The sequence below is a fragment of the Helianthus annuus genome, chromosome 17 (assembly GCF_002127325.2).
Source record: "Helianthus annuus cultivar XRQ/B chromosome 17, HanXRQr2.0-SUNRISE, whole genome shotgun sequence".
Lineage (NCBI taxonomy): Eukaryota > Viridiplantae > Streptophyta > Magnoliopsida > Asterales > Asteraceae > Helianthus > Helianthus annuus.
Genome location: NC_035449.2, coordinates 131,769,043 through 131,913,221, shown reverse-complemented (window position 1 = coordinate 131,913,221; position 144,179 = coordinate 131,769,043). Strand labels below are relative to the sequence as shown.

Sequence of the window (144,179 nt, the reverse complement as noted above, 5' to 3'; positions counted from 1 at the left end):
CAGGCTTTCTTTTAAAACCCGGAAATGGCTCCAAATCGCCTTTTTAGGCATTTTTACGACATAGTCTATGTCAAAACTAGTTTATATGCATAAGGGTCAATACCTACTGATATATTTAGTAAAATTCTATATTATAACTGTGAACTAAAGATTGAAACTCAAATTTCTAGTTTTGACCTTATAGGTTTATGTGAATTTACCAAAATGCCCTTTAGGTGCATAGGATGGTTATAATTAATAAAATTCACATATATTTGATACTATGTTGTTATAACATGATAAATTAAGTATAACTGATTTATTCAGATATGTAACTCAGATTTGCTAGTCTAACTCTTTTATACCCTTTTAGATGACCAAAATGCCCTTATGAGGCGTAATTTGAGTTTAAAATCATTTGGGGCATAATAGGACATATCTTACTGATATCACAATATATTTAGTGCATATAATCTCAGGAAACTTGTATATGAATTTTATGGTTACCCGTTACGCATTTTCGCGTTTGGATCGGCTTATGTAACTAGTTTACACATAGAGCCGAAACGGGTCAAACCGTATCATCTTTGTCTCAAAATCCGGAATGTATTTACTTTACCCATAATATACAAGTCTCCAAACTTGTTGGGTCTGAATCACGTTCCATTTCTGGTTTTCGCCTTTCATGCGATTAAACCATATTATCCTTTGAAACTAACCGGTCTAAGCCAAGGCTAAATTAAAGACCCGTTAGGATTCTAATAGGTTATTATAAACCTTCGTTCCAGAATAGGAGACCAGTAAAAGACACTTGCATTTGCTTATTGTGGTTTTATACTTGCTCAGGTAAATACTTTTAACTTATTTTTCCTTATACGGGCTTGGGGTACGGTATATAAAATACCGCTTGGTCGGGCAATTGACCCCAACTCATTAGTAGTTGGGTATTATCAATATGACCCGTTTGAAAACTGGTTTTGTTTGTTTTACGCCTTTGGGAGCTTAATGACCATGTCTCGGATATCCTTGGCATCATTTTACGAAATGGCCACGACCTTGACACGCGGGTGTAGGCGTACACCCGACAATGTATCCATATTTATTAAAGTATAACCGTTGGTTTCCCGACACGGTTTTTATACTATGTGGTGTGTCAATTAACCTTAAACCCGGCACGAACCGGGCGACTGAACGCATAACGAACATGTAATTCTTTTACAAGATTAAACTTGATTAATTATCCCCAAGTTATAAAAAGTTTTGTGCCACGTGCATTTAAATCAAATTTTACAATATTTTCAAAATGAATCAGTTAAATTGTATTTACCAGTGTAAACTGACGTATTTTCCCCAAAAAGATTAAGTGCAGGTTCTACACGTAATAGGTTGGTTACTCCGTAGCATCGTTAGAGTCTCGCAAGCTTGGGATGCCATTCATCTGTTGAACAGTTTTCCTTTTTATATTGATCCGCCTGTGGATCTATTTCAGCTACTATGTGATACTTGGATATTACAATATGTTTGGTTGAAATAAATCTATTTTATTGCTTCCGCTGTGCATTATAATTTGTGTTGTTTGACTATGATGATATCAACTACATCACGTTACTCCCCCACCGGGCCCACCGGTGACACGTGGAAATTAGGGGTGTGACAGTTTTTAAGCTATTGCGTTTTAGAAATAAGACATTTCTTTGTATTTTTCTGGCCACTGCGTTTTACAAATAAGACATTTCTTTGTGTTTTTGGTGCATTGCGTTTTAGAAAAATGTAATTTTTTAGGTTTTTTTTATTGCGTTTTACGCAACTGGGTTTTTTCCATTGCGTTTTACGCAACTGGGCTTTAAATTTTTTTTCGAATATATAGCAATAGTTTACTCGTGTTAAAGATAAAAAAACGCTCGTTTTTTTGGTGCAATTTTTTATAAAAAAAATAATGTCATATGAAAGAGTTATTAACATTTAAAAAATGGGTGAATTGGAGGAGAGAGAAACTATTGCCTTGGATTGACTAGAATGCCCCTAAACAAACTCAAGCGCCTATTTTCTTCCCTTCAATTTCCCTCATTTAATCTTAGCCCTTGATTAACTAAATGGATGGTCAAGATTACTTCATAGCCTTCTTAGCCAAATAAACTTTCTATTATATCCTAACCCTTATTAAATAAAAAAAAGAACTTAAAAAATAAGAGAAATTCAAAAGTACAGAAGTATAAACATATTTTATTTATTTTTTTCTTTTCATTCGTCTCCCTCATCTCATCTCATCTCATCTCCTTCCTCACTCCAAGTAAATAGCGTCTCCCTCATCTCATCTCATCTCCTTCCTCACTTCAAGTAAATAGCAAGCTGCAATTCCGGTAAATCCTACAACTCCGGCAACACCTACAATATCATATCTCTCTTCTCTTTTTAACTTAACTTCGCAAACAAACAAAAGTTCAGAGGTAACATAAACTTTTGTTGGGGGTAACGAAATACAAAAAAAAAAAAAACTAAAAATAATTTAAAAAAATTGCACTTCGTGGTAAAAGTTGAGGAGTAGCGGGTGCTACCCCTCCCAATAGGCTAGGTTTGTCCCTGGTTTTGTCTAAGGGCATATTGTTTTACATGCAACATCATTAGTTCTCAACTTCTCATTAGGCAAATAGATGTGGGGGACGGCACCGGGGCGTTGAGGCCCGTCCACAACGCCTCCTTGGGCCCATTCCATCGCCAAGCCACAAAACCGATGAGCCTTTTCGATGTATTCTAAAATAATGACGGTGACGCAACGGCTAGTTTTAAAAAAATTAATTTGATTTATTATATAAACCAGTCAACCCCTCATTTAAGGCAAACAGTAATTGAGTAAATAACAATAAATAGAGTTTATTATAATAATAGTCGTTAACCAACCTGGATTATCCTTGCGACATCATTAATTTCCCTTAACTTCTCGCCGATTCACGACATTGAGCGTCCATGGCGTTACGATTAGCGAAAATGACGATGGCGGCCTAATAAAAACGAACTTCATGTTGCTTGGAGTTGGAATTGGACATTTTTTTTATTTTAACATTGGTTCTATAGTTGGGCCTTGTAATAAATATAGTTTTTTTATTTGGGCCTAATACACCAATACACATATACCATAAAAGATTTTTAAAAAGTTGGAGGTGCTAGGCCTTTGCCTAGCTCTGAAAGCCTACCATGTCTAATGGTATGGTGTTTGCCTCACCAAAGTTGGTGTGAGTTTAAATCCTTGCAAATTAAAGGTTGGGTAGTATTTAGGTATAAAAAAGTTGTTAAAAAAATTAAACAATGATCAAAGGATGATGTGTAATAAGAAATCGCCAAGACCTAAAGAGAGTGACTATCTCGCACATACCAACACTTAATTCTTCAACTAGGATTTACCTTAGAGAAATAAAACCTCTGAATTGAGAATTTGAGATCACTCTAGGACATACCTAATGTTTGGTGCAGTCCGGTTTTTTAGTTTTGTTCAGTTTTGAAGTTTGGTTTCGGTCAGCTTTGGTTTTGGAGCAATGTATAACTGAAACCAAATCGTAACTTTTGGTTTCAAAAAAAGAAAAAACCGTTGTTTATTAGTTTTGATGGGTATTTCTGCTGGGTTCTGTCGTTTTTTTTTTCGGTTCGGTTAATCAGGATTTTTGTCACCGCTAATTGCAACACCGCCCACCATCGTTTTTGGTTGAAAGTGCCATAAACTTCCAAGATTTCACTCGCTAACATAACATTTCTTTTGAAAGATTAAACAAATTGTTTCGTTCTCACATGTAACCACACTCTCACTCCCACAATCTTAATTAGTCTTCTAAGAAGGTGAAGAATATGTCTTTGATAGCTTTATATCAAGTTTCAATGGTTCTTGATTGAAATTTATATTGTTTAGCTTTTAAAACATATTACAGCATTCGGTCTAGGCGGATTTGATATTGTTGGCTTCAGGTGTTCAATGAAAGCGTTATGTTAATGCATTTTGTTTAACGTTTAAAGTAACAATCATGTAAGGTATGCAAGAAAGTTATGTTCCACGCGTACAAATGACGTGGTCCGATCCATGAGCTTGGTTTTATAAATCGTGTGACGCACCTAGGTAGAAGCCACATCGCAACATTGCTTCTGAGTGCTTAAGGGGACGAATGTATCGGAGACGTAGGTAAAAAAATAAACAAATGGATCCAAAAAGATAGCATTAATTAATAATATTACAATTAGCAACTTTTGTTAAGAGTGACTTATTCCTATTTATTTAACTGTTTTCCAATATAGTCAATGTGTTAAAAACCGGTTTTTAAATTAAATCAGATTAGGCTAAAAAATGGTTCAACCGGTTGAATCAGGTTGTACCGAGCGGTCAACTTGACCAGCTAACTCTATAATTTCATAAATTACAACATCAACTTAAAAGTTAATTCAAAAATGCATGATTACATATTAAAAGATGATCCAAAAGTAAATCCATAATAAAAAATAATCCAAACGATAATCGAAAATCATTCAATTTTCCAATGTTTAAGCCACTCAAAGTGTTGAATACATCAAGTTCACGATTGCACAAACGATAAAATTCACTATTATCGTCATCCTCATCAACTAGAGGATAACTATTTTCATTTCATACAATATTAAATAAGAACTTTTAATTACGAATAATCATAATATTTAAAAATTACGTAAGATAAGTAACATATATAATAAAAATAAGTAACAACCCAAACTAAAATAACCCTGGGCCGGTACCGGTATTACGCTTCAAACCGGTATACCGGATTTTACCGCCGGTACAAACCTTATGCCGTTTCACTTATTTACCGGGATGTTTCGTACCGGATTTACATCTGGAAACGGTAATACCGGTATAACCGGCCGGTATTTACCGGTTTTTAAAACATTGCAATATACCATAACTAGGTTGTAACCCCGTGTATTATACGGGTCGAATAAATAAATTTTATATGCTAAATAATAAAACAATTTATCTTTAAAAACCTCCTTTATTGCACGGGTTTAATAAATATAATTTTATATATTAAATAATAAAAATTTATATCTATAAGAACCATATTGTACGGGTTGAATAAATGTAATTTTATATACCAAATAAAAAAGTTATATCTTTAAAACCACGTGTGTCACACCCCCAAATTCCACCTACGGAGTAACATCCGCTTGAGGGCGTGACTGACCAGGATCCAGCCACCAATTATACTAAGCATTGGTTAATAGTAAAATAATTGCTATCCAAAGTAGTTAGCAACATCGTAGTTTAAGTTCGATAATTAGTTTAAACAAAAACAGTGGAAGCATAAACCAAAAAGATAGTTCAAAGTTCAAGATAATTAAAACCCAACACACGGGTTTTGGCGAACACTACACATTCCCAAGCAGCAGCTCCTCAGTCACTAGTTACCTGCAAAGCATGCAGTAAGGTGTCAACAATAATGCTGAGTGAGTTCACTAGTTGTCCAGTTTTAATTACCAAAAACTTGTTTCACCAGTTAATTTACTCGTTTATACATGCCATGGGGAGCTACCCCAAAAGTTAGCGACTAAACTGTTTTTCCAATACCGAACACTAGGTAACCGTTTGCGTTTCCGCAGAATGCCCCGATGTCAATGTTCTATCATCATTAACGGATGCCTGAGTAACATTAGTTCACGACCGATCCCAAACCATGGCACGGTGTGAGGTTGGTAAAACCTAAATAGCGCTATCAACTAATAACCCGTTCGCCTGGCCCCGGCGACTAATCGGTATTATGTAGTAGGGACTTGAGTGATAGAGTTTCGTTTAGTGCCGTTAGTTGCAATCCGTATAAACAGTAATTAACCAAAGGTTCCCAATAACAAGGGAAGAAAAGTAAGTTGTATCCCTCATAGGGGATAGTGTTGTTTGTAGTTCCGTTTCCCAAACCACCGGGAACGCATGCTTTAGGTTGTGAACTCACCTTGGGTTGCTCGGTAGATTATTTACTTGGTCAAACACGTTGGTCACCACGTCCTAGTATGGTTACCAAATATAGGTCAAGTTGGGGTACAAGTAATCACGTATAGACACACTTAAAAAAAAAGCACACTTTCAACAGTTGGGTTATTGGGCCCGTTCTAACATTCACAACAGTAACAGATACACAAGCAGTCCAGTCAACAGATAGTCCAACAAGCTTTTGGCCCAATAACAGCCCAGTCGAGACAAGGGCGGTTTCGACTCGAGAATGCACGGTTTCGAGTCGCAACCAAGGGATTCCGACTCGCAACCCTGGTTTCGGTTCATCATGCTTTGGTCTCGAGTCGCAACCAGGGGTTCCGACTCGCAACCTCGGTTTCGGTTCATCATGTGCTGCTTGCGAGTCGCAACCGGGAGATCTCGACGAATCACGTTTTGGTCTCGAGTCGCAACCAAGGGTTCCGACTCGCAACCACTGTTACGTGCACCTGAATCCTTCTAGAACCTGTTATGTGTACTAACCAATAGAATTGCAATATCATGCAGCCATGTACTATCCAGTAATATTCCACCAACATGTTTTCTTGTCTAACTAAGCACCAAAATGGATCAAACATGGCAATTTCAAATGTTCATAACATATTCATAGCATCTTCAAGTTGTTCTTCATGTAAACATCAAGTCATATTCATGTTAACTACAAGTTCATCATATTTCCGGATTTTTGCATAAATCAAATCATAATCATGAACAACAAATCAACACATTGAAATATGCCCATCAAATGGTTTCAAATCATCACCTAATATCTCAAAAATCATCTCTACACTAATTCCGATTAACATGGTGCTACACATGTGCAAGCCGGTTTTACATGAACATCAAGAATCAATGATTTGTATCACATTTAGTCACAAGATATCATGAGCTCATTAGCACATATCCGAAATGAACACATGTTTGCCGATTATCCACATTACACATATTTGATTCACACAAAACAACATCATCAAGCATACAACTACACTAGTTAAATCATGTCATTCATGCTATCATTTAACAACAACAAACATCATAAAGACACTAACCGGTTGATGAGGTTCAAGGGTGAGTATGAAACTTCTAACGGGTGTGTGTGCGTTGATCCGAGAGCTCCTAGTGGTCACCGATTTGATCCGAGAAGAAGGAGATGAGAGGAGGTTGATGATCTAGGGTTTTAGGGTTTTAGTGAGAAGTAGAGAGTGTGAGGGTTGTGAGAGTGAAATGAATGAGAGTGTAAAGGAGAGTGTGGTGAGGGTTTTGGGTTTTTATACCCGTTTCAAGGCCGGCTCATTTGGTTCCGAGTGGCATGGCCCAACCGGCCCAAATGTTCATTGTTCACTCGAGACCGGGTGGTCTCGAGTGGGGTTTCGTGGTCTCGGCTCACTTCTACTCTAATATATATTTATATCATACATACATACAACACATTATCGGCACATAGCGCAAAAGAAATCACAACTTTCATTTTATAACACATATACACGCACAATGTAATACAAGGTAGTTGTTCAGAAAACCTAGAGTGTCACATTATCCCCAAGTTTTAAGAACTTTCGTCTCGAAAGTTAAGGCAGTCACTGCCAAGCTAGTATAAGTGAGAATGTTTCAACGGGGTGTCACATCATCCCCCCGTTAGTTTGGAATTTCGTCCCGAAATTCGGTTGTAGCTTCAGTGCTGGGGTTTTCGTTTGGGAACAACTGGGGATACCTGTGCTTCATCTGGTCTTCCCGCTCCTAGGTAAACTCTGGGCCACGTCGCGAGTTCCAACGGACTCGTACAAGAGTTATCTGGCTACGTTTGAGGATTTTGATCTCTCGATCCGTGATCTCAATCGGTTCCTCAGTAAAGTGTAGTTGTTCATCAATAGTTAGTTCCTTGAAAGGAATTACGAGCGTTTCATCTGATAGACACTTCTTCAGATTAGATACGTGAAATACGTTATGTACCGCACTCAGTTCTTCAGGCAGGTTCAATCTATAAGCAACCGTACCAATTTTCTCGGTAATATCGAATGGTCCGATATATCGCGGATTAAGCTTGCCCCGTTTACCAAAGCGGACCACACCCTTCCAGGGTGAGACTTTAAGTAGAACCCGGTCACCGACCTGGAATTCTAGTGGTTTCCTACGCCTATCAGCGTAATTCTTCTGACGGTCACGAGCTGCCGCCATGCGTTGTCTGATCTGGGCAATCTTTTCCGTTGTATCTACCACCATCTCTGGGCCTGTGATTTGACTATCACCGATTTCCGCCCAGTAGAGAGGTGACCGGCATTTACGACCGTACAATGCCTCAAAAGGTGCTGCCTGAATACTAGTGTGGTAGCTGTTGTTATACGAGAATTCTACTAGCGGTAGATGTTTCTCCCAATTCTTGCCAAAATCGATCACACATGCTCTAAGCATGTCTTCTAGGGTTTGGATGGTGCGTTCGGACTGTCCATCCGTTTGCGGGTGATAAGCGGTGCTCATGTCCAAACGTGAGCCAAAGGATTTGTGCATAGCTTGCCACAATTCCGAAGTAAAACGAGCGTCTCGGTCGGAAATAATTGAGGTTGGCACCCCGTGCCTCGAAACTACTTCCTTTAAGTAAATCTCCGCCAAGGTAGAAAACTTGTCTGTTTCCTTAATAGCCAGAAAGTGCGCGGACTTGGTCAATCGATCTACTATTACCCAAATGGTGTCATTTCCACGTTGAGACCTAGGTAGCCCTGTAACAAAATCCATGGAAATTTGCTCCCATTTCCATTTCGGAATTTCTGGTTGTTGGAGTAGGCCTGCTGGCTTTTGGTACTCTGTCTTGACTCTTGCGCAAGTCAAACATTTGCTGACGTATGTCGCTATGTGGGCCTACATGCCAGGCCACCAGTATGTAGTCCTCAAGTCGTGGTACATCTTGTCCGAACCAGGATGTACTGAGTAGCGGGACTTGTGGGCTTCGTCCATCACGAGTTCACGTAAACCTCCAAAGAGTGGAACCCAAATGCGCCCTGTTACGTAGTAAGCGCCATCTTCTTTTTGTTCTAATCGCTGTCTCAATCCTCGCAGAGACTCAGCCCTGATGTTTTCCGGTTTCAATGCTTCAACTTGAGCATTTCGGATCTGGGTAGGGAGGTTAGACTGGATGGTAAGTTGCAATGCTCGCACGCGCTTTGGTATAGTGTCCTTCCGGCTGAGGGCGTCTGCCACGACATTGGCCTTGCCCGGATGGTACTTGATGGCGTATTCGTAGTCATTTAAGAGTTCGACCCATCGACGCTGTCGCATATTCAATTCCTTTTGCCTAAAGATATGCTCGAGACTCCTGTGATCGGTGTAGATAGTGCACTTGGTACCGTACAGGTAATGTCTCCATATCTTAAGAGCAAAGATCACTGCTCCCAATTCCAAATCATGCGTAGTGTAGTTCCTTTCATGCGTCTTAAGTTGTCGAGAGGCGTAGGCAATAACTTTCTCGCGTTGCATTAACACGCAACCGAGCCCATGGATAGACGCATCGCAGTAAACCACAAAGTCGTCAGTGCCTTCAGGCAACGAGAGAATAGGAGCGCTACAGAGGTTATCTTTTAGCTTTTGGAAGGCCGACTCCTGAGCTTCATTCCACTTGTAAACAATGCCTTTCTGAGTAAGAGTCATGAGGGGTTGAGCAATCTTTGAGAATCCTTTGATGAATCTGCGATAGTATCCTGCCAATCCCAAGAATTGGCGAACTTCGGTTGGAGTCTTGGGTGTAGGCCACTTCTTTATCGAGTCGATCTTAGCGGGGTCGACGTGAATGCCGTCCTTGTTGACCACATGCCCAAGGAAATGGACCTCTCGAAGCCAAAAGTCACACTTCGAGAATTTGGCGTACAATTGCTCTTTGCGTAAGAGTTCGAGGATAAGGCGTAGGTGTCGTTCATGCTCTTCTTGACTTTTCGAGTAGATCAGGATGTCGTCGATAAACACAATCACGAATTTGTCGAGGTAAGGCTTGCACACTCGGTTCATGAGGTCCATGAAAACCGCAGGTGCGTTAGTCATTCCAAAAGGCATAACGAGGAACTCGTAATGACCATAACGAGTCCTGAACGCAGTCTTAGAGATGTCTTCATTACGAACTCTCAGCTGATGATAGCCTGATCGCAGGTCAATCTTAGAATAGTAGCTCGATCCTTGCAACTGATCGAATAGGTCGTCGATGCGCGGGAGAGGGTAACGATTCTTGATGGTAACCTTGTTCAGCTCACGATAGTCGATGCACATTCGGAACGTGCCATCCTTCTTCTTAACAAAGAGTACTGGTGCTCCCCAGGGTGATGAACTAGGACGGATAAATCCTTTGTCCAATAGTTCTTGTAGTTGCGTGGAGAGTTCCTTCAGTTCTGCAGGGGCTAGACGGTAAGGCGCACGAGCTATGGGTGCTGCTCCGGGAGCTAGCTCGATTTGGAATTCCACCTGACGGTGGGGAGGGAGTCCAGGTAGTTCCTCAGGAAATACCTCGGGATAGTCACGTACTACAGGAAAATCTTCAATCCTCTTTTCCTTTTCGTGGGTGTCGGTGACAAGTGCTAGGATAGCGGTGTGCCCTTTTTGTAAACACTTCTGGGCTTTCAGAAGCGAGATAATGCCTGTGACTTCTCCACCTTTGTTGCCATGAACGATGAGGGGTTGGCCAAAAAGGCGAGGAATACGAACCGCTTTCTCTTGACAGAGGATCTCAGCGCGATGTTTGGATAACCAATCCATACCGATGACGACGTCGAAGCTTCCAAGTTTGATGGGGAAAAGATCGATACTAAACGTGTGACCAGACAATTCTAGTGTGCAGTCGTAGATCACGTGCGTGGCCTCGATGTTCTTACCATTAGCTATCTCGACGATGTGCTTAGAACTTAATAATGCAGGCGGGTGCTTAAGTTTCTTACTAATGCGAAGGGATACATAACTGGCATCGGCACCGGAATCAAATAACACAGAAACATAACGATCATCAAGTAGGAACTTACCCGCCACGACGTTGGGGTCGTTCCTTGCTTCTCCAGCTCCAATCACAAAAGCTCTTCCCCTTGCACCATTCCCAGCATTGTTGTTTTGCTCATTGTTCCCAGCTCCCTGATTGTTGTTGCGATTCTGATTCAGTTCAGGGCAATCCTTTCGCATGTGCCCAGTTGCCCCACATTTAAAACATCCTCGGTTGTTTCCCTGCTGCTGTTGCTGTTGGGGTTGTTGCTGATTCTGCCTTGCTGGGAACTGACTTCTACAATCCTTGGCTTCATGCCCCATCTTGTTGCATCGCTGACACTGACTTTTGTTACATGCCCCATTGTGGTGCCTGTTACACTTGTTGCACTTAGGGTAGCTTCCCCGGTAGCCACCCTGTTGCTGAGTGCCTTTGTTGTTGTCAGTTTTCCTTTGCTGAGCTGGGGCCTGCGTAGAGTTAGCATCTTTGCCCTGATTTCCATCCCACTTTCGTTTGCCATCACTAGAAGTTCCTTCCGCAGCACTGATCCTTTTGGGCAACCTGCCCTCCTCCACAGCCTGGTTAGTGAGTTTGTGGGCAAGACGAACCACAGGCTGTATGGTAGTGAGGTTGGCCGAGGTTACATGGCTCCTGATTTCTGGGACTAAGCCCTTGATGTACAATTCGATCCTTCGGTACATGGGTCGGGACATGTTTGGGCAAAGAGCAGCATAGTCGTTGGACAGCTTGGTGTAGGTCTCAATCTCTGACCCAACCATCTTGAGTTCATAGTACTCGTCCTCAAGTTTGTGGATGTCATCCCTGTGACAGTACTCTTCCTTGATCATATCCTTGAAATCTTCCCATGCAGTAGCGTTAGCAGTCTCCAAACCAAGCATTTGAATTTGCGCCTTCCACCACGAAAGCGCGCTTCCCTCCAGGGTACCAGTAGCAAACTTTACCCAATTAGCTGGGGGACACTCGCAGACAGCAAAAACAGCTTCGACTTTCTCGATCCAGTGTAGGAGGCCTATGGTACCCTCAGTGCCATTGAAAGGGAGAGGCTTGCAATCCATGAAGGTCTTGAAAGTACAGACACGTGGTTGCACAGGCGCATGCTGACCTGTCGTGAGAGTGATACGAATGGGCTTAGAGGTGAAAAGACGATGTGGCGGTAGGATCTAAACATCCTAAGACAAGAGCTTACCTCCAGGGTGAGCTGCGAATGCTGCAGCCACCGTGTTGATCAGGTTAGTGAACTGAGCCTGAGTCATGTTGACGTTTCCTCGTCCGCGTCCACTCATTGTCTTCATAACCAGAAAACATAGCCTGAGTGTGGTGTCGTAACATAGCGAGAATGAGATAGAAGAGGGGAGGTGTATCTATCTAATTAGGCAAACTAGTACGTATAGTAAGCAGAAATCATAAGACAAACAAGCAAGTAAATATGGGTCCGAGCTATGAGGTCAGATAAGTCGAGCCTTGCACTTGGAGTGTAGTGTCGTCACGAGTCACGGGTTATAGTCTGGTTTTTCTCAAAAAGATTTTCCCTTTTTAAAACCAAGTTCACTATAACCAATGGCTCTGATACCAATCTGTCACACCCCCAAATTCCACCTGCGGAGTAACATCCGCTTGAGGGCGTGACTGACCAGGATCCAGCCACCAATTATACTAAGCATTGGTTAATAGTAAAATAATTGCTATCCAAAGTAGTTAGCAACATCGTAGTTTAAGTTCGATAATTAGTTTAAACAAAAACAGCGGAAGCATAAACCAAAAAGATAGTTCAAAGTTCAAGATAATTAAAACCCAACACACGGGTTTTGGCGAACACTACACATTCCCAAGCAGCATCTCCTCAGTCACTGGTTACCTGCAAAGCATGCAGTAAGGTGTCAACAATAATGCTGAGTGAGTTCACTAATTGTCCAGTTTTAATTACCAAAAACTTGTTTCACCAGTTAATTTACTCGTTTATACATGCCATGGGGAGCTACCCCAAAAGTTAGCGACTAAACTGTTTTTCCAATACCGAACACTAGGTAACCGTTTGCGTTTCCGCAGAATGCCCCGATGTCAATGTTCTATCATCATTAACGGATGCCTGAGTAACATTAGTTCACGACCGATCCCAAACCATGGCACGGTGTGAGGTTGGTAAAACCTAAATAGCGCTATCAACTAATAACCCGTTCGCCTGGCCCCGGCGACTAATCGGTATTATGTAGTAGGGACTTGAATGATAGAGTTTCGTTTAGTGCCGTTAGTTGCAATCCGTATAAACAGTAATTAACCAAAGGTTCACAATAACAAGGGAAGAAAAGTAAGTTGTATCCCTCATAGGGGATAGTGTTGTTTGTAGTTCCGTTTCCCAAACCACCGGGAACGCATGCTTTAGGTTGTGAACTCACCTTGGGTTGCTCGGTAGATTATTTACTTGGTCAAACACGTTGGTCACCACGTCCTAGTATGGTTACCAAATATAGGTCAAGTTGGGGTACAAGTAATCACGTATAGACACACTTAAAAAAAAAGCACACTTTCAACAGTTGGGTTATTGGGCCCGTTCTAACATTCACAACAGTAACAGATACACAAGCAGTCCAGTCAACAGATAGTCCAACAAGCTTTTGGCCCAATAACAGCCCAGTCGAGACAAGGGCGGTTTCGACTCGAGAATGCACGGTTTCGAGTCGCAACCAAGGGATTCCGACTCGCAACCCTGGTTTCGGTTCATCATGCTTTGGTCTCGAGTCGCAACCAGGGGTTCCGACTCGCAACCTCGGTTTCGGTTCATCATGTGCTGCTTGCGAGTCGCAACCGGGAGATCTCGACGAATCACGTTTTGGTCTCGAGTCGCAACCAAGGGTTCCGACTCGCAACCACTGTTACGTGCACCTGAATCCTTCTAGAACCGGTTATGTGTACTAACCAATAGAATTGCAATATCATGCAGCCATGTACTATCCAGTAATATTCCACCAACATGTTTTCTTGTCTAACTAAGCACCAAAATGGATCAAACATGGCAATTTCAAATGTTCATAACATATTCATAGCATCTTCAAGTTGTTCTTCATGTAAACATCAAGTCATATTCATGTTAACTACAAGTTCATCATATTTCCGGATTTTTGCATAAATCAAATCATAATCATGAACAACAAATCAACACATTGAAATATGCCCATCAAATGGTTTCAAATCATCACCTAATATCTCAAAAATCATCTCTACACTAATTCCGATTAACATGGTGCTACACATGTGCAAGCCGGTTTTACATGAACATCAAGAATCAATGATTTGTATCACATTTAGTCACAAGATATCATGAGCTCATTAGCACATATCCGAAATGAACACATGTTTGCCGATTATCCACATTACACATATTTGATTCACACAAAACAACATCATCAAGCATACAACTACACTAGTTAAATCATGTCATTCATGCTATCATTTAACAACAACAAACATCATAAAGACACTAACCGGTTGATGAGGTTCAAGGGTGAGTATGAAACTTCTAACGGGTGTGTGTGCGTTGATCCGAGAGCTCCTAGTGGTCACCGATTTGATCCGAGAAGAAGGAGATGAGAGGAGGTTGATGATCTAGGGTTTTAGGGTTTTAGTGAGAAGTAGAGAGTGTGAGGGTTGTGAGAGTGAAATGAATGAAAGTGTAAAGGAGAGTGTGGTGAGGGTTTTGGGTTTTTATACCCGTTTCAAGGCCGGCTCATTTGGTTCCGAGTGGCATGGCCCAACCGGCCCAAATGTTCATTGTTCACTCGAGACCGGGTGGTCTCGAGTGGGGTTTCGTGGTCTCGGCTCACTTCTACTCTAATATATATTTATATCATACATACATACAACACATTATCGGCACATAGCGCAAAAGAAATCACAACTTTCATTTTATAACACATATACACGCACAATGTAATACAAGGTAGTTGTTCGGAAAACCTAGAGTGTCACATTATCCCCAAGTTTTAAGAACTTTCGTCCCGAAAGTTAAGGCAGTCACTGCCAAGCTAGTATAAGTGAGAATGTTTCAACGGGGTGTCACAACGTGTATTACATGGGTTGAATAAATGTAATATTTTTTACTAAATAATAAAATAATACATCTTAAAAAAAACCCATTTATTACAGGGGTTGAATAAATGTGATTTTATATACCAAGTAATAAAAAATTACATCTTTAAAAATATGCGTATTACACGGTTTGATTAAATGTAATTTTCTATACTAAATAATAAAAAAATATATATATATATCCTTAAAAAATCTCGTGTATTGTACGAATTGAATAAATCTAATTTTATATATCAAATAATAAAAAGTTAGGGGAAGGTTCATTTGAGAAGAAACTTAATGTGAGAAGAAAAAAAAAAAAAGAAAAGGCCATATTAGTAAAATACTATTTCATTTATAACTCATATCATTAATTTTTCTCTCTTTAATTAATTAGTTAACTAATCATTAATTATTCTACATATAATCTACAACACCTACACATATCAAAATTTTTCTACATATACACTACACATTATAGAATTTTATTCTACACAGCCAAAATTTATCCGACATAACTCGTAATTTATCCTGCACAATTAGTAAATTATTCTACACTTTAAATTAAGTTGTTTTTTCTAATTCGGAAAAAGTATATATTTTGAAAAGGAGTTACAAATTTAATTTAGTTAGTTATTAAAGAGGAAGAATACAAAGTAATGATTTATGTAAGTTTACCAATATACCCTTATATTAAAATTAAATGCAAATATTAAATGAAGTAAAATGAAGCATTCTTATTGGTTGAAACTTCTTCTTTTTTTTTCTTACAAAAAAATTCATCTCATTTGAACCTTCCACTAAAAAGTTATACCTTAAAACACCTCATGTATTACATGGGTCGAGTAAATGTAATTTTGTATAGGGAAAATAAAAATATTTAATATATTAATACAAAGTTTGGTTTTCGTGATAAAAATAGATTATTCTGTTGTTGCAAAATTTGTTAATGAAGTCTCAATAAATGTAACCCTTTATTTAGAACTCCGTAAATATATAAATGATAAATAATATTAGTTAATTTTATTTCAAGTTTCGTAAAATCTATTTGATAGCAAACTAAACAAAACGCTCAAATATATAGTTAAGATCAAATTAAATAACTAAGTTTGAATTTGAAGTAAATAGATAAATATAAAAGTAATAATTAATTGAGTTAATTACTGTTTTCGTCCCTATGGTTTGTCAAAAATCACTATTTCAGTTCATTAGTTTAAAAATTGCGATTTCAATCTCTGTGGTTTCACTTTCGTAACCATTTCTGTCCCTATGGTTTCAATTTCATAACAATTTCAATCCATTATTCTGTTAATTACAGGGACTAAAATGGTTACGAGGCGGACTGAAATAGTTACGAAAGTGAAACCATAGGGACTGAAATCATAATCTTTAAACTAATTGACTGAATAGTGATTTTTAACAAATAATAGGGACGAATACAGTAATTAACTCGAATTAATTCAAATAAATAATATTATAAATGAGAAAGAGATTAAACTAAATAATAATTATCTATAAGTTATTAAACTAAATAATAGTTAATAGGAGGATTATCTATAATTAATTTAAAGAGATTAAACTAAAATAATAATTATCTATAAGAGATTGGCTAATATGATGACAAGTGTCCCCAAAGTGGTTTCTTTTATTATATAGTACTAGCGGTAAGACCCGTGTGCAAACACGGGTCGTTTCTTAGAAACCATGCATAACACATATTGACAGAACATATAGATATGTGTATAGATATTTTACCAAAACGTGTTATTTATTATAGCTAAAAGATAACTATATAAGTAAATATAAAAGATTTTAACAAAGTTAATAAAAGATGTCTAACAAACTTAAAGTTTAGATTGTGCAAACACGAGTGGTTTCTTAGAAAACCATACATAACAAATATAAACGATGATTATAGTTATATTTATATAGACTTATAAATAAAATAAATAAATAAGTCAGTCAGTAAATACTTAAAGTTTAGAGTATAAAAACTTAAAGATTAGATTCTGCTGAGTCCTGTTTTTCTTCCGTAAATGTCCGAAAACCCATTTTGATGATGTAATCTTCTTGGGCCTTGTCTTCTTTTGTTAATTCATCCATCTGTTTTTCTTTCCTTCTTTGATAAAGGATGCTAGCATGTGGAGCAGTGGGTCTCCTGATTGGAAATTTTTGTTGTTTGACTGGAACTACTGCTTCCGGATAATCAGGCTTTTTAGGAGCAGTGGGATCTCTCTTCCTTAACTCTTCCAACTTTTTGTAGGTAGCAAACACCTTTTCTTCTCTCCACCTTGTAACCTGGTTTCTTGACCCATAATCAGCAGTTATCAGCTCTTCTTTCATTCTTTTCAGTTTCAAGGTCCTTTCTGGTACATTTTTCTTGTAATTGGCCCAAACCGGAGGAGTTTGCTTTACGTTGTCTTGAATCATCTTTTGAATTCTGACTGTCTCCTCTTGCAGTTCACTGATGGTCCATTCTTTGTATTGATACTTTTCTGCCCTGTACTTCTTGTATGCTATTATGTATTCAAGATAGTAATTTCTCATGCTTTCATCATATTTTCTGATAATTTCTGACAAAAGATTTTTGAGAACTACTCTAAAGTTCTAACTTTACTGAGCAGGTATTGATAATTTCTTTGAATCTCTTTGTCAGACTTTCCCTCTGTATCTCTTTTAGATATATCCTCTGCTTGTTGGGCCTTTATTTTGAGATATTCTTCTATATTTCTTGGCAAAGGATAACCTTGAACAGATGGGAGTTTCCTCTTTTTAGGATCATCTTCAGAGTAGAAGGATTTGATTTCCTCCCTAACTGCTGGAAGATCTAGAGGATATTGTACTCCTGCAGGGTCAATGGCAGTGTTTTGATTGAAGAGTTGAACTGGAGATAATGGAACAAGGTTTGGAATGGTGACAAGGGACAATGGTTGTGTAGATGTTAGAGTTGGGGAAGTGTCATCTTCCACTACATTGTTTGTTATCTTTCTCCTTTTGTGCTTTGGAGAAGTTGGTGGGTTCAGTAGCAGAGATTGAAGTAGTTGGTATCTGATTAACAGCTGTTGAAACAACTGGTTTTCCAACCACTATGGTCATTACAACAGTTGATGTGTCAAATGTTGTTTTCTGCTTTTTGGCAGCTGGTTTTTGTGATGGTGATATTGTTTTTGGTATGACAGTGGATTGACTGTGGGTTGATGTAGTAGTGATGGCAGTTGTTGAGATAACATTTGTTGAAACAACTGAAGTACCAACAACTGTTGATACAACATGAGTTTTAACATCTGTTGGTTTGGTGGTTTGATAACAGGAACTTTTGGGAATTTGAGGAGTTTGTTTGGTGGTTTTGGAAGGTGTGGTTTTGCGTTGACTTACTTTTCTGGTAGGCTATCTTCTTTTAGGTTTAGAAGTACCCTGCTCTTCTTTTTCCATCAAAACTTTCTTCTCCTCCTCAAACCTTTTAGATCCTTTCATGTTTGCCTTTAATGCAGCAAATGCATTTTGAGTCTCATCAACCTTTTTGGAACCATCTGGTCTAGGGATTTTTACCACAAGTTTGGACATTCGATCTGGTGGAATGTATAAACCATCTTCTTTTCCCTTCTTCCCTTTACTTTTCTCCCAAATTTTGACATCATTAGGATTTTCAACAAAGATGATTGAAGGAGGAGCAATGCCAGTAGTTTGAAGCAGATGAGCTTTAATGGCTTTGATATCTGCTTGAGTATCTTTGTACCTTGCTTCCATGACATTTCTGACCATTTGAAGTTGAACTTCATGCTGTTGATCTGCATATTGTCTTTGTTTATGAAACAGAGGTTGAAACAGATGCCATAGCTCAGCAGCAGATGGATCAGATGTTACGGATGGTGCAGCAGTGGGTGTAGCCTTTTGAGCTTGTAACAACTGTTGCAGCATAGTTTTGATTTCTCCAACAGATGTGTCAAGTTTATCAACCCTCTCCGTCAATTCTTTGTACTTTAAACCATCATCCAAGTTAATAGGATCATCTGATTTCCCGCCAGTGGTGGTTGTATCAGTGGTTGACTTAGGAAAAGTTTCCCAAAAATCATCCACTGATGCCCCTTGTTCTCGGTACTGTGGACTTCTTTCTTCAGCAGAGCTTACCATTTTAAGGTAACCAGCGTATAATGGAAACACACCAGTGGACACTATGGTTCCCAAAGAAGAAATTGCCTTCAAGGGAATCTCACTAATGAAACTACTGTCCAGGTGTAAACCAGTGGGTTCAACAACAGTAGTAGCTGCTCCACTTGAACTACTGACATGAATTACTTGTAATTCCTGCAGTGTAGCTTCCTCAACTGTTGGTGGGTTAACAGAGATAGAGACACCAGACTCAGTCACTTGTTGTGGTATATTCTCATTAACAGGTGATTGAGAAGAACCGATTTTTATCTGACATATATCAAGTGTATCCAACAGAGGTATCATTGATTGTGGTGTTCCTGTTGATACAACCTGATCCTTTTGAGAGGATGTAGGAGGAGTTTTAGGCTCAGGTTGAGATCTTTCTTCCATCTGATGTGAGGAAGTAGCAGCAGTGGTTTCAGGTTTTGTGTTGTCACAGGTGTTATCTCTGGGATCTCATCTTCCAGAGTCACCTTTTGGTGGGTTTGGAGGGCTTTTGGATAGTTTTCTTTTTGGTCTTTTTGGTGATTTTTTGTGTTAGTTTCACAGATGGGGTTGTTCTTCTGTGATCACCAGGAGCAGTGGGCTCAACAACAGGGGCCTGAGGAGTAGTTGTTACTGCTAAATTCTGCTCAGGTACCTCTGTTTGGGTTTTTAAAGGTTTTGACAGCCTTGTGAATGTTTCAGAAGTTAGACTGTTTATTTGAATAGGATTTCCTTGGATAAGCACATGTGCATTATCCTTTGAAAATTTCTTTTGAAGATAAAAACTTAAAAACCTTGGAAACAATAAAAATGATTTTTTATTAACATTCTTAACCATATCATTGAAAATTTCCTGAGAGTAGTTAAAATTTTGTTCAGCCATGATAGCATAGCCCAGGTATTGAATTTTCAATGGTATTTCATTAAAAGCTGTTGTTTTATTTGACACACACATCAGGAGGGTATGGAATAAAAACCTCGAAGCAGGAGGAAAACTGCCCTTTTCTAAAGTATCCTTTTTCATTTCTTCTTCTACCTTCTCTCAGAGAAATCAGTTTGGTACTCTGTTTTTGGGAAAGAGCTTTTACCTGTAAGATCATTGATTTCAAAAACCTCTGAAATGGTTTGAAGTGTGATGACCACTGGAATTCCCCTTATTGATGAAGTAATAGCTAAGGTCTTTTTGTCCTTAGTTTCAAGCTTTGCATTTTTCCAGAACTCTTGTTGAGTATCCACGTAGATGGTTTCATTGCAGGTCAACAAAGTTTTGTACTTTGAAGATGAAAGTGCATCAATCACGAAATGAAAACCTGTGTTTTTATTTGTTTTTGCAAGTGTACTCACGTAGTTATGACGGATTTTGAATGGCAGATCCATGAGAAATCAAAGGTAGTTAAGAACGAAGGAAGAAGATGAGTGATTTGAGAGAATTTGATGAAAACTGCTTTTGAAAGGAATTTTGAATTTGACTTGACAGTCAAAACCCTGTTTGGGGTTTTGATCAGGGTTTTATAGGTGGAAAAAGTGAATGCTGACGTGATAGCAGTTACAAAAGATCTGACGGCTAAGTACTGTCCACATGAGAACCTCTGATGAATAATGGATGATAGTTGTTAGGAAACCACTGATGAATCAATATCAGTAGTTTACAGTGCTGAAAATGAAAACAGTAACTGACTATAACTATCAGTGGATAAACTATCAGTGAATTAAAACACTGACCTTTAACAACAGTCATTATATAAACAGTGGTTCAAGCATGTTCCTTCTCCCAAAAAAACAATATTTTAACCCATCAGTCGTTTCAATCCCCTTCAACCTCCACAAAACACTATTTTAACCCAACACTGGTTTTAAACCACCATTTTAACTGAACACCGGTTTCAACCACAGTTTTCTCAACAGTAGTTTCAAACATCTATTTTCATCCATCTGTTGAACAAAGTTAACAGATGTACCAACCACTGTTTTATTTTCAAACATCTGTTCCCAATAACAGAGCTTTGATCATTTAAACATACCTTTGCCAATATTACAGTGCTGAAAATGAAAACAGTAGCTGACTATAACTATCAGTCGATAGTCTATCAGTGGATTAAAACACTGAGCTTTAACTACAGTCATTATATAAACAGTAATTCAAGAATCTTCCTTCTCCAAAAAACAATATTTTAAACCATCAGTCATTTCAATCCCCTTCAACCTCCACAAAACACTATTTTAACACAACAGTGGTTTTAAAACACCATTTTAACAAAACAGCGGTTTCAACCACAGTTTTCTCAACAGTAGTTACAAACATCTGTTTTCATACATCTGTTGACCAAAGTCAACAGATGTATCAACCACTGTTTTATTTTCAAACATCTGTTCCCAATAACAGAGCTTTGATCATTTAAACATACCTTTGCCAATATTACAAGCTTTTACACTCTCAAACCTAAATATTTATTTACTTAATTTAAATAACAAACATGGTTAATAATTTTAACAAAACTAATTATATAAAAACTACAAGTGTTAAACAGCATACAAAGTTCATCCATATGTTGACCCAAGTCAACAGATGTATCAACCACTGTTTTATTTTGAAACATCTGTTCGCAATAAAAGAGCTTTGATCATTTAAACAGACCTTTGCCAATATTACAAGCTTTTACACTCTCAAACATCAATATTCATTCAATAAAATTTTAACGCAGCAAATAACAGAGCTTTGATTAATAATTTTAACATAACTAATTATATATAAAATACAATTGTCAAAACACCAAAAAACATTCAATAAAATACAGGATCCTAATTCCTAATCAATTGGTGAAACTGTAGTCTCGATAAGTAAAGCTCCTTTCGGACCATTGAAGTTGTCAACATGTTGGAGGTATTTCAGAAGTTCGTTGCTGAGATCAACTTCAATCATATCCCCCCAGATACTTGTTATCAGCCATTTGTTGTCTTCAATTATATTAGTCCTTCGACGCCTATCTACATAATCAACTACACGAGGATTATTGAAAACAAACACCTTCATCTGGCCTTCTTCTTCATATCTGAGCAAATCAGCAGTTAGCTTAGCAGACTTTCCAATAACAAGCATAAGCAGCCTCTTTACGATGGTCAAAAAATGCCCTTGGCAAGGATTGACTACAATACTCTCGGGAAAATGAAGCATTCTGAAAGTCTCACTTAGAACATCAAAAGCAACAATGTTCCTCTCACCTAGTGGATACCAATAATTTGAAACCATAAAATATATGGTTTTATGTAAGACCCTATAAGCGTTTTAACCCAAAACGACGCAGCGGAAAATGAACTTCAAAATTTCTTTCTTTTTTTAATAATCTAACATACTTGAAAACCATTTAAAACGATTCCTTTAAAAGAATTACATCATTCATCTTTAATTAATGTACCAAATTTAACATGCGAATACAAACTAAGTGACCACCCTTCCATACAATCCATGTTCTATAACTCGATCTTTGCCCCCTTATCCTTCGTGATGAATGGTAATGATCTGTGTAACCTACAGTCACCATAAACAACCGACACATTAGTAAATGGTGACATTATACTTATATAATAAACACATAGCTAAATGACCATATTGCATTCTAACGACGCAAGATATCTTGTTCGATCATCCTTCCAAACTCATCCACTAGTTCCCGACATCAATTCACTTGGACCCAACGTTATCATACCTGCACTTTTCATTTCATTCTCAACGATAACATGATTAGCAACGTGTACCTTTAAACATCTAGCAAACCCACAACTTCACATAAACATATTCTGTTAAGCTACATTCATTAGATTACATCACATACGTAGTACATATATCCGAGTACATACTTACGTTTCCCATACACACGTATACACCTATAAGTTCGTACTACATACACTTACTATGAATTCTTATTTATATACACACATACAATCACATCCATTTAATTTCTTTCAAGCACCATACTTTGTTAGGAATACCATTTTCCATATATAAACATGCTTATGTACTAGTTTCGTCCATTCACACGTGTGTTATATCCAAGTATAATCATTCCTGCGAGAATCACTCACACACATAATGAAATCCACATTTACACACACCAACATACATGCTACATATTCGCGCAAGCTCCCGTACGGGTTCCGTCCTTACTTCTACCCCGCAAAACTCTATCGTAGGCTTGGGGTACCTTTAGGAAGTTTAATGGGGCATTGGAAACAAAGAGAAACGAGAAAAACATGAATAGATATTTTCTTAAGTCCCCAAATCATTCCTATTCTAATTCTCATTTGCCAACATCCAATTTTCACAACTTGGTTAATCACTTTCGTATTTGTGACCCGTTTGCTTATTCTATATGATTTCAAACATAATTAACTACATATGATCAAATTCCGTCATTCTTACTCTCATACGACTACTACATTCTCATCCTTTTATGATTCCCAATAATAAGCATATCTAACTTCATTTAAATAAATTAATAAGTGAGTTCGGTAATCACTTACCTCAAGCGTCTGTATTCGTGTTTGTTTCCTTGCATCTTCTTGACCCGTAGCCTTCCGCATTTGAGTCCGTGCTAATGTGATTCCAACCCTTTCATTCTATCATATGCACAACATAGTGAGCATGCATATTCATTCAGAATACTTTCATATCGAATCCTTAGTTACAATGACGTTTATTAGTCAATCATTAATATGCATAAGACATGAACCGATAATCACATTATTCAACATCAATGAATTCCAATACGTCATCATACATAAGACATAATCTGACTAACACATGTCGTACGATCCCCCAAATCTTACATTTGTGTCAAAATTCCTAGCCATGCTATGATACATTGTTGACTTTTAGAAAGTCAACCTTCTTAGCATATGACTTCCAACTTATGAACACACACTCATATCGATATGGTAGACCATAATAACAACTTCATGCACATTTCATAATCATGTTGTGTAGTATATACGACTACACGATCACCTAGTCGATTCTACGCATACTAATACCCTCATAATCCTACAATCAACGTCTACATTGAAAGTTATTCAATTTAACATAATTCTGCCATCTTTACTTGCCAGTAAGTCCACACATTTGATAATTAGTACTTGGTCATTTACTAATCATAATCAAGCAAATAATCCCATGTATGGTGTGCATCACCTTCAAAGCATATAGTACAACTAATAATGCACATTTCTATACAATCATGTAATAAACAAGATTACCCACATGAGTTCAATCAGTTACACCTTCCTCATATAAGTTTAATAACAATTATATCATTATCACATTTTATACCTATTCACCAAGTTCTTTCATACAAATTCACCTTCTAACTTCACTTAGACATTTCCTCGAACACTTGATGTGCATACTATTCTTTAAGCACATTGTACAAGTATCTTTTGCCTACCTTCCTAGTTCATAACATCAAGAATTATGAACATTTCTCTAGTCACGGATTGCACATGCAATACCATTAGACCATCCATACAACACCCTCAACTTCCTTATTTTCATACAAGAATTTCGTTATTAACAGTTCAGTTTCAAAACTATAGTTCCCGACCTCTGATCGGAATTTCCTTTGGAGATATTAAAGACCCATATGCCAGAAAGCTACAGTCAAAATTTTAGCTCAACCCAACGGTCGGATCTCCGGGAAAATCGATTCTAAGTGGCTGTATTTTTATAAAAACGCAAATCCGAGCTGCTATGAAAACGAGTTTAAATCTAGAGTTTAACAGCTCTATTTTACATTTCCACCATTCAAAGTGATGATATATATGTTATAAGACTAGTATACAAAAATCAAGATGATCCAACGGTTAGATTTCGAAGATCGTCCGATTCTTTGTAACTGGGTTATAGAATCACATTCTGGACATATTTGATTTATACACTTCTAACAACTTTAAACAGTGATTTAGGGAAATCGGAGCTTACCATTGTGTTCGTAGCATCAATAATTGGTTCCAGGTTGAATCTCACAAGTCCAACCACCTCCGGCCACCACCGGCCACCGCAAATCGCCGCCAAATGCCGCCACCGGCCACCCCTCTTTCTCTAGTTCTCTCTCTCTCTCTAATTTCTCTCTCTAACTTGAGAGAAATTCTGCCCAAAATGAGCCAAAAAGGGGCTTTTATACGTTGGACTTTGGTTATTTACATAATACTCCCCTCATGTTTGATTTTTATAACAATGGCCCTTCAAGTTCGGGTGAGTCACAATATGAGGTAGCCGTATTTCCCGGAACCGAACCCATCATATTTATTGATATATATTACCAGAACACATTCCATTACAATATGTTGCTACCCAACAAGTTATTTTCCCTCATTAATAATTCCCAATGAATTATAAAATAATATTTTATAACTTCATCTGAAATGGGGTGTTAGCCTAGTATTTTATTTCATGATATACTCATATGGAAACGAGTTACTCGAATTTAAAATTCGAGTTTGGGGTGTTACATTTTATCAGCATAAACTCCTATAGACCATGAATAACCACTTGAACCATAATTGTTTACGCTACCGAAATTTATTGTTTTCCATGACTCAGACGTCGTGAGTAAACACGAGCAGCAGTTACATTACGGTAACATCTGATGTTCAGCACTTTCAGATCATTGATCTGATCAAAATAGATTCCACCAGTATCAAAGTTTCGATGATGATTGTAATTGAAGTAGTCATCACACAAAACCTTATAGCGCCTTGTAGTTGGATTCCAAAGAATCAACTGACAGCAAATCCCTTGATTGCAAACTAACAACAAACCATTAAATGACGATAGAATACGTAAGTTGCTAGGGTGGTGGACATTGTTAGGAAAAAACTTAAGGTTTTGCTTCTAACAACATCCAAAGTACCAGCAACTACGTCGTCAATGACAATTGACGTGTCTTTAAAGGATAGTAGTTTCTTTTGTACTGAATCTCCTCTTCGGAGAGCATGCATCATCTGAAATGCATGACTTGACAATTCGCTATAAAAATTCTTGGAAAGATATTTGAAACGGCCAATATCTTCTGCAAAGAGCCTTGTGAAAATCTCGTCAACAATCACTTGAAACCTAATTTTTTCCATTCTGAAGAGAGCCTTGTGAAAATCTCGTCAACAAACTTTTGAAGATGATTGAGTAGATGGATGAAAACGGTAATGATCAAAACCACTGCCCAATGTATTTTATATACCCAATGAAGGCGGTTATGACTAAAGAATATGATGCGACAATCGTTAGGCTTTTAATGCATTTACATGGGAAAAATATAAAATTAAACACGTTATTATAATTAAAAATAACCTATTCATTTACCTATAAGACGCCTTTAACATATGAAAGAAGTGATTGAGTGACGTGCATTAATTGCAAAGTACATATCCCGAGGCATTTTGAATTTGAAATTGCCGGCAATTTCAAAACCACTGCTATGGTATATGTTTACCAAAGGAAACATCTGCTAAGTGTCACGGCCCCGACCCGGTTTGACCCGTTTCAGGAGCCGCGGGACAGAAATCCCGTGATATCCATTTAATTGATTTTAGCAGCGGAAGTTATCATCAGGATCTTTTTAAAGCTAAAAACTTTTTCCTGATTATTTTATTTCACAACTCGGGATATAAACCCGGTAATTTACAATAACATGATTTCACTGAGAAATCTTTATTTTTACAAAACATATTTCTTTATTTTATAATGAGCCACTTTCTTAAGCTTGAAATGCTCCCCAGCATTTTTCCTGCATTACAATAGATCACCTGAAACATGTTTGAAAAAGATTTTGTCAGCGGGAAATACTGAGTGAATCATCCTATTTAAAATGACTCGTTTATTATAATTTACAGTATTAAGAGAGATTACAATGTTTCTGATATCTACCAACTACCCACAGTATTTGTCACTCGACCGGATCTGTGACTATGGTCATATCACTATTGGCTACCCCAATAGTGACGAATATCACAGTTTTTTAGGTTCGCCCACCTAAAGTGATAAAACAGCAGTAATGTATACAAAACCCCACATACTGGCTGTAACTTGGTGATTACATAAACTTAATCACTGTAATTATAACTTTGAAAGTAGTTTGGAGTTTTGTAAAACAATTGATAAAAAGAGAATGACTCACATTGCAAATTTAACACGGACAGAATATGGATTAGCCTTGTTAACCTAATTTAAATAGCAATGCACACAAAACTGAGTTAGTAATCAATACAGCATTTACGATAACTCACGAGATCAAATTCTCACAACGAACGACAAAATGCGATACTTAAACATCCATCGAATTAACGACGAACGACAAAGTATAACCCTAATGTGGGCGGCACTTAAACATCCATTGGATATATTGATCGGTCGGAAAATGAATCGTAATAGCGGTCGAGTTATTACCCTGTTTTGTGGCAGACTTCGTAAATTAGTGTGTGGTGTGGACTCTTGTTGCTATAATTCGACGTACACAGAGAATTCTTACGTCGTTTTAACTTCAGAAAGCAAGTGCCAATGTCTGCTATTTATACTGATTTTTGGACACGCTTACGGACCGTATGCCATTTCCCTTACGGTCCGTAAGGGAAGCAGTCTAATTATATAGGCTAGTTGGGTTCGGGACTAGCCTTGCTGACTCAACTCTTAAACGAAATTCAATTTGGACAACGAATATTTTAGATAATCGTTAGCTAGGGTTTACCCCCCTTGAGTTTTAGGGGCCCTGATTCTGATTCTGATTGTTCTGAAAATTTTAGGGTTAATGCAGAATTACTTGGGTGTCTTAATTAGGGTTTTCTTATTGATTAATTATCATCCTAATTATTACTTTTTGTGAGAGTTGTTACACTAAGTTATACTTTCTTAGCTATGGGCAGTATTTTACACTCTTGAATGTGGGCCAGACCTTTGACATTTAAATATAGAGCAGTAGTTTGAAATTAAATGTATTTTAACTCAGATAAAAAATCTCAGAAGCATAAAAATTGACACATCAGCAATCATCATTTAGTCATAACTCAGATAAAAAATCTATTCATTTGGAATACAAAGATATTGCGAACATCTGTTTAAGCCTCTCTTGTTTCCAAAAGTAGCAAGTCAATCAGATGTTGGCAACAACAGATGTTAGCAATTGACAACAGTAGCAAGTCAAACAGCTGTTAGATCAGCAGATGATGATTTAGAGCAGATGTTCTCTATACACTAACAGAAATTGATACAATATCAACATAATCTAGTTAAACTCAGAAACAATTTCACTTATACATCAAAAGTACCAATCTGCAATAATCAGATGATAATAAAAATTAGATAATAATACTAATTCAGCTTAAAATTACAATGAAACTTTAAAATCTAACAACACCACCAAGAAATTTACGAACCTAACAGCAAAAATTTAGTGCTTTTAGCTTAAAATTTAGTGCTTTTAGCTTTAAACTCCATCAATGTATATTTTCGACAATCGCCATGAACTCCACGGAAGTACTCAATGCATCAACATCAGGTTTCTAGAAACCTGATCTCTCGTGAACAGATCAAGATGCAGTACATGAAAACACTTCTTCAACTGTTGAAGAATAGCCCTGTCCTCATATACGAAATCCTTAACTTTGTTCATAAAGAGCTGCTTTAAACCAAACTTTATGCTTCTTTTAACACAAAAAAGGCAGGAAAGACCATTACTCTAGTAAGATAAAATCTTATCTTACAGCAGTAGCAGATCCTTTCTTGCGTTTAGTAGGAACTACTACAGGTTCTACATCATCATCATCTGCCCAAAATCATATACATAATCATCATTTAAATGAACATTATTAATAATCTTTCTTTTTGTTTACTTTAACTTTATGCTTCTTTTAATACAAACCAATAATAACCCGCAGCAGATTGTATGAATTTCAAACAACTGGGATTAGACTGAAATATAAACCGAGAATTAGAGTATATCACTTGAAAATTAAGAATTCGAAATTTTAGTCGAGTTCCCATTGCTTCTTGGAAGCTTTTCCAAAAATGGGAAGTGAACCGACTATCTCTATCTGATACAATGGAGAGTGGAACTCCATGTAAAGATACGACCTTATCTACATACAACTTTGCCAATCTTTCCATGCTAAAAGTTTCTTTCATAGGTAGAAAGTGAGCAGATTTGGTTAATCGATCCACAATTACCCAAATCGCATCATTACCTTTTCTGGTTTTGGGTAAATTAGTAACAAAATCCATTGTTATAAGTTCCCACTTCCATACTGGCATCTCTAATTGTTGTAGTAGACCTGAAGGTTTCTGATGTTCTGCTTTAACTTGTGAACAAGTAAGACATTTAGAAACATAACTAGCTATATCCTTTTTCATTCCAATCCACCAGAAATTCTTTCTTAAATCTTGGTAAATCTTATTGTTTCCTGGGTGTATAGTATACCTAGATTTATGAGCTTCCTCTAAAATCTTAGATCTTAAATTTCCCTGCTTAGGTACCCAAATTCTACTTTTGTGAAATTTCCAATTCCATCATTTCCTTGTTCCAATTCTTTTATGTAACCTTTCATTCCTTTACCATCATCTTTGATTGCTGTTTCCTGAATTTCCTTCAATTGTTCTATTAAATCTACTTGTAGATTTATTCTAAGAGCACGGGCTCGCTTTTGCTTCTCATGATACTTACGACTTAAGGCATCTGCGACTGTATTTGCCTTTCCTTCGTGATATTGAATATCACAGTCGTAATCACTCAGGATTTTCATCCATCTTCTTTGCCTCATATTTAACTCTTTTTGCCCAAATATATACCTTAAACTTTTATGATCTGTATAAACAGTAAACTTACTTCCATACAGATAATGTCTCCATATCTTAAGGGCAAAAATTATAGCTCCTAATTCTAAGTTATGAGTCGTATAATTTTCTTCGTGCTTTTTCAATTGTCTTGAAGCATATGCAATCACCTTTTTGCGTTGCATAAGCACACATCCATATCCTAGTTTTGAAGCATCACAATATATTTCAAAATCTTCAGTTCCTTCTGGTAAGGCTAAGATTGGAGCATTTGTTAATTTCTGCTTCAAGATTCTAAAGGCTTCTTCTTGTTTAGGTCCCCATTCAAACTTAATGGCGTTACAGGTTAGCTTAGTTAATGGTACAACTATTTTGGAAAAATCCTTAATAAACCGTCTATAATACCCAGCTAAACCTATAAAACTTCTAATTTCCATTGCGGTTTGCGGAACCTTCCAATTGGTAATTGCTTCTATCTTAGCAGGATCTACGTGAATACCTTCATGATTCACCACGTGTCCTAAGAATTGCACTTCTTGTAGCCAAAATTCACACTTCGAGAACTTGGCGTACAACTTTTCTTTTCTTAACAAAGTTAAGAGTGCATGCAAGTGCTGACAATGTTCATCCTGACTTTTTGAATAAATAAGTATATCGTCTATGAAAACAATTACAAATTTATCCAAATATGGTTTACAGATCCTGTTCATCATGTCCATAAATGCTGCAGGTGCATTAGTTAAGCCGAAGGGCATGACTGTAAACTCATAATGTCCATACCTAGTTCTAAAAGCAGTTTTAGGTATGTCTTCTTCTTGAACCTTTAATTGATGATATCCGGAGCGCAAGTCTATCTTAAAAAGTACCTAGCGCCTTGCAATTGATCGAAAAGATCATCAATCCTAGGTAATGGGTATCGATTCTTAATTGTAACCTTATTTAGCTCTCTATAATCGATACACATTCTCATTGATCCATCTTTCTTTTTCACAAACAACACTGGAGCTCCCCAAGGGGATGAGCTAGGTTGTATGAATCCTTTGCTTAATAATTCATCTAATTGCTTCTTTAGTTCTAACATTTCGGTAGGAGCTAACCGATAAGGTGCCTTGGCTATCGGTGTAGTCCCTGGAATTAGATGAATCCTAAATTCTACTTCCCTATCTGGTGGTAATGCAGGTAAATCTTCTGGGAATATATCTGGGTATTCTGAGACTACAGGAATTTTCTTAAGTTCTTTACCCTTAGTACTAATGATTACTGAAATCATATATACTATTCCTTGTTTTCGTTCATAATTAGCAACTTTCATTACTGATATGAACTTCATGGGTTTACGTGGTTTATCTCCCGTAATCATGATTACTTCTCCAGTAGGTGATTGAATTTCTATAGAGTTTTTATCACAAATGATTTGAGCATGGTTGGCTATTAACCAATCCATTCCTAACACAACATCAAATTCAGCTAATTTCATAGGTAATAGGTTTGCAGCAAATTTATGACCTGAAAGTTCTATTTCTACTTTTTGCAAAACCTGATTGATTTTTACTGAATTCCCATCTGCGGTTTCGACTGTAAAAATCTGCCTAATGTACGTTAATGGTAACTTAAGAGCTTGGCAGAATAAAGTATTTATAAAACTTTTATTTGCACCCGAGTCAAATAATACTTTTGCGTATACGTTGTGAACTAAGAATGTACCAGCTATCACATCTGGAATGAGCTCGGCTTCTTGAGTGGTTAGCTGGAATGCCCTGGCATTCTTCTTAGTAACTCCTTCGGTTGCCTTGGGTTTGTTGTCTACTGGTTTGACTAATTTAGGACATTCTGTTTTGAAATGTCCGGCTTCTCCACAATTGTAACAAATTATGGATTTCTTTCTGCAGTTTTCTTCACGATGTCCTATAGTTTTGCAAAAATTGCAAGTTATATTACATCTTCCGAAATGTTTCTTTTTGCAAGTTTTGCAGAATGGCAGAGTTGAAGATTGCCCTGCTCCTCTTTTCTTGAAATTGCTACTATTACTCACCCGAAATCCTTGGGTAATTTTCTGAGCTAGTTCCTTTTTCCTGTCTTCATCTCTTGTTAGTACCAGTTCATCAGTTAGGGTGTTAGCTAATTCTACTGCATCGTCAATAGTGCGAGGTCTCGCAGCTTTAACGATATTGCGAATTTCGCTAATTAATCCCCAAATATAGCGAGAAATGAGTACCGGTTCTGGCGAAGCCAGTGTTGGTACCACTCTAGCATATTCAAAGAATGTCGAAGTATAACCGCGACAATCTACACCTATCATCCGATGATTTAGGAACTTATTTGCCATTTGTTCCTTTTCATACTCAGGACAGAATTTTCTTTCTACAAGATTCTTAAATTCTTCCCAAGTCATAGCATAAGTCATATTTCTTCCTTTAGCTTGTAACACAGTGTTCCACCATTCGAGTGCTCCTTCTTTAAAAAGATTTGATGCGTACATAACCTGATCATTTTTGGCACACTTACTTATTGCAATTACTGCTTCGGTTTTCTCTAACCAACGCAGTGAGGCAGTTGCCCCTTCATTGCCTGCAAATTCAGTGGGTTTACAAGCAAGGAATTCTTTGAAAGTGCAACCAGGTGTTGCAGCTTTCAGTTTCTTAGGGAGCGGCGTGTGCTGGGATTCATTATCATGATTAACATGATTATTGCCCCCGTTTATACTATTACTGAAGTTATCTTCAGAAATACGTTTACTAGGAACGATATATTGCGGTTCGATTGGACTTTTCACAGCAGCAACGATTGTTGGAATAGCATTGGCTATCCCTTGAGCAACAATATTTTCAATATCTTGCCTAGTCATATATTGATCCCCTGGATGTTGCTCTGATTGATTAACCTCATTTACCGGTTCATTACCAATGTTTGCCATCTGATAATATATATATATATATATAATTTTTATTAGTATCTGATAAATAGCAAATATAAGAAAAAACAATCAGATAATTTATAATACACGTATAGTCAAAACTATCGATTTCTCGATTCCATTTTATATCGGTTATAGTATGCATCACTACACACCCATATCTTACAAAGTTTTGTTCGTAGTTATTTACAGACTGATTTTACTATTACTTTTGCTACATAACTATAGTTTTACCATCCTACTATCTTTCATCACTTGTCGTCCTAAAAACGAAATTCCCTTTCATCATACTTCCAGGCAATTTGTCCCCCTATCTCCCTGATTCTATTTCCTGCATCCATCAATTCTTCACCAAAATGGCGAAGTTCAGCCATATTTTCGTTACTCATTGGTGGATTAGGTAGGGGTTCTGGATCGAATTGGGGAAGAAAGGAATAAGGATCGTTGACAATATTTTGAAATTGCCAATCATTCGTCCACCATTCGTCCATTCCTACAGGTTGGGAGTGAATTATTGGTTCTGGGATTGCTGGTTCAAAATTCATAGGAAGTTGATTTTCAATAGGATAGGTAAAAACATTAGTATTGACAGGCTGAATAGTCTCACAGCTTGCCAATAGAAAATCTATTTCCTCCTGAAAAGTTATTCCCTGGTTTTGGTTGGAGCTCTCTCCAATTTCCATCTGAGTTGGTCTAGAACCTTGTCCAACTTCCATTTCTATTTCCTTAGAATATTCCTCAAACTGCATTCCCATTTGCCTAGAATCTTCCTTGACTTCAATTTCCATCTCCTGCTGTTTACAACTTTCCTTGGATACAGTTTCTTTTCCTTTTTCTAAAGGATTGTTTATTTTAGGAAGTTTCGTAGCTGGCTTTTTCCTACGTATACGACTCCCCCATACGTAATTCTTTCTTTTCTTTCGTTTTGGCTTTGTCAAAGGTGGAGCATTGAATTCTACAGGTTGTTCCACATCAGGAAAATATCCAGTAATTTCTTTGGAAACTTCTATATTCACCGGATAAAGATTGAGGTTCTGAAAGGCTTCAGATATCTCACTCATGCTGATGTAGCATATATGCAAAATGCACAAAAATGCTAAGTCAAAACTTTGGAACAAAGTTTAACAAATAAACACTGAAGTTTTATTGCATACTACTTGTATAAAATAACAGGAAAGAACACCCTCGGATTTATTTATTTATTTACTGGGAAGTGCTATTACTAGACTTAGGGTGTTTAAAGATCTGCATGTTCTGCTACAGTGGCTAGCATATACAAATTTGCCCATTTCTCATCTAGCTTGTCTTCCCAAGGTGATTTATTGATTAATTCCGGGGTTTCCTTTTTAATCTTCTTTTCTCGGATTTGCTCTTTACTTTTCTTAATAATCATACTCCTTTTTTCTAGGAGAAAGTGGTTTCTCATATTGTGCTTTTCGCACAAATATTCCTTCTTCAGGAATTGCAGGGAGTTTTGAAGATTTGGTTTGGGATGAACTTCCCTCTTCGTTGACTGACCTATCTAATTTAAGATAGATATTTAGCAGCTTTTGCTTACCCATACTGTAACTAACAAATAGTCAGTTTAATAAAACACATAATCACATAATAGTAATCAGGAAAAATTAAGTATTTCTAAATACTTAATTAGCTTAACTCAGTGGCTCTGATACCACCTTATTTCTGTCACGGCCCCGACCCGGTTTGACCCGTTTCAGGAGCCGCGGGACAGAAATCCCGTGATATCCATTTAATTGATTTTAGCAGCGGAAGTTATCATCAGGATCTTTTTAAAGCTAAAAACTTTTTCCTGATTATTTTATTTCACAACTCGGGATATAAACCCGGTAATTTACAATAACATGATTTCACTGAGAAATCTTTATTTTTACAAAACATATTTCTTTATTTTATAATGAGCCACTTTCTTAAGCTTGAAATGCTCCCCAGCATTTTTCCTGCATTACAATAGATCACCTGAAACATGTTTGAAAAAGATTTTGTCAGCGGGAAATACTGAGTGAATCATCCTATTTAAAATGACTCGTTTATTATAATTTACAGTATTAAGAGAGATTACAATGTTTCTGATATCTACCAACTACCCACAGTATTTGTCACTCGACCGGATCTGTGACTATGGTCATATCACTATTGGCTGCCCCAATAGTGACGAATATCACAATTTTTTAGGTTCGCCCACCTAAAGTGATAAAACAGCAGTAATGTATACAAAACCCCACATACTGGCTGTAACTTGGTGATTACATAAACTTAATCACTGTAATTATAACTTTGAAAATAGTTTGGAGTTTTGTAAAACAATTGATAAAAAGAGAATGACTCACATTGCAAATTTAACACGGACAGAATATGGATTAGCCTTGTTAACCTAATTTAAATAGCAATGCACACAAAACTGAGTTAGTAATCAATACAGCATTTACGATAACTCACGAGATCAAATTCTCACAACGAACGACAAAGTGCGATACTTAAACATCCATCGAATTAACGACGAACGACAAAGTATAACCCTAATGTGGGCGGCACTTAAACATCCATTGGATATATTGATCGGTCGGAAAATGAATCGTAATAGCGATCGAGTTATTACCCTGTTTGGTGGCAGCACTTCGTAAATTAGTGTGTGGTGTGGACTCTTGTTGCTATAATTCGACGTACACAGAGAATTCTTACGTCGTTTTAATTTCAGAAAGCAAGTGCCAATGTCTGCTATTTATACTGATTTTTGGACACGCTTACGGACCGTATGCCATTTCCCTTACGGTCCGTAAGGGAAGCAGTCTAATTATATAGGCTAGCTGGGTTCGGGACTAGCCTTGCTGACTCAACTCTTAAACGAAATTCAATTTGGACAACGAATATTTTAGATAATCGTTAGCTAGGGTTTACCCCCCTTGAGTTTTAGGGGCCCTGATCCTGATTCTGATTGTTCTGAAAATTTTAGGGTTAATGCAGAATTACTTGGGTGTCTTAATTAGGGTTTTCTTATTGACTAATTATCATCCTAATTATTACTTTTTGTGAGAGTTGTTACACTAAGTTATACTTTCTTAGCTATGGGCAGTAGTTTATACTCTTGAATGTGGGCCAGACCTTTGACATTTAAATATAGAGTAGTAGTTTGAAATTAAATGTATTTTAACTCAGATAAAAAATCTCAGAAGCATAAAAATTGACACATCAGCAATCATCATTTAGTCATAACTCAGATAAAAAATCTATTCATTTGGAATACAAAGATATTGCGAACATCTATTTAAGCCTCTCTTGTTTCCAAAAGTAGCAAGTCAATCAGATGTTGGCAACAACAGATGTTAGCAATTGACAACAGTAGCAAGTCAAACAGCCGTTAGATCAGCAGATGATGATTTAGAGCAGATGTTCTCTATACACTAACAGAAATTGATACAATATCAACATAATCTAGTTAAACTCAGAAACAATTTCACTTATACATCAAAAGTACCAATCTGCAATAATCAGATGATAATAAAAATTAGATAATAATACTAATTCAACTTAAAATTACAATGAAACTTTAAAATCTAACAACACCACCAAGAAATTTACGAACCTAAAAGCAAAAATTTAGTGCTTTTAGCTTAAAATTTAGTGCTTTTAGCTTTAAACTCCATCAATGTATATTTTCGACAATCGCCATGAACTCCACGGAAGTACTCAATGCATCAACATCAGGTTTCTAGAAACCTGATCTCTCGTGAACAGATCAAGATGCAGTACATGAAAACACTTCTTCAACTGTTGAAGAATAGCCCTGTCCTCATATACGAAATCCTTAACTTTGTTCATAAAGAGCTGCTTTAAACCAAACTTTATGCTTCTTTTAACACAAAAAAGGCAGGAAAGACCATTACTCTAGTAAGATAAAATCTTATCTTACAGCAGTAGCAGATCCTTTCTTGCGTTTAGTAGGAACTACTACAGGTTCTACATCATCATCATCTGCCAAAAATCATATACATAATCATCATTTAAATGAACATTATTAATAATCTTTCTTTTTGTTTAATTTAACTTTATGCTTCTTTTAATACAAACCAATAATAACCCGCAGCAGATTGTATGAATTTCAAACAACTGGGATTAGACAGAAATATAAACCGAGAATTAGAGTATATCACTTGAAAATTAAGAATTCGAAATTTTAAAACTGGAGGAGCAAAAAACACATACTTTACACGAAGTTGAAACAATGACACTGCAAACAAATGTAGAACAATCATAATCATCATCATTTGCAGGAAAGACCATTACTCTAGTAAGATAAAATGTTATCTTACAGCAGTAGCAGATCCTTTCTTGCGTTTAGTAGGAACTATTGCGGGTTCTACATCATCATCTGCCCAAAATCATATACATAATCATCATTTAAATGAACATTATTAATAATCTTTCTTTGTGTTTAATTTAACTTTATGCTTCTTTTAATACAAACCTATAATAACCCGCAGCAGATTGTATGAATTTCAAACAACTGGGATTAGACTGAAATATAAACCGAGAATTAGAGTAAATCACTTCAAAATTAAGAATTCAAAATTTCAAAATTGGAGTAGCAAAAAACACATACTTTACACGATGTTGAAACAATGACACTGGAACAACTGTAGAACAATCATCATCATCAACTGCAGCAGATCATTCACAATCATCATTTAGTCATAACTCAGATAACAAAACTTTAGTAAAAATCAAAAAGAAAAACAAACATAATCATATATATCACATTACCATGATCAAGGAAAACCATATATCCCCAAAATTTTTTCTGAAAGTGGGACAGAGAGAGCTTCAGTTTTCTGTTATCCTTTATGAACAAATGCCGAGTATTAAGAAGAAGGGGTTTAAGGGAGAGATATATTAGAAATGTGGTTTGAAAATTTAAAAGTAGAGAACACGTTTATATAAGAAGATAATTGATAGAAGTGAGTGAGTGACATGCATTAATTGAAAATTACATATCCCCATGCATTTTGAATTTCAAATTACTCGCAATTTCAAAACAGCTGCTGCTAGGTATACATTTGACAAAGGAAGCATCTGCTACTTTCTTATAGAAGAGCAGTGGTTTGCCCTTTGGAATGTGGGCCAGACCATTTGAATACACAAGACAGTGGTTTGAAATCAAATTAAAGTGATTTATATATTAGGCTTTATGATGTAATAATGAGATAAGAAAAGCCTTGTTGGACACCCTCTCCTGCTGAGACATCAGCTTTTCTTATGTCACTTGGATTTCTCCTTTTATAGAAAGTATAGATAGATATATATTAAATTAAATAAGAATGTGTGATTCGTTTTTATTATTAGGGGACTAGGGGTGGTTCACTAGTGATAGAATCCATCACCCCCACTATCCAATAAAATTATGCCATGTCATCAACCAAATTTCCATCACTAGTGATAGAAATGTAGGAGGGGTGGAATCACTAGTGATGGAATTCTATCACTCCTATTTATTTTTAATTTTCATTTTAAAATTATAAATTTCACTAATTTTTTTAATTTTTTATTTTAAATTAGAAATTAACAATAAAACACTAAAATTAAAAATTTCATTAAATTTAAAACATACTACTTCAATTTAACATACTAGAAACATACAATTTTTTTTTTTAAAAAAAAAAACCCTACTCCAATTTAACATACTAGAAACATACAATTTAAAAAAAAAAAAAAAAAAACCTACTCCTCGTCCGAATCCGGAAACTCCAAACCTAAATCTCAACCGAAAGTGAGTTTTTTCGTTACGCAATTGTAAATTGATATCTTGTGGAACTTGAACTTGTGTAGGAGGATCCGGCACCCAATCCGAGGATATTGCACGTCCGTCGTGTTTGATCAACATATTGTGCAATATGATACATGCATACACTATGCTATGTATTGCTTTCTTGGTCATCGAACGAACCGGTCGGTGTAGTATACCCCATCTACCCTTTAAAACACCAAATGCCCTCTCAACATCTTTTCTTGCCGATTCTTGCAATTTTTTGAACGCCTTTTCTTTAGCCTCGACAGGAAATGAGGGAGCTTTCACAAAAACAGACCAAGACGGGTAGATACCATCCACAAGATAAAATCCTCGTGTGTAATGTCGACCGTTAACATAGAAAGGAGAGGAAGGTGCGGTACCATCCGTTACACTTTGGAACAACGGCGACGTGTTCAACACATTGATGTCGTTGTTTGAACCTGGCACACCGAAATACGAATGCCAAATCCATAAATCATTCGACGCCACCGCTTCTAGTATGATGGTTGGTCTTTTGATGTCTCCCCTCATATACGCCCCTCGCAACTCTCTTGGACAATTTTTCCACTCGATATGTGTACAATCGATGCTACCGAGCATCCCGGGAAAATGCCATCTAGCCTCGTGTGCGGCGTAAATACGTGAGATGTCGTGGCTCGTCGGTTTACGTAAAAACTCGTTAGCATACAACTTAATGACCGCATTGCAAAAAAAATTGCAAACACTCACGTGAAGTTCTTTCAGACATAGCTAGGTATTCATCATATTGATCTGGTGGGTTACCTGTCGCTAGTTGGCGAATGGCGGACGTGCATTTTTGTATCGGCGTGAAACTTGGTTTGCCCCTCGCATCGTAACGTTCTTGAAACCATTCCTCGCTTGCTTCGATGTCTCCAACAATCTTTAAAAATAATTCTTTGGGTAAACGAAACCGATCTCTAAACGTTTCGGCATTGTAAAGCGGGTTTTCCACAAAATAATCGTTCATTAAAACTTCGTTGGCACTTATACGATCACGGTCGACCATCTTCTTCTTTGGGCGGGACGACTCGGCATCAAGCTCGTTATACACCGACACAAAATAGTTTAGCGTGTCGTTGTCGGAAGACGACTCGGTATCGGTATCGCTAGACATCGGAAACGTCGAATCCGTAGGGAATTCCATTTGAGAAAGATATAAAAATTGTGTGAAATGGGTTTAAAATGGTAAAAAGATATAGTTTGGTGTGTGAAAAATGGTTTAAAATGTAGATATATATAGATAAATGGTTTAATTTTTTTTTTTATTGAATTTACCGTTCATCAACGGTCATATAAGTGCCCAACGGTCGAATTTTTGAAATGTTTAACGCGTGATCTGTGTAACGCGTTGATGTTATAACGCGTGACCACAACACCGGCGGCGGTGTTCCGTTGATGTTCAACGCGTTATGGGCTTCCATAACGCACCCGCCCCGTGTGGCCTTATATATATGATTTTAAGTTTAATTTTATCTCTTATTATACAAAACAATACAAACCTTTAATATATTCGGTTTTCTTTATTTTTATTTGCAAATTGGATTTAAATAATTCAAACTTTCTCAATTTGGTCAATAATAATCCCAACTCAGTTATTTGTCGATAATAATCTGAACTGGTCCACTTTTGGCCGATAATAGTCCGCTGTTAAAAATAGCTTAACAGGGTTAAGGTTTTTTTTTTCTGAATTACAAACCGATGTTTTAGGGATTTTGATCAGAACGAGGATACGAGTCGATTTAACTTACCTGGAAACGGTGCTCCAAACAACTTGATTTTTGTTATTGGAAGTTTAAACACCCGAATTGAAGCACCGTTTTCGTCATTTGGGATAGTATTTCGAGGTAAATTTTACATCAATCAACTCGTATACTCGTTCTAATCAAAAGCCCTAAAACATCGGTTGGTAATTCTGTTAACTAGAAGAGCAATTTGGCCATATAAAATGACCGAATTGCCCTTCTCGTTAACAAAAGTCATGGATGAAGTTAACCCAAGTGGACTAAAATGGCAATGGTGAAACCTTTTTGGACCCACTGACGAAAAATAAAACCTTTGAACTAAACTGACAAAATGGTTCAAACCACAAGGACTAAAATGGCATTTAACTCCTTATTTTATTTTATTCTTATATAAAAATGATATTATTCGATCCTAAGAGAGTCACTTGTATCCAACGCGGTCTATGGCATCAAGATATCATTAATAATAAACCCAAAACAACTTTGATTTGTCTACCTTCTTGCCTCCAACCAAACACGAATTCAGATCTTCACATTTGTTGAAAGTCCAATCTTTTCTCTTTTAAAAGACAATTAGTTCGCATAATTTATATTACACCAATATAATGCATGTCTATTTTACACTACTATAACGTGTGTGGTTGCTCTAAGTTTTTACGATTTTTTATTATGATTTAACAGTTTCGTCGTAACACACGATCAAAAAAACTAGTAAAAGGAGTCCTTTTAAAAATTCTTGATGGCTAAGGGAAACCCAAAGCCAAAAAACTAGTAAAAGGAGTCCCTTTAGAAATTCTTGATGGCTAAGGGAAACCCAAAGCCAAGGACGGGGTTTGAAAATAGTTTTCAACCAACAATTGGCACACCTCTATTATTACCTCATTAGTTACATCATTGCCCAAGCGCAAAGATAATTTTTAACCCAAACCGTCCCCTATTTTTATAACCCCCATCCTCCTTCCGCTTATATCCTCCCACATCGGTGGATCATTAACAAACTCAAAATTCTTTCACAGCTATTCAGGCTTCTTTTGATTGCTCTGTTTCACTTGTTTTAATTGAGATGAAGTTGTCAAAAGTCAAAACAAACTTGCCATTAAAAGTCAAAACTATTTTGTCAATCCAATATATTTTATTATTTTCAATCAAATTATTTTAAGCAAATGGCAGCTGGATTTTTAAACTGATAGGAACAAATTTCTGACTCAAGAATATATTAAATTTCTTAGGTGAAAATTGTTAACAAAAGGACATCCAATACTTCATTCAAGCCCAATAACTACACATGATAAATGAATATAAAATAATTTGAATACGTAACAAAAATATAAAAACAACCCTATACAAATATAAGACAATATAATTTACACAGAAGAAGAAGAAGAAGAAATCCCTTTTCTAACCTCCCCAAATGTTGGATGTGAATTAAATGATGATGAATTTAATATTTTAGCATATTTTGACCATAAATCTTGAGATTTCATCCTCTCTAACAAGTAAACATCCATATCTTCCTCACCCCCTTGACTTTGACTTTGACTTTCATCCTTGTTCTTTCCTTCTAATGCCTTAACAACTAGTCTCATTGTTGGCCTCATTTTTGCATCCGGGTGCGCGCACAATAGTCCCAAACGTAGCACCATTTCGACCTCTTCACGGTCAAACGCACCCTTAGCCGTTAGCCTCTCGTCTACGGCGTTAACAAGTTCATCTTTTTGCATCAACTCGGATATCCAATTGATCAAAGGGATGTTTCCCGCCTTTATTGGCCGTTTACCACATATAACTTCAAGCATTAAAATCCCGAAACTGAAAACATCTGTTTGTGTTGAGGCTCGTCCTGTTTTAATCACCTCGGGTGCCAGGTACCCTACAGTACCCACCACCCGAGTAGTGGTAGCCACGTGACCATGTTGGTGCATACGGGCTAAACCGAAATCACCCAACTTTGCATTCATATCTTTGTCAAGTAACACATTGCTTGACTTGATATCTCTATGTAAAACCTTCGCTTCCCACCCTTCATGCAAATAGGCAATCCCATTCGCAACGTCTTTCAAGATCCTCATTCTATTGTCGAAGTTCAAGATTTTGGTATCGTCTTTACATTCAAACAACGCTTTGTCCAAACTCCCGTTTTCCATATAATCATAAACTAAGATCAAACTACCCTTTTCTTTCTTGCACCATCCTCTTAACCCAACTAAGTTTTTATGTCTCAATCTTCCTAGACTCGAAACCTCCGCTAAGAACTCTCGAACACCGTCATAGTTGTCGTGATTGATACGCTTTACGGCAATCTCCGCGCCTCCTAAAACCCCTTTATAAACCTTCCCATTACCACCAATTCCAATCACATTTTCATCACTAAAACTATTAGTCGCGTAATCAATATCTCGAAAAGCAATCCTATGAGGCCAATACTCCAACTCCCAATCCTCTAAATCGTCTTCCGTCTTCGTTACCTTCCTCTTTCTCTTGATCAATACACAACTAATGAACACACAAGCCACCAAAACAAACAAAACCCCTAATGTTAATCCAATTATAAACCCTTTCGACCGATAAAACCGTTCACCACGAAGCACAAACGACGGCAATCCCTCCGTAACCAACCCATCACTCAACGAGAAATTGTGATTGCTAAAACTCCACCCCAAAATCCTATGACTCTGCGTCAATGTCCCGGTCGAAGCAGTAAACCCGACATACATCTCATCTTCAAAAACACCCGAAAGATCTAACGGGACTTTCATCAAACACCTGGTGGGCTTCTTACCACCAACACGATCCAAACTCACATTAACCACAAACCCATCAAAATCAATCCAAACCTGGTAATTCCCACCATCATTCATCCTCAAAACCTTAAACCCTTCTTCATCCCCATAAACCCCAGCTTCAGAAGCATTAACAGAACTCAAACTATTCACATCAATCCCCACATGGTTATCATTAATATCCCCAAACTCTTCGTTTCTAAACACATCAAACTCAACTCCAAACACATGATTACTCGAATTCCCATCAACTGTACGGCTAAAAAGGCCAAGATTCTGAGCTGCGTTGGCGTTTTGGATCCCGGTAACAGGGGTGAACAGGAAGACGAAGCCGTGGCCCGGAAGAAGGTGTCTTGTGGGTGCCATTGAGAAGATGAAAGAGGTGGAGAATGGGATGAGGGTTGAGTTGTTTTTGGTGGGGATTTTGTGGGGGTAAAGGGCTCGACCGATTTGGACAGGGGTGGCGTTTGTTAAGGTGAGGATGTTGGATTGAATGGTGGCGTTGCCGTATAAGGAGATGGTGGTGGAGTTGAAGGAGTTGAGGAGGAAGTCTACGGCGGAAGACGGTTGTGGTCGGAGGAGAAGGAGGGTGGAGATGATGAAGATGACATGATTGGTGTTCATGGCAGATGGATTGAGTTGTAAATTGTAGTTGAAATGATTATTTTATACATAAAAATTAACTTAGCTGTTCGAAACCGAGTCAAATCGAGTTTTATCACAGCAGGGTTTTTAAATCTTGAACTGATAAAGCTCAAAGTTGGATGCATCCAACTCTGACCACTATATTACAAAGCCATTGAGTCAAAACAAAGCTTTTAACCACTAATAACTACGAAGAATCAAATAACATCCCGCGGAATATTAAGGAAGTTAATTCAAAAGAAAATTACTATCGTGTAATCTAAAAAAACTAAACCATAAAGAGAATTTACCTCTTAAAAGAACTTTTTAAGTAGATTCGTTGTAGCATCTTTAGTAAATAAAATTCTCATTTGAATTATGTTGACTTACCTTATAGTTTTGAAGTTTTTCAAATAATCAAAAAATAATAATTGTTGGATCAAAACTTGACTAAATCCAAGCTTGGTGTTATAAATGAAATGAGGTAGTTAGACTGCGGTCTGTGGGGCGTTGGTTGGGTGGGGGAAGCCCTTCAACGCCAACTGCTTCACTTCAGGTGATAGTTGGGCATGGTGTTGCCCCTTAGGCGTGGGTATTCAGCCTGGCGTGGGATGGAGGGGTAGAGTGACTTGGCTGGCTTTGGTTGGCTGGTTCAATATGGTCCTCTTTGGTTGGCTACTTTAATTAAAAAAAAAATATTCACATGGCTAGCCACGCCATACCACACCCCTCATTTTTTACCATAAGCTTGTGGAGCCCACAATCGGCACGTGTCGAGCAAAGCCCCCAACCCAAGCCCCCCACTCCCCGCAGTCTTAACTTAAGGGACCAAAAGTGACAATTAACTAAAAACTTTTCTGGTTGACTAACATCCTTATTTGTCAAATAGGCTTAGTGAGAAAATCTTGAAGTTTTTGCTAGGAGTTGTAGAAGATGAGTCCATGTTCTTTCATGTAGTCTACACTCGGGGCTTTAGCAACTAGTAAAGATAACTAAACCATCCATTATAAATGTGGGGGTATTTAGGGACGGAGGGTGGAACCCCTCTACCCTCCGAATGTAACGGTTAGAAATGTAATATCTTCGGTTTTTCGTTTGAAAAAAATAAAATTATATAGGTTCACACCGCCAATTATTTTACCTAAAAATCCCTTGTCCCTATCAATTTTATTATCCAAAATATTTATACATATTTTCGTATTGAGTTAATAAAATGTGAAGAACGGGCTATTAGCTAGTTTTTTAATTGTTATAAACTTTAAGTAAATTTTGTTACTACTTGATATATAAATCAAAGTTGATGGTTCTTTTTTATCTTAAAGGTCTTAAAGGTACTTACCATTTATCTTAAAGGTCATCGGGCTGAGTTGCAATTCTTCGTCTAGACACTTACCATTTATCTCGCATCACTATAAATATTTTGGTCTTTATTTTTGTTAAACAATATTTAGCTTTTTTTAGTTTTATGCGTAAGAACACATCATTTGAATGAATAAGATTATGTAGTTTTATTTGGAGTTATTATTGTTTGATCTGACCCGAATCGAACATCCGACCCAAACATACAACCCGAAACATAGCGATAGGAAAAAAATTGGTCCCATGACTTTCCGCCACTACTGAGACCCCCCGTAGTGGGGCGTTTTTAAAAAAAATCAAAAATAACGCAGAAAAACGCCCCCAAACCATTACACCCTGGCGTTATTGGGCATTATTCGCGAAAAAAGCCCCCTTGGCGTGGTTTGAAAAACGCTGAAGGGGGGAAATGTTGACCAATCAGATTAGAGATTCCATTTGCTTGGCCAATAAGATTTTTAGGTGTTTTTTCTTTATTTTATTTAGGGTTGTAAACGAACCGAACGAACACGAACAAGGCTATGTTCGTGTTTGTTCGTTAAAGAAATTTGGATGTTCGTGAACTGTTCGCGAACACATGACGAACAGAAGTTTGTGTTCGTGTTCGTTCGTTAAGGAATTTTGGTTGTTCGTGAACACTAACCACGAACGCAAATGAACTTTAATTTTGAAAATTAAAAAAGGCACCGTTAATCTTAAACATTGTACATAATGAAAGTAGTTAAATATAACCATTTAAAGATTGAAGGGACAGATAATATTGGGTTCAATCAATTGGAGATAAACTGAGTGAAGGAGGGTGATATCAAAAGTGTGAGAGGGCCAGAGAGAGGGACATAATACATATGGGAAAGTAAAAAATTAATAAAATATTAAAAACTTTTAGAAAAATAAACATAAAAAACCGAACACGAACGGACGTAAACGAACGAACATGAATGAACATAAACGAACGTATTACCGAACGTTCACGAACGCAGTCGAACGAACGAGACCTTTGTTCGTGTTCGTTCGTTAAGCTTATCGAACGAAATTTTTTGTTCGTGTTCGTTCATTAAGCTTATCGAACGAACATAAACGAACTTCCCGCCGAACAGTTCACGAACTATTCGCTGAACGTTCGGTTCGTTTACAGCCCTAATTTTATTTACTACAAAACATATTGCCCAATAATGCCCCATCCCCACTACACCCATTTTAGAAAACGCCCAATAATGCCCCTTTGCTGACTGGACCGCCACATGACGTAAAATGCCCTAGGATGGGGGCATTATCTTCCCCTTCCACTACACATGGTTTGAGGGTCTCTATATGATCATATCCAAAAAATAATAATTATAACAGGAATGTTTTGAAGTTGATAAAAATAACAACGTATGAGGTATGTTTAAATATGCATGCACAGAGTTAGGATCCTGTAAAAAAGACTAAAAGTGTGAGAAGGGTAAGAAAAGAATCTAAACCATTAGATCTTTAATCTAATGGTTGAGATTAATAGGGACCAAATTGTAAAATTAGGTTTATTTTTTGGGACTGAATTGAAAATTCTAGGGGTAATAAAGTCTTTATACCCATTCAAAAATAGAAACTGTAAATCAAAATCCCTACAATATCTCTCTCTCTCTCTCCAGATGATACGATCAAAGATCTCTCTCTCATAACAATGTCATTTCATTAATGGTGATTCCATAAACAAAATCTGTTATGATCTTTTTTTCTCAATTATTTAAGAAATTGGAGAAACTTGTTCAACAATGGTGGAAATGAAGACAATGAAACCGAAGCGGTTCAGTGTCGGTTACGCATTGTTACAAAAGAAACAGAGGAGTTTTATTCAGTGTTCGTTACTGAATTCCACGAAAGCACGCGGTATCGATCCCGTTCGAATTGATACCGACACGCCACTAGTGAACCAAGGTCCTTTCGATTGCGTGATTCACAAGTTAACAAGTGAGGATTGGAAGCAACAGCTAACAGATTATCTGGTTCGAAACCCTAGCTCCGTTGTCATCGACTCTCCGGATGTGATTACAAGGCTGCATAACCGGAGTGGTGGTGCGGATCGGCAATGGTGGTGCGGCAGTGGTGGTGCCGGAAGTGGAGAAGATGATACATAGGTGTTATATTTTTCTTTACTGAATGGTGTTATATCTTGTACTGAATGGTGTTATTTTGTGTTCTGAATGGTGTTTATTTCTTTTCTGAATGGTGTTTTTTTCTTTTCTGAATGGTGTTATTTTTCTTTTCTTAATGGTGTTTTTTCCTTTTGTGAATGGTGTTTTTTTTCTTTTTCTGAATGGTGTTATATTTCTTTTACTGAATGGTGTTATATTCTTGTACTGAATGGTGTTTATTTTATTTTACTGCTGAATGGTGGTTTTTTTGTGCTGAATGGTGTTATTTTTGTGCTGAATGGTGTTATTTTTATGCTGAATGATGTTATTTTTGTGTAAATGGTGTTTTTTGTGCTGAATGGTGTTATATTTTGTGCTGAATGATGTTATTTTTGTGCTGAATGATGTTATTTTTGTGCTGAATGATGTTATTTTTGTGTGAATGGTTTTTTTTGTGCTGAATGGTGTTATATTTGTGCTGAATGGTGTTATATTTTCTGAATGATGTTATATTTAAAACACCATGTCATGAACATGCTCTGAATGGTGTTATATTTATGGACGGTTATAAGTCCTTAAATCAAGGATTTTCTCTATCCAAATCCTTAAATCAAGGATTACCATATTTGAATTTGTTAATGCATTTACAATTATACTCTTTTCAATTAATTTAGATCTAATGGTTGAGATTCTTTCTTACTTTTCTCACACTTTTGGTCTTTTTTACAATAACTCCACCCTTCATGCACATTCTATTATGCCATGATGTTGCAAATGTATTCAAACCCTTACACAACACATCAAAAAATTTGAAAAAAAAAAGTTAGCACAAAACGTCTGTAATTTAAGATTTAATGAAATGGAGTTCCCATGGGGTCCTGCATATTACTCTTCAAGAAATCATGTCATCTTCTTATTTGCGTTATCATACGCCTGCCTTATGGTGATCCAATTGACACTCCATGAAGATAATTTCACGCTGCAAATGGTGTTCATCAACCTCAATATGATCAACATTTCTCATATTCAATTTGTCACCGTTTTATGCTTTGCATCGGATCTAGCTCTAAAATTCAGGGGTATCCCAACAAAAGTTTTAGGGGTATCCTCGTATTTGTTTAGGAGTATCCTTTGTATAAAATCGGAAAAAAAAACCTACACTAAGGAAACGGAGTTGAGGTGGTAGCCCGTGCTACCCCTACTTCTACACTACATCCGCCACTGGTTTGCATGCATGGTGCAATAACAAAAACAACTTTATGCACCTTTGTAACGAGGAAAAATCCTTCTTTAACGGCCAATTGGAGCTTTCAAGGAATTGAATAGAGATGAGAGATGCGGTACCTACATGTGGTGGTGGTGGTGGTGGCAGTGGTGGGGTTTGACCAAAAGTTCCGAGGGGGCGGAAAATTTTACACTTCTAACCGAAACATTGGGGGCGGGTGCACCCCCACTTCACACTAAGCTACACCCTTGGGTGGTGGTGGTGGCCAGATATCTGGTCGGAGATGAAGGGGAAGAAGCGATGGAACCCGACTTCATGGATTTTTATGATTTTGGTTGTTTAGGGCTTTTATTTTAAATTCTAAGTTTTTTGTTTAATTATGGAAAAAAGAGTGACTGAAATGGAAAAAAGAGTGATTGAACTAAACACCTTTGGAATTTTTACGTGGACATCTTTCATGTAATGACATCTAACTTATTAAGTTCATGTAATGACATCTAACTTATAAAGTGGTTCGATTATGGTTTAGGAAATCAACTATGAAGCATTTAAGCCTACACTTATGGGCTTGAGTTTGGCCAGTTAGGAGGCCAAAGATTAAACAAATTTTGGCTTGTGTTTGGCTAGTTAGGCCCAAGATTAAACAAATTTGGGCTTGGGTTCGGCCAATTAGGTCCAAGAAGAAACAAATTAGGGCTTGAACAAGAATATAGATTCACACTAACGTTAATAAAAGCCTAGGCCTGTAAACGAACTAAACATTCATGAGCTGTTTGTGAACTTATTTGGCGGAAAGTTCGTTTATGTTCTTTCATTTAATAAACGAACCAACACAAACAAAAAATTTTATTCGTTTAAATGAACGAACATGAACACACCTTGTGTTTATTCATTTATGTTCGTGAACGTTCATTTATGTTATTTAAATTTTAGTAAATACATAAAATTGTATTTCATAATATTTAACTATATATACACTAACAGCGTGTTATTTATTTATATAAACTAAAAAATTTCTCCTACATTGCGGTGACGTAGAAACGTAAAGTAGCGCGAACTTATTGTCCAATGAAAACGTATTATATTTGATCCGACTTGTTTCCGATCAAAATTTATGAAAAAACGTATATAAAAATAAGCACAAAAATGTTTTATATCACGAAAACGTTTTATATTTGACCCGACTTATTTCCTAAAAAAATACGTCGAAACGTAAGAAAATAGTGTTTCTTTAAGTTAAAGGACGGTATTGCGTTGCGACGGCATCGACACATAAAGTAACTCGAATTTGTATTGTCTAATGAAAGCGTATTATATTTGACTTGACTCGTCTTCGAACAGTATTTACGTTAAACATAGCCCAACTAAAAACGTACATAAATATATGCACGAAAATGTATTATATTTGACTTAAAAAAATTACGTCGAAACGTAAACCAACTTGAATTTATACTGACATGTACATATATAAAAATAAGCACTTAAAATTCGAAGGGCTCAAAACGACATTTGATAAAATTTTTAGAAAGTAGAAGGAGTATGACTATAGAAACGGAAAGTTAAAGAGGTAAAGTAAAAAAAATGAAAAAAAAAGACAAAAATCCAAAAATATAAAAGCAAAAATAAAAGTTATTGGAGCTACAATAAACCCAAGTTGTATATTAATAATATTTATAATCATAATTAGATAATTTAATACTTGAATAATTCAATTATTATAGAATAGTCTTTGTTTTTCAATTCACTTGCATGCATTTGTGAAAATGGAAGAAACAAGCAATCATTAAGGAATTACAGATCATGGGAGATCAGTCTACCTTAGTCAATCATGTGGTCAGTGGCGAACCCAGAAATTTTTCTATGGGTGTGTAGAATATTTTTAAAAATTTTAGACCACCTAGATATATAAATAAAAAATTCGGTTCCGGTCGGGTCAGGTCATGTAAAACAAAAAAACATCAAACTAAAATTTATAACAATTTTAAAATTTTAGACCGCCTAGATATATTCCTTAATTTTCAAGTTTTAAATTTCAACTTTTCAAACCCTATACTAGAATCATATAATCAATAAGAGATTAAGAGACAACAAACCCATCCTATAAAGACTAGAACAACCCCAAATTATCTCAAAACACATAAAAGTTTAAACTTTTTAAATCCATCCTATTATCTCACGAGTCTTGAACAAAATCACATAAACATCAAAATAACAAAAAACAAAACATGTACCTGTTTGTGGCCGGAATTACGCTGTTTGTGGCCGAAATTTTGTAGTCGCCGTCGGGGTTGGGGTGTCGCAGGTTGCTGGTAGTGAGGTGAGGCAGAGGGAAGGGGGAGTCGCACAAAGCTCGCAGTCGATTGAGGTTTTTTTGTAAACTTGACTGATTTTGTTTAATTAAAGATGTATTTGGGTTGGGCTTGAATTTTATTAACTTATTGGACTTGATGGAATGAATTCAAGTTTTATTAAAGGGGTTAGTGGGCTAATTTGTTTACATAATTGGGTCGGGTTTCAATTCGTGTTCACAATTTTTTTATATAAATTCCTATCATTTTTTTCTAAGAGGTGCGGACGAAAATTTCCAAAGGGTGCGGTCGGGATTTTTCGCGAAAAATACCACTAAAATTTTTTTTTTCAAGGGGTGCGGCCGTCCACCCATACTATAGGGTAGGTCCGCCCCTAGATGTGGGATGACCCCATGACTTGCGTTAGGCCGGTAAACTGAAATTTTTAAACCCTTTTGTCACTGTCCCTTTTCTTATATTTATTGTAGCATGAATCCTTTTTAGTTGAGCATTGTCCAAACCAATGTAACGTGTCAAAGGTCTATTTTTTCTTGCATCTACATTCACTTTTACCTAAGATGATTTTTTTATTTAAAAATAACAACTGTAGTCCAATAAATGTGTGCCCATTTAGCACACTACACGTAGATTCCTGCCATTAAGATCCAGTTGTATGAGAAGGATGATTAATAAAATCCAATATAATATCTAACTGAAAACTATTTAAGTAATTTAAATACAGATGCATGAATGGATGGGAGGTACACACTCCTATCATAAAATTGAATATATTTAACTAAAAATATTTATGTTTAATAATTGAATCTTAGATTAAACTAGTAAATAGATCCGTGCGCGTTGCGACGCGGGTACATTTTAAACCTCGAATGGATTAGTACAAACGTTATGTGATGCGTTCACCATATGAAAGCGCACGTTTTGACGTATCCAAGTTAACTCAATAGCATCCTGATATTGGATCAAGATTACCTAAAACAATCAAATTTTTAATGTACAATCATAACGTATCTATATGTGACCGATTCACATATAGGAAATATACTGAAAAAAGCATTAAATACGTATAAATGGAAAACTGACAGGTGTAATCAAAAGACATAATCACATCAAGGATTGAAATTTTACTTGTAGCACGTTGAAACATCGAGTGGGTTAGTCCAACGTTATACGATGCGTTAACCATATGAAAAACGTGTGTGTTAACGTATCCAATCTAACTTAGTGTAATCTATATAAGCATTGCGGTTGGATTAAAAAGTAAAGTAAATCGAATTTAAACCGTACAAAAGAAACATAATTGACCTCAGGTTAGTTGAAATGATTTATGAAGTGATGTAAATGCATAGGTGTCCAATTAGTAATTGTTCAACCGCGAAAAGATAAATGGGGGATCACAAAATTTACGTTATGCAAATTTAACAAAACCATATCCCTTTGACCAACCCGTGTTGGCATCGGTCACAACTTTGGCCCCTCTAACAGACGGATATTGAGTCCTGAAAGTCTCTTGTAATAGATGACCGGTAACGTCAGGTGCTAAATCACCTACGAAAATAGAATGTTCCGGACCGGCATCGGGTCGTCGTTCTCCTATTCCTAAAGACGCCCAGTTTAACCTGAAAGTTAACTCGGTTCCCGGAACTTGTGTTCCGTTGTATGTTTGAAGAACGGTTTCTGGTGTAGCGTGTGAAGCGAATTCCACAAATCCGTAACCTTCTGGAAGGCACCTTGATTGAAAGGACCTGTAAATGCATTATATATGTCATAACCAATAACAAAATTTTGGATCCATAATTTTCAAAGGTCAGGGCTATACAAACACCAGTCATACACTATCCAAACACCACTATACGGGCTGTATGATCATATGAGCCGTATGACATGCAAGAAATGGTCATATGGATTGTATGAGAGACCATATGAGGTTGTGCTTGCCAAATCATACAGTCTGATGTGTTTGATTACCACAAAAATGACAATTTGATACTGAGGCACTGACAAAGTCATGAACCGTACGACCATTCTTCGCCCTATCATACGACCTGTATGATGTGACCGGCTCCGAGGTGCACCTAGGAAAAATTCCTTCGGGTGCGCACCTAGACCCTGACGTGCTTGTCGTGGTACACGCAAATTTAATCCCAATAACAACTAAATAGATAGCGGTAAGTGGGTATCGAACACAGGGAGTTTGTGGAATATGTGCTATCTCGATGTATGTCTAACTTCACTAAAGTAAACTAAATTGAAAGAAAAATAAATTCAAGAGTGGGTTTGATTGGTTGATTTTTAAAACTAAGATTAACTAATTAAATTGCAAAAGAAAAGTTTTGGTTGTAAACAATTAGAGACGAGTGACCATCTTTAGTTTCCGGTTTGCTTCAACATTTGTGCTATTATTCACTAGAAAGAACTACATAGACATAGTTCATGTGCAATTACTTGTTTTGATGAAAGGGAACTAAGTACTCAGATTCCTAGAACGTGAGGATGTTACCCGATGACCAATTGACCCTTACCCGATCCTAGTTCTACCCATGATATCTCGATTGCCAACGGCACCAAGAACGTATGGTTTCAAAATAGAATAATCATAAGCATCAACAATTTACAAGCAAATAAGAACACACCATGATTGTAACGCTCCGCGTTTTCATAACCTTCCTAATTTAGAAACCGAGTCTTAAAAATCTATTTTTAGAAGCTTGCCTCTTGCAAATTATAATCCGTCGTATCGTCGAAAATATTTTATCTTTATTTATTTATTTATTTATTTATTTAACTCGTTATAAATACGGTTATTTATCAATCCTATTTCCATTAATTAATTAAATTAATTAATATTACTATTTAAAAAAAAGGGGGGGTTTAATTTTATATTAACCTAGTCAGTCTCGTGAGAGATTAAAGTTAATAAACTAACCAAGTTAGTTTGTTATTAAATTAGTTCTTTTCTTTTTAACAACATAACTTACCTGTCTATTTAAAACCCTATCTATTTCATTTGTTGAAAACCCTCAATCCTTTTCTCCACCAGCCGACACTCACTTATATTTCCCCCATTTTCTTGTCCCTGCTCCTTCTTCTTCATCTTTTAGAAGTGAAACCCTATTAAACACACACAAGAGTGATACATGTACTCCTGATCCTACACACACAAGTGCCTTTAAATCTACAGACTCATCTACCTGATCCCCTCTCAATCTCCCTCATCCTTTCCCTCTATGACCGGTGACTGGATACACGGTGAAGACAAGGAACTCCGGTGGTTTTCCAATAAGGTGCTCCCTTCACCTTACCACACCTCCTCACCCCCTCCTTCCTTCGATTGATGAGCGACCACCACCACCACTGCGTGAAGACGAACACGAAGAGAGAGAGAGGGAGACGAGAAGACAGAGCAGAGAAGGAAGAGGGCTACGATGACGGTTGTGCCGCCCCGGCGAGGCACTCAAGCGACGACGCCGCCGTCAGTGGCGGCGACGGTGATGGCGGTTCGCGGCAATGGTTTGGGTTCGGTTCAAAATTTGTTTAACTTGGTTCAACATAACAACTTCGGGTCAGTTTTCGCATTCGGGTCAAATGTTGTTAAAGGCAGTCGACTCCGGTCGACATCATGTTCACTTTGTTTCGGTTCAGGTTAGTCTTGGTTCATACTTTAGTTGTTATTCCTATTCAAGTCTCGTAAATCCTTTCGTTATTCAGCAGGTTCGGGTTCTGTACAATCGGATTCGGTTCGGTGTTCGGGTCAAATCTGGTCAAAGCGGGTCAACCGTGGTCTCGGTGCCGTCTGGTTACGGGTTCGGGTCATTGGGTTAAACATGAGACGTGATATTTTAACGATGCTAATATCTCGATTATATTGTTTAATATCTTCGTTATCACAAAACCGCATCTTATATAATTTGTGAACATAATAGAAATATATGTATATATATGTTGTATTGTTTTGTTTATTGTTCATTGAATTCTGAAGATTTTGACGACAACTTGCATTGTCGGGATCGTCCAAAAACAAAGGAAACTCTGCCCGATTTTCGTAAAATTTCGTAAAATGAAACGCGTTAGTTTATAAAGCGAAATCTATCAAATTCGACTATCTTTTCTATAAAACAGATATAAATATATAATTATTTTATCTTAGTATTATTGTTATTATTTATTTATTCAGTTATTATTATTATTATTTTTTTTTTAAAACATTTCATCGATACTTTTGAAAGAATTAATTTAGAAATATTACTTAAACTACATAAATTTTATATACATATATTTTTATATATATTTACGTTTATATCAACTAGAAATACTTTAAGTTCCAATTCAAATCCTCGGTCGTAAATTCGTTACTCATACGCCATCGTTTGCCCATATAGGGTGACCACGGTGTTCCATCCTCCTAATCTCATACACTTGTCAACAATTGGATAATCGGAAGACTTAGCAATATTGTGAGTATACTCGTACTTTTCCCCTTTTTACTTTTACCACTTTTGGGGTGTAACATGTTTACCTATTGAAACTTACACATGAACTTTTGTCTAAACACATGAACATTCCTATAACATGCTTGTATATGTGATGGCTTGATACTTTAAATTTGGGTGATTCTTATGTGTTGAACTTATCATTAACTTCGTACGAGCCAAACCGTGACATATGTAGCGCTATAGGATTAACGACCCGCCTCTACTGAAACTTTGGTTATGTCATGAGCAAGTTGCGTTTTCTTGGTTTGATATGTTAGACACATGCCATATTTAATGTTTATCTTGAATCGCATGTTTGTTATGAGGAATTGTTCAAAAACCTATCTTTTGCTATGTATGTATCAAACTTGTATACTCGCCTTTGCTTTTGCATTGACTTTATTTTAACATGTTACAGGTGGATGTTGACGATGCTTGGAATCTAGTAGGATGCTTAGATACACACCTAAAAGAATTGTATTCATATGGTGTTATTTTATTATTCATGTTGTTGTATTTTGTTTCAAAACCTTGTAATTGATTCTTTAGAAATGGAATGAAATGACTATTTAAATACTTGTCACAATTATTAACGTTATGATGTCTCGAGCAATCTTCACACTTCGTCTCATCCCAATGTTTCCGCCATTGGTTGGGGTGTGACAGATTGGTATCAGAGCCATAACTATAGGGAATTAGGAAAAGTAGGAATGCTTTAACCTAGTCTATAGTTTTAGAGCTTTATTCTCATGTTTTGCTTGAAACTACTTGCATGCTATCTTATTTGTCTTTATTTATTCTCTTTTCATCTTTCAAACCTACATGTCACTTATGTGTTAACACTTCACATGCTATACTTGTTTTATTACGTGTTAATAATTGTTCCGTTGTTCGATTCTTTATGTGTATTCTTAACATATTTCACTATGTGTTGGTACTTGTGTTATTGTCCTATTCTTTATGTACCGTTCTTGATGTGCATTCTTATGTGTTTATATTTGTTTGCGTGTTCCTTTAACATACTCCCCTTTACTAAAGCATCTTACTCGATTTTTCTTAAACTCGAAAACACTCATGTTATACGAACGAGACGAGTTTACCAAAATAGGCGTGAAACCCACAATTTGGTAAACGACTCTCATCCCACGTGATTCTAATTTTTGCACGAAATTCACCATTTAGTTAGGAGTGAAATCCATATCTTAATGGGAATTTCAAATTCAATTTCTAGTGGACCCTCGTTAACGTGTCGAAATTAAATTTTGACCCAACGAGTACCAACCACACTTAGGGTACGAAGTCGTCAAGCTAGGGGTGAAACCCGCACCTCGTCGACTAGTCCCACTCCTTGATTTTCATAAATCCCGCCAAGTCTAGAAATTTTCGATGGATTGGGAACATGTAATAACTGGAAGGGTGAATACCGTTAACCGAGATATCGGCGAGAGTATTCCATCTATTAGGCCAAAGCATGTTTCTTAATTCCAAAAGATCTTTCGATCACTTTGGTTAGTCAACGTTCCGTTTTGGAACCATCCGAGTTTCTTTTATCAAACTTACGCTTTATTATTTTCGATCTTTTGTCCCTTTTGAACAATTTTTCGAGATTTCATCTTTGCGCAACATCATACTCTTACTTTTCATACGATCATTCATTATTAGCATACATAAGTTTACGAAATTTTATTTACACTTCTTGCAACAACAAATGGAGACATGTCATCAAGATAGGAGTGATTCCCTTACCTTGACGACTAACTCCGTTTCATTTCTCACCTCACAACGACCTCACCAATGAGTTAGGGGTGATTCCCTTACCAAGGTGATCGTTACCAACGCTTTCTTTTAATAGGCTATATTATGTAAACACGATCATGTTTATACCTAAATCATTTATCATGTATTTCAAAATGCTTCATTTATTTAAACGTACCTCTTATTCTATAATCTATTTTCACATCACTCGCATACACAAAAATTTTAATGTTACCATAAACGCTTGTTCCTCAATTTTCGAAATTTCACGAAATACTACTTGTCAGCCTAGTCGGTCTAATAAATCCGTTGCCCACAAATTCACCAATCAACGTAAATATCGAAACACGCTCCTCTCACACCATTAAACTAGAGATTTTTATTTTCAATTGAGAATCAAATCAACTTTGTCGCACACGCCTATAAAATATTACCAGTATTATTTAAGCATTTACTAAAACTCCTTTTCAAAAACCAATAAAACATTTTTTTTCAACAATCACTAAGTTCATGTACCAAATTCCTTTTTCTAAGGATCAACTTTTTCACAAGAAGCTGTAAGTTTCAAAATTCTCTAACACAAAGTTACTTAAAACGATGCAAACTTATTAATCTCTAGAAATTTTTTTCAAAACCTCACTCGATACGCCAATTAAATTCAAAACACGTGGGCAAGGAAACTTCATAAGAACCGGCAAATTCGCAACTACGTAAATTCTTTTAAAACCATAATAGGCATTTCCATTCTTTTACAAAGTATCATTTCGCATAATCAAAAGATGTTTTCTTTTATATTCTCCTTACATTCATAAACTAGATTTTTACATTCCATGACAACTCAATCTATTTTAACTTCGCATTTTGCGCGAACCACTATATATGCATATCGTTTTACACGTTTTAGTCAATATCTCACAACAATCTCACGCGTGTCACTCGTTCACTTTTTCTTTCATACTCAAAACTTTTGATATTTTACGCGCATAAACTCGTGTATTCGATTTATACTATAAACAAAATCATTATTTTCTACATCCATGCTTATACATTTTACGCCTTCACTTATGTTCACACCTACACATTTATGTTATAATCACGATTCAAAACTCGTACGTTTTACGTTAATAAATACACTCACAATTATACACTTACGTTGTCCTTACATTCATGTCTATACTACATTCGTATTCATATTCATATTCATACGCTTTATGTTCCCATTTGCACTTACACAACCTTGTTACACCTATATTCATATTCATATCTATGCTCATACAACTTATGTTCACACTGATACTTGTATTTATACTCATACGCCTTGTGTTTACGCTTATACTCATGTTGTACTCGCATTTATACTCATTTTTTTTCATACTTTTTATTATTATACTTATACACATACTACTTATATGTTTTTATGCTTATGCTTGTACACATACTACTTATACGTTTATGATTATGCTCATACATACATGCGTATTCATACTTAAACTTATGCTCATACTTTCATTCATAAACATGATTTATACATTCGTACCTATACACGAGCGTAATCCGAGGGATTCGCTTGCGTGGGTCCCATACATACTTAAGCATGGACTTGCGTACATACTACATTCTTATACGTACATGATCTTACTTTTTCACATTTATGAATACCCTGATTCATACACAATAGTACAAGCTATGCGGATCATGCGACGATCAACATAATCGCGGGTGCACACGGGATTATAGTGATGGGCGTATGAAAACCATAGAGTGTACTACTGCGTATGGTAAGACACGGAACGTAACATGACACCGAATACGAGATCGACGTAACGTGGTTAAAACATGGTGGATACGCCGTTGGTACTTCCTATATATAAGTGTTTTTCACTATGTTACAAAGATTTCGTAAAACGTGCCATAAGAAATTCAGTGTTTTGCAGACCTACTTAGACCTGACACGTAAACTTTAAATAACTCACAAACGCATTATATCCGGTTATCCACGACGAGACCTCATTCTTAACGCACTACTTTCGTCTATCTGATACTTGTGCTATTCTTATACTCATTATCGCTATTAGATCAATCGTCCACCCTTATACCTCAATTATTCTCCGTTGTCTCAAACCCCAAAGCCTCAATTCTAAATAACCCTTTTCGGCTTGCCAAAACCCTTTCGAGTCTTCCTATTGAACAAATTTCGGGACGAAATTTCCTAAAGGAGGGGAGACTGTAACGCTCCGCGTTTTCATAACCTTCCTAATTTAGAAACCGAGTCTTAAAAATCTATTTTTAGAAGCTTGCCTCTTGCAAATTATAATCCGTCGTATCGTCGAAAATATTTTATCTTTATTTATTTATTTATTTATTTATTTAACTCGTTATAAATACGGTTATTTATCAATCCTATTTCCATTAATTAATTAAATTAATTAATATTACTATTTAAAAAAAAAGGGGGGTTTAATTTTATATTAACCTAGTCAGTCTCGTGAGATATTAAAGTTAATAAACTAACCAAGTTAGTTTGTTATTAAATTAGTTCTTTTCTTTTTAACAACATAACTTACATGTCTATTTAAAACCCTATCTATTTCATTTGTTGAAAACCCTCAATCCTTTTCTCCACCAGCCGACACCCACTTATATTTCCCCCATTTTCTTGTCCCTGCTCCTTCTTCTTCATCTTTTAGAAGTGAAACCCTATTAAACACACACAAGAGTGATACATGTACTCCTGATCCTACACACACAAGTGCCTTTAAATCTACAGACTCATCTACCTGATCCCCTCTCGATCTCCCTTATCCTTTCCCTCTATGACCGGTGACTGGATACACGGTGAAGACAAGGAACTCCGGTGGTTTTCCAATAAGGTGCTCCCTTCACCTTACCACACCTCCTCACCCCCTCCTTCCTTCGATTGATGAGCGACCACCACCACCACTGCGTGAAGACGAACACGAAGAGAGAGAGAGAGAGACGAGAAGACAGAGCAGAGAAGGAAGAGGGCTACGATGAAGGTTGTGCCGCCCCGGCGAGGCACTCAGGCGACGACGCCGCCGTCAGTGGCGGCGACGGTGATGGCGGTTCGCGGCAATGGTTTGGGTTCGGTTCAAAATTTGTTTAACTTGGTTCAACATAACAACTTCGGGTCAGTTTTCGCATTCGGGTCAAATGTTGTTAAAGGCAGTCGACTCCGGTCGACATCATGTTCACTTTGTTTCGGTTCAGGTTAGTCTTGGTTCATACTTTAGTTGTTATTCCTATTCAAGTCTCGTAAATCCTTTCGTTATTCAGCAGGTTCGGGTTCTGTACAATCGGATCCGGTTCGGTGTTCGGGTCAAATCTGGTCAAAGCGGGTCAACCGTGGTCTCGGTGCCGTCTGGTTACGGGTTCGGGTCATTGGGTTAAACATGAGACGTGATATTTTAACGATGCTAATATCTCGATTATATTGTTTAATATCTTCGTTATCACAAAACCGCATCTTATATAATTTGTGAACATAATAGAAATATATGTATATATATGTTGTATTGTTTTGTTTATTGTTCATTGAATTCTGAAGATTTTGACGACAACTTGCATTGTCGGGATCGTCCAAAAACAAAGGAAACTCTGCCCGATTTTCGTAAAATTTCGTAAAATGAAACGCGTTAGTTTATAAAGCGAAATCTATCAAATTCGACTATCTTTTCTATAAAACAGATATAAATATATAATTATTTTATCTTAGTATTATTGTTATTATTTATTTATTCAGTTATTATTATTATTATTTTTTTTTTAAAACATTTCATCGATACTTTTGAAAGAATTAATTTAGAAATATTACTTAAACTACATAAATTTTATATACATATATTTTTATATATATTTACGTTTATATCAACTAGAAATACTTTAAGTTCCAATTCAAATCCTCGGTCGTAAATTCGTTACTCATACGCCATCGTTTGCCCATATAGGGTGACCACGGTGTTCCATCCTCCTAATCTCATACACTTGTCAACAATTGGATAATCGGAAGACTTAGCAATATTGTGAGTATACTCGTACTTTTCCCCTTTTTACTTTTACCACTTTTGGGGTGTAACATGTTTACCTATTGAAACTTACACATGAACTTTTGTCTAAACACATGAACATTCCTATAACATGCTTGTATATGTGATGGCTTGATACTTTAAATTTGGGTGATTCTTATGTGTTGAACTTATCATTAACTTCGTACGAGCCAAACCGTGACATATGTAGCGCTATAGGATTAACGACCCGCCTCTACTGAAACTTTGGTTATGTCATGAGCAAGTTGCGTTTTCTTGGTTTGATATGTTAGACACATGCCATATTTAATGTTTATCTTGAATCGCATGTTTGTTATGAGGAATTGTTCAAAAACCTATCTTTTGCTATGTATGTATCAACGCCTTTGCTTTTGCATTGACTTTATTTTAACATGTTACAGGTGGATGTTGACGATGCTTGGAATCTAGTAGGATGCTTAGATACACACCTAAAAGAATTGTATTCATATGGTGTTATTTTATTATTCATGTTGTTGTATTTTGTTTCAAAACCTTGTAATTGATTCTTTAGAAATGGAATGAAATGACTATTTAAATACTTGTCACAATTATTAACGTTATGATGTCTCGAGCAATCTTCACACTTCGTCTCATCCCGATGTTTCCGCCATTGGTTGGGGTGTGACAATGATAAATAAAACATAAATTCAATTTACCATTCTAGAAATATGAAATCAAGCACAATTGTCTCTACAAACCTTCAACTAAAGATGACCATAAAGAGTTTAGCCATCCATGACTTGGACAATCATCATCACATACATATCAATGTTCATAGGAATTAAAAACACTAACAAGATGTTTAGAAATTGTTTCCAACTCTCTAGAACACCCAAAATTCGTCTCCAAAGTGTATGTAACCGAATGGGAATGATTGGACTTGAAAGGGCATCATAAATCCGCATTAAAAGGTGGAAGTTACACATTTACGTAGGTCAGCGCCGTAAGCTACGGTGGCCACCGTAGCTTACGATGGCTTGGAATGGCTTATGGTGGCTTTAAACTGTCATACGGTGACAAAAAGTGCCAGTGAGCCCCGTAAGCTACGCCAATGGCCGTAGCTTACGACAGGCTTCAGCCAGAAAACTTGTTTTCAGCATAACTTTTTCGTTTCAACTCCGTTTTCTTCACCGTTTCGCCTACGTTCTCGTAATTTCGTCCTCTCTCATGCTATCCTCTTAATTCTTCAATTCCAAAAATTGATTTTTTCATTTATTCTCCGTGTTCCTTCCATTTTAAGTTCCATTTGCACCTGCACGTCCAAACAACTAGTAGTTACCAAGTTCAAACAATTAAACGTGTAAAGCATGGGATTTTAATCTTTTTAAGGCACTTAAGGGTTGTCCTACGGACCACCCGTCAAACCCCTCAAGGCCTCAAGAGAGGCCAGGCACAGGGAAATCGGCTTGCTGCCATCCAGGCACTTTGGCGATCTTCAAGTGATGCTTATCGTGGGCCATCGCTTTTTAAGTGCAACAACTGCTGGTGTAGACTTTTGGGACTGGTGTTTGTATATTCCTCCTCACCCGTACGAAGTTTACAGTCGTCTAATGGGAACATATACACTTAATTCCAAACCTAATTCTCTCCGACTTCAAAATTCATATTATTTTTTGGCACAATTACACAAAAGCTATTTTGAGCCAAGTAATGATCGTTCTGAACGAAAAGAATATTCCATTGGTTCATGAAATACCTAATCAAGTCAAAATGCTTGATCTTATCGGCGATCAAATAAGGCTTCAGATAATCTTATCGGATTTCTTGATCAGCGCTGCAAACCATGCACCGTCACCCGATGGTTGGGTGGAAATCAAAGTGTCCCCCGGGCTCAGGATAAGTTAAAAATAGAGACCTAATTTCTGACAGAAGATGACAACATGTTTTCGTGGTGTAACAATGAAACCCTAAACATAAGCAGGAATTCATAAAAGAAGAGATGTGACCTCCTTAGTGGGGCGAACCAGGAATGAAGGTAGGACTCATTGGCCCAGTAGGGTAAATCGCTAATCCAGAGGGTACGGATTTCTTCGTGAGACGTCGGTTGGTGGTAGGGTTGCGACGGTGGCGGCGGCGGTGCTCCGTAAGCGTACTGTGGTTGCAGTTGTGCGCTCATCATCCATGGCTGTTGCGCACCCTGTGCTTCCATCGTCGTAGATTTCGTCCAAACATTTGTGTTCTCCGGTTGTGGTAAATGATGGTGGTGCAGAATCCATCCATTACGAAAAAGGAAAAATAGAACAAATAATAGTATGACATGTGTCTTTTGTTGGTGGCAAAGGCCACCGACTTTGTACTTAGTATATAGAATGACTGTATAGTCAAATAATTTGCAAAAGTTATTCATTATTTATAAGAAAATACGGTGTGGTTGATGTTTCATAACCTTCATGTCATCACTATCTCTTCCATTCTCCATTTCCGGCCAGGAAATGATGTATGTGCTTCATGAACGAGAGAGAGTGAGATAAAGTGAAAGAGAAAGCAGTCGTAAGCATCGTGGAGATATCCACGATCTTCATAATTCATGAGGGTGGGGTCGGTGTTCACTGGTGGTCATGATGCCACATCAGCGCTCATGACACCCTAAACAATCCCACACCCCATAGCCTAAGTATTTAGCCACTTAAAAATCCTAGGAATACCCTATTATGCGTGCACGCGCTTAGGTGTTTCCGTGAATGGATGGAGTGAACCTCAGTTTTATTTTTATTTTTTAACTTAAATTTATAGATAAGTGTTGTATTCTTCCTTTATTCTTTCAATTTAAATTATAAAACTTATACTTTAGTTATGTTGTTTGGGCATTTATGCAATTTTTAAAGATTTTTTTTTTTTTTTTTGCATATATTCATGATGATTTTGTAAAATAAAAATCAAAATTTATAAAATTTACAAAAACCGAAACAAAGCACACACCGTCTCCTCTTTGCCTCTCCTCACCTCGTTAAACCCCCATGACCCCGCCCTAACCACTTAATTTTGTTAGATTTTTTTATAAAAATCAATTAAAATCAATATATATTCCGATAGAGGTGTACAAATTTTCGTTAGAACTTTATAAGAGTCTATTTTATTCTCGTTTTTAAACATGAAAATGAAGTCAACTATAAGTGGGTCAAAAGCATGGATCTACAACAATAGGTATGTGGTGAATGAAAAACGTGTTAAACCAGTTTTTGTGAAAATGAGCTAGAGGTTTTTTTTTATATATAAGTTGTATTTTACATACTGGTTACCAGTTATAATATATAATAACCACCGATGGAGCTGTTTTGAAAGATAACCCAAGAATTAAAGTAGCTGATTGTGACTTTTAAAGAAAATGACACATCATATCCTGACCCAAAGTGTGAATATGTAAAATGGTTGACCAAATTGGTCATTAGTAGTTTGTCATCTTCAAAATACTTTTGGTAATCAGGAACTAGGTGGAAAGTTACAAAAACATTTTGGCGATTTTAGTAAGGAGGACGGAGTCATAGCGGTGAATCATTCGTGGAATGGCATTCACCGATCGGTGAATGCTAGCTGGCTCCAAATCAGTGAGCGGTGAGGGTGTTGTGCGGTGAGTAGTCACCGATTGTTTGAGTGGGATTGATTGAGGAATATAGCCGTTACCTATCCGATGAAACTATCCGTTTATAAAAAAAATCAACTTTTCTTTATAAAAACAACACCATTCAACACCATTTCTCATCATTCTCTTCTCCATCCAACGATTTTCTAAAAAAAATCACTTCTTCCATTTTTCACTTCTATTTTCTAAAATTGATTCTTCCTCAAGCGATAATAGTTTAATTTTTTCTCAAAATCTTATTAACGAAGCCGCCGAACTAGAAAACACGAGTACTTCTAGAAAAAGAAAATTTGTCCGTCGAGATCGAGAGAAATGTCACAAAAACCTTATGAGAGATTATTTTGTCGAGAAGCCCATATTCAACTAAGAGGTTTTTCGTCATAGGTTTCGTATGTCGAAAATGTTGTTTTTAAAAATTGTGAGTGACGTGCAAGCGAATAACTCGTGGTTTCAAGAGACGCTGGGTGCGACTTTGAAGAAGATTTTTACACCGATGCAAAAAGTTACGTCGGCGATTAAGCTACTTGCAACCGGTAACCCTCCAGACGAGTACGACGAGTATTTAAATATGGCCGAAAGGACTTCCCGTGGATGTCTAGAAAATTTTGCGAAACGGTATGTAATTTATATGCTTCCTAGTTTTTACGTAGACCTACGAGCCACGACGTTGCGCTCTTGTACCAAGCTCATGAGGAGAAATATCACCTTCCTGGGATGTTGGGTAGTCTTGACTGTACACATTTTGTTCGGAGAATGTGTTCAACGGAGTTGCGGGGCCAATATATGAGGGGGGATCACATTTACCTGACAGTTATGCTCGAAGCAGTGGCCTCTCAAGATTTATGGATTTGGCATGCGTTTTGTGGTCCACCAGGTTCACAAAACGACATCAACGTGCTCCAACAATCTCCGTTATTTCTTACTCAACAAAATGGAACTGTACCAAAATGCCCATTTTACGTGAACAACCACTTGTACAAGCGTGGATACTATCTTACCGATGAAATCTACCCTACTTGGTCCGTGTTTGTGAAATCATTTTCGTATCCTCACATTGTGAAAGAAAAGAAGTTCAAGAGGCAACACGGGGCGGCAAGAAAAGACGTGGAACGAGCTTTTGGTGTTTTAAAGGCAAAATGGGGTATACTTAATCGACCAATGCGTGCTATGAGTGTTAAAAAAATAGGAGTGTCGTATATGCGTGCATTATTATACATAATATGATTCTAAAAGACGACGGAAATGCGATTGCACCGGTTCATATTCGGGATCCTCTAGTTGAGCCCGTTTTCGAAGACACTGTTTATAACAAGCTCATTGATAAAGATACGCATTATAGACTAAAATATGATCTTGTGGAGCATCTTGGAGAACAAGATTTATCCCACCTTTTGGCGGATTCCGACGACGAATAGTTAAATTATGTTTTTTTAAATTTATTTTTATATTTTAATGTCATGTTATTTATTTTAATTTTATGTAATATGTTTTTTTTAAGTAAAAGTACTTTTATTTAGTTTAAAACTAGGTTAGAACCCCGTGTATTATACGGGTTGAATAAATATAATTTTATATACTAAGTAATAAAATAATTACATTTTTTAAAAACTCGTGTACTGCACGATTTGAATAAGCACATGTCTTACACAAATAATATAATCCGTTAACACGTTTAGTTATTAAGATGTGTTTTCTAACAAAACAAACTTTGAGGTACTATTTACTTATTGTAGCATCTCTAGGGCTGTAAACGAACCGAACGAACACGAACAAGGCCTTGTTCGTGTTCGTTCGTTAAGTAAATAAATATGTTCATGAACGGTTCATGAACACTTGCCGAACGAGATTTTATGTTCGTGTTCGTTCATTAAGGAAATGAGTGTGTTCGCGAACGGTTCACGAACATAAACGAACACAAATAAATTTGGCGAACGCAACGAAGGATAAAGATAGATGGCCCAGAGAGTAGCACTCGAACTTGAATTCCTTATTGTGGAACGGAGGTCGATCGTATTCGCGGATGTAAATAATGAGAAATGAAGGGAAATGATGCATAAACAAGGTGAAAGTGGGTTTCCTAGTTTAATTGTTAGGGAAATAAGATAAATAAAAGTTTAATAATATAAAAAGTACAAATAAAATATAAGAAAGTACAAAGATCTTCAATTAAAACACAAACATACGAACATAAACGAACACAAATCAACGAATGTTCACGAACAAGTTCACGAACACCTTACCGAACGTTCACGAACACAATCGAACGAACGAGACCTCTGTTCATGTTCGTTCATTTAACTAATCGAACGGAATTTCTTGTTCATGTTCGTTCGTTTATTAAACGAACGAACATAAACGAACTTCCCGCCGAACGGTTCACGAACTGTTCGCTGAACGTTCGGTTCGTTTACAGCCCTAAGCATCTCATTTTATTTTTTATTAGGTTAGAGAGTTGTGTATTACATGGTTTATAACATTTTACTTTGTTTTTTTAATTTATTATTAGGTTAGAAACTTACGTATTACCTGATGTTGGATAATCAACAGAAAAAAAAAAGAAAAAAAATATTTTAGTAAAAAAAATATTAAATATACAATAGATAAACTGGATATTATGATTTAATATTATTATTTTATTAGAGTGTAAAACGGGATGATGGATCCTGTATTAGAAGTAGGATTCTAAATATACCACATGTATAAAAAATATATATGTTCTACATGTATTGAATAAATCATTTTAACGAAACAGTTGATTAAAATAATTTTTTTTATTTTAATATGTGATTATCAATTATTCTTATCCTTATCATCAAAATATAAAAACAGTTAAAACTACCAATTAAATAAAATCTTTATCTTTATAAATATTTAATATGCTAATATATTTTTTTAGATTTTAATTTTACTAATTAATATATGATTATAATAATTAATATATTATTATCAATCATCTTTATCTTTATCATTAAAATCTTTTCTACAAATTTTAAATTTAATATTATCAATAATTGATTTTCTATAATAAATATTTAGAAAAAATATTAAGACCACCTCATAGAGCGCCATGTGTCCCTTACATGGTTTCTTTTATTATATAGTATAGATAGATAGATATGTTTTATTTATTTATGCATAATTTATAGAAATAAAAAATATATAACTCAAACACCCTAATAGTAATTGACCATTGTCAGTGATTGAGTGCAAAATGAGAAGTGGAATGAGAACTTGATATGACATGATATTATTGGCTAGAGAATAACTCAAACACCCTAAAGTGATTGAACGACTCCCTCCACCCTAACAAACGAATTGGGTTAATAATGGTAATCCTGTAAGCTTGATGGATAATCAAAATAATACTCATTTGGCTCATTTTCACATATTTAGAGGCTTGGTTCGATCAATCAAAATCGTATTCTCAAAACAAATAACATATTACTCAAGCGGGTCCTGGCACCCGACTTGTATCTCACTTGAATTGACATGACAACTGACCTCAAATCAACCTATTTTCGCCTTATCACATCTTTGATAATGTCCGGTTGACTTCTTTTTATGAAAAAGTTCTTCACAAATCAACATGGATGTTGTTTAGTAACAAATTCTGTGTAACATCCTCAATTTTTATATGATTTTCAAGCTCAAGATGAGTTATAATGATACTATAAATAAAGAAAATCTGATTGTTTACAAACTTAAAAACGATCATTAAATCTTTTTTACGTATGAGAGATATTTCTGCATTTACATTCCAAATTTTTCTAATCGAAAAACTTTCATTATAACAAAGTCAATTAATATATATTTTAATACTAGGGGGTCGTCAGTTGGAATTTTGTTCATGACAAAATGCCATACGCGAGCTAAGAGTTTTACCAAAATAAGCCTTCAGGCAGTGGGTTGCCCTCTAATAGGTGACGGGCCATGTCATCGGCATTGTCTGTGGTCGAGAGCGTTGGTGACCTTCTGCTTATGGATGTACCCGAGGCTTTGTTGAAAGTTAAAAAAAATAAACACTTTTAATACTTATATATCTTTAACAAAAATAAAATAAGAAAGTTTCAAAAAGTATGATAGTGACAATATTCCCGAGTCTCATTTAACAGGGAGGGGAAAGAAAAGAGATGAAAATATAAATGTTAGAAAGGAATATTAATAACAATTAGACGGGCATGACTATGAGTTTTGATAATTACACACATTATTCCATTGTATCTTATATTTTTATATTTTTCTGATAATTGATTACTCTTACCAGTTTTTCGGATACTTGGTTACTCGTTCCTCATTGAAATTCTACATATTAGTTACTCGTCGGAATTCTCACACCCGGATCATCATATCAAACTTACCACATATGACATACTCAAGAATAATCCTAACAATTATAGATAATTATAAGTTTGGAACAACTTCAAAATACTATTTATTATATTTTCAAAGATGATATATTATACTAATATTTTTCGGTTTTCATGCGGTTAACATATATGAGATTGGTCTCAGGTAATCGGTTGGATATCACCTAGTGTCCGACATAACTTTTTTGTGCCAGGGTCAAGGGTCACACTTCATCTAATGTGAACTAAAATGTTGAAACCAAGTATATATAAGAGTTAAATGCTTGGTTGGTCCCTGTGGTTTGCAAAAATTGCAGACTTGGTCCTAGTGGTTTGCTAATTACACGCGTGGTCCCAAAAGTTGTCAAAAATGCACTCGGTTGGTCCCCTGACCTAACCTCTGTTAAATTTCTCAGTTAACTATGTGTGAAATGACTATATTATCCCTAAAAAATTAAAAGAAATTAATATATATATATATATATATATATATATAAACCTTCTTCTATCTTTTCTCTAAGAAAAACCCAAACCCACACTGTTTACACACAATTGCAACTTTACCTCTGTCTCTCCGACACCGGCGAATTCACACAGTTCACCGGAAACCACAGTGTGCATACGCTTCGATTACAGATCCATATTAGGTAAACATTGACCTTCTACAATCATTAGATCAAGATCTCCATGAAGATAAACAATCGAATCTGAATCTAGACATCTGTTAGGCATCTGAATCTGAACACTAGTTATAACAATAACTAACAGTAATAATATCTCCGATATTTCAGAATAACTGCACTGAGAGTGTTGGAAATGCAAGTGGTCGGTTTCACCAAATCAATGAAATTAATGTTAGGGGGTCGGTTTCGCGAAGAAAATGTTCATGTTTGAATATGAGAAGAAGATTAAACATACCGGTGTTACCTCCAATGTTTTGCGGTTAATCGGAGTTCTATCAGAAACCCGATTCATTACCGGAACTTCGTATCTCGAGTGTGACGCGAAACATAGGTGTCTCAGCCGTCAGTCACGGCCCCTCCGATCACCGGTATTAACGGCGCCGCCATCTGCCATCATCGCTGTCTCTCATCTCTCTGTTACTATCTCTCTCTCTCTCGGGTTCAGGTGTGTATGCGTATATGGTGCTACAAGAGAGCTGTGTTTAGGGTGTGGTTTGCTTGCCGGATAACGTCGCCGGAGTGCCAGCTCTAGTCGTCGGAGGAGGAGAAGAGGGGTACAGGGGGTGCAGCTGCACATTTGGGGAGTGTGGGTTTGGGTTTTTCTTAGAGAAAAGAGAGAAGAAGGTTTATATATATATTTTTTTATTTCTTTTAATTGTTTAGGGATAATATAGTCATCTCACACATAGTTAACTAAGAAATTTAACAGAGGTTAGGTCAGGGGACCAACCGAGTGCATTTTTGACAACTTTTGGGACCACGCGTGTAATTAGTAAACCACTAGGATCAAGTCTGCAATTTTTGCAAACCACAGGGACCAACCAAGCATTTAACTCTATATATAATCATTAAAAACAATTATATATAGTCATTTCCGGTGAACTGTGTGAATTCGCCAGTGTCGGAGAGACAGAGGTAAAGTTGCAATTGTGTGTAAACAGTGTGGGTTTGGGTTTTTCTTAGAGAAAAGATAGAAGAAGGTTTATATATATATATATATATATATATATATATATATATATATATTTAATTTCTTTTAATTGTTTAGGGATAATATAGTCATTTCACACATAGTTAACTAAGAAATTTAACAGAGGTTAGGTCAGGGGACCAACCGAGTGCATTTTTGACAACTTTTGGGACCACGCGTGTAATTAGCAAACCACTAGGACCAAGTCTGCAATTTTTGCAAACCACAGGGACCAACCAAGCATTTAACTCTTTCTTTTTTAACTTTAAAGTTTCAATCTTTGACAACTTAAGTCTAAAGTTTCAATCTTTGGTATTTTAACCCCTTTGATAAATTTTATTTTTCACTTCTAATTCAAAAGTTTTCATCTTTTGCAAATTAACCCCTTTATTTTTTTTTACTTTCAACCCTAAGCTTTTCACATTTTACAATTTAATCTCAACACTCTTTTTTACTTTCAACTTTGGTCCCATATATATACTTTTCATCTTTCATAAGTTCTCCATTTAACGTGTCACTCTAAATTTCCGAGTTAACAAACCGCAACGTGCGTGTGGGGTTCAACGTTTTTTCATCTATTGCGTGTTTATTGGTCTGTCGCAACGTGCGAGTCAGAGATCGACTTAGTTATATTTTTCTCGATTTTACACACAGGCTCGTGGTCATGTGAGAAACATTTGTCTTTCATCTAACATGATATATAGCTAATGAATCCCGCGCCGCATTGCGGCGGGTGGTAAATCTAGTTATCTACTATAACAAAATACAGGGCCGACAATATTTGTTCCATTGGATTGGTGGAGGTGGGCGACCACCTGCCACCATTTGATTTTTTTTTTTGCTAAATTATGATTTTGTCCCGTTTATATTTATAGTCATACATGTCACTCCCCTATTTGACCAACAAATTTACGATTTTATCCCGTTTTAAAATTACGATTTTACCATCAGTTCAGAATTATGTTTTTACCCTCACTTACAAATAAATTTACGATTTTGTTCCCAGCTAAAAATTTTCAATTTTTCCCCCGGTTCAACATTATGATTATGCCGCGTTTAAATTTACAGTTTTGCCATTAGGTTTTTTCCTTATAATAACGATTTTGCCATCTGTTCAAAATTATGTTTTTACCCCCATTTTAAAATAAATTTACGCTTTTTTCCCCGCTAAAGATTTCAATTTTGCCCTCGATTCAAAATTACGATCTTGCCCCGTTTAAATTTACAGTTTTGCCATTAGTTTTTTTTCTCATGCAGCCAAGTTACGATTTTGCCCTCAACCTCATTGGTCCATTTAATTTACGATTTTATCCCTGAAACAAAATTATGATTTCCCCCTCGGTTCAAAGTTACGTTTTCCTCGTCGTTTTAATTTTTCTAGCAAAACTATAAAAGTTTTTTTTAATTGGTTGACTCGATTTAAATTTTTTTCGTCTAAAGGAGCTGCCTAACACTCGCTCATTAGTCCTGAAAAATTACAGTTTTGCCCTGAGCCCAAAATTACAGTCTTATCATCGTTTTAGTTTTTTTCTAAGCAAAATTATAGTAGTGGTTTTTTAATTGATTGAGAACTATTCGGCTATCGCCCCGCAACGCGGGCGGGACATCAACTAGTTAATCTATATATTGAAAACATATCGAAAACAATGGAATTTTTTTTAAAGCAATGCTATATTGACATGAAAGATTCCAAGAAGTCTATCAATTTATGAAACAATTGAAAACAATTTGAAAGCAATATATATTGACGTTAAAGACAAAATGAAAGTTTATTATATGTTGTCGGTTTGTTTTTTCAAATCGTGTTACTCGTTTGAACGTTCCAAACTTCCAATCATCAACAAAATCACAGGCGATGTTTCTAAAAAAACAAACAAACAAACATGTTTTAGAATCGTTTTTGAACGATTTTTTATGTTCTGTTTACAGATGAAACTTATTAAAAAAAAGGTAAAAAATTATCTTATTGAATTAGTGATATTTAATCTATAGAATGTTTGACCATGCTGCTAACTATCATATGGATATACATCTGATGGATTTAAATCTTTGATTTTGAATACATATAATATAAAATTTGAGGTGAAGTTAGTTTAGGAATATCATATTATTCAACTATTCAACTGAAAGAGATGAAAATGGAGAGACTTAAAGGGTTAGTGTAACATGTCAGATACGACATGATAATATAAGATGACCTAAAATGCTAGACACGAATACGATAACACAAGATGACCTAAAATGCTAGATAGGAACATGATACGATAACTTATTGTGTCATTTTTTCCTAAACACGAACATGACCTGTTTAGAAACTAGGTCAACCCAAAACAACTTGTTAAGAAACCTATTTAGGCTATGATGAAACTATAATCATGTAATGTACGCATAAAATAACCACTAAAAAGTTATTAGGACAAATCGAGATCTCACTCCGCTTAGCAGAACTCTATAATCAACGTCGGCCGAAGTAGGGTTTCCGATTTTACCAACGGTGGTGGGTTGGCGGTGAAGCATGATCGGAGTGTCGCGCTCCGGTCAAAGATAATATTTATATACCCTAATTACCCTTAACAAATAGCTAGTGGTAGTGAGGGGTCGAACCACGAAGAGTATGTGGTTTGTGTACGGATTTGATTGAATTATGAAGTTGTCACAAATATGAAGATTGCTAAGATATATTTTTGTGTTTTTGTTTGATTGGAAGATGTGAATTAGAATTACTAAAATGATTAATTAAATTAACTACTCGAGATTACTAAATGCAAGAATTGAAAATGATTGTTTGAACAATAACGAGAAAACAAGGTTCACACCCGGTTTCAACAATTGCAAGACTTAGGGTTACTATGTATTTTAATTAGTTTCACTTGAAATAGTTCATTAACGGATCACAATCACAAAGCTTAGGTGTCAATCGCTATCAACGTCGTAAACAACGGACCATGATACACTTCGTTACTTTGGACTAGCAAATCCTACCAAAAGACAAGGCATAAATACGCGTACTCATTTCACAAAGTCAAATTTAATCATTCACTCGACAGTTTGCAAATTCAATACCAACGTAGGACAATTGTCTAAGATTCAAATGCAATTCAAGTTGTCACAAAACAATTAACAAAACATAATAAACCCTAAACCTTACAAAAGTCTACACCAGGGTGAAACCTCCAAGAAATTAGCCGAGCATGATCGAACGTGAAACCTCCAAGAAATTAGCCGAGCATGATCGAAGAAACTTGATCACCGGATGTTGGAAGCATGAATTGGATCATTGTGAAGCTTGAAGATGGATTGATGGATGAAGGTTAGGGATTTGGATGATTGGTGATGGTGAATGGATGAGTGAATTGATGGATTGGGGAATTCGTGGAGCTAGGGTTTCGAATCAAGAAGATGATGATGAATTGTTCTTGATTCGGGTTGTGGAGAGGATGGTAGATGGAATGGTAGGTGAAGATAGATGGTAATTGGCTCCAAGAACAAAGTTCAAAACTCAAGAATTGTGTAACTCCCGTCTTGAATGGCCCCCCTCCCCTTTTGATTCGTTCCCAAGCCAAAGGAAACCAAAAATTCGCGACACAACTTTGAAGGGCCGTCGCCGACGGTGGATGTGTCCGTCGGCGATGGTGCGTGGTTTGTTGAAAGTGGCCGACGGTTAAACACGCTGTCTACGGACAATTTTGGGCGACGGTGTTTTCCACGATCCGTCGGCGACGGCCCATATGGGCGTCGGCGACGGTGCTTCTAATCCTGCTTCTTCGTTTTTTCGCATTCCTTGTTCCCGGTTGACCCGTTTCGCTTCCCGGTGGTTCCGTTTTCGCTCCGGTGACTCGTAAAGCTCCCGAAAAGCTCCTTAAACTCCGTTAGACCTGCAAAACACATATCTAATCAAAAGTAGGCAATTCGAAATTAAAACTTGTGTAAAAACATCAAATTAAACAATTACAAGCACCGGTTTTCGACCACGTATCACATCCCCACACTTGTCTTTTGCTTGTCCTCAAGCAAATCTGTTTTTCACTTTCACGTGGGTCGAACAACGAATACACTCCCCATTCCCGAGATGAAGGTTAAGGTCCAATGTCATGCTAAAGTTCAAACTCTTTACAATATTCAACGTATTTAACGGTAACGTGATTTTATTTACACAAATGGTTACCCAAGATTAACCCGCCCGTGAAACCAACAATTCATGCACATCCCTCACAATGTTCTCTCCACTCAGCTTATAAATTGGCTAATATTTATAATGTATTAGCACTTAAAAGAATATTCACTCAAAACCGGTTAGAACATATACCCGCATAAGCTTGCAACTCAATCATTCTCCACTATTGATCACGAACACTAAGCACAAGTCATAAGGTCTTGCAAGGGTTGTAACGAGGCTAGGCTAAGGGTAGGAATTAGGATATTTTTAAAATGTCTAAGGTGATGAAAAATTCGATTTTTATTACAAACCACTAAACTAAACAAAACTAAATATAACTATCAACTATGAGGCAACAACTTTCGCCTTTTATTCAACGACTACTAACACATCTTTTTGTATTTTTCTCAATGCCTTTTTACTCTTTTTTTTCATAACACTTTCCGATTTTGACGGATTTTTTTTTTTCGCAACAACTATACAAACTTAAATTCCTAAAATCGAATTTTCATCACACGGGTTTAAAAAGAGAAGGCTTATGGTTATGGGCTATAGGTGGTCAAACGAAAGGTTTAGGCTCAAATTGGGCAACTAGGGGATTTATTTGGGTAAGGATAGATAAATGGTTTTAAGAGAAAAGGTTTACCTAATGCCTTAATCATTCTCGTGCTTGTATTCGGTCTATAGTCTCAAACGTATCAAAAGTTGCAAGTTCTACAATATATGACTAATGGTCCACTCAAACAAAGAAACACAAACATGTAATCTATGATATAAAAGTGGCTCAAATTCTCACATATCTAGAAGGGTATGGTATGTGACATGCATAAACTACTAGTTTCTTAGGCGGATTATTCCCAAATAACCACCCACTAAATACCCGTCATGCTATTAACTTGAACTTGACCATGACAAAAGACCAAATGGTTTGTGACATCCCTCGTTGACTTAGTTACTTGTGTTTTTACGATCGCTTTTGAAACAAGAAACTTTGAAAAATTTTTGAAATTTTTCCCCATCCCCACACTTGAGGTAAACATTGTCCTCAATGTGTAGTGTTTAAATGAGCGGGTCAAACTCGAAAATTTTTACTACTCCCCCATCCCCACACTTGAAATACATATTGTCCTCAATGTGTAAGAACTAGAGTTTTAAAAGTGCCCAAGGGATGTGACACGACTAATTCCCCCAAATTTTTCACCCCGGAAACAAAAATACAATTTACAATCCACTTATTCCTACTAACAATCAAAGTAAAAAGAAACACATGCACCTGATTTTTATCTCTTGATGCTCATATCTCCTTTGTCTCTCCATAAAAATGGTTGTCTCGCGAACATGTTGTACCTACAAATTCTAATCCTTGTGTAGAAGCATGCTTCTCACAACCATCAAAATTTGTTAATTACTTAGTTCTACCCTTTTTATGAACACGTTACCAAACCATGCGTTATTTTACTTTGATTTATGTGGAAAATATTTTACAACAACAACAAACCTAACTCACTTTCGTAGGAATCACGGTTGCATTTAGCGTATGCAACAAGCCCTTTTAAACCCCCCAATAGCTTGGGAGGACGAGTAGGTCTCGTGAGGGTTACATAGGGAACACACCCACAAAGTTCATTTAACTAGACATAAATTAAATAAAAACGACAAGAAATAAAGGAACAAAATATACAACAACAACATAAAACGTACCTCGCCTCTACCGCTGATATCTCTCATTAGGGTTCACTGGCGGGTTCGGCTGGTACGGATAACCAGTAAGGGCCTCAAACATATCCCTATAGTTATCCAGCGGGCTTGACTCTTGTTGAGGTGGCGGTTGGTACGGCATCGGAACGAAACTCGAGCCGACTGCTTCGGGCCAATGAGGGGTTGGATCGGACGGCCCTTGCGGGTGAGGAAGGTTGGGGTAATCGGTCCACCCCGAATGTTCAGCATATGGGGGACCGGCTTGATAATCTCGTTGATGGCGTTCTTGGTCATGGAGCACCTTGAAATTATTAAGCGCCATCTGGTTGGAGAAAGCCATCGCCCCCCATCGGCGTTGGTCCAACTCTGCTTGTGCATTTCGGCGCCTAGCATCCTCTTCCTCCCATGCTTGTCTGCTGGCCCTTTCCTCCTCTTGCAGTTGTATCATGCGTTCCATTTGTGATTGTTGCAACGCATATTGCAGCTGCTGTTCCTCCAACTGCTTTTCCACCCTCTCGCGGAAAGATGATTGAAAACCCCATTGTTGTTGCGAGTACGCCCCTTGCGCCTCTTCCCGTTCCTTTCTACTAGCATGGTACTCTCTTGCTTCACCAATACCCGCCGACACATTGTCGTATATCGCTTGATCCCCATGGTTCCATAACCTATACGACGGTATTTGCCTTTGATTCACAAAATCTGCCACATTGGCAGAGATTTCCCTATGCTTCTTCCTGTACCTACGCCTCGGTCCCCGTGGACCGGAAGGATCGATGTCCTCCTCAACATCGGGCATCTCCTCATCGCCCTCTTCTTCAGCACCTTCTTCATCACCCTCTTTGTCGTTGAACCGATAACTATCCCCTTGCTCATCTTCAACCGTGTGCAAATGCCCAAAAGCTTTCACGGTTATTCTCCAATGTCGCCTCATAGAAGCGAAGTTGAATTGATCAATGGGCTTGGACACCCACAGTGAGTCTTGAGATAATGCATTTTGTTGGAGAATCATGGCGCTAATCAACCTTGGATAAGGAATCATTTTGCGTTTAAACGATTCCCGTGTATCCCATGTGTTAATCATGACAATTTGGCACCACGAGAGCTTGGGCGTCCCATATAACAATGCATGCACAACCCGACAGCCGGGTGCCTTCATCGTTCCACGGTCTCCGAACCGTACCATAATGTTTTCCAATGAGATACCTTGAAGTATCTTTCCCATCAGAGACAAATCGGCCCTTGCATCACCTGCACCCCCAGAACCCGGTAGGGTGTCCTCTAAAAGCCTTGCTGGGTCAGCATCGTTCTTCTTGTTGTCCAAAAACTGGTCATACCCATAATAGTCATACGCATCGATCCCAAGCGATTCAAACCTCGCTATAGCATTCATATGTTCGAAAGACATGACCATTTGACTTTTTCCAATGTTACCAATCAACTTCCACATATGAGCCGGCCTATCAGAGTGTTCAAAACGAAGGGTGGATAGCCACTCACAAACTGCCCCCAAGTATACCCGAGTTGTGATGCCACTCACAAACTGCCCCCAAGTATACCCGAGTGGTGATGTCATCACACCAGTCAATCACCCGTTCCCAACCAAGTTTCTCAAACCTTTGCACTATACCAATCTTTCTAAACTCTTCAACATCTACCGTGCGTTCACAAACCACCCTGTCGGGTACGGGTTTTGAAATGCCCGTAACCATTTTCATCTTCCACATCTTGGCTTCCAACCTCTTATTCTTGTATCGAGAAAGGGCCTTTGTTTTCTCTTCCTTCCATGCCGAGGCCGACCCACTGTTCTTAGCCTCTTCCCAATTCCAATCTTGTCTTTCAAGTTGCCCATCGCCTTCTTCTACATTACTAAGTTGTTCCCAACGTCTTTGATATACCCCGGAGCCCGAGCCGGCTCCCGAAGATGAACCTTGACTGGAAGTCTTTGCTTTCTTGCTTCCTCGAAACATGGCTACAATCACAAGACAAAAACAACAATTAGTACATTCCAAACCTTCAACAATCTCAAACTTTGAACATGGTATGCAATGTTGAACTTCAATCAAATTTTAGATGAAAACCCGCCATTTTAAACTTCCAAAGTCGCTCATTTTATCATCTATATTAACTCAACATGCTTAATCCTAAGATTTTTCAAAAGAAAATCATGGTTTCAACAATGTTCAACATTACTACTATGTTCAATCATGCCAAAGTTTTAGTGTAATCACATCACTAAAACTAAAGCATGCTCAAATCCATCCCAAATCAAACAAACATCCTTAAATTCATACTAACACATACTATATTGTGATAAACAACCTACTCTTAAATAATAAGCTTAAAATTTCGGAAGAAATCTACAACACATATGAAATTAAAGCATAATTTAAGTGAAAAGTCATACCTTTGATTAAGATTGACAAGAAGAACTAAAGAAAAGTGTAAAACAAGGAACTTGGATGAACACTCTTCAAAACCCTAAAAAACTCACGTCCAGAAATCTTGCAAACGAGCAAGAATTGATGGAATTGGTTATGGGGGTTTTGTTCCTCTCGAAAAATCACTCAAGATAGACTCAAGAATCAAGTGATTTGGTGAAGGATTGAGAAAGTTATGAGAAGAGAAGAATTAGGGTTCTAGAGAGAAGTTTTGGGGAAGATGAAGTGGAAAGAGAGGGATGAAAACGTATGGATCTGAGTTGAAGGTGATGTTGGGTTGATTTCGGGTCAAAAGTGTGGTTAAAGTATGTTTCGGGTCAAGTTTTATACCCAAAGAAAGGTTTGGATGCAATTGTGAGCCACAAAAAACGAATCAGCGTCGGCTGATTATTTACGGACCGTCGGCGACGGACAGGCCCACCGTCGGCGACGGTGGATGGTTTGTGACTTGGTATCGACGGCTTAAGTGGCTGTCTATGGTGAAATGTCATCTATGGACATTTTGAGAGGCCGTGGGCGACGCCCAAACCCACCGTCGGCGACGGTGTTTATATTTTTCAATTTTTAATTTTAATTTTAATATTTTTTTTATGAAAACTAGGAGGAAAATTATGACTTTTTAATAAAGGGCCTATGTACACTAAAAAATCCTAAAAATTATTAAAAATCTTTTTGTGAATTTTTATAAGTTAAAATTTTGAAATGTGAAAACCGTTAACGGCCCTACCACCCCCCGAAAAGTCGTGTATTGTCCCTAATACACACAAATAAGTATATAAACATACCTTTTGTCTTCAAGACCCGTTTATGATGTCCGGACTTCACACAATTACAAAGGTTAGTAGGAAACGAAAACAATTTACACTAAAACACTCAAACAATGAAACCAAATGTACATAACTTTACAAAACTCGTTACCAATTCCTTCAGTTGACCTCATAAGTTGGCACACTTACCACGAAGTTTACCAACTCCACATTCTCATCCTTTTTCTCATTGTTACCATCAAGAAATGGTTTAAGGCGATGCCCGTTAACCGTTTGCTTCGACCCGTCCTTCGGATCCTTGATTGTAACATCTCCAAGCCTTCCGACCCGTGTAATCACATACGGGCCTATCCATTTACTCTTGAGCTTTCCGGGAAAATATTTAAGCCTTGAATTGTAGAGCTACACCTTTTGACCCACTTCAAATTCCTTTGGCTTCAGCTTCGCGTCATGTGCCCTCTTCATGTCATCCTTGTATTTTGAGGCGCACTCATACGCTTCTTCCCCAAGCTCCTCCAACTCGCAAAGCTTTAATTTCCGCTCTTTACCTGCATCATCGTATTTCATATTAACTTCTTTAATAGCCCACCAGGCACGATGCACAAGCTCAACCGGCAAGTGACAATTCCTCCCATAAACTAAGCGATAAGGAGTGGTTCCAATAGGTGTTTTATGAGCCGTTCTATAAGCCCATAAAGCATCATTCAACTTCGTTGACCAATCATTTCGGTCGGGTCGAACGATCTTTTGCAAAATTTCTTTTATTTGCCTATTGGAGACCTCAACTTGACCGCTTGTTTGTGGGTGGTAGGGAGTAGCAATTCGATGGTCAACACCATACCGTTTCAAGAGTTTGCCAAAATTAAAATTCTTGAAGTGAGATCCCCCATCACTAATGATCATCCGGGGAACCCCAAATCTAGAGATTATATTTGTTTGAACAAAATTGCAAACAACGGTATGGTCATTCATTTGGGTGGCAATCGCTTCGACCCATTTGGATACATAATCGACCGCCACCAAAATGTATAAATTGCCATGTGAATTAGGGAATGGGCCCATGAAATCGATCCCCCACACATCAAAAATATCTACAATGAGGATCGGTTGTATGGGCATTTCATCCCTTTTTGATATACTCCCTAATTTTTGACACTCTATGCAATTTTTAGCGAAATTAAAAGCATATTTGAAAATAGTCGGCCAATAAAGGCCGCTATTGAGCACTTTGTGGCCGGTTTTGTGACCACTAAAATGGCCCCCACAAGCAAATGAATGCAAGTGCATCAAGACGCTAGGAATCTCCTCGTCGGGTATGCATCTTCGAACGACTTGATCCGGACAAAACTTGAATAAGTCCGGTTCTTCCAACGTGTAGTACTTGATTTGAGATAGGAAGTGCAACCTCTTCCTTCTATCCCAATGAGCCGGCAAGTCACCTGTAACCAAATAATTGAAAATATTAGCATACCATGGTAATATTCCAACTTTTAAAATTTGCTCATCGGGGAAATTCTCATTGATTTCTTCATGGGAAGAATCCTCCACGCTCAACCGAGACAAATGGTCCGCAACCACATTTTCGCTTCCTTTCTTGTCTCGGATCTCCAAGTCAAACTCTTGTAACAAAAGAACCCATCGGATTAGTCTCGGCTTCGCATCCTTCTTGTCCATGAGATACCTAACTGCAGAATGGTCAGAATAAACAATGACCTTAGTACCCCATATATAAGCACGAAACTTGTCCAATGCATATACCACCGCAAGTAGCTCTTTCTCGGTAGTTGTGTAATTCAATTGTGCATCCGAGAGAGTCTTACTTGCGTAGTAAATGGCAACCGGTTTCTTATCTACCCTTTGACCCAACACGGCCCCCACTGCATAATCACTTGCATCACACATAATTTCGAATGGTAATGACCAATTCGGTGATTGCAAGATTGGGGCCTCAACCAACTTTTGTTTTAACACATTAAAAGCATTTTGACATTCTTGGTTAAATTCAAACGGTTGATCCTTTAGCAATAATTTACAAAGAGGTTTGGTTATATCACTAAAGCCTTTTATAAATCTCCTATAAAACCCCGCGTGACCCAAAAATGATCGAATACCCTTAACATTCATGGGATAAGGTAAAGTAGAGATAACTTGCACCTTTGCACGATCGACCTCTATCCCACGACTCGACACTACATGCCCCAACACAATCCCTTCTTCAAGCATGAAGTGGCTCTTCTCCCAACTCAAAACGAGATTTTTCTCAACACATCTTTTCAAAACTTTTTCGAGTTGGTCAAGGCATGTATCAAATGTTGACCCGAATATTGAGAAATCATCCATGAAGATTTCCAAAGACTCCCCCACCATATCTGAAAAGATACTCATCATACACCTTTGAAAGGTGGCAGGGGCATTACAAAGTCCAAACGGCATCCGCCTAAATGCGAAAGTACCGTATGGACAAGTAAAGGTAGTCTTTGCTTGGTCTTCCGGATGTATAGCAATTTGATTGTATCCGGAATAGCCATCCAGAAAACAATAAAATTTTTGTCCGGCCAATTTCTCAACTATTTGGTCAATAAAAGGTAAAGGGAAATGATCTTTGGAAGTTGCAGCATTTAACTTCCTATAATCAATACAAATACGCCACCCGGTTACCGGCCGAGTGGCGACCTCTTCACCTGCGTCATTTGTGATGACTTGAATACCCGCCTTTTTTGGAACTGTTTGTGTCGGGCTCACCCATTGGCTACCCGAGATAGGGTATATAATACCCGCATCTAGCCACTTCAACACTTCCTTCTTGACCACCTCTCGCATATTTGGATTTAATCTTCTTTGGGTGTCACGAGAAGGACTCATACCATCTTCCGTGATGATCTTGTGCATCACCACCGAGGGACTAATTCCCTTCAAATCTGCAATGGTCCATCCAATAGCGGCTCTATGGATGATCAATACCTTCATCAACTTTTCTTCTTGCTCCCCGGTTAAATTGGATGCAATAATTACCGGGAGCGTGCTACCTTCACCCACATAAGCATATTTAAGATGCTTGGGTAGCACCTTCAACTCTAACACCGGAGGCTCTTCCAATGATGGCTTTAACTTTGTGTCGATGTTTTCCAGAAGACTCTCCACTTGATGTGTCCAAGTAGGTCTTCCTTCCCTTGCCGCCAAAACCTCCAATTCCTTCATTTCTTCATCCATGCTCCGATTTGTTTCTCCTTGCAACCTGTCAAACATGAAACACTCCTCTATTGTGTTTTCCTCTTCGACACTAGTGTCACATAGAGGTATACACTCGTCAACGATGTCTGCCATGTAACATTCATCGCCAACTAGAGGATCCGTTAATCTTGAAAAGACATTTAACCGCAACCGACGGTTACCAAAAGTCATGTCGACCGTGCCCGATTTGCAATTAATTTGGGCATTCGATGTTGCCAAAAATGGTCGACCAAGGATCACCGTTGGTTGCTTGGTTCGGTCTAAAGAAACATAATCTAACACAAGAAAGTCCACCGGATAGTAAAAGTCCTCGACCTTGACTATTACATCCGTGACTATCCCACGGGGTAGTTTAGGAGTCAAATCGGCTAGCACCACGGTGGTGTTAGACACTTGAAGTGGACCAAAATCGTATTGGTCATATAAACTACCCGGCAAAATACTCACACTTGCCCCAAGATCCAAAAGTGCCCTTGTCATTTTGAATTCACCCACTTGTATAGAAATAATGGGCGCCCCCGGATCTTGAAGTTTTGGTGGAAGTGCACCCGAAAGAATTGAACTCACATTTTCAGTTAAATCAAGTTTCTTAGGAAACTTGTGAGTCCTCTTTTGGGTACATAAATCCTTCAAGTACTTAGCATATGAAGGTATTTGCTTAATGGCATCTAAGAGTGGTAAGTTAATTTTCACTTGTTTAAAAATTTCCCACATCTCTTCTTGATGTGGACCTCTTTTGTTTACCACTTTCTTAGATGGTCCCAACAAAGCTTCGGGGTAAGGGGCGGTATTACCCTCCACACCCTTTTCCTTAGCCTTTGGGCCAGGAACGGTCGCAACGAGGTTGTTATTATTAATTTTTTAGATCATTTTCCTTTTGACCCGTTTGACCATTTTTACCTTCATCATCACTCGCATCTTCCACCACCCCTTCAACAAACTTGGGTGATGGTAGCTCGACACCACTATCTATGACTCGACCACTACGCAAAGAAATTTGATTAATTGGTACCTCACGTGTGTTCCTCGAGTTCGACCCTTGGTGCTTAGGGTTCACCGTGGTATCACTTGGAAGTCCTCCTCCACTTCCACGAATTTGAGCCATCTCTTGAGCAAGTTGCCCAACTTGCTTCTCTAATGCCTTTTGAGATTTATCCTTCACTTCGAACTCTTTCTTCACTTTGGCCTTGAACTCTTGGTATGAATTAGTAAGAGCTTGTTGTGAGTTGGTAAGATTACTCACGGCATTCATGATAGCATCAAACTTCGAACTTATCGCATCATCACCTTGGGAGTTTGATGCACCACCCCCATTTCCACCTTGGTTGTAACCCCGTTGATAGTTGCTTTCGCGACTTTGATATCCTTGGTTACCCCCTTGATTGTAATTCCTTTGGTAATCCCCTTGGTTACCACCTTGGCGATTATTATACGAGGACCCACCTTGACCACTTTGATTACCCGATTGAAAATTCGGGTTCATTTGATTCGAAGAATTACCATACCGGAAATTAGGGTGATTCCTCAAGCCCGGATGGTAAGTGTTGGAGTTCATGTCATATTGCTTTCGGTCCCCATACACTTGATTAACTTCTTCGGTGTAGTCATTCGACCCCGTTGGACATTGTTCCGCTCTATGCCCAATATCACCACAATCTTCACATACTTCAAATTGAACCGCGTTTACTTCTTTCTTCTTCATTCGAGCCATTTCCCGCTCTAATGTAGAAATCCGATCTTTAGAATCAAGATCGGAAAGTGACCGGGAAACAGGATGCTTCTTGGTTCGGTCGGCCGATTCTTTCTCTTTCGAGCGCTTGCTCATTCGTTCCAAAAACTCCCAATCATCGTCTTCATGGTTGCTTAGAAGGGTCCCGTTGCTTGTGGATTCAAGTCGGTTCCATGTATTGTCATCTAGACCCCGCACAAAGCATTTAACTAATTCCCACTTTTCGATTTGATGATGAGGGCATCTTCGCATCATTTCTCTAAATCTTGTAAAGGCCTCATGTAACGGTTCGCCCGACAATTGGCGAAAAGACCTAATTTCGTCACGAGCATCATCGGTCTTCGCCATTGAGTAGTACTCATCGAGGAACGCTTGTTGCATTTCTCCCCAAGTGCGAATACTATTTTCCGGGAGTGTAAGAAACCACTGCTTCGCTTTATCCTTTAGTGAAAATTGGAATAAGCGAAGTTTGACTTCTTCTAGAGCAAAGTTATGTCCCCCAATATTATTGCAAACCGAAGAAAATTCCGCAAGATGTGTGTAAGGCTCATCGTTAGACCTCCCATTGAAAGGAGGAAGTATGTTGATGTAATGTGGTTTACAATCAAACATCCTTCGCTCACAAACAATAGGCGAATCGTTCTCGGTGACGATCGGCCTGAAACGGTCATTTACCCCCCGTGGAGGTTGTTGACGACGATAAGGACCATTGAGCTCTTGATCTCCCGGCCTTCGGTTACCTCTTCGATCACCACCCCTATCATCTCTTCTATCGTCTCTTCTTTCATCTCGCCTCTCATCCCTTCTCTCACCCCTTACTTGATTCCCACCTTGATTACCTCTTTGATTTCCACCTCCCACGAAACGAGGAATCCGATTGGGGTTTTCATTATTATTGTTATTATAATACCCTTCATTTCGATTCCGTTGGTTGTTATTTCGTGGTTGGCGGTTATTCCCGTAACCGTCATTCCTTCTATTCCCGCAACCATACTCTTCATCCCCAACGTAGTTGGCATTTTGATAGCCGAACTCTTCATCTTCGTACCCTCTTGCGTTGTAGACGTTACCCCTATTGATGTATCCCCAATCTTCATCATCGTTTACTCGATCTTCATAGTAACCCCCATCATCCGAGTTTTCCGTATGAATGCTTACATGTTCCGGTGAGTGGTAACCGGGAACACTGTAAGGTTCATCATCGGGGATTGCATTCCTCAAATCGTCGATATTGAAAAATGGGTCTTCATCCGCGGGATTGCCGCGATCACGATTACCCCTATGGTCGGAATTGACATTCCGATCATCAAAGTTGATAGGTAACGACGCTTGTCGGTGAAGGGTTTGTTGTTGGGGGTGTTCGTTGGGTGTTATTAGGATTTTGGTTTCGGAAAGGTGGGGTGGGTGGTCTAGCTTTGGTATTACCATCCGGTTGTTCTTGAGGTATAGGTTGGGTGTTTTGAGCGGGATTAAAGTTGCTCCGGTATTAGAATTGGTTCTGGTTTTGATTGGAGTTTTGATTCGCCATTGAATCGGTTTCAATGGTCGGTGTGAGTGGTGGTATTTGGTTGGTTTGATTAGAAGCAAGAGTTGCTTCTAACCGGCTTGCTAGGTTCCTTCTTGCGAGTCTTTCGATTTCTGGTTCGTAGACTAAAGGTGAAGTCCTCCCGGAGTTCCGCGTATGCATGCACTACCTGTAACGTGCACAAGTAACACACCCCGCGTAACAAGGAAAAAGACAAATACAAAATGAAAGCTAACAAATTAAACAGATAATCACGCAAATTCAAACGATATCCAAACACAAAGCGCACGCACTCCCCGGCAACGGCGCCAAAATTTGATCGGAGTGTCGCGCTCCGGTCAAAGATAATATTTATATACCCTAATTACCCTTAACAAATAGCTAGTGGTAGTGAGGGGTCGAACCACGAAGAGTATGTGGTTTGTGTACGGATTTGATTGAATTATGAAGTTGTCACAAATATGAAGATTGCTAAGATATATTTTTGTGTTTTTGTTTGATTGGAAGATGTGAATTAGAATTACTAAAATGATTAATTAAATTAACTACTCGAGATTACTAAATACAAGAATTGAAAATGATTGTTTGAACAATAACGAGGAAACAAGGTTCACACCCGGTTTCAACAATTGCAAGACTTAGGGTTACTATGTATTTTAATTAGTTTCACTTGAAATAGTTCATTAACGGATCACAATCACAAAGCTTAGGTGTCAATCGCTATCAACGTCGTAAACAACGGACCATGATACACTTCGTTACTTTGGACTAGCAAATCCTACCAAAAGACAAGGCATAAATACGCGTACTCATTTCACAAAGTCAAATTTAATCATTCACTCGACAGTTTGCAAATTCAATACCAACGTAGGACAATTGTCTAAGATTCAAACGCAATTCAAGTTGTCACAAAACAATTAACAAAACATAATAAACCCTAAACCTTACAAAAGTCTACACCAGGGTGAAACCTCCAAGAAATTAGCCGAGCATGATCGAAGAAACTTGATCACCGGATGTTGGAAGCATGAATTGGATCATTGTGAAGCTTGAAGATGGATTTATGGATGAAGGTTAGGGATTTGGATGATTGGTGATGGTGAATGGATGAGTGAATTGATGGATTGGGGAATTCGTGGAGCTAGGGTTTTGAATCAAGAAGATGATGATGAATTGTTCTTGATTCGGGTTGTAGAGAGGATGGTAGATGGAATGGTAGGTGAAGATAGATGGTAATTGGCTCCAAGAACAAAGTTCAAAACTCAAGAATTGTGTAACTCCCGTCTTGAATGGCCCCCCTCCCCTTTTGATTCGTTCCCAAGCCAAAGGAAACCAAAAATTCGCGACACAACTTTGAAGGGCCGTCGCCGACGGTGGATGTGTCCGTCGGCGACGGTGCGTGGTTTGTTGAAAGTGGCCGACGGTTAAACACGCTGTCTACGGACAATTTTGGGCGACAGTGTTTTCCACGATCCGTCGGCGACGGTGCTTCTAATCCTGCTTCTTCGTTTTTTCGCATTCCTTGTTCCCGGTTGACCCGTTTCGCTTCCCGGTGGTTCCGTTTTCGCTCCGGTGACTCGTAAAGCTCCCGAAAAGCTCCTTAAACTCCGTTAGACCTGCAAAACACATATCTAATCAAAAGTAGGCAATTCGAAACTAAAACTTGTGTAAAAACATCAAATTAAACAATTACAAGCACCGGTTTTCGACCACGTATCAAAGCAATGAACATGTTAAGCCCAAATTTGAAACGTGAGAACCGAGAGAACGTCGATGGTGGGTTGGAGGCTTGGAGCAGCTGACAGCGACGAATGAAGTTTTAAGTTAGGTTTTCGAATTTCTAGGGCAATAATGGGCTCCCTCAACATATAAATATATTATTACTTTTTAATTAAAAATATAAACAGACCGCTAATAGGTTAACAAGCCTTTAACATGTTTATACACAAATTTTTATTATGTCTTAAACGTGTCGACATGTCTAAGACACGAAACTTGTTAAGAACGTGTCATGTCATGTTAACATGCCTGTGACTAAAAGTGCCAGCCATAAGGACTTCGATAGGTCGGGTCCAATACAAAAGAGAAAAGAAATAATAATTCAAGGGACAACAAATGTTTTCAATATGAGATGAAAGATAGTTTAAAAATATAGTGTTATTTAATTATTAAAGATGAAAATTATTATGGTTATATTCGTATTAAATTGAAGCCAAACAATGTCGGTCCAACAAAAAACGGTTATACGATCATCCTTTATAATTTTTAGTAGCAGAGACACTCACAACACGCAAATCCTAAATATCAAAACAAATAGTTTAATACCATCTCATAAATTTGATACATGTGGTACTTTGACGTATACCAACCTAGCAGATCTATCATTTCAACAACCTAACGATCTCTGAACCCAGAATCCTTAATCTAATTCTACTTTTCCAAGTTTCTCAAAAGAACAACCACTAATGTAGAATGTCAACTGAGAACCCTCGGTCCAAAATCACAACTTCAAAAAGCTTGACCCCAGTTACAATAGTTAAAAAACATAACAAAAACACATTAACTTTGATAATGTTATAAACTAGCCTAAAAACAAAGTAATATGGGAAGAAATACAGAGAGAAAGGAATCTAATCAAGTGTATAGGCTAGTGATGTATAAATATAGGAATAAGAATCCTAATCTATATATAAGTATAGGGCCGTCTTTAAGATTCGGGTGGCCTATACCAGTAAAATAATAGGTCCCTAAAATATAAACTTATATATATATTATTCAATAATATGACAATAATTGTAATACCTATAATTGCATCAAAATAATGTAGCATAATCATAGATTTACATAGGATCTTAGTAATACTTTATTAATATATTAATAATTAATTTGTTTTATATCAATATTAAACCTAGGTTTTTCCAAAATCATGTATAATCAAAAAAAAAAAAAAAAATAAATAAAATAAAAATAAATAAAAATAAATAATAATAATAATAATAATAATAATAATAAATAAAAAATATGAACATCGAAACCAACCCAAATGAGTGATTAAATGATATTGATCAAAAGCCAACTTAGATTCAGTATAATAAACATCTTGAAAAGGATACCCTTTTTACAACCGAAAATAACAGTGGAGCTCAATAAATAATCCTCTTCTTCACCATTCCCCTAAAATCTCATTCAACAACAAACAAACCCATTGTGGGTTTTTCTCACACTCAATCAACAGCACAATAACCCGATCCAGATCTGCAAATAATGAGGTAAATATTCAACCTTTTTCACTTCAACATCAGTCTTACACCCTTAATCTTTTGTGGGTATTGCACAAAAAAGACGAATCTGAAGTGTTTTTAACAGCAGATGACTAGTGGGTCATTGGGTCAAAGATCATCAAGCTATGGATCTTTATTGCAACACCAACAACAACAACAAAATGGTGTGTTTTTGCAGTCAACACCGCCTATTGCTTCAAGGAAGCCTGCTAAGGTGTTTGGTAATAAAGAGAAGGAGAATTTGTTCATGTGGATCTTTAAGTTTGTGCATAGGAAGAAAGTTGGAATGATGTTCTTGTGTCTTGTTTCAATTGCAGCTATGTTGTGGGTCCTTTATGTTGGCAAAGGTTTGGTGTTTCTTCTTCTCCTTCTTAAATTTGTTTGATTTTAGCTTAATTTGATTCAATATGTTTGTTAGCATTTTAGCAACCAATTTTCATTCATCAAGTTTTGTTTCAGGATCTTTATTTTAGCTGCATTTTGTACACCTATTTGGTATACTTTTTTTTTTTTTTTTCAATAGTTTATGAAATTTACTAATTTTGACTGATTTTTAGCTCAATTTGGTTTCTGGGCCTTTAATTGGCTGTTTTTTGTACACTTTTACCTACATTTAGTATCATTTTCTTTAGTAATTTCTCAAATTTACTAAATTTAGATTGACTTTTAGCTCAATTTGGTTTATGGGTCATTGCGTATTGCCGTATTGTATTGTACTACGTTTTGTGCATTTTTAGCTCAATTTATGTTGCACACACACACAACAAAGCAAAACAAAACAATATTTAGTACATGCTGGTTGATCTTATCGTAACATCGGGTTAATGTTATATTAATGAATTTTCACTTTATCGTGTAAAGTTGTAGTTGGATTTGATCGATTAAGAGTTCATGTTTGCAGGTGAAGTTACACAAGAAGTTCACAATGTCCAAAGTTTGGATTTCAAGAACAATTCCATCGCAGATCTTTCGCCAATGAGTGTTGACGAAGACACAGTGAACGCCATTAATTCTTCACTAGCTAATCACGAAATGAAGATCACTTTGAATGATGACAAAATAGCGACAATCGTCCCAGAGCCACCGCCACCGCCGCTGCCTGTTTATTTCACCGGATACAACCTTCCAAAAGGTCATCCTTGTGAAACCTTCACAATGCCGCCGCCACCCGCCGACAAGAAAAGAACTGGCCCACGTCGTAAGTTTTTATCATGGCACACTCCATCAATCCATTTAGACTTTTGGTTTACGTTTAGTTGAAAGAATATATTTTTCCTGTCTGTCAGCGTGTCCGGTGTGTTACCTTCCTGTGGAAGAAGCTATTGCGTTAATGCCAAAAGCCCCGTCGTATTCTCCGGTGCTCCAAAATTTGACATACGTTCATGAAGAGAATCTTACCAAAAGCGAGTTTGGAGGTTCGGAATTCGGTGGATATCCATCCTTGAAGCAAAGACTTGAATCTTATGACATAAAAGAGTCAATGAGTGTCCATTGCGGGTATGATAGTTTCATTTATTATCTCAATAATAATCTAATTATTCCGGGCATAATAATTTGGAGCTTTTACTTGCTAAAAGTACAGTTTGGGCAACTTTCAACCCGTTTAAGGGTGTAAACGAGCCAAGCCGCACGTTAGACACTCAAGATTGGCTCACTAAAAGGTTGAATGAGCTGAGCTTAAATGGGCTCGAGCCCAAATGGAAGCTCATTTAATAAACGAGCTCGAGCCCAAGCTTTGAATACCAAGCTTGACTAGGCTCGCGAGGCTAAATGAGACTACTAGAGTAATAGATATATATAATTGCATAATAACTATTATCAAATACAAAATTATGATAAAAACTAATAAAAGATATATATTTTGTTATATGCATCATAAAATTAGAATTATAAATACATATATACACATAAATATACATGTAATAAACGAGCCAACTCGAGCTTAAAAAATCAGCTCGAAAACGCTCGTTTACACCTCTATTTCTGTTCTACTAATTGTATTATCTACAGTTTTGTTAAAATAGGATTTTATTTTTTTTATTTTCGTCAATTCTTGTTTGGTTGATGCATTTTTATGCTAGCAGATTCGTTAGAGGAGATAAGCCGGGACGCGATACGAAATTCGATATTGATGATTCAGATCTTTTTGAGATGGATAAGTGTCGGGGCGTGGTAGTTGCATCAGCCATATTTGGTATCATATTATAACCTCAAGCTTCCCTTTTTCTAAAGACTAGATTTTTATTAAAAAAAATGTTGGTGTTTGCAGGCGCGTATGATTTGATTCAACAGCCCAAAAACATCAGTGAAGCCGCAAAGAAAACTATTTGCTTTTTCATGTTTGTTGATGAAGAAACGGCTACTTTTTTACGAAACTCAAGTGATCTTGATGATACCAAAAGGATTGGATTATGGAGAATTGTTGTTGTCCGAAACCTACCGTATACTGATCCAAGACGCAATGGGAAGGTATATAATAAGTACACGGATGGTCTCTGTGGTTTACCAAAATTTTGGATTTGGTCCCTAGCTTTTCGGAAGTACACGGTTATGGTTTGCACTTCGTAACGCATTTAGTCCCTAGCCAACAAATCTAAAGGTTTCAACATGTCCAAGTTAAGGACTAAATGTATTACAAAGTGCAAACCACAAGGACCACCCCACCCATGTACTTTTGGAAAAAGTTGGGGACTAAATGTGTTACAAAATGAAAACCATAGGGACCATCTGTGTACTTTTGGAAAGCTAGGGACCAAATCCAAAATTTTGGTAAACCACAGGGACCATCTGTGTACTTTTGGAAAGCTAGGGACCAAATCCAAAATTTTGGTAAACCAGAAGGACCATCTGTGTACTTTTGGAAAACTAGGGACCAAATCCAAAATTTTGGTAAACCACAGGGACCATCTGTGTACTTTTGGAAAGCTAGGGACCAAATCCAAAATTTTGGTAACCCACAGGGACCATCTGTGCACCCTCACTCCGAATTTAAGGAAATCTTTTAATTTGATATTCGTACTATGATCTTTCATAAAATGTTTTACCAAGTGAAGTAAACTCTGTTTTTACGGGTCAACCCAGCTCGTTTCCACACATTGATAGCTCCTAAATGATCATGTTTCAACCCGAACCTGTTTTGACGCGTTAACCAACGGCCCTATCTTGGCACCTCTAGTTTTTCATAAAACCGACCGACAATGTTCCTGATGAAGCTACATATATGCAGGTTCCAAAACTTCTGTTACATAGACTTTTCCCAAATGCCCGTTATTCCTTATGGGTCGATGGGAAACTCGAGCTTGTTGTGGATCCTTATCAAATTCTTGAAAGGTATATTACTTTTTAAGGGTATTTTAGTCATTTAGCTATAATCAACTCATATAGTTCATCAACGAATAAACATGGTCTCTGAACGGTAGAGGATCGATCCAAGAAGAGCTACTAACCGGATATGATTTCAGGTTCTTATGGAGGAAGAATGCTAGTTTTGCAATATCCAGACACTACAAGCGGTTTGACGTGTTTGAAGAAGCCGAAGCTAATAAAGCAGCTTCCAAATATGACAACGCCTCCATTGACTTTCAGGTCAACTTTTATAAAGCCGAGGGTTTAACCCCGTATTCGGAGGCCAAACTTCCTATCAGAAGTGGTACAATAATACACCCTCTTTTTTTTTTTATGTTTATCACGTAGTCTTAATAATTGTCATTGTGATTACTCGGTTCAGTCCCACGGTGGGATGAGATTTCTTTCCCAAATACCCGTACCCGTACCGATTTTGGGTATTCGGTACATGTATCGATACCCAGTTTTATTGATTTTGGTATTCGGTACGCGTATGGGTAAAAAATGGTACCGGTACAGAATTTTATATTGAATTTCAAGAGTGATTTTTGTATATTATGTTTCATTTTCGTATTATGGTATTTATGGTACTCGTATCGATTTTACTTATTTGGTACCCGTACAGGTGCTCAAAAAATAAAAACAAAAACAAAGTGGTACCAAAGCGGGTACCGTACCGAAATACCGGTACCGATACCCGTACGCTACCAATATAATCGGTACCTAGTTTTGTTCAGATTCGGTACCGATATTTTCGGTATGGGTACCGTACCGCTACACTAGCTTATTTTAATTGTTCAAGTTCGAGCTCGGCTCATTTACACCCATAATGACGGGCCAGATGCTTAGATGTGGCATGGCCTAATATGACATCTGATTACGCCTTCAAACAACATATGCACATCCAGCCGTTATGTTCTACTGCTCGTTTAGTTACAACTAATTGTTCGATATCATATAATCATGCAGATGTTCCCGAAGGGTGCGTGGTGATAAGAGAGCACATTCCCATTTCAAACCTTTTTACTTGTCTTTGGTTCAACGAAGTTGACCGGTTTACTTCAAGAGATCAGCTTAGTTTCTCAACAGTGAGGGATAAGATCACATCTAAGACGAACTGGACCATTCATATGTTTTGGGATTGTCAACGGCGAAACTTTGTAGTTCAGGTAATATAATTCTCTTCATCCCGATACACTTTGACTTTCAAAGTCAAACTAGTTTTTTCCTCGAAGCGATTTTGACTAGGAATTAGTCTAAAACTTAGCATTAGGATGTTATTACATTAAAAGATTTACAATAATATGAAGATGGTTATGAAACTTTTTTCAAGATTCTAAAAAAAATTATATAATTTTGGATTTGAAAAATACTTCTGTTGACCTCTAATGTCAATAGTCAACTTTTTTTCTGTAATGCTGATCATGTTGGTTCGTCTCGCTCTCTCTCTCAGGGATACCATCGAGATATTCTTGAGCATTGGCCGCCACCACCACCACCGTTGTTGCCACCACCTCCCGCTCCACTTGCTGTTTTTGTGCCTCCACCGTCCACCCTAGTTGATGAAACACCAAACGCTTCGGCTTTAGAAACATCCGTTGAACGTATTGTAAGTAATCCCACAAAGATCCCATCACCAAGACGTCGCAGAAGATTTGGTTCAAGGCGGCACAGGAAAGCTGTTGCCGGGACGAGCTGAGACTAAAAAGATTTGTATATCGACATGAAGTTGTTAGTTTTTTTTCATTACCTGTTTAGAGAAATTATTTACGGGCTAGGAAAATTTGTGCAAGATGAGTATTGTCCACACAAAGGTCACGATAGTCGACGACATTATATACGTGTTAGTTTGATTGGTTTAATCATTTTTGGTTGTATATATACTTTAAAAAGATAATGATAACGATAATGATAATGATAATAATTTTGATTTGATGATTTTGTTACTCTTTAATTTGTGTGTTACATTCTAGTAGAGATGCACTCTCACTTGTAAAATTATTACTTATTATTATTTTTAGTAAAAAGAAGGAAAATTGGATTTTAATAATCTCAATTTTAACCTAGTGTTACTTGTTATGATGTTTACCGACAATCTCAACTTTAAACATGTTTGATTGTTTTCCTTTAGCGATCTCATATTTTCCTTTAGGAAAGTTAACTCAGTTTTTTATCACATGGACTGCCACATAAGTAGCAATCCACGTCATCAAAACTTCAACTTTTTTTTTTGCCACATAAGCAGTCAACCTGCGAATATTCTAGTCGTGTTCGGGTTCGTATGACACGTTTTTTGGGTTCAGATCGTGTTCAAGTTCATCTAAAATTTTGGGGTTAATAAATTACGCACTTCCTCTTTTCTTATTTTACACTTTTGAACGATCAAACATCAGCGGCAATTATTATCCAAAGACAGGTCCGACTGAACCTTTTAAGGCAATTTTCGAGCCCCCCGGTTTCTTTTAGTTTAGGCCCAATTTTTCTTTATTTAATTAGGGTTTAGTCATTTCCATGACCATCATTCAATAATTTAGGGATTCACGTGATAGGATTGGGAAGAGAAGTTGTTTCCATCGATTGTTATACAAGAACTGGTAAGTAACAATGGCGAATGGAAGGGAGAATGAATAATCGTCTGGCGCTCAATTTCTATTAAAGTTCGACTTCGATTTTACTGCAATTTGCCCCTTCTTATTTGAAGATGATTAGTGAGATTTCTTTTGTTGCAAATTTTGTTTTATTAGGCGTTGTCGTGGATTGCATTAGCATGAGTCCGTGGGCTTTAATTTTCCCAGGATTAGACCTTTAGGTTGGTTTGTTTTATTCTTTTGTCTCTACAAGTATTTATCTTTGCATTTGGTCTTAAATTAACGATTAACTGATATTGAAATTATGGGTTTAATATAAAAACTAGGTTTAGGAAAATAAAATGTGTTAGTTTCCTTGGTTGTTCTAGTTTTTATCTCATATTGATACCCAGTTTTATTATATTGATAGTGAATCATAAAAAAAAACTAGAGAATCTGTTTTTTTCTTCTTTTGTAAGAACTAGTATTTTACCCGTCGCGCGTTGCGGCGGCTTCATACGCGAAATGACAACGTATAGACTACAATCAACCAGACTCGTTTCTGAACTAAATTGACGTCAAAACGTATGATAGCTCAAATTTATACTGTCGAATCAAAACGTAGACCCGGTTTATTTTCAAACAAAGTTTACGTCAAAACGTACATAAAAAACATTTCAGAATTGACCCAACTCGTTTTCAAACAAAAATTACGTTAAAGCGTAGAAGAACTCGAATTTGTACAGATGTTAATATAAATAAAAGCGTAAGAAAATAGTTTTAGGGTAAGGTCGAAACTTTAGAAAGTAGAAGTTAGAGGGTTACCTATGACATTATAGTAAAGTGTAGAGGTAGGGTGGGTTATATGTAAAAAGTTTGAAGGTTAAAAAGAAGTTAGAAAGTATGGGTGTTTTTTTGTCAAGTTAAAAAGTAGAAGGCTGGTTTTTGTGTAGTTAGAAATTTGAGGGGGGAGTTTTATCAATTAAGAAAGTTAGGGTGAATTTTATAAAAATAGAAAGGTGGTCACCACCGACCTTTCATTTCCATATTATACTAGTATTTGTACTCGCGCGCGTTGCGGCGGCGTACCCGATTCGTTCCAAACTAAATTTTACGTGGTAACGTAGAGTAACCGGAATTTATACAATTGAATATAAACGTATTGTATTTTACGCCAAATAAAATCTACTTAAAATCTTTGTTGAAACATACATATGTGGCTGTTGAAAGAAATTTACATCGAAAGTTAGACCAAATTAAAGATAAAAATACTTACTCATCTTGCGATGCAGCGGGTTTTAAAGCCTTTTTTCTATTTATCTTTTAAATTATTTTAGTTGGTATGTAGATTCTTCTTAATATTTTAGCACAATTAATATTTGATACAACCGTATTGTTTGATGGGGTATTAAAAAACGGAACACAAAATATAAGAAGAAATTAAACAACACCGCTAATTAATAATGGGTAACTAATATATTATTAATTAACGATAATAAAAATACAAATTTATGATGCAAGTAAAAAAGAAGTCACATTATTTATCAAAACTACCTAACCAGGGGCGGACCTAGTGTAGTCCGAGGCGTAGCCCGGGCTATGGCTCAACTTTTATCCGGTAGTGTAAAAAAAAATCTTTTTTTCGATTTTTATACTAAGGACACCCCTCAACAACTAGGACACCCCTCAAAAAAAATTTTACAAACTGAAATTAAGCCCGAAAAATACTGATTATATTGGCCCAAATAACCATGGAAGGAAAACAAAGAAGAAAGATGAAGTTGGTAAAGTTTCTTTGTTAGCGTTGAAGTGAAATAAAAAAAAGTTGCAGGTTTTGATACAAGGAAGAAAGGTTTCTTGAGGAGTACATCTTGGGAAGATAAGTCTGAAAGTAAAAAGTTAATTTAATTTACCTTTCAATTCCAAAAAATACATTTTAATTATTTCTTTAAAGAAACAATTTAATATAACCTATTAGGTGGGGTTGGGATGAACTATTAAGGGATTTGTGTTGTGTATAAATATTGAGAAGCAGTTTCATTATATTCAACAATTAGTATGCCTTGTAGCGAAATTTGGTTTACAATCTTCTTGCTCCAACGCACAGTCTTCATTCTTTGCGTAATCAATCGGCCCCTTACGTAAAAATTAAAAATAAATCTAGCCCGGTCTAAAACCTAAAAACTTATTGTCAATATTGATTCATAAAACATAGCTCAAATGTGAAATGCTCAATATGGATTCATTGGCATAAATACTAATAACATTAAAAAAAATAGTTTATAAAATTTAATTCTTTAAGGCCTAAGTGTCTTTTTTTGGCTCGACCAGGGCACTTGATTTTCAAGATTGGCCCTGCCCCGTAATACAGGTAAAAAAAAATTCTCCATTCTATAAATTATATAAACACACGGTAAAAAAATTGGGATACCCTTGAATATTTCTTCTGATTCCGCCACTGTATCTAACTCAAAAAACCATGTGTTGTATCTTCCAAACTAAACTGTGTACAGAGCATTAGTTGAACTAAAAGCACCACCACCATTATCACCATTACCAACACACCACCAAACCACCACCACCAACAAACAGCCATCGTCAACACAACATAACCTGCTAGCAGCCACCGCCACCTAGCCGTCGCTACCATCACTGGACCACCATCATCTCCGTTTTAACGGTTACAAAATCACAGAAAATGAATATTAGGCGACGGGAACGGCCATGAACACACTCAGATATTTCTGTACTCTCTTCTCTCTCTATTATCACCATCATCCCCACCCCACCACCGCCTCCATGCCACCGTCTCTACTCTCTCTTCCAGCGAAGGTTTCTCTCTCTACAAATAAGAGAATTAAAAATAAGAAAATGGGTTCAAAGGTTGAAGGTTCTGTGCAAAAAGATTGAAGGAGTTATGGTAGATGTACTCTCTATCATCAGTGTACTGCTTTTTACCTTATTTATGAAAAGGGAAAAAAACACTGAAACAAAAGGAAATAGTATAATTTCCAAGTAAGGGTAAAACTGTAATTTTGGTCCAGCACCGACCTTCTTCTTTAATGTTATACTAGATTTTACCCGTGCCGCGCGTTGCGGTGGCAACATCACGTTTGTTACTTCGTTACACGCGTTACAATGATGACATTAACATGTGGTGCCCACGCGTGATGTGACACGTTTTTTACTTTATCACACGTTACGTTAGTAAAATTAACGTGGTTAGGTAAAGAGGAGTATAATGTATCGCATGTTGTAGTATAAAGTCGTAAAAGTAATTTAATCAAAAGAATTGAAGCGTTAGAGAAGCTGATGTGCCCATGTGTGACGTAACGCGATTTTGACGTTATTACACACGCGATGTTAGTGACATTAATGTGATTAGACATAGATAAAAGGAGTATAATGTCTCGCATGTTGTAGTGTAAAGTCGTTAAGTGATTTAATCAAAAAAATTAAAGTGTTAGAAAAGATGAGGTCTGAAGTTATCTAGTAGAGATAAATGAGGGGCCAAAGTTGTTAAATATCAAAAGTTACGGGTCAATGTGTCGATAATCTAAGAATCATTTTTTTTTGTCAAAGGAACCTTTCAATAAATTTTAATTTGAATATATATAGCTAGCGACACGACGCATTATGTGATGCGTTAACCATATGTAACTCAACGTAACCTATCTATTCATTTCGGTTACAGTGTATGATGAAGACATTAACGTGTGGTGTCCGTACGTGATATTACGTGTTTTTGACTTTGTTAAACACGTTACGATCGTGACCTTAATGTTATTAGATATAGATAATATAAAAAAGACTATATCTTGATCGTAAATTAAAATTTAAGTTAAATAATAACAAAGATAGCATGTTTAATTGATTTGATTATTATCATTTATTGATATTAATTGAAATGTGTAAATGAAAAAATCAAACTTCATATATGCATATATGCATGGAAGTGAAGGGGGTTATTGTAATATACTTGGAAGTGAAGGGTCTTTTTTCAAAAGTACATAACAAAATTGTTTTGGTCAGTTGGGTAATGCGACCTTTTGCTCACGTCATATATGCAGGCTTTTGTCGTCTTTTATCACAGACATTTCATTTTAATAGTTAACTAGGATTTTGCCCGACGTGCGTTGCGGCGGCGCGCGACGGGTAGAAACATATAGTAAGAGAAAACACGATTCGTAAAACGCGGTGCGTAAAAGACAATTACAAAAAAAGTGTAAATCACAAAGGTAGACACAAAGTGTAGAACACAATGCCAAAGACATTTCGAAAAAAACAAAGCATTGGCATTTGCAAAGTAGAAGTTGTAGTCTAGGGGTTACAATTGCAATTTTTTTAAAGTTTGGTGGGTGTAAAAATGGAGTAATAGTGCAAGGGGTAAAAAACCGAAGTCTAAAAAAGACAAAGTGTAAAAGTATAGGGGTGGTGGCGGAAATGTGTAAAAGATGAGATGGTGTTGGCGGAAATGTAAAAGAAGAGGGTTGGTGGCGTAACTGTGTAAGAGCTAAGGGGGTGATGGTGGAAAACCAAAATAGAGGGTTGGTGCTGGCAAAGTTTGAAAGATAGGGTTGTGGTTTTGGAAATTCAAAGTAGAAGGTTTGGGACTAAATTTGTCATTTTATGAAACTTTGAAGATACCAAAGTCAAGGGGCTAAAATTGCAACATCGTGAAAGTACGGGGGCAGGGAGGCAAAGCCGGTGGGAAACCCGAGCGCGTTGCGTCGCAAGTACATTGAAAACATCGAATAGATTAGTGGAAGCGTTATGTAATGCGTTAAACGTATTAAAACGCACATTTTGACGTATCGAATTTAACTCAATAGCATTGTAGCTGGATAAAAATGTAAAGAATATCGTATTTATATGTGACCCGACTCATACATAGGAAACGTACAAAAAGCATAAAATGTGTATTAAAGGAAAACTAACACGTGTAATCAAAAGTGAAATTCATATCAACGGAAAAAATTATACCTTAGCGTGTTGCGGTAGGGTCGAAACGCATAATTGAAAACGTACATAAAACAATCAAAAAACAAAATATATTTGACCTGACTTGTTCCCTAAAAAAAGTTTACATCGAAACATATACCAACTCGAATTTATACCGACATATAAATTTTAATATTCATAATACAACCCACGGGCGATGCGTCGTAGGCACGTTGCAAACAGATTAGTCCAAGCGCTATGTCATGCGCAAACCATATGAAAGCCCATGTCTTCACGTATTCAGTTCAACTCAATATATGGTTGAATCCAAACGTTTAGTTTTTTAAAAAAGAAATTAGCGAACGAAAATAATTAAAGAAAGCGATAAGCTAAAAATGTATAGATATACGGTACAACGATAAAGTTGAAACATTATAAACTTTTGAGATTAAACCTCAATAGTCTAATATTGCAATGTAATTGAAGTTTAACTTGGAAAGGAAATGGACTCAAAACCCAATTTAACAAAACTAAAAGCAAAGGGCCAAAATGTATTTTACTTAAAGTATGGGTGAAAAATTGAAGTTTAACTAACTTGGAAAGGAAAGAGACTCAATTGAAACGTAATTTAACAAAACTAAAAGCAAGGGTCAAAATGTACTTTACTCAAAGTATTGGTGAAAAGAGGAAATGTCGAAATGGACTCAAAACGTAATTTAACAAAACTAAAAGCAATGGGCCAAAATGTATTTATTCAAAGTATTATGTGAAAAAGGAAAATGGCAAATGCATGTCGGTTGCCTATGCCACCGGTTTTGTGTTTTAAATAAGTTTATAATTGAGATTTGATTTTATTATAATAGTCACATTTAAAATTCTTGTGTAATTACAAACAGGAAACGTAAATGTTGAAAGTAGGTGCTCCAAGCCTCCAACTGGACTTTAAAATAAAGGTATTCTAAATGGGCTGCATTTTATAGAATTTGGGCTGGAAGTTTGAAACAAAAACAAAGTAGTTGGTCGGTGGCGCATGCCACCGACTTTGTACTTTAAGACTTTAGGGTAATAGTTATGTTATATAAACTAGTCAAACTCTCCTAGGTTAAATGATCTAAGATTGAATTTAGATGAGTTCAACCTCGACTTAACTTATTTACACACTAACACTAGCATAGTAACATGCTTTAATATTAATATTCTTATTTCTTATTTTATTATTATTCACTAATGAGTGTTGTGTTATTTTTCAAACTAGTTGTTTACCATGCGCGCGCGTTGCGGCGCGCTAAACCAAATCGTTCTATAAGAATGACAAAACATGTCAAATAACAAAAAGTAACTCAAACTAAAACGTCACGTATTTTCGGTACCGGTTCAGCACCGGTATTCACCGATTTTTACCCTCAAATACAACCCCCGCCCAAGGGGCCACGCCGAAACCCAAGCCCAACCGGGGTGGTGACTTGGGCGTTTGTACCCAACCCACGACACAACCCCCGCCCCATACCCCATATTCTAATATTTCCTAGATCTTTTTTTTTTAAACACATAGCCGTTGGCCAACAGCTAGCCTAAACGGCTACTTGTCTTGGCCAATGAGATCCCGCAATGTCATCTTGATAGCCCCGCTCAACGCCCGGGCTGAAACCCCCGCCTAAGGGGCCACGCCGAAACCCAACCCACCCGGGGTGGTGAATTGGGCATTTGTACCCAACCCACGCCACAACCCCCGCCCCATACCCCATACCCCATATTCTAATATTTCCTAAATCTTTTTTTAAACACATAGCTGTTGGCAAACGGCTAACCCAAACGGCTACTTGTCTTGGCCAATGAGATCCAACCATGTCATTTTGATAGCCCCGCCCAACGCCCGAGCTGAAACCCCCGCCCAAGGGGCCATGCCGAAACCCAAGCTCACCCGGGGTGGTGACTTGGGCGTTTGTACCCAACCCACGACACAACCCCCGCCCCATACCACATATTCTAATATTTCATAGATTTTTTTAAACACATAGTCGTTGGCAAACGGCTAGCCCAAACGGCTACTTGTCTTGGCCAATGAGATCACGCCATGTCATCTTGATAGCCCCGCCCAACGTCCGGGCTGAAACCCCCGCCTAAGGGGCCACGCCGAAACCCAAGCCCACCCGAGGTGGTGACTTGGGCGTTTATACCCAACCCACGTCACAACCCCCGCCCCATACCCCATATTTTTATTTTTCCTAAATCACTATTCATTCAGTTCAATTTTTATTAGTATATATTTTTATTAGTATATAATATAATATAATATAATATAATATAATATAATATAATATAATATAATATAATATAATATAATATAATATAATATATAATATAATAATATATAATATAATATAATAAATAGGTGTACTCATATAAATATCAAGTTTTATTAAGACCCGGCAATTCCAACCCAAACAACTTATTAAAATGGGCTCATTTGGACCAAAAATATTACATCATGGGTAGGAGATTATATACAAGCGGGTTTAGATGGGCTGAAAGAAAAGATCTCGTGTGTGTGTCAGTCAGGATGGGTAAGGGGGTTTAAATGGATGCCAACACAAATCGATCCATCAATTTGGATTTAGGAACGACTGACGCACGCCAAGGAAGGAGATAAACAAGTTCATCTTCCTCAATCGATCCATCAATTCGCAACTCATTTTCCGAACGAGGATTAGGGTTTCTGAGAAGGTATTTCCGCTAATCTCTTTCGTTCTTGTAGATTAGGTTTCAAAGTAATGTGATGCTATGATTACTGTTTTGAAAATCAAGTATGTGTTTTAGATATAGTTTTGTTCTTATTATTATGTATTCGCATAGATTAGATATAATAAGCATGTATTATGTGATGTGAAAAGGGGTACAATTTGAGTCTGTCACAACAGTTACTAAGGTAGTGCACATTTACAACTGAAATTGCAACAAGATCTTGTATCAGTCATGAAATTAATAGTATAGGTTTGATATCATTCTTGATTTGAATGTCTACAGGTTTAATCAAATGATTTGTTTTAATGTTTTCTTGATATTAATTGAGAATCAGCAATGAAGGTTCTTTTTTGTGTTCGACAAAAATTAGTTAATTATTGTTTGTTAATTTGTTTTACTGTCAGAATGAACGACAAATTAGCTTCGATTAAGAATGTATATGACTTTTATTTTCAGTTTTTAACAGTGAGTTAAGACTTTTATAGCTGTTTTTTCCAGCCAATAATTTGGATTAAGTTGTATTCTTGCTGTAAATTGAGACTTTCATTCCTTGCATTCCATTCTTCAATCGTGTTCCTCAAAGCGATACTTGGATTCATATCCGTTGACTTTAATTCTGTTAATGTCAAAGGGCAGATCAGCTTTCTTCCATTTTCTTTGCATTCATTGAACCATTTGTCAATGGCTTCTCCTTCAAATGTTTGGCCGTTTTCTAGGGTTACAGGGTCTTTCATAATTTGTTTCGAAAGCGGGCATATGAAGGCATCATAAGTAGGCTCTATATGTTGTCTTTCATATTGAAAATTGTCATCAAGATCATAGCTTCCAGCCATTAAGATTCTTTCTACACTGCACCGAAATTTTCATTTCATTCTTAAAATGGACTTAATCAATAGCTTTTTTAACAAACAGTTGGTCTTCAGCATCTACATAGGAAGTCTGTTGCATATAGCAAGAGATTGTGCATCTGACAGACAAACAATTGGTAATGAACTTAATGAATAGCTTTTTTTTAACAAACAGCATCTGTTAATAGAAATTAAAGTAGATGAAAAAGGAAGCAACTTTAATTCAAGAAAGCTTATATAAGACTGAAATAAAGTGATAAGAACTTGAAATTGAAAGATAAAATTGATAGAATAATCCAATTCGAGAAGGATTAGATCTCCGATTACAAAGGTATAAAAACCGTAATTTTTTATAAATAAACATCCACACCATCAGCCTAAATCTCTAAGAACTTATAAAAACAAAAGGTAAAACTGTCCCATGATTTACTCCTCTATTTCTGGTAACTAAATTATTGAGGTTGACCCGAGTTGACCCATGATTCAAAATATGAATCTACTCCATAACTGTATTGGGTTTGACCCAATTAATTCTGCGGGTTAACCAGGATTGTATCAATACATCCCGGCCGATGAAACGACTTGTCCTCAAGTCGGAAAGACGGAAAATTGTTGTACCAGGCAATAAGCCATTCTATGGTTGCCGAGATCTGTCCCTCCACTAATCTTCTAGTCGAATGCTTCCAGAAATCACGAGCTTTAACAGCGATGGTAGAGTTGAGACCTATATCAAACCAATAAGCAGTCACTTTGTTATGTGCAAGTGGGCCAACTCCCACTCGATGAGGGTAATGGTAACCTCTGTTCCCAATTTTCCACATATCTGGATCATTCCGTCCACCATGTTTAGCCCATTTATTAGTTTGAGCAGCCCATGAAGTCATGTGAACAAGAGATAATTTGGTACGCAACAACTTCATGGGAATTTGATTTTTTTCCAAATCTCCAATCTGGAATAGGACGCTATCTCTTACCTTCAATCGAACACCGCCTTTGATTCTATAAACACCATCGTTGATCTTCAATTGACCACCCAAGACGTGCTCAAATCGATCTTCGTCGACACTATCAGGATCTTCCTCTTTGACCGGATCTGGGAATGCCCGTGAGGTTCATCCTCGGGTTCCTTGGTTAATTGTGTTTGTCTTGCTAGCCAAGCTTCCCTAATCGCTGCAATATCATTCTTCAGGGATAACAAGGAATCGAGTTTTTCTGAAATGATGTCCAATTGCGCAGCAATTGAATCGTGATCAATTTCGCTGCCTCCGATCTGGTTGCTCCGGGTCTGCACCCTCGGGATTCCCGGCAATGGAACCATTGATAAGAACTTGAAATTGAAAGATAAAATTGATAGAATAATCCAATTCGAGAAGGATTAGATCTCCGATTACAAAGGTATAAAAACCGTAATTTTTTATAAATAAACATCCACACCATCAGCCTAAATCTCTAAGAACTTATAAAAACAAAAGGTAAAACTGTCCCATGATTTACTCCTCTATTTCTGGTAACTAAATTATTGAGGTTGACCCGAGTTGACCCATGATTCAAAATATGAATCTACTCCATAACTGTATTGGGTTTGACCCAATTAATTCTGCGGGTTAACCAGGATTGTATCATAAAGCTACTACTAGAGTTGGAAACGTGTGTGTGTGTATATATATATATATATATATATATATATATATATAGAGGGAGAGAGAGAGAGAGAGTGTGTACTATACAAAATGGCTTAACGTACGCTATGTACGCGATGGTGAATTCGCATGTTATAAAATAGCAGGATGAAATCGCATGTGATAATTTTTGATGAAATCGCATGTTTTTTTGTAACAATTTCGCATGTGATAATTTTGATGAAATCGCATGTTGGTTTTTTGTAACAATTTCACATGTGGTAATTTTAATGAAATCGCATGTTAAAAAACCAACATGCGAAATTGTTACAAAAAATCAACATGCGATTTCAATGTGGGTTGAAGATCTGACGGTTGAGATGATCGCGTACGTAATGTAGGATAAGGGCATTTGTACGTTAACCTAACCCTATATATATATGTGTGTGTGTGTGTGTGTGTTAAAAAACCAACATGCGAAATTGTTACAAAAAATCAACATGCGATTTCAATGTGGGATGAAGATCTGACGTCTGAGATGATCGCGTACGTAATGTAGGATAAGGGCATTTGTACGTTAACCTAACCCTATATATGTGTGTGTGTGTTAAAAAACCAACATGCGAAATTGTTACAAAAAATCAACATGCGATTTCAATGTGGGATGAAGATTTGACGGCTGAGATGGTCGCGTACGTAATGTAGGATAAGGGCATTTGTACGTTAACCTAACCCTATATATGTGTGTGTGTGTGTTACCTTCAATTTTTGATAGTTGAGTGTAAATTTCACAAAGGTAATCAATCACCACAGCCTCAGAAAGGGGATATATGTAAATAGTCATTGTAAAAAAGTAAAAAAAAAAAGACTAACTGTCGTCTTTTTATTAAATTTAGGTCACAAATTCTTCCTCATTCAAAACCTTCACCCCCAACTTCCAAGCCCGAATTTCAAAATTCAATCACAGATTCACTCTAAAATCGACAAATAATTGATCAAGATGCCGCAAGTGAGGATCATAGCGAAGAATTTCATGGATATGGTGGCTTCATTACCCGCCATGAAGCTTGACAAGTTATATGATAATCCCTTCATCTGTGAAGCCATTCTAAGGTAATTATTATTAGTATTATCTCTATACATCGTATTAACTTTATAGGGTAAGGTTCATTTGAGAAAAAAATTAATGTGAGAAAAAAAAGAAGAAAGGGCATATTAGTAAAATACTATTTCATTTATAACTCATATCATTAATTTTTCTCTCTTTAATTAATTAGTCAACTAATCATTAATTATCCTACATATAATCTACAAAACCTACACATATTAAAATTTTCCTACATATACCCTACACATTATAGAATTTTATCCTACACAGTCGAAATTTATCCTACACACCTCGAAATATATTTTACACAACTCGTAATTTATCATACACAACTAGTAATTTATTCTACAATTTAAATTAAGTTGTTTTTTTTTTAATTTGGAAAAAAGTATATATTTTGAAAAGGATTTACAAATTTAATTTAGCTAGTTATTAAAGGGGAAGAATACAAATTAATGATTTATGTAAGTTTACCAATATACCCTTATATTAAAATTAAATACAAATATTCAATGAAGTAAAATGAAGCATTCTTATTGGTTGAAACTTGTTCTTTTTTCTTCTTACAAAAAAATTCTTCTCACTTGAATCTTCCACTAACTTTATATTCATCATATATATATATATATATATATATATGAATAATAGAGATGAGTGTTTATTGGATGAAAATCTTGACAGATCTTTGCCACCATTGGCGAAGAAGTATGTTCTCCAGATGCTGTATATAGATGTTGCTGTGACAGACACTTTGTTGCAAGAGTGGGTTCTTGCTGATGGTGCTTCAAAGCATAAAGTTGCTGTTGATAGATTAATTCAGTTGAGAGTCTTTACTGAAGTTGTTGACAGGTACATTTTTTCCATTTGTTTGAGTCACATCTTTTGATGGATTAGATTCTTTGATACTCGTTGATTTTGAAATTCGAAGGTTGAATTAGGTTCTTATGTTTTAAGGATGAACACTACTCCCTGTAGGCTGTAGTAATTGCATTAGTTTCCCAAAACACTGAGGTCGTTTTCTCTAGGGGTGTGAATTTTTGACACGATCTGAAACACCACGCGAACCTAACACGATTTAATAAATTAATAAATATTATATTTATGATGGACTGAATTTTGTCTGCAGGAAAAAGGAGACCACTTACTTGTTAAACCAGAAGTTCCGGATGAACCTCCGGGAGCATATTATTCGCGGGTAAGTTATAAATGCTCATTGGTGATTCTCATTTGCCTATTTTGGCATCTTGCTACTTAGTGATTCCGCACTTGTAGTGGTGTACCGCCACGAGAACCTATGGCTGCAAATATAACCGTACGGCTCCCAAGCTTGGAGGATCTAGACAACTATGCAGCTCAACAATGGGAGGTATACCGTACACAACATAGCCGAATTTTTTTTATATATCATGTTTACGTTACTTTCCTTCCCTTCGGTAAGTAGTTGATTTCTACCTTCTAGAACGTTTACCACTGAGTTTGTGAACACAATATTTTGGTTTCTACCTTTAATCATTTTTGCAGCTCTGGTTTATTCACTTTCATGACTTGCTATTGTGGCAATCTAGTGTTTCTTGCTGCATCTCATAAACTCTGCGGAAGCTGAGGTTACGACGAAAAGCATCAGCCCTTCAATGATGAAAGTCTTCCAACGAGGCCTTTTAAGTCAAAGGTATGATTATTGCTGTGCGGGTCATATTGAATACTGATTTTATCTTTTAACACTATGGATTCTGACATATTAAGGTTGATCCACATTTCCACAGAGACAAAGAAGGTCCGAGGCTTACTGAAAGTGGTTTCCAGTTTTTGGTATGACAATTATGTAGCTGTAATGCTATATAAATATTAATACTCTGTATTATATTGTATTAAATTTAATTATCATTTGTTTTTCCTTGCAGCTAATGGATACCAATGCACAACTCTGGTATATCATCAGGGAGTATATCAGTAATTCAGAGGTATTCATTCCCGATACTTCCTATCATATCGGATCATTTGGTTGATCCAATTATTATATTTATAACTAGTAAATTTCCCCGCGCTATGTGGCGGGTCCAAATATAAAGTAACTCGGATTTGTATAGTAAAGACCTGAATCGTTTGTGAACAAAAGTTACGTCAAAACGTAGATAAACATAAGATGTACTAAAAAATAAGCACGGAAATGTATTATATATGGCCTGACTTATTTGTGAAAGAAATTTACGTCGAACACCAACCTGAGCTAATAAGAAAAAAACATGTTTTTTAAAGTTAAAATGGTGCCGCGTGTTGCGGTGGCGCCGAAACATAAAGTAAGTCGAATTTATAAAGCCTAACGAAAACATATTATATTTGACCCGACTTCTTGTAAAACAAAATTTATGCCGAAACGTAGATCAACTGAAAACGTACAAAAAAACATACTATATCTGAGCCTGCCCATTTTCAAAGAAACGCAATCAACGTGAATTTATACCAACACGTACATAAATATAAGCATGTAAAAAATGATTATAAAGTTTTTAGAAAGTTGAAGGGTTGTAAGTGCCGATATTAAATGTTGAAGGCTAAAGGCTAAAACAAACAAAAACTTACTAAAAGACAAAAAAAAGAGTTAAATGCCATTTTAGTCCCTGTGGTTTGGGCCATTTTGCCAGTTTAGTCCAAAGGTTTGAAGTGTTGCCATTTTAGTCCAAATAGTTTCAAACGTTGCCATTTTAGTCCGTTGGGTTAACTCCATCCATTTTTTCTGTTAACTAGAAGAGCAATTCGGTCATTTTATATGTGATTCTGTTAACTAGAAGGGATATTGTTATCATGACGAACCAAACAGATACCAACATCATCGGCACCAATATTGTTTTGTTTCTATTGGAACTGGTATTTGTTTTTATCGACATTGGTACTGGTATTGTTATTAACGGAACCGGTACCGGTATTCGTTTTTATGGTTTTCAATATAAAACACATTCTTTTGCGTATATCATGACTTTAAACCAAGTGTCTGTACCATACCGATACCATCACGAACCCAACTGATACCGACCGAATCTCTGCCACAACGTGCGGGGAAATCTTGCTAGTTTCTAAAACAAACGAGCTGTCTGTTGATGTTTTTTCGATTTTACCATATATATTTAAACCTTTTATGAACAGGATAGAGGTGTGGATTCAGCAGATCTCATCTCATTTCTGCTTGAACTTAGCTTTCATGTTACTGGCGAGGTATCCGATCTTTCACATATATGAAACATGGTTGATACATATTTATTGAGGAGTTGATATCTATAACTTGTGCACAGGCGTATAACGTGAACACTTTAGATGATATACAAAGGACAACAGTTAAAGACCTTGCAGACTTGGGCCTCATCAAACTCCAGCAGGTGAATGCTTCTATATTTTCAAATAGTTTAAATTTTATCGTATGCGTGTTTATGAGTTATGACTTCTCTATATTGGTATCTCTAGGGGAGGAAAGACAGTTGGTTCATTCCAACTAAACTGGCTACAAACCTCTCTATAAGCCTGTCGGATGCGTCATCAAGGAAACAGGTAACTTTCCCAAATTTGTAAAAGAGTAAATTGCCATTTTCATCCCTGAGGTTTGTCTTTCTGCATCTGGATCCAAAAGGTTTGAAATATTGCCATTTTCATCCGGCTAGTTAACTCCATCCATTTTTCCCTGTTAAATCAGGGGTATTTTGTCTTTTTTTATCTAGTAAGGATATTTTGAATACTTGTATAATGCTAAATGCTTGTACATAAAGTGAAAAAGACCAAAAGGTAACAAAAAAGACGAAAATACCCCTGACTTAACAGGGAAAAAAGATAAGTTAACAAGCCGGATGAAAATGGCAAGATTTCAAACCGTTTGGATCCAGATGCAGAATAATAAACCTTTGGTCGAAAGTCGCAAAACTGGCCAAACCTCAGGGACGAAAATGGCATTTACGCTTTACAAAATTTGATGAAGTCATCCGGACAAATTTCAGGGATATGTTGTGGTGGAAACAAACTTCAGGCTATACGCCTACTCCACCTCTAAGCTACATTGTGAAATCTTGAGGCTCTTTGCCAGGTACTCATTACGCTATTTCCGTATATTTATGTTCTATTAGCAGTAGAATATTGTCGATCTCTCTCTCTCTCTCTGCTGACTGTTAAGGTTTACTTTTGTGCAGGGTAGAATATCAACTTCCAAACCTTATTGTAGGATCCATTACAAAAGAGAACTTATACAAAGCCTTTCAAAATGGCATTACAGCCGATCAGGCAAGTATAAAATACGCACACATACATACATACATGCGTATGTGTATACATCGAGGGCCGTTCTATACGGAACGCATTTTAAGTAGAGAACTGCAAGAACCGTGACAACCACATAAGCTCTTTACTTATTAGTTATTACTTTATCTGTATATATAACCGCCTTTCTTTCTCTCTCCCACTATATCTGTAGAGCACTTTCTAAAAGTGCTTACGCTTGCCCGGTTCCCTACTAAAATTGATTCTGTAATGAATGCTCTCTATCGTTGTTGGGCGTATTGGGTGGTTTGTCTAATGTATGTTTTCTTGTTGAAATAGTTTGTAACCCTAATCCACAGTTGTCAATAGCGGCTACAGCGCGCTACGTAGCGATGCGCCCATATGGCGCTATAGGGTGTTTAGCGACAAATAGTGACTAAATCTGTAATTTTTTTATTTGTTATTCTTTACAAAATATAAATAGCGATGCCAATTAGGTTTTTTTATTTTTGTTTCAAGATTGAAAAGTAGTGTATTTGGATGAAATATACATGTAAAAATAGCATATTTGGATAAAATATACATGCAAGACATTTCTTAAATTTTCTATCACTTTATCGCTTAACATGAAATAGTGGGCGCTATTTTGTCGCTATCGCTACGTAGCATATTGGTAGCCTTGTCCTATTTACCGCTAATCGCTATTGGCAACTATGCCCTAATCTTAGTATTATAATTTATAAATATAAATAGCTGTCTAGGCATTGTAATTTCTTATCACCTCAATAGTAAATCAAACCCTAGTTACAGCCGTGAATGTAGGTTAGGTTAGACCGAACCACGTAAATCCCTTGTGTTTTTTCTTCTGTTTTAGTGTTTGTGCGCGAGCACGAGTGTTCCTGTTTCGGAGCTGTCGCCGCCGCCATAATCAGTTTGTCTCCGCCACTCAACAGCAGGGCATGCTGGTTAACTGTTGGGGGTTTGACTAGTATAAGTTCGATGTTAACACAAAAGAAAGGAACTTTCTTTAAATCCAGTTTAGAAACTTGAGAAACTGCAGTGCCCTTTTATAGGATATTGGTATGTCGAAAATTATCTGCATGCATGGCGCACGTCCATCGGTTAAGACTAGGCCTGGCAAAAGTAACCCGTCCAGCTTAGTTTGGGTCAATATGGGTCATAATAGTAATTTTTTGGGTTGATCTGGGTCTATTATAAACTTTGATGGGTTAAAATGGGTTAGATAAAAAAGATGACAAACCTGGAACGGGTTAGAACGGGTCAAGATAAAAAATGGAATGGGTGAATTAGGGTTGAACCTCAAAACAGAACGGGTCTCTGGGTGAAGAATGGAGGCTGAAAATCTTAAATCTTCTCTGCTTAATCTCGCTTATGAAATCATCGATTCGTTCTGAATAATCTCAGCCATAACCGTCTTCTACATTGTTCCCGTCTCTAACCCTAGAGGTAAACTTTTTGATCTATTTTTTTAGAATCTTTACATCTATCTCATCCTTGCTCACCAATTGTTTGTTGAATTGCCTAAATGAAACTAGAACTTGAAGTGTTTGGGGAAGACGAACAGTTTACATCGATTTCACCTATTTCGATGTATTTCAAAATAGATATATTTCAATGTTCTGTTTTGTTTTTGTGTGTTTCGAAGTCCGATCCCATCATGCATCGAAATACATTGGATTTTCCTTTTAAAATTTCGAAATAGAGGTATTTCGATGTTTTTGGAGTGTCATAGTGTTTCAAATTGGATCTGTTGTGTTTCAAACAAGGAGTTGCATCAAAATAGAATTTGGTTTGATATATGATAACACTGTTTCGATGTCTCTAGGGCTGTTCGAGCGATTTGAACGACCCTAGATGTCTCCTTAACTGCTTCTTTGTATTTCGATAAACTGTATGATCCCTTGTCAACACATGTTCAGTCAACATCCAATCTGTAACATACAAGCACTCAATTTGCATTTTCAATCCATAATTTACTTGCCATTTTACAATCTGGATGTGATTCATTTTGGTTATATTCTACACATCTGTGAGTGGGTAACTGGGTGAGTGTGCACAATTGAATGTTTGTGGCATAATTGTTTTCCCTTTGAATGCTTGTCTATTGACTGTGGCTCTGAAGCCATGTCCCCTGTACCCTTTTAATTGTTCAGGCCTGGTCAAATTGCGTTTGAGCCGAGGACGGGATTTGGCAGTGATGCTGTAAGTTTAAGTGGTTGGGGAACGGGTCAAAAGGAGTAATTTTTTGGTCAAATTGTGACTCACTTTTTGTTCAAAAGTTTTAGTTTTTTTTTTAATAATAATTAACGTGTCAAGTATGATCAACAAAGTTATATTCTTAAAAAAAAAAAAGCTGACCCGACCCAACCCGAAACCCGTTCCGACCCGGACCCGAACCAAAACAACCCTTTTTTATAATTGACCCGTTTTGACCCATGACCCAACCCGACCCGACCCGTTTGCCAGGTCTAGTTAAGACTGTGACAGTTCAGAAATAGTCTTTAACTGTTTTACCCGAATGTTTTATTCTGTAGGGGTAATCTAATTTCTTTCCGGTTATGCAGATAATTTCATTTCTTCAGCAGAATGCTCATCCTCGTGTTGCCGAAAGAGTGCCATCTGTACCAGAAAACGTCACGGATCAGGTTCCCCATCACCTTTACTCTATTTATTTCACGGCAAAGTTATATCGAAAATTCTTTTTTTTTATACTTATACAAGCACCTAGTGAACCAGAATCATATGATCACTAATCTGTAATGATGACCATCGGTTAAGTAAGAAATCTTGAAAACATAAATAAAGCAACTATATGAAACGCTCGGACGTTTATGGCCGATAATGCACCCGCAACTCCGTAAGCTCCTCTTCAAATGCTGTTGATTGACTTTTACTAATTGGTTATTAATATTCATTACAGATTAGGCTATGGGAATCGGATCTTAATAGGGTCGAGATGACGCCAGCTCATTTCTTTGATGACTTCCCATCAAGGGTAAGAAAAAGGATCAAATTCATATATATCCGTTTCTTTAAATACATTTTATGATATGACCATTATGCCCTTCACTTTCTCTTTACACTTCAAACTCATACTAATGCTAGTTTTGAGGGAAAGATATAAATTTCATGAATTCAAAAACGGATATATTTGATAATGTAATTGATATAATTTTATACCAAGTTTTAATGGGCATATCACACACTGCCAAATGGTAGGTGTTTCTGGTATGTCTTTGTTTATAATTTTTATTTGCCCCTGTAGGACATGTTTGAAGCAGCCTGCGATTTCGCAAGAGAATTCAGCAGTTTGCTATGGGAAGACTCGAAAAAGATGCGCCTTATAGTGAAATCCGAAATCTATGGGCACATGAAAGATCATCTCAGCCGTCAAAAATAGCTTCAGCATTCAACTGTTGGTTTTTTCGGTAACCAAAGAGAGTTTAAATTGCAAACTCGATTCACTGTTATATATTGTTTAATTTTTTCAGTGTCTCCCCTACTTTAATGATATAATCATAAGGATTTAGATACAATAACCGGTAATGATTTTAGATATGTATTTGGTTTGCGGTGTTTTTTTATTGACCGAGAGATTGGCAACACACTAAGCGATACAGGTTCCATTATGAAATGATGCATACCAAAACCGATTATGTCACACCCGGACACCTAGCACCAACTTCCATACTTTATACACGGATGATTTGACATATCGTTTTCTAACACCATAATTAGCAGTTCGGTCTGAAATTTTCATTAAAACTGATTGAACTGTACTAAACGTACAAGTGTTGTGAGCCCTAAGATTTTGTATTCGGGGCGTTTTGCATTTTACACTTCCATTTGTTCTAATTTTCTGTTTAATAAATTGGATAGATCCAAACCCGACTCAACTTTTTCATGTCAACTTTGTTTTTAACCCGCATAAATCCTGCTTAATTTCGTGTCTCGCTTAATTGTGTTTAGTACCCTCAAAATTCCTTTCTGTACACTTTGTCACCTCTGGTCTCAACTCTTTTAAATAGAGACATTTGTAGACTTATGCAAGCCTGAAATATGTATATACATTTACTGTAGGCAAAGTGTACAAATGGATTTTATGTTGCAAGTAAACTATCTTAGCTTCAACCCTGTGCCCGCAACAAACTTTGGGCCGGGTTCATCTAAACAACAATCAACAACAAACCGTTACCATTCTAAAAACCCAAACCGACCCAAACAAGTCTCGGGCTTTCTTCATTTGATGAAGGGGTAGATATGTAAATTAGTACGGATGCATGGGTTAATGGGCTCACATCAAATGCGAGTCATAGGCGTCAAAATTTGAGTCAGAGGCAGGTTGTCTATGTACATGAACAATCTCTTCAGATTTTCTCTTGTTATTGTGGCCATGTCAATGGCTTCTTTTTGGTCAACATATACCCACAGCTCACTCGAGTCAACTCTCTTTAGGCTGACTCGGCAAAACGGGCATGATAGGGATCTTGTTCGCCTGCCATAAAGTAATTTCATCATGTGAAAAAAATATAAATTTATGTTTTGGGGATGATAATTAAACTAAAAATATTCAATTGTGTAATAGGCCAAACTAGTCAAATTAAAGAGCGAGATAAAGGAAATGGGTCAAACAGGTTGAAAGGCATAACACGTGTATTACAAACGCATAAAGCCCTCCTAAACCAATTTGTTCAATATTTCAGAAAGTAATTGTTGTAATCATCTCACACACTAATTAACTATAAAAATGTTCAAACGTTTTGGACAAAAAATAATGTTTGTACTTAAAATGACCCGTTTTCACCAAGCCTCTAGGTACAAACTCGAGTCTCCAAATTAAACAGTAACCTTTGGAATGGCCAAAGTGGTAATTTTTTGTTGTTGTATTATATGTTAATGGATTTTAAATTTATTTTGCATGAACTAATTTGCGTACAACTCTTTAGTCTTTACACCTAAAATTGGCCAACACTATCTCATTGCATCAAAAGACATAAAATTAGTTCACACACGCACACACATATATATAAAGCTTTATATGATACATAAGACAACTATGCAAGAGCTTGATCGCCTCTCTTTCTCTCTCACACTACATTTAGTCACCACTACGTCAGGTGCTTATGCGGTTCTCAACTTATAATTGGTCCTACATTCATCGTCCCCCCCTCTCTCTTTCTCTCTCTCTCTCTATATATATATATATATAGAGGCCGGTTAACGTACAAAATGACTTAACGTACGACCCGTACGCGATGCATTACCAACATGCGAATACTTGTAACTAACATGTGAATTTGGGTTTCCATAACAACATGCGAAATTGTATAACATGCGAAATTGTATTTCCTGCTTTTTTAACGTGCGAACTTTCATCGCGTACGCGTCGTACGTTAAGGCATTTTGAAGACATGGCATGGTTACATTTGGGTAAGACGAGTTTGCTATTCATCTCCATACAAATACCACATTCTTCTTCCCATTCAATGTAAACGTCAGAATATCGATTGTAATCTTCATCTTCTCGTTTTTTATACCTTTCCATGCATACCTTCTTTTGCTTTCTTTCTTCAGAATCAGTGACACCACTTTGAAGTTGCATTAAAGACGGATATATGCTTCCTATGCATCACATCATGAAACAACAAGATAAACAAAACATACATAGAACAAAGAAAGACGCCAAAAAAAACTGGAATAAAGGTTGAAGTTTGACTTGGGTAAAAAAGTCAATAGTGTTGGGGCCTTTGAATCATACCATAGAATTCTCTTATGCTCGCTTTCCGTTCATGTGTGAACATGGTGGTGGTGCCATCATCGTAAACCTGATGTGCGAGCGGAAAACTTATTAACTGCTAAATCGTGGGAATGGAAATACTAAAACGGGTTTGAATATTTGACCTGAAATATCAAGATCCTCAAGAGTCCGAGAGCACCCGCAAGGTGGCAGTCTGACCACTGAACAAAGAAAAGGAAAAACTGTGCAGCCGGGCTATACGACATTCTCATCTGCACACACGCGCCATTGTACTCCCGTGAAAAATCAGATGCCCTGCACCATCATACAAGAAAAACATACATACACTTGCAACAACAGAAACAAATTTACCAATAAATCATCATCAGTCTTAGATATAAGGCGTGTTTGGTTTGACCTCAAAAGTCAAAATGTGTAACTTTCTAATTATAAAGATACAAGATCAAATTTTAAACTTTACCCTTTTAAAAATGCATTAAAACAAGCATACAGTTACAACAACAGCAACAAATTCACCAACAATCATCTTCAAACTTAGATATAAGGCATGTGAGATTTGACCTCAAAAGTCAAAGTGTGTAACTTTCTATACTATAAAGATTCAAGATGAAATTATAAACTTTACCCTTTTGAAAATACATAAAAAAAACATACAATTACAACAGCAAGAAATCTACCAACAAATCATCATTAAATTTTGGATATAAGTTATGCTAGATTTGACCTCAAAAGTCAAAGTTTGTAACTTTCTACACTATAAAGATTCAAGATCAAATTTCAAACTATACCCTTTTAAAAATGCCTTTCATTTCATTATTTGAACATAATCCAACTACTTTTTCTTGGTGAACCAATCTAGATCAACAAGTAAAAATCTACTTAACAACATTTACCAATTGTTTTAGGGGTTGTTTGTTTACCTCTTAACGAGACTCTTAATGGTTCAGACCTCTTACTGGTTCAGCGCTTAATGATTCAGACTGTTTGTTTCACGAGCAGATGTCTGAATGGTTCAGACATTTGCCTCTGAATGGTTAAGATTTTATACAGAGTCTGAATGGTTAAGACCTCTAATCTGAATTGGTCAAACATTTGCCTTTAAACGGTTAAGCATTATACAGGCTCATAATGGTTCAGACCTTTGGTTCAGCACTTAATAGTTTAGTTCAGACATCTTACTGGTTGTGCAGTTAATCATTCAGATGTTGCCAAACAGTCCCCTTAGTTTTTTTATACCTCAAAACTGGCCAACACAGAAAACAACCCACATGTTAAGAAATAAGAATCACTGTTAATTAATAATTTAACAAAATAAAAAAAATCAAAATGTTTTCAAATACCCTTTGAAATTCAAAACTGAGGGCTTTTCTTTTGATTGAAAAATTATCCCATATAGAAGCAATCACTAAAGTCAAAAGAACAAAAACACATGATTAATTTTGACCAAATACGAGTCAAAATTAGCTCATAAATCAATCTGAAAAAAAAAAAAAAACTAATTTTCTCAAAAAGATCAAAATCCCAGGAACCAAATTGAACAATTCATGAAAAGAAGATAAATTTTCTTTTAAAAAAATCAAAACTTTAACAACACCCACACGAAAAAAAAAGAGATTTCTTACAGAGTATTGGCATGTTGAATATCCGCTTCAAGAACTTTGAGAGAATCCTTGAAATATCTTCTCATTGATCCCACATACATCTCTGTGTTTTTCACACAAATTCACAAACCATCTACTGACGAATTTCTCTCTCTAAAAACCCTAAAAAATAGTTTTAGTTTCTCTCTCTAAAAATAGTGGGATCAGTGGTAACTTCTTCTCTCTGTCCTCGAGAGAGAACTGAAGAAGGAAGGAAGGAGGGAGGAGAAGAACTGTGTCAATGTAAAGGTGACACGTGGATTAGAAGCTGGTTTTCATAGTGTTCAAATTATATGGGTTAGGATATAATAAAGAGTTTATTTTGGTAGAAATACTAGAAAATAATCTTAATCGTTTATTTATTAATCAAAGGTTAATATTAAATGACTTACTGAATCCGAAAGGTCGACTACGACAAAAACGTAGTGATTCCCCCGTTGAATTTAAGAGATAGGGCAATCGTCCTACGAAATCTATGGTTATGCTTTTCCCATGGCCAGGAAGGTATTGGGCTGACAAAGCCCCAACTTACTGTTGGACGGCTTCCACGTGCTGCATAGAGCACACACAACCCATCACCGTTGGACATCTGCTTCTATCCTGGGCTGAAGAAAAAAAAAGGAGGCGTATGGGTTTGTCTAGGGACATTCTAGTCAATCAAAGACAATAGTTTCTCACTCCTCCAATTTCTCCCCATTTTTTAAACGTTAATAACTCTTTCATACGACATTATTTTTTACCAAGTTACATAAAACGCAATGGACAAAAAAACGTAAAAATGAATTTTTTCTAAAACGCAATGGACAAAAAACACAAAATAAATGTGTGATTTCTAGAACGCAATGGCTGGAAAACACAAAGAAATATCTTTTTTTTTTTGTAAAACGCAATGGACTAAAAACACAAAGAAATGTTTTTTTTTTTTTTTTTTTTTTCTAAAACACAATGACCTAAAACACAAAAAAAATGTCTTATTTCTAAAACGCAATGGCCAGAAAACACCAAGAAATGTCTTATTTCTAAAACGCAATGGCCAGAAAACACAAAGAAATGTCTTTTTTCAAAAACGCAATGGTCTAAAAACGGAAAAGAAAGTGTTCTTTCTAAAACGCAATAGACTAAAAAAAATGTATTTTACCTAAAACGCAATGGACTAAAAGCATTTCAAAATGTGTTTTTCTAAAACGCAAAGGACCAAAAAACACATAAAAATTTGTTTTTCCTAAAACGCAATAGACAAAAAACACAAAAGAAAGTGTTTTTTGTCTAAAACGCAATGGACTAAAAACAATTAAAAATGTATTTTTCTAAAACGCATTGGACAAAAAAAAAAAACACATAAAAATGTGTTTTCCTAAAACGCAATAGATAAAAACACAAAAGAAAGAGAAAAATGCTCGGATAGTCCCTGTGGTTTCGCCTATTTTCACCTTTAGTCCCCAACTTTCTAAAATTACTTGAATAGTCCCCAACTTTTCATTTTTTGTTCCCGGATAGTCCCTGGGTCTAACTTAAGTCTGTTTTCTCTGTTAAGAGGGTGTGAAATGACAAAAATACCATTTTCCTTAAAAAGGCCAAACCACACGGACTATCCAGGCATCTTCATTTTTATTTATAAAACCCTACCACCACACTTCATCTTCAACCTCCACCCACCGTTACATCACCAGATCTGCACCTTCGCCACCCAGCTACCCCCAAATCATTCATTCAACCACACTACAATAATGAACCTTATGAAAACAGATTGATGCCTGCAACACTACATAAATTAAACATATTTTGATTGCCGTACATAAATCTCCCCCTACTTCAACAAGACCGACCTTGAATCGGTTGAAGTTAAAGCCACCATCAGGAACAACATCACCGACCACAAAATTTTTACAAACAATTTTACCGTTCACAGTCTCAGACAGCAACACCGGGCCGACAAAAGCGGCAACCACCATTACTCTGCCACCTCCTCACCTACCGTCACACCCCTGTTAAACCATAATCACCACCTCCAAAAATCCATCGGACCCTTCATCACCTCCGATGCTCCCCACAACCACCATTGAAACTTTTTTGAAACATCTCTTATATCGTGACTGACTTTCTGACCCTTCCGATAACCTCACCAATGAGCATCTCCCACCACCACTGAACTGCCACATCCATCAACTCCGCATCATCTTTTCCGGTCACCTTTAGTTCTCCAATCACCTTTAGTTCTCTGCCGCGCAGAACCACCGCCACTGCCGTCACTCGACCCACCACCGAGTGGAGGTTGAAGATGAAGTGTGATGGTGGGGTTTTATAAATAAAAATGAAGAAGATGCCCGGATAGTCCCTGTGGTTTCGCCTTTTTAAGGAAAGGGTATTTTTGTCATTTCACACCCTCTTAACAGAGAAAACAAACTGAAGTTAGACTCAGAGACTATCCGGAAACAAAAAATGAAAAGTTGGGGACTATTCAAGTAATTTTAGAAAGTTAGGGACTAAAGGTGAAAATAGGCGAAACCACAGGGACTATCCGAGCATTTTTCTCCAAAAGAAAGTTTTTTTTTTTTTTTTTTTTTTTCCTAAAACGCAATGGACTAAAAACACATAAAATGTGTTTTTACCTAAAACGCAATAGACAAAAAACACAATAAATTGTGTTATTTCTAAAACCCAATAGACTAAAAATACAAAAAAATGTTTTTCATTCCTTTGTAAAACACAATGACTCAATTCAAAAACTCAGATCGTAAAAATACAATTCAAATTTTTTTTACATAGATCGAAGCCGATTTCTTCAGATTTCTTCAACGGTTGATGAAATTTGAATGCTAGAAACACTTATCAGCGATCGAATTGAATGGATCGAGTGATTCGCTTCAAAATCACGGAAAAAAATGAGATATTGTATGAAATTAAACTGGGCTTCTTCAAAAAAAGTTGAAGAACACGTTGATTGAGTGTTTGAATAATTGATTGGTGGGTTTTGAAGTTACAGAGAGAAAAAAAAGGAGAAGATTTGATAAAATTGACTAAAATATTATTCTCCTTTATATTAAAATTTTTCACATGTCATAATCTTATTGCTACATATCATTTTTAGCCAAATAAACTTTCTATTTGATTCTCTCCTCTAATTATAATAGGCGCATCATTTCCCGTTACGTTGAGTTGTAATTAATGTTGCCATCACACGAGATTTGCTCCTTGTTGGGCTTTGAATTTTGCATTACGGATAAAATACAATAGAGATTACATACATTACAGTTGATTCATTACATCATTTTGTTTATTGCTTTGTTGTGAGGTATTCACTCATTTACATGATTCATTACATCATTTTGTTTATTGGTTTGTTGTGAGGTATTCACTCTTTTACATTATTCATTGCATACATTTAATTACCGTCGGTTGCATGTAACGTTTTCATATACAAAATGGACTTAACAGTTTTACAAAAATTATAAGATTTACTCACCAACTATTTTTGACCCAAAAATACATTTTCCACATAATATAGGTGATCAGGTTTGAAGGCAACAGTTGGACACATAGGCTTTAGATAAAGAAATTGGATTTACTTGGATTTTGAAGTTGAATTATTTTTGTTTATTTGTTTAAGTTGGATATTTGTTATTTGGATTATTTAACATTGAGCAATAATAATAATAATTAAACTTTTATAATAGTTTGTCTTAAGCTTTAACAATCATTCATGCCTTGGTCACATGCTGCGGGTCGGGGTGTGACAGTGGTGACGGCGGATTGCAGTGGTAGGCGGTGGCGGTGGGTGACGGTGGTGGGGTGTCGGGGATGAGTGGTGGCGGCTGAGACCGGTGGCGGTGGCGACAAAGACAAACGCTAGCAGAGGTTTTAGAGGGAGAGAGAGAGAGAGAGAGTTGAAAGTGTGTAATATTTTCTTGTTTTTTCCTTTTCTATTTAATATATTTTTTTAAGTAAAAAGGTAAAATTACAAAACTATCTTCATGTCAATAATTTTAACTAGGTTAGGGCTAAAGAACGTAAGATGTAATTGGTTTTGCAAATAAAAGATTATGACTGTAATTATTGAAGTTAAGGACTATCCATTGTAATTCGATACACAAATAAAGGACAAAAAAATGTAACTTACCCTACTATTAATTATTAACTTACCTTTGAACAAAGTAACTGACTTAACCTTAGAACTCGGGCTTAGGCTCGTTTATTAAACAAACTTAAGGTAGTATTCGTTCCATAAAATGGAATAAAATCTTGATAGAATTAAAATATTGATTTCGTTTTGTATTTTGTTGGTTTCAACAAAAAAAATGAATTGGAATTGAACGACAAGATGAGCAAGAGAATCTACATTCAAATTCCATTCAGATCTCATTCCATTATTTGAAACAAACACACCTATATTCAAAATCAAATTTCAATTTCTTTGCAAATTCCAATTCCATTACAATTCATAAAACAAACGCTAACTTGAACTCAGGCTCAGACTCGTTTATTTAACAAACTCAAACTTAAACTCGGGCTAATTTAAACTCAACATGACTCAATTATTAGCGAGCCAATCTGAAAACTCGCAAGTCGCAAGCAACTTGACTCATTTACAACTCTACAACAATGAATTCTATATTTGTAGCTTAACTCCAAACTCGGGACCACGAAGAACGGCAAACGTCTGAATCAATCCAAACAAAGTTGTGCTCACAGTTGCATTATTTTTGGGGAAAAAAATACGTATTGGACTCAAATTAGGATCCATTCATACAACTCACTTCTATCTACACAATGTGTGTTGATCATTTGAAAGTACATTAACAAGCTAAACTATAAAAACTCTTTTTACGACCTCCGCGATAACACTATAACACGAACTGTTATCGTACCTTGGTATTCGATGAACCAACAGTACTCCTAAACTGCCTCAAAATCTCGGTAAACGTCACAATTCCCACCAAACCATAATCCTCCTTAACAACCCAAGCGTAACTAACACGATGAGCAATCATCTGAACCATAACCGCCATCAACGTGTTCCACGGGTTGCAAACTATGGCCTCTGACCGCCTCCCTGGGTAACTCCGCCCCATGCCACCATTCTTCCACGCGCCAAACTCCTCGTCTGAACTTGAAGACGAGGAAGAAGACAAGGGGTTGTAATAATCATCCATCATATCCATCATGCCGGTCAAGTTTCTCTCTTGCAGCCTCATTTTAACCAAGTGGACTAGATCCTCAGGTGGCCCACTGTAGTCAAGGTATGCCATGAGATCTCCTGCGGATAGGGTTGTAATAGCGGCGATGATGGTTTCATCGCAGCACGAGAGGGCAAAGGGGGAGATTTCGCCTATTAAAGTGTTGTCTTGGTTAACAACTGCTACAGAAGTTTGGTTTAAATGTGAGCGAGTGATCAAGGGTAATGCAGAGGATGCAGGGTCGTCGTAGTGGACGGTTAGGGTCTCGTTGCTGATAATGTTGAGTGATTCGATTGTGAAAGTGGGTATTGGGGAGAAGACGTTGATTGAGTTTAGGATGAAACGGATAATGTCTTCTCGGTTCAACCAACAATACTCTTTGCCATTGTGAAGTGTGGTACTGGTAGTAGTACCCAAAGAAGGATTAGTGATTAGGTGTTGTTGCCTTTGATTATATGTTTTGATCGGTATGACCAAGTTCTGAGCCCCTTCAAGTATGCTATCTATCGCCTCTAACAAACTGGTACAAAGAATACAGAAGATAGAAAAATCAGTGAATGTAACGAAAAGCATAAACATGAATTAAGATTGATATAAACAGCATATGCAGAATTGTTAATGGCTTCCTCTCTCACACAAACAATATATTTAATATATGTGTGTGTCTATATATTGTTTTACCATATATATATATATATATATTGTTTTACCATATATATATATATATATATATATTTTAAAACAGTGTTTGAAAGTGAACGTACCATTCGAGAAAAAAATAAGTGTTTTTGACAAAACAATGTAAATCTATTGTGACAGTTAATACGATGCATGAATGCATTGTAAATTCCCAGATAAATGCGTCATGTCAACTGTTACATTAGATTTTCACACTTCTTTCGAAAACATTTATTTTCTTTCAAATATTACGTCCACTTTTAAACACGTTTTCTAAAACACATAACTAAAGTAACATATATTACGTACACCATCCATCCATCCATCCGCTTGCGTCTGGTTAACCAAACGGACACAAACAAGCATCAAAATGAAACCATGTTCATACAAACATAATCAAACCTAAGAACCTAAAAAAACAGACCGATTTCGATACATCCGACTCAATTTCACATGAACTGTAAATTTCCGGCAACATTTCTGCATCGAGCTTAAATCAAAACAATCCAATTCACACATAAAAGATATTCAAATAACTAAAAGTCCTAAAAAAAAATCCAAACCTGGAATTAGCTTCGAGATGTTTAATTCTCCCATCATCAACTTTAGGAAGCAGATCCAAAAGACTTGATTCAAAAGGATTGTCCTCTTTACAAACATAATCAATCACATCAACCATACAGATCTTTCCAATACACCGGCACAAAACGACGTCATGATTATTGCAGTTCCAGACACTTACATTGATATCGCCGGACCTCTTCAGTGCTGCCACGGCGTCCGCCACGGTTGCGGTGGCCGGCAACCACCGCAGTGGAGGTTTTCCGACGCACAGATCGGAGACTTCTGTCGCAAGGAATTTACGTGCCATACAATTGAATTGTAGAGAGAGAAAGAGATGGTTCTAGAAGGATGATTCACGTCGCCCGTTTGGAATGAAATCCAAGAGTGTCTGTCTGGTATTTATAGGTGAAGGCTGAATCATGGAATATTGGGAATTTTTTTTTATTTTATAAAATGGTCCTTTATGTTTATAACCTTTTGCTTCATGTGGCATGTCATGTTTCACAATGTTTTTATGGACCTTGTATTTTTGTTTTTAAATTATCAAGATATTTGATAAATTTGGTCTTTATTCTTTTAATGTGTTATTAAAATTGATTTTTTTAAAGAAACTTTGGGTTTAATAAATACTGGACTAGGATTAAATACAAACCATATTTTGTATACAAATTGTAAGAACCATTTATAAAGTTTAATATGATATCTAACCAATTATAGAGAAATGGTAAAACAATAACCTAAAATCAATTATCGTGATTAAGTTTCATGTGCTAATATAATTCAAAAGTGCTACTTTTATATATGTAATGTTTTAGTATGTGCTAATTTAATTTTTTTAAGTGTTAGGATCTGTTCTCACAGTTTGTAGGATAAATATGGTTTGTACCGTAACCAGCCCAATAAATACTTACAATCTTTCTTAGCATAGCAATTACCTAGAACCTCTATAAATAATTTAAAAGAAAACCCTTCAAAAATAGGTAGGCACCCTCTTTTTTTAACAACAAATTTAGATAACTGATGGACTACTGGAGTATCATCGACAGACAACCTCTTTCAACAATCATCTTCTTTCCTCACCAACGGTTTGTGGCTACTAACATGTCATCCGCTCTCTTCCATGTACAAATTCTCTATAATGTCAAAGTTCTTTGGGGCTGACAGACGTTATTGTTAAACTCAACATTCTTACTTTAACACACATCCTCTCTTGTTTTTATTTTTATCTAAAAATAATATTTTACTTCTTTTTATTATATTATTTGAAATATTTATCTATTTATAGTTTGTTATATAACATAAGCATTCTATATGATCCAAAGGTATAGTTCGTTTAATTGATTATACGTGTATCGGCTTTATTGTATATAGTTTTTTTTAGTCATAACCTGAAATAGAAACTCATTCTTACGTCAACGGTGTATAGTTGATATTCTAACATATGTTGAGTGCGGATTTAAGTCTCATTTTACGTATTATGATAATATATATATATATATATATATATATGTTGAGGGTTCAAATGAGAAGAAATTTTTTATAAGAATAAAAAAGAAGAAATTTCAACCAATAAGAATTCTTCATTTTATTTCATTTAATTTTTGTATTTGATATTAGTGTAAGAGTATATTGGTAAATTTAGATAGATCAATAATTGTTAGTCTTCATTTTTAATAGCTAGTAAATTAAATTTGTAACTTATTTTCGAAAATTATATATTTTCAATGAAGAAAAAAAATTAATTTAAAGTGTAGGATAAATTACGAGGTATGTAGGATGAATTACAAGTTGTGTATGATAAATTTCAATATTTATAGAGAATTTTTCAAAACGTGTAGGAAATAAATTTTGATGTGTGTAGGTAAAAATTTTAGTGTGGAGGATGATAGTCTTTATGACTAATTAATTAGTCAAAGATAATAATAAATGAGATATGAGAAAAACTATTTAATGTTTTTACAATTGTATCCTTTGTTCTTTTTCTTCTTAATTTAATTTTCTTCTCAAATGAACTTCCCCCATATATATATATATATATATATGTGTGTGTGTGTGTGTGTGTGAGACTCTCTCAGGCTTAGTTCAACTCATTTATCATTTATTGATTTAACATGTGTCTATATTTATTTTAACATATGTATATAAGTATTTTTATTCATACTTTCCAATGAAAATAAAAAAATGATACATTTATCGAATCCAAATATTTATTTTTTGGAGTCGTAAACTGAAGAAGTTTTTGGTGTTGTATGTTTAATACATTAATAACAAAATATTATATTTGCGTAAATAAAAAAACTCATATAGGCTCATGACGATAGTCAAGTTTAATATTTAAAGCTAGCGAGGTTCTAACTCATTTATTAAAAAGACTATTTATTAATGAGTATGAACTCATTTAAGCTTGACTTAAGGTCAAGTTTAATATTTAAAGCTAGGTTCTAACTCATCTATTAAAAAGACTATTTATTAATGAGTTTGAACTCATTTAAGCTTGACTTAATTCGAGTTTTTAACAAATTTATATAAGTATAAATATTAAAAAAACATGGGGAGAAGATGCCTAATGCTAAAAGTTGGATGGTCATTTTGAAATGTGATAAATTGTCTAGAATAAAAGTTGAAAAGTCAAACGGCATACCAGTTTGACGCGGACATTCGGTAAGGATTACAAAATGAGCATTCCCGGTGTTTGACCAATTTAATATTTTTTATTAGGCTGGAAGGTATGATTTGGCTCATCCCCACGGGATGAGCCTCCACGTAGGCGCCACGTAGGAGGCTAGGATGGGATGAGCCAAAATGAAGATGGAGGGGGGTGGAGGATGGGGCCCCACCACCTAATTTTTTATTGTTTAATTTAATAACCAAGTTAATAAAGTTTATAAAATTTAAAAAACACAACATAAAAAAATAGAGCATTGGGGCGGCACACCCGGCTGGAGCTCGCCGGTTGTGATGCTTGCCGGGCCAGGGGGGCGGTGTGGGGGTCCGGCGCCGGGCCAAGCCGGGCCAAGCCGGCCCCCATACCTTCTAGTCTAAGGCTGGAAGGTATGGTTTGGCTCATCCCCACGGGGATGAGCCTCCACGTAGGCGCCACGTAGGAGGCTAGGATGGGATGAGCCAAAATGAAGATGGAGGGGGGTGGAGGATGGGGCCCCACCACCTAATTTTTTATTGTTTAATTTAATAACCAAGTTAATAAAGTTTATAAAATTTAAAAAACACAACATAAAAAAATAGAGCATTGGGGCGGCACACCCGGCTGGAGCTCGCCGGTTGTGATGCTTGCCGGGCCAGGGGGGCGGTGTGGGGGTCCGGCGCCGGGCCAAGCCGGGCCAAGCCGGCCCCCATACCTTCTAGTCTAAGGCTGGAAGGTATGGTTTGGCTCATCCCCACGGGGATGAGCCTCCACGTAGGCGCCACGTAGGAGGCTAGGATGGGATGAGCCAAAATGAAGATGGAGGGGGGTGGAGGATGGGGCCCCACCACCTAATTTTTTATTGTTTAATTTAATAACCAAGTTAATAAAGTTTATAAAATTTAAAAAACACAACATAAAAAAATAGAGCATTGGGGCGGCACACCCGGCTGGAGCTCGCCGGTTGTGATGCTTGCCGGGCCAGGGGGGCGGTGTGGGGGTCCGGCGCCGGGCCAAGCCGGCCCCCATACCTTCTAGTCTTACTAATTCTTCTACCAACCCTGCCCTTGTTCAAATTTAGCAAAAGTGTAGTAGAATGTTGATTATTATATTATTTAGTCTTACTGAATTATGAATTATACAGGTCGAAGTTTGACCTGAATAACGAGGGGGTCAAAAACATATATACATGAAGAAACACAGAACTAATTTTAGGTTAATTAGTTTGGTTTATATTTCAAACATGAGAGTTAATCTTCTTAATCTTTCCTGAGCTTCTACGTGATCCGATCTTCCTGCAAAACAGCAACGCCGTTAGCTCGTTAAGGGGGGAATATGGGGGTTTCCCTCTTAACCAGACTCCGGCGTGAGAATAAGTAACTGCTTTGAGGAAATAAGTGTGTGTTAAGAGTAAAGAGTAGATAGAATGGAGTGGTTAACCTGAGTATGGAATCGAAAGTATTACAAAAGGGTACTTAAAAGACACTAAAAGGTGCAATTTAGCACTTTAACGAACCGATATATAACCGAACAACCGGATATTACCCGGAACACCAAAATATTACTAGAAGCATTATTTTAATGTTTTTGAGCTAGTAATGATCCCCGTACACCATAACACCTACTAAAATATCTAGTAACTAATATAACAAACTAGACACTTGAAATGTAACTAGAGAATGTAACGTAGAATTGAAACCTAACTAGCTACCCCCCCCCCATAACCGGTTGGACAATGGCCCCACCCAAAGGATTTCATTTAATTATTTTAATATAATAGTTGGGTATCTTTGAGACATAATACCCAAAGGTTGGTTTGTTGTTGGAAGATTAGTTTATAAAGGACCTATGGATCACCATTCTCTTTCATCACAATTCATAAACAACTTCAACCTTCCTTCTTCCTCCCTTGGCTACGGCCCCAACCATACACACACACACACATCCACTTCAAGCTCCATATCAAGCATTCTAAGGTGATTCCAAGGTGCAAGAAGCTAAGTTAGGAAGTGTGGAAGCAACGGAACTTGAAAGACCTTCTTCATTTGCTTTTATCCACTTCATTTACCCTCTTGAACCCCCTAGCCTTGTGCTAGTAGTAAGTGCTCTAAAACACCATCTTGATCTTGTATTAGGTGGTTAATAGATGATAGAATGGTTAAATGATGAAAACTCTAATGAACATAAGCTAAGTCTTGAACATAAAGTGATAAATGGTGGATAAAGAAAAGATATATGGGTAAATCATGTGAATCTTGTGTAGTTATGATTATTTGATGATGTTTGTTAGTAGAAGTAGGATGGATCATCATCTAGACATACTAGTTCTTGTTTAAGAACATGAACTAGCAAGATGTAAATGCTAGAAATATGAAGGATGATGAAACCATCCACCCATGAACTTGGAATTTGAATAAATGTAATTTTTCTTGGAAAATAAGGTTACACACTTGTAGATCTAAAGATCTACAAGTGGTTTTTTGGAAGAACCAAGTGGAAAATACTAGATTGTTAAAAACCCGGATCTTGTATGAACTAAAATCATTTTTGGTAAGTAAACAAGTGTATAAACAGATGTGTAACAAGAAAAATACAAGAAGTAGTATTTTTAGAAAATACGGTCACAAGTTGTAAAGAACTAGATTCTTTAAAAATGAAGCTTTGAAAGAAAAAAACACACTTTAAAGAGTAACAAGACTTACTAAATACCCTAGTAAGTTACTGCACATTTTTATAAATTTTCAAGTTCATGAAATTGAAAAATTAGTGTATATGTTGTTGATGATTGTTGTTGAAAATTGATTGATGATGATTTTAAAAGAAAATAAACACATGTTTTGAAAACATGGAAAACCTCCATTTTTAGGGGAAACTCTGTCAAAATTTTTATAAATTTTGACACTTAGAAAAAATATATATGTTTTGAGGAACTTATTCCCTAAAAATGTAGACCAAGGTATTTACCAAGGTTTCCCTAATTTTTGAGTTAAGAAACGATGATTTCGTCAAGGTTAAAAATTGACATTAAAGATGTATATTTTTGAGAAAAATATATATATTATCTTATCACCAAATTTTGTGCTAAGTGTATGTAGTATGTATTATACGTGCTAGTGTATTAGGACTTGAAAAATACACTAAATACTCATGAGAAGTAAAAACAAAAAAAAAAAAAAAAAGAAAAAAAATACACATACAACATACTTAGACAAATGCAAGAAAATATATTGGTGAAAATATATTAGTTGATAGAATAAATAATTTTGACAAGTTATGGGCATAAAATAAAGTTTTGAGCAAAGATACATAATTCGGGTGTCAAGTGCAAAATACAAGATACTTATATTAATTTTTGAGAAAATAATATAAGTAAGATGCATAGTTAAAAATATAAAATATTTTTAACACCACGATATATATACAAAAAAAATAGTGACTTGTGCTTGTACGATACAAGTCTTGTGACTAACGATAATAAAACACGTTTAGGTCACGACACACTATAAGCAAATCCAGTGAAGTTTACGACGCAAAGAACGCAAAGTTGTGAGTTCATGCTCCCCCTTTTCTTTTAACTGTTTTCAGTTTTATAACCTCGGGGGTGAAATACATGTTACAATATTTATAAATGGTATGACGATACGAGAAATGATACATGATACGAGAAATCGTGTCACGAATAGGGTACCATAAGCACCATTAGTCAACAATATACCTAGACTGTAGAACAAAAGGTTAGACCTAACGGGTGTCGGGCAGCCACACTCTTGGTGAGAACGAGTACCAAGTAGTGCTTTTGTGTCTCATAATATGCCAACTAGAAAAATGCCTAAGGTTTGGTTGCTTCCTATGTCGTGTCACATGTTAATGGCCTTGCAACCCATTAACAACTTGATACATACATGAACACTTGATTTATACATGAATACTTGATTTTCACAAGATACATACCATGTTTTTCATACAAAGTATACTAACGTTCAATACAAAAACTGCATGAATTCACACCAACATTACGTTGACGTTTTTCCAAAACTCACATGTATTTCAGGTAACTAGAAGTGGATGTGCGCGCGGCCTTACTCATGCTTGTGGATGTCGCTTATGTTTATCTTTAAATAAAGTTGTAAAATTTTTAAGACAATGTTTTATGCTACCTCGCGATGTAAATGCTAAATTATGTTTTCAAATTATGAAATGTTTGGTATTTGAAGTTATTTTTACGAGCATGTAGTATGTTTACCTTTCGTATTCAATGAGAACCTTTCATGATCACACCTCGTGCTTCCGCCGCAGAAAGGGGTGTGACAGATTGGTATCAGAGCTGCAATTGTAGTGAACCAGGATTCCTTCTCGAGTCTAGTCTACAATCTATAGGATCCTATCACGAAAACAATTTTCAAAAAGTTTTCATTGCATAAAACTTCCGCGACATCCACTACCTGAAACTGTTTACATGAGTCAAGAAGGGGCACTACGAGATTTAGGGTGCACAGGAGTAGCACTTGTCCTTAACTGAGAAATTACTTGCAACTATGTGTAATAATTAGCATATGCACATACTAGAAGTAAAATACCACTAGTATACATGACTTTACCTAGGAACAATGGCCTAACTGAAGGAAGAGATACGAGGACGAAACGAACTGTGTGGACTGTGTAAGGAGTTGCGTAATTATGGATGCATACGTAATTATGGAATTCAGTGCACAGAAACCACAGCAAGTCTGGTCACGTATAGATTCCCTCAGTGCAAGAAAAGGGTCAAACATGAAATCCCCCTAGCCTACTAAATGCTCTGCTAGAGTAAAAATTGTTTGATGTCACTTATGTGGTATATGCTCGTATATATATATATATATATATATATACTAGTGGAAAACCCGCGCGTTGCGACGGGATCGTAAATTTTCGTTAGTTTATTAATTATATCGTTTTATGTTAGGTTAACTTATGAATCGCTTAAATAAATTAGCAATACCATAGATAATAATCCTATAGAAATAAAAAAAGGTAGAACACCAAGTTGAAATGAAAAGGATCGATCTGTCTTGAGTTAACATGTTTTAGTAGGTGAATAGTATGGAACTCATAGATATATGTTTTGAACTGTTTAAACTGAAACATCAGAGCGATTATCTACTTCCACTCTTAGATTTGTAAGTTGAGCATCTCTCTTCTTTTTCTGCGCTGTCAACAATCAGTTTCAGTTCCTCTAGACCCGCTTTGCATTGTCTAGCTCCTTCAAGACCTGTTGTTTTGATTCTTCTGCTGCCTCAGATTTTTTCTTCAGTAATGGGATCTCTTCTTGTGCTTTTCTAAGTTCTTGTGCAACTTCCTTGCGCCTCTGCAAATCATGAACAATTTTGATAGTTAGTTTTGACCGGAGTGGGTTGTGTTTGCGCGGTTTCAGGTCACTTTATCATAGATGGTGAATGCATGAAACTTATGGGTGTTCATTAAACGTTAAAATCGACAATCTGGTCGACCCGAAGCAAGTTGACCGGTTCGGCATGTTTGAGTTTTATACGGTTTGGTCTTGCGTTTTGACACATTAACATTCCGGCAGACGGTTTGAAACTTGGAACCGCCATGTAAACTGAATTGGCCGTTGAACCTTTTCTATTTATTTGTTTTTTTTTTCATTTTTAGAATATTCTTTAGTGTATATATGCATTATACTAATTAACCATTGTTATCATTTAAAATTTTTAAATACAGCCTAACCGTTTAAAAAAAAGTAAAAATTAATCAAGTCAAACCATCAAAACCGAATCATCAACAACCATGCATGCATATAAAATTCATAAAAAATTCATAAAATTCGTAGGCAAACTTCTTTAGTAGACAACAACCATGCATGCATATAAAATTCATAAAAAATAATTTCAGTTTTAGCAAGTACTAATAAAAAAATAAAAAATGGGTTAAACACTTTACATTCCCTGTACCAACAGTTACCTTACTAAGCCAAACCCATTTGAGACTGCTATTCAACCAGCTTTTAAAACAAACGTACCATACTGGCCCAACACGGCGCAAACCTGAAAATCTGACACAAACCCGAACACAACCCGAACCCGAAAACCGGTTATGAACCCAAACACTAAATGTTTTGATCCCAAAAGCGCGCCCAAATGCACGACGTTGCTGTCCTGTTCGCTGCACTATTTTAGTAGCTCAATACCGATGTTCTTTGCTGTCGTTTAGTCACTAAATGCAGCCTTTTACACTCTCACATTACCGCCAGATCAACCACCTATTACCACCAGATCAGCTGCCTCTTGACACCTGTGTAGCCGCCAATTGCTGTTGTTGTTAGACCGGCTTCAACCCTCTTATGGTCCCATTGATCGCCACTGTCTACCACACATATTTGCAGATGATGCCGCCATGATTCACCATCACAGAGCCACCATCGTCACTGGAATTCTGGTAGTGGCAAACTTTGCAAGAAATTTGTCCATCTCTGTAATACAAAATTTGAAATATGGATGTGTTATCGGGCCCCTGAAACCAAGATGAGATAAATGAGGCAACTCCGGAGCATAGTAACTCCTACTATATTGTTCCCTGCAGCTGGTATCTGGAAATTGCATTAACGTCTGTGAGATTGTAAACTATTAAACGTCTTAGTTGCCAAACTTGTTCTTTAAGACATGCATATTAGAGGGTGTCTAGATGTGTGTTTTATATTGATTATGTGATGTTAAATAAAAACAATAAGATAAAAATTGTGATAAAACAAACCATAAAAGATAGTGTTTGGATGTGCTTCTGTTTTTTTAAGTTGTTATAATAGGACAATTAGATGTTTAATTGTTTTAAAAGTTCTGATAGTTGGTTGTATAATCATAAGTAGAGTGTCAACTTTTTACAAACATTAAAAAAACTCATGATAATAAGATAAACATTTCAAAAACGCAAAATCCATACACACAGAGGATACCTCTTCGTCATCATCGGCTTTGTTGACACAAGAATAACAGGCCCCTCAACAGTTGGCGGCAGTGCGCCCGGTTTTATTTTATCAACCTAATAAAACAACACATGGAGAAATGCAAGGATCAAACTTAAAGCGTGTTTCAGGTGGCTAAATGCAAGAATGTTCTATCAGATTTGTTTTTTGGGTCGCGTTCTTTTGTTTGGGCGAACGGGGTTAGAGGATCATGTCCACTGAAGTTTGATCTTTCTTATATGTTTTTATGCAAGAAATTAGGACTTCAATGAGTTCTATGACTTCAATCACAAAGCCACTGAAGTTTTAGCGTCAGAAAAAGAAAGCGCCCGTTTCGTTAGCAACAACTCGGGCTATTAATGTCTTACCCGACCCGGGAGGCCCGTAAAGAAGATTACCCTTCGGTGGTTTGACCCCAATTGACTTGAAAAGCTGTAGATGTCTTAACGGAAGCTCGACAAGCTCACGGATTTGGGCCATTTGTTTGCGGACACCACCAACGTCATCGTAACCGATTTCGTCTAATCGATCTTCATCCTCCCGTTTAATGGACTCGCCTTCATAGAAAATCTTGGTATTCTGCAGGATCGGTTTCGACAACTTTGAACTCTACAGATCGCATGCCTCCCCTCACGAGGAAAAAGTCGCCTTTTTCTAACGGGTCGGTATGCTTCCAAAAAGTGTGCTGCAAAAAGACAATATTAGCACATAAACATGATAACTTGATCCACAAAAATAAATGAAAGCTTTTAAAAAATTCTGGCTTACGTTTTAAGTAGGCGTCAAAGAGATTGCCGGTGACGCCTTCGATGGTATCATCAACTGGAAGGATGTGAACCCGTTTGCCATATTTCACATCAGCACATTGGTGAACCGATACTACATTACCGAGCCTGACCCGTAGGTTAGTCCTGACAACCTTGTTCATTCTAATTTTGGGCTCATCACATGTGTCATAGTATCTTTTCTTTCTTTCCCTGTAGATAGAAAAAGAACACATTTATTGATTGTTCAAAAAGACTATAAATTTATCTCATCCATGAATTACTATTGATAAATCTGTCCATGACAAACCCTAGTTTACCACATTCAGAAAATCTAGTTTTCAGAAAGAGAGAATAACTAATAATTTCAGACTTATACAACACACAAAACTACAACTTGACTCATGGTTACAGGTATAATTGATGCTTTCTGAACATATAAGAGGTTTATAGAAGAATCATTAAATTAAAAAAAACAATCGAGCATAGACAAAAAAGTGATCTTTTAAATCATAATAACAACGGATTCTTACACAATAAAACATATGATTAGATCATGAACTCATTGAAGTCCTAATTTCTTGCATAAAAACATATAAGAAACATCAAACTTCAGTGGACATGATCCTCTAACATCGTTCGCCCAAACAAAAGAACGTGACCCAAAAAATTGATAAAAATATCAGTTGATATATGGATACTAAAAGAAAATAAATTGAATAGAACTGTGGAAGAAGATTGAGATAAATACCTATAGGTAAAGTTGAAGAGTGGTAGGTGCTATCATGATCATCTTCCTTGAAGAGATTAGAGCAGAATCAAGGGATAATCTGAAGATTGATATTTGCGTTAATTACCTACAACAAATCATCAATAAAAAAAATCAGGGATCTCCAAATCCTTACATACAATTGTGAGTAATTAAAAAGGAACCCTAAAAATTGATCTAATAAACACCTATTTCTTATAGAGTAGAGGGGGCGATGAAAACCGCCGGAAGTTCAGGAAGTCCAGACGCTTCATCTTTCGTCTGCAATTGAAGAGTGAAGGCATAAGGAGGCCGGTGTGTTAGGGGGAGGGGCAATAATGGGAGAAAATGGTAAAAAAATTAGGGATTTTAATTGACTTTTCACATGTCATCTTAAAAAAAGTGTTTGAAATTACCATTATGTCCATAGAAGATGCTTTATATAGTTATATAGATATATATATACTACTACTACTACTGTCTAGTACGACGATATCAAACAAATGTCTAACCCTGTTGTGTTATGTTCTGTCAGAACATGGCACCCAGGAAAGCTGTGAACGCTCGCGATCAACCTCCTCCTCCCTCACTGCCAAGAACTGCTGAAGAACTGAACACTCTACTGGAAGAAAGGATCTTTGCTGCTATCGCCTAGTACGAGGCAAACCGTACTCAAGACAGTGGAGGACCAAGCAATGCTAGGCGCAACGGGAATGGAGATTCGTCTGGAGGAAAAGCTGCCCAAGGTAACCTTAAGACAATTTGCTAAGCATGGAGAAATTTATGAACAGTCATTGTTTCATTATTTCTTCGATTGCTCACATGTGAGTTGGTTGGGTCAATTATAGGCTACACCTTCAAGCAGTTCCTCGACTGCAAACCACTAAACTATGATAGCACTGGAGGAGCAGTAGCGTTTGTGCGTTGGACGGAAAAGACTGAAGCCACTATCCGCATGAGCAAGTGTACTGCGGATCAACAAGTCACTTTTGCTACTGGGTTATTTGTCGATGAAGCACTGACATGGTGGAATTTGCAAGTTTAAATGCTGGGTGATGATGCCGCGTATGGCATGACTTGGGATGAACTGAAAGAGAAGATGAGAGAGAAGTACTGCTCTCGTGCCGAACTCCAAAGGTTGGAGACGGAGTTCTGGTACTTGACTATGGTAGGTGCTGACATCACTGGGTATACTCGAAGGTTCCATGATTTGTCTAGGCTGGTCCCCTACACGGTGACTCCGGAATTCAAGCGCGCTGAACTCTACATTTAGGGACTAGCCCCAGAGTTTCGCGGCATGGTAACTTCGGCCAAACCTCAAACAATCACCGAGGCTCTAACTCTGGCTGTCAGCCTTACTGAAGATTGTGTTCGTATGAAGAAGCTATCACTGAACCCAACAGAAAATACCGAGACGCATGTTGAGTCGTCCAGTGACAAGAAAAGGAAACATGCAAACCTGAATCAAGCAACTCGTAACAACAAGGGTTTCAACAATAAGAAGCATGACACTAACCTACCTAAAGAGGCAAGAACCCTTGCAGCAGCAAATGATACTGCAGTCAAAGGATACCAAGGCACCCTGCCTAAATGCCAAAAATGCAAGTATCATCACGAAGGAGCTTGTCGCGTTCCAAGGTGCGACAAATGTGGTAGGTTGGGTCATCAAACGGAAGACTGTTGGGGAAAAGGAAACAGGAACGGAAATGGAAATCGCAACGGTACTGGTAATAGAAACAACGATGGGAACGGTAATGGCAATGGTAACCGGGTTGGGAATGAAGCTGGACGAAACCAAGGATGCTTCAGTTGTGGAAGCAATGAACATTTCATGAAAGACTGCCCGAAGAGAAACAACGCTCAGGCTCGAGCATTTGTGATTGGAGCAAGGGACGCACGCGAGGACCCTAACGTGGTCACCGGTACGTTTCTCGTTAACAATCACTTTGCATCCATATTATTTGACACTGGTGCCGATTATAGTTTCATGTGTGTGGAATTTAAACGTATACTTGGGATAGAGTCTAGTAGACTGGATATTCCTTACTCCATAGAACTAGCGAATGGTAAACTTGTTGAATCGGGCGAAGTTGTTAGAGGCTGCACACTATAACTTGGTGAACGAAGATTTAGCATCGACCTCTTACCTATTCAATTGGGTAGCTTCGATGTAGTAGTCGGAATGGACTGGCTGTCCAAGAACAAAGCTGAAGTTATTTGTCATCAGAAGACCATTCGCATCCCTTTGGCGAATGATGAAACTCTCATCGTACATGGAGAAAAACGAGACGCGCCTCTACAAATCATCAGTTGCATGAAGGCACAGAAGTGCTTAAGGAAAGGATGTGTTACTTTCCTAACGCACGTTGTAGATAAGAAGGCGGTGGAGCCGAAGCTCGAAGACATTCCTATGGTGAAGGAATTCCCTGATGTTTTTCCCGAAGATCTACCAGGACTACCTCCGCAACGACAAGTCGAATTTCGTATAGACTTGGCTCCAGGAGCCGCTCCTGTAGCCAAGGCACCCTATCGGCTTGCACCATCCGAAATGCAAGAAATATCTACACAACTTCAGGAGTTGTTAGATAAAGGATTTATAAGGCCAAGCTTCTTGCCTTGGGGAGCTCCCGTACTGTTCGTAAAGAAGAAGGATGGAACATTGCAGATGTGTATAGATTACAGAGAACTGAACAAGCTCACTATCAAGAATCGGTATCCATTACCGAGGATTGATGACTTGTTCGACCAGCTGCAAGGATCAAGCTACTATTCCAAGATCGATCTTCGATCTGGATACCATCAACTAAGGATACAAGAAGAAAGCGTACCAAAGACTGCATTCAGAACACGCTATGGGCATTACGAGTTCCTTGTAATGCCATTCAGACTAACAAACGTGCCTGCAGTCTTTATGGATCTGATGAACCGCGTATGCAAACCATATCTCGATAAATTCGTGATTGTATTTATCGATGATATCCTGATCTACTCACGAACGAAAGAAGAGCATGAGCAGCACCTCAGAACCATACTGGAACTACTGAATAAAGAGAAACTTTATGCGAAGTTCTCAAAGTGTGAATTTTGGATTCGCGAAGTTCAGTTTCTTGGTCACATTGTAAACGAGAGGGGCATTCATGTAGACCCATCCAAGATAGAAGCAATAAAGAATTTGGAAGCTCCCAAAACCCCGACTGAAGTTCGGAAATTTTTGGGCTTAGTGGGCTATTACCGGCAATTCATCGAGAATTTCTCCAAGATAGCTCAACCGCTAACGACCCTTGCGCAGAAAGACAAGAAGTACGACTGGGGTGTTAAACAAGAAGAAGCCTTTCAACTACTAAAAAACAAGCTATGCGATGCACCAATACTGTCATTACCCGAAGGCACAGAAGACTTCGTGGTATACTGTGACGCTTCACGACAAGGTTTGGGTTGCGTGCTCATGCAACGCTAAAAAGTCATCGCTTACGCTTCAAGACAATTGAAAGTACATGAAAGGAACTACACCATGCATGACTTGGAACTGGGCGCGGTAGTATTCGCCCTGAAGATCTGGCGACACTATTTGTATGGTACTCGATGTACAATCTTCACAGATCACAAAAGTCTACAACACATACTTGATCAGAAGGAATTGAACATGCGTCAGCGGCGATGGGTCGAGTTGCTAAACGATTATGACCGTGAGATTAAGTACCATCCTAGAAAGGCAAACGTTGTAGCGGACGCTTTAAGTCGAAAAGAAAGGGTTAAGACCCTAAGGGTTCGAGCATTGGAAATGACTATTCGAACGAACCTCACTTCACGTATTCGTGACGCTCAACAAGAAGCCCTTAAGATGGAAAACTGCAAAGCTGAATACCTCCGGGGTGCATTGAAATATATGGTGCCAAATGAAGAGGGAACCTTATACTTTGAGAAACGTATGTGGTTCCGCTCTATGGTGGCCTACGAGAAGTCATCCTTGATGAAGCGCATAAATCGAGATACTCGATCCATCTGGGATCGGACAAGATGTATCAAGACTTAAAAGAATACTATTGGTGTCCGAGACTCAAGAGAGACGTTGCTGTTTATGTTGGAAAATGCCTAACATGTGCTAAGGTTAAGGCTGAATATCAGAAACCGTCCGGCCTACTACAACAACCAGAGATACCCATGTGGAAGTGGGAACAAATCTCGATGGACTTCATAACGAAATTACCCAGGACTCCGAGGGGGCACGATATAATATGGTTAATAGTTGATCGATTGGCGAAATCTGCGCATTTCCTACCAATCCGCGAGAAGGATAGCACTGGAAAGCTCGCTGAAATATACCTAAAAGAAATTGTGACGCATCATGGAGTGCCTATCTCAATCATTTCAGACAGAGATGGACGCTTTGTCTCAAGAATCTGGCAATCCTTTCAGGAAGCCTTTGGATCTCAGCTAGATCTAAGCACGACATTCCATCCACAAATAGACGGTCAGAGCGAAGGGACTATACAAGCATTAGAAGATATGCTTCGCGCATGTGTCATGGACCTAGGCGGCAGCTGGGATACTCATCTACCTTTAGTTGAGTTTTCCTACAATAACGGTTATCATACAAGCATAAAAGCCGCACCGTTCGAAGCCCTGTATGGCCGCAAGTGCCGATCGCCCTTATGTTGGGCAGACGCCGGGGACAAGCGAGTGGTTGGTCCTGAACTTGTACAAGAGACTACCGACAAGATTACACAGACCCGAGAACGCATTAAGGCGGCCCGAGATCGACAAAAGAGCTACGCTGATCGAAGATGAAAGCCATTGGAATTCGAGGTGGGAGACAGGGTTTTGTTGAAAGTCTCACCTTGGAAGGGTGTAGTCAGATTTGGAAAGCGTGGAAAGTTGAATCCACGATACATCGGACCATTCAAGATCTTAGATAGGATTGGTACCGTGGCGTACAAGTTGGAATTACCGGAAGAACTTAATGGAGTACATGATACGTTCCATGTATCCAACCTCAAGAAGAGTCCAACACATGAAAACGTGATCATCCCTGCGGATGAAGTGCATATTGACGACACCCTCCAATTTACAGAACAACCTGTTGAGGTTACCAACTGGAAAGTCAACAAGACCAGAAGGAGCTGTGTCAAACTTGTTAAAGTACGTTGGAACTCTAAACACGGACCCGAGTACACATGGGAACGTGAAGACCAGTTCAAAGAAAAGTATCCCCACCTGTTCAAGAATACTCCTGCCAGAGCTAGTTCGACCTGAATTTCGGGACGAAACTCTTTTAACGGGGGAGACTGTGACAACTGGCACCAAATCGGTAATTTCTGTACACTTTAATTATTATTTAATGACTGCAATTATGTGCTTTAGTGTCAACATTATCTGATTTCATACAATACAATTGAATTCATGCACGTTTTATACTACCAAATATTGCTTTATGCATTAACGAGAGCGTTGCGTTAGAAATACTAGTAAACTCACCGGTAAGACACATTGTGTCAACAGAACTGCAGAAAACAGTCAGACATTAGAATTAGGGCCTAGATGTAGGTCCAACGACAAGAATACATTAAAACCCAAGAGTACATACAAGGATTAACATATAAGCATTCCGGAAGCTAGAATAAGCACTAAAAAGCACCTGAAAAGCACTTTAAGTGCAGAATTTTATATAATTCAGCAATAAATCAGCTTTTAACAACATAAATATTATGCAGAATCCATGTTTTAACATCCGAAATATTTCCCTAAGTGTCAGGAATCGAAAGTATTACAAAAGGGTACTTAAAAGACACTAAAAGGTGCAATTTAGCACTTTAACGAACCGGTATATAACCGAACAACCGGATATTACCTGGAACACCAAAATATTACTAGAAGCATTATTTTAATGTTTCTGAGCTAGTAATGATCCCCGTACACCATAACACCTACTAAAATATCTAGTAACTAATATAACAAACTAGACACTTGAAATGTAACTAGAGAATGTAACTTAGAATTGAAACCTAACTAGCTACCCCTCCCCCCCCCCATAACCGGTTGGACAATGGCCCCACCCAAAGGGTTTCATTTAATTATTTTAATAGAATTGTTGGGTATCTTTGAGGCATAATGCCCAAAGGTTGGTTTGTTGTTGGAAGATTAGTTTATAAAGGACCTATGGATCACCATTCTCTTTCATCACAACTCATAAACAACTACAACCTTCCTTCTTCCTCCCTTGGCTACGGCCCCAACCATACACACACACATCCACTTCAAGCTCCATATCAAGCATTCTAAGGTGATTCCAAGGTGTAAGAAGCTAAGTTAGGAAGTGTGGAAGCAATGGAACTTGAAAGACCTTCTTCATTTGCTTTTATCCACTTCATTTACCCTCTTGAACTCCCCTAGCCTTGTGATAGTAGTAAGTGCTCTAAAACATCATCTTGATCTTGTATTAGATGGTTAATAGATGATAGAATGATTAAATGATGAAAACTCTAATGAACATAAGCTAAGTCTTGAACATAAAGTGATAAATGGTGGATAAAGAAAAGATATATGGGTAAATCATGTGAATCTTGTGTAGTTATGATTATTTGATGATGTTTGTTAGTAGAAGTAGGATGGATCATCATCTAGACATACTAGTTCATGTTTAAGAACATGAACTAGCAAGATGTAAATGCTAGAAATATGAAGGATGATGAAACCATCCACCCATGAACTTGGAATTTGAATAAATGTAATTTTTCTTGGAAAATAAGGTTACACACTTGTAGATCTAAAGATCTACAAGTGGTTTTTCGGAAGAACCAAGTGGAAAATACTATATTGTTAAAAACCCGGATCTTGTATGAACTAAAATCATTTTTGGTAAGTAAACAAGTGTATAAACACATGTGTAACAAGAAAAATACAAGAAGTAGTATTTTTAGAAAATACGGTCACAAGTTGTAAAGAACTAGATTCTTTAAAAATGAAGCTTTTAAAGAAACAAACACACTTTAAAGAGTAACAAGACTTACTAAATACCCTAGTAAGTTACTACACATTTTTATAAATTTTCAAGTTCATGAAATAGAAAAATTAGTGTATATATGTTGTTGATGATTGTTGTTGAAAATTGATTGATAATGATTTTAAAAGAAAATAAACACATGTTTTGAAAACATGGGAAACCTCCATTTTTAGGGGAAACTCTGTCAAAATTTTTATAAATTTTGACACTTAGAAAAAATATATTAGTTTTGAGGAACTTATTCCCTAAAAATGTATACCAAGGTATTTACCAAGGTTTCCCTAATTTTTGAGTTAAGAAACGATGATTTCGTCAAGGTTAAAAAATGACATTAAATATGTATATTTTTGAGAAAAATATATATATTATTTTATCACCAAATTTTGTGCTAAGTGTATGTAGTATGTATTATACGTGCTAGTGTATTAGGACTTGAAAAATACACTAAATACTCATGAGAAGTAAAAACACAAAAAAAAAAAAAAAATACACATACAACATACTTAGACAAATGCAAGAAAATATATTGGTGAAAATATATTAGTTGATAGAATAAATAACTTGGACAAGTTATGGGCATAAAATGGAGTTTTGAGCAAAGATACATAATTCGGGTGCCAAGTGCAAAATACAAGATACTTATATTAAATTTTGAGAAAATAATATTAGTAAGATGCATAGTTAAAAAATGTAAACTATTTTTAACACCACAATATATATACAAAAAAATAGTGACTTGTGCTTGTACGATACAAGTCTAGTGACTAACGATAATAAAACATGTTTATGTCACGACACACTATAAGCAATCCGGTGAAGTTTACGACGCAAAGAACGCAAAGTTGTGAGTTCATGCTCCCCCTTTTCTTTTAACTGTTTTCAGTTTTATAACCTCGGGGGTGAAATACATGTTACAATATTTATAAATGGTATGATGATATGAGAAATGATACATGATACGAGAAATCGTGTCACGAATAGGGTACCATAAGCACCATTAGTCAACAATATACCTAGACCGCAGAACAAAAGGTTAGATCTAACGGGTGTCGGGCAACTACACTCTTGGTGAGAACGAGTACCAAGTAGTGCTTTTGTGTCTCATAATATGCCAACTAGAAAAATGCCTAAGGTTTGGTTGCTTCATATGTCGTGTCACATGTTAATGGCCTTGCAACCCATTAACAACTTGATACATACATGAACACTTGATTTATACATGAATACTTGATTTTCACAAGATACATACCATGTTTTTCATACAAAGTATACTAACGTTC

At 36.9% G+C, this 144,179-nt stretch overlaps 7 protein-coding genes, 2 long non-coding RNA genes and 1 other non-coding gene across 12 annotated transcripts; 3 read left to right on the top strand and 7 right to left on the bottom strand.

Annotated features, from left to right (window-relative positions):
* Positions 1-22,448: 22,448 nt before the first annotated feature.
* LOC110922135 lies at positions 22,449-25,257 on the bottom strand. Its single transcript, XR_002582903.2, has 3 exons — positions 25,111-25,257; positions 23,658-23,753; positions 22,449-22,665 (listed from the first exon to the last, which is right to left on the bottom strand). It is a non-coding gene; the product is annotated as an uncharacterized LOC110922135 (long non-coding RNA).
* A 15,935-nt stretch (positions 25,258-41,192) lies between these two features.
* On the bottom strand, positions 41,193-41,338 carry LOC118489513. Its single transcript, XR_004887533.1, has one exon. It is a non-coding gene; the product is annotated as a U4 spliceosomal RNA (small nuclear RNA).
* Positions 41,339-41,719: 381 nt separating this feature from the next.
* Positions 41,720-43,879, bottom strand: LOC110921386 (probable L-type lectin-domain containing receptor kinase VII.2). Its single transcript, XM_022165705.2, has one exon. The coding sequence runs from the start codon at positions 43,828-43,830 to the stop codon at positions 41,791-41,793; it is 2,040 nt and encodes a 679-aa protein (XP_022021397.1). The 5' UTR covers positions 43,831-43,879; the 3' UTR covers positions 41,720-41,790.
* Positions 43,880-52,239: 8,360 nt separating this feature from the next.
* LOC110925503 (polyadenylate-binding protein RBP47B'-like) lies at positions 52,240-63,292 on the bottom strand. Its single transcript, XM_035986313.1, has 2 exons — positions 63,108-63,292; positions 52,240-52,576 (listed from the first exon to the last, which is right to left on the bottom strand). Exons 1-2 carry the CDS (start codon positions 63,290-63,292, stop codon positions 52,240-52,242), a joined length of 522 nt encoding a protein of 173 aa, XP_035842206.1.
* A 1,831-nt stretch (positions 63,293-65,123) lies between these two features.
* LOC110924885 lies at positions 65,124-66,138 on the top strand. The gene is made up of 3 exons (XM_022168864.2): positions 65,124-65,281; positions 65,374-65,864; positions 65,957-66,138. The coding sequence occupies exons 1-3, from the start codon at positions 65,124-65,126 to the stop codon at positions 66,136-66,138; spliced, it is 831 nt and encodes a 276-aa protein (XP_022024556.2).
* Positions 66,139-89,354: 23,216 nt separating this feature from the next.
* Positions 89,355-94,830, top strand: LOC110920684. 2 transcript variants are annotated; one of them, XM_022164874.2, is made up of 10 exons: positions 89,355-89,535; positions 89,636-89,894; positions 90,449-90,745; positions 90,834-91,044; positions 91,632-91,741; positions 91,817-92,016; positions 92,774-92,877; positions 93,009-93,196; positions 93,862-94,061; positions 94,346-94,830. In XM_022164874.2, exons 2-10 carry the CDS (start codon positions 89,636-89,638, stop codon positions 94,589-94,591), a joined length of 1,815 nt encoding a protein of 604 aa, XP_022020566.1. In that variant the 5' UTR covers positions 89,355-89,535; the 3' UTR covers positions 94,592-94,830. The 2 variants fall into 2 exon arrangements, with proteins under 2 accessions (XP_022020566.1, XP_022020567.1); XM_022164875.2 differs by having other exon boundaries at positions 89,380-89,535; positions 89,633-89,894.
* An 8,074-nt stretch (positions 94,831-102,904) lies between these two features.
* Positions 102,905-114,579, top strand: LOC110926314 (general transcription and DNA repair factor IIH subunit TFB2). Of its 2 annotated transcripts, none has more exons than XM_022170061.2 (16): positions 102,905-103,124; positions 106,506-106,722; positions 107,399-107,566; positions 107,844-107,912; positions 107,990-108,083; positions 108,283-108,386; positions 108,481-108,526; positions 108,619-108,678; positions 109,859-109,927; positions 110,005-110,088; positions 110,174-110,257; positions 110,698-110,783; positions 110,887-110,977; positions 113,539-113,619; positions 113,895-113,969; positions 114,240-114,579. In XM_022170061.2, exons 2-16 carry the CDS (start codon positions 106,610-106,612, stop codon positions 114,372-114,374), a joined length of 1,359 nt encoding a protein of 452 aa, XP_022025753.1. In that variant the 5' UTR covers positions 102,905-103,124; positions 106,506-106,609; the 3' UTR covers positions 114,375-114,579. The 2 variants fall into 2 exon arrangements, 1 of the variants encoding a protein (XP_022025753.1); XR_004885991.1 differs by having other exon boundaries at positions 102,910-103,124; positions 110,887-112,420; positions 114,240-114,469.
* Positions 114,580-115,973: 1,394 nt separating this feature from the next.
* On the bottom strand, positions 115,974-118,603 carry LOC110924710 (E3 ubiquitin-protein ligase AIRP2). The gene is made up of 4 exons (XM_022168706.2): positions 118,355-118,603; positions 116,876-117,026; positions 116,733-116,799; positions 115,974-116,596 (listed from the first exon to the last, which is right to left on the bottom strand). Exons 1-4 carry the CDS (start codon positions 118,432-118,434, stop codon positions 116,259-116,261), a joined length of 636 nt encoding a protein of 211 aa, XP_022024398.1. The 5' UTR covers positions 118,435-118,603; the 3' UTR covers positions 115,974-116,258.
* Positions 118,604-122,908: 4,305 nt separating this feature from the next.
* Positions 122,909-125,162, bottom strand: LOC110925538 (CBS domain-containing protein CBSX5). Its single transcript, XM_022169476.2, has 2 exons — positions 124,788-125,162; positions 122,909-124,066 (listed from the first exon to the last, which is right to left on the bottom strand). The coding sequence occupies exons 1-2, from the start codon at positions 125,093-125,095 to the stop codon at positions 123,229-123,231; spliced, it is 1,146 nt and encodes a 381-aa protein (XP_022025168.1). The 5' UTR covers positions 125,096-125,162; the 3' UTR covers positions 122,909-123,228.
* An 8,136-nt stretch (positions 125,163-133,298) lies between these two features.
* On the bottom strand, positions 133,299-136,227 carry LOC110922924. The gene is made up of 6 exons (XR_002583572.2): positions 136,109-136,227; positions 135,903-136,008; positions 135,156-135,364; positions 134,756-135,072; positions 134,379-134,464; positions 133,299-134,015 (listed from the first exon to the last, which is right to left on the bottom strand). It is a non-coding gene; the product is annotated as an uncharacterized LOC110922924 (long non-coding RNA).
* Between the last annotated feature and the right edge of the window lie 7,952 nt (positions 136,228-144,179).

Bases quoted from the DNA above. Each gene is read 5' to 3' on its own strand.
- LOC110921386 (XM_022165705.2), bottom strand. From the start codon at position 43,830: ATGAACACCAATCATGTCATCTTCATCATCTCCACCCTCCTTCTCCTC.
- LOC110925503 (XM_035986313.1), bottom strand. From the start codon at position 63,292: ATGGAAGCACAGGGTGCGCAACAGCCATGGATGATGAGCGCACAACTG. The intron at 52,577-63,107 runs GTTCGCCCCACT...ATGCATTTACAG, and splicing joins GAGTCCTACCTTCATTCCTG to GTCCTTTCAATCAAGGTGCC.
- LOC110924885 (XM_022168864.2), top strand. From the start codon at position 65,124: ATGTTGTTTTTAAAAATTGTGAGTGACGTGCAAGCGAATAACTCGTGG. The intron at 65,282-65,373 runs GTATTTAAATAT...GTTTTTACGTAG, and splicing joins CCTCCAGACGAGTACGACGA to ACCTACGAGCCACGACGTTG. The intron at 65,865-65,956 runs GTATACTTAATC...TGATTCTAAAAG, and splicing joins TGTTTTAAAGGCAAAATGGG to ACGACGGAAATGCGATTGCA.
- LOC110920684 (XM_022164874.2), top strand. From the start codon at position 89,636: ATGACTAGTGGGTCATTGGGTCAAAGATCATCAAGCTATGGATCTTTA. The intron at 91,742-91,816 runs GTATCATATTAT...TGGTGTTTGCAG, and splicing joins AGTTGCATCAGCCATATTTG to GCGCGTATGATTTGATTCAA. The intron at 92,017-92,773 runs GTATATAATAAG...ACATATATGCAG, and splicing joins ATCCAAGACGCAATGGGAAG to GTTCCAAAACTTCTGTTACA.
- LOC110926314 (XM_022170061.2), top strand. From the start codon at position 106,610: ATGCCGCAAGTGAGGATCATAGCGAAGAATTTCATGGATATGGTGGCT. The intron at 108,084-108,282 runs GTATACCGTACA...GTGGCAATCTAG, and splicing joins ATGCAGCTCAACAATGGGAG to TGTTTCTTGCTGCATCTCAT. The intron at 110,089-110,173 runs GTGAATGCTTCT...TGGTATCTCTAG, and splicing joins GCCTCATCAAACTCCAGCAG to GGGAGGAAAGACAGTTGGTT.
- LOC110924710 (XM_022168706.2), bottom strand. From the start codon at position 118,434: ATGTATGTGGGATCAATGAGAAGATATTTCAAGGATTCTCTCAAAGTT. The intron at 117,027-118,354 runs GTAAGAAATCTC...ATGATGGTGCAG, and splicing joins ATTCAACATGCCAATACTCT to GGCATCTGATTTTTCACGGG. The intron at 116,800-116,875 runs GTCAAATATTCA...CTCGCACATCAG, and splicing joins TGAGGATCTTGATATTTCAG to GTTTACGATGATGGCACCAC.
- LOC110925538 (XM_022169476.2), bottom strand. From the start codon at position 125,095: ATGGCACGTAAATTCCTTGCGACAGAAGTCTCCGATCTGTGCGTCGGA. The intron at 124,067-124,787 runs GTTTGGATTTTT...TCTTTGTACCAG, and splicing joins CATCTCGAAGCTAATTCCAG to TTTGTTAGAGGCGATAGATA.